We start from the raw sequence: 122,684 nt of genomic DNA, 5'->3' as shown, positions 1-122,684 counted from the left end.
GTGCTCAGGTGTGGAGGCAAAGCAGTAAGCTCATATCATCCTTTCCTCAGGGGCTAAAGCATAAAGAAAGACCGAAAGAAAGACTGAAAGAAAGAAAGACTAAAAGAAAGACTGAAAGACTAAAAGAAAGACTGAAAGACTAAAAGAAAGACTGAAAGAAAGAAAGAAAGAAAGAAAGAAAGAAAGAAAGAAAGAAAGAAAGAACCCTACGACCTTGGGACGGGGCGGTGGTAAACGCTCCCTTGTGGACCTCTACGAGTTGACAAGGGCCTTCATTTGGCGCTTCCCTTCGCCGCGGGGGGATGTGTTATGACAACCAAGGGAAAAAAAGCAGCGTGAGCAAGAAGTGGCATGAACGCATCTCCAGATTTTCTGACAGTTTCATAGCCTGGAGATACACGCAGCCATCAAGTCAAGCACCATCTGTCTGGCTCCACTTGTTGATGGCTGTGCCCAATGAGGTAAACAAATATTACTGGAGGAAAAAAGAAGAGAAGCTTGTAACAGCTCGTTCATAGATTTCACTGGACTATTTAACCCCCTTGCTTTAAAATTAGTCAACAGGATGATGGAGGACGAAGGTGATTGAAATGTGGTTTTGGCTTGGGAATCAGTTTTCCATCTGAGGAACGCTTGTGAAATATTGGCCCAAAAATCCCATCATTGAATACTTTCACAAAACTCTCCATGACAGTGCTGTGGCTGTAATATTACCTCACCCTTTGGAAACACTTAATCTGTTTAAATAGCTAGCCTGAGGAGTTGGACACATGTCAAATTACTTTTTTCTGCCAGTGGTGTAGCAACAATGACTCTTTTACACTTGAGAACAGAAAAAAACACACACACCAAAATAAGATTTAAAGGCTAAAAGCGTCGCTCAAATTATTTAACTATGTAAATTACCTTCTCAAAATGGCAGCCCGTGAGCGCGCGCGTTTCCGTCTTTGACGTGACGTCGCAGCCTTTCCGCTTTCCCTACTTCCGTACACAAACGCTGATGACGTGTGCTTTCCTCCGATGCTACCTAGAGCTAGCTAACTTTGCTCCCAGTAGTTGCACGCCGAGGGGCGATAACCCCGTAAAAATAAATATATAAATTAAAAATAAATTTAAAAAACAACAAAAAAACGAGTAGCTCGGGTTGTCGAAGATGGAGACGTTGTACCACCAGACAAACAAGTGAGTTACTTGGAAATGCTCTACCGTTTAGCTAACTAGCTAGTCAGTTGCTTAAATTCTACTTTTCTTCAGAAAAATCCAAGAGGTGCAGTCGCTCATGGGCAACCTAGAGAGAACAGATCGTCAGTCAGTTCACTGTGAGTACTAATTTACAGATGCTGGAGTAAGTCAGACACTTTTCGTGCAAAATCATACCTGGCTTTGTGGGTTTCATAGTGAAGGATATTTTATGTCGTATCCGATGTCGCTAATCTTATCTTTGAGTTGCTTATCGTGGTCATTATTGTGTGGCTTTTCCTAATATTTTCCCTTACGTGCAGAATATTAGGAACAGCTCTGTTTGATGTGTTCAGAGTAAGCGTCAACCACCAAGTGTATGTTTGTACACGTGTACTCCATCCTGTACTCCTTTAAAGGCTAATTAATGTCCATTCTGCACGCACTTCTTGTTATGGCTGCCCGTGCTTGGATGTTTTATATGCCTGGTGATCAGTTTGGAACAGGAAACTGCAGGGCTGGGTTCTTTTCAAGATAATGATGGGAAGTTTGCCCCCTCGCTCCCCATACGCGCGCGCGCGCTCACAGCACACGAGAACAGTAAATAAATAAATCTTATGAATACTTTGAGGTTATACACAACATCGCAAAGTCTAGTAAAAAAAACGTGATGATAACTATTGAATCAGTACAAAATGGCTAAAGTGACAATAGCAATAATAGAACAACTGTGTACAGTGTATAGTTTGCTTTTATTGAACATATAAACATAAAAACACATTACAAGTATAAAATATAAGTTGAAGTAAAAAAGAAAAACAAGAATAGGAAGAAAGAAAATAGTTTATATGTTCAAAAGGGGTATAGTACAGTGTATAGTTAGGGTAAGAAATCGATTTTGCATGTATTCATTTTACACTTGTATGGGAGTTTTTGTATATCCATGTTACTTAAAATTAGCGCTGACATTAATCAAATTCAAATTGACATCACAACATAGTTTGGGTCCCCATGTTCACATCTTTGTTTCATCATGACAAGTTGACATGATAAAGCTATAGATTTGTTTGCATTATTGTTGTAATTTGATTTATGACTTACTGAAATATGTTTACGTAACACTTGTTTGGTAGAATTTTGTTAAATTGTCTTAGTGAACGCATAGGCTGCAAGTCCAAGTGTTTAGTAACTAAATGACGTTGGTGGACTCTTGCTCACATGGTTAATTTGCCTTATTTTAGCATAAGGAAAATCTGTAAGACAAAAAAATATATTAAATCTGTTGTTTTTTATAATACAGTTTAATTGATGCCTTTCGTTTGTTAAAGAACACATGGGAAGACCTTGAAAGTTATCATATTAAATTGCAATATTGAATCTCAATTATGTTTCCAAATTGTTCAGCCCTAATAAAGATTTAAATATAAACAAATGTATGATCGTATGAGTGAGGTAGTTGCTATCCAGGCGGGGCAAATATTAGCAACACCTTCCACAGTGTTTTTTCATCACGTAATATAATGGTTGTCTTCTCTCTATGGTCAGTGTTAGAGAATGAACTTCTTGCTCGAATTGAGCAGATCTTCAACCACTTGGAGCGTCTGGAGATCCTGTCCAGCAAGGAACCACCTAACCGCCGCCAGAATGCCAAACTGTGAGTTGAGCGAGTCACACTTTGGATAGGAACTCATGAAGAATGATTGTCTTTGAAAAAGATGGTCCTCTTGCTCCAAAAGGCGCGTGGACCAGCTCAAGTATGATGTCCAGCACCTACGCACCGCCCTGCAGAACTTCCAGCACAGACGCTACACCCACGAGGCCCAGGAGCGGGAGCGGGAGGAGCTCATGAGCCGGACCTTCACCACCAATGTCAGTTCCGTGTCCATGTTGTTTTAAATTGGAAAAAAAATTATATATATATATATATATATATATATATATATATATATATATATATATATATATATATATATATATATATATATATATATATATATATATATATATATATATATATATATATATAACAAAAAGGGCAAAAAAAGTGGTACAGAGACCCCATATTCAATACAGGGATATATTCCAGACCTACCTGTAATAGCTAAAAATCAAAATCAATATATATATATTTTTTTATCCCTCCCACATGCGTTTGACACATTTACATTACAATACACATAAACGTTAAGACACACTTAAAAAAAAATCCTAAGCAGTTTCTTCAAATTGTTTAAAGTAATCCCTTGAGATACAAGTTGAATGTTCCGTTACTATGATCGGAACTCAAAACGCTTGAATCTCAAATTATCTTTGCCCAGTCAAGCGAATGGAAATGCCATATTTTTAATGAGGAAAAAATATCACCCTACATTTTACTTAATAAAAACAAAGTAATATCGATAAATAGAATGTAAGAAATCAAATATTTTGTGCATCATGACTTAATGTTAACCGTAAGTATGTGAATGAGCTTGAGCTCTTTCCCTGCTAGAGAGGTGACATACTTCATCCCATGAGTCCAGCTTCTGAAGCCAGGGATCGGACTGCCAAGGTCCCTGCCTTCGGCTGCCCCGCCCAGCTCACATTGCACCCTATGGCCCCTCTCGCAGGTGGTGACCCGCGTCCCGGCAAGGGGAAAACTTATTCCAGTATTGTCATAAGGATCTTTTGAGCCGTGCTTTGTCTGGTCCCTCACCGAGGATCTATTTGTCAAGGGTGACCCTGCCAGGGGCATAAATCCCAAAGACAATTTAGGTCCTAGAATAATTAGGACACACAAACCCCTCTACCACGATAAAGTGACAGCTCAGGGAGTGTCTAACCAAACCAAATTTAAACAAAAGTCTGCTACCTCAGTGCTAACACAAATGCAAAATGACATAGAAGGGCTAATGGAATTAGCATAGATGTTATGCTAATTATAAACCTTTCAACAATTGCTACATAGAACAGCAGCATACACAAGAGTATACAGTACTCACAGGCTTATATCCTTTCTCTGTTCTGTTGGAAGGACAGCAATTACTGGAGCTTTGTTGAAGCACTTCTCTGACTCTTCTTTTTGCTCTTAATCATGCTGCTTTTTTCCGGTAGATCTCAGGGCGGCACAACTCTAAATTGGGATTTGCTTTGATCCTGTAAAAAACAATTATAACCCATCGCCTATAAATCTGTAATGTGCGAACGATAAACTGCTGGGAACGCTCAAATAATAATCGTAATTTCCGCAGGACGCCGACACGTCCATCCCCATTGATGAGACGCTGCAGCTCAACACCAACCTGCACAACGCACACAGAGGTATGGACGACCTGCTGGGCAGCGGTAGCAGCATCCTCAACGGGCTCAAAGATCAAAGATCCTCACTCAAGGTAAGTGCATTCAATATCGGATTTTTTGGCATAAGATTTTTGGGCAAGACACTCCCTATGTGCGTCTTGCTTAACCCCTGGGCGTTATTTGTCCATTTTCTGTCTTTTTTTTGTTTTTCTGTTTTTCATCAAAGAAAAAGCATTTGAAAAAAAAAAAATACACTAGGGACCTGACATTTTACCAGGATTGTTTAAAAATGTAGAAGTTCAAATTGGCGCCATGCTGTAATTTATAATTATTACCAAACGGGGGAGAGATTCACACGAAGTTGTTGTAATAATGCCCGATTTTGGCTCATTGACTCCCATTATAAATCACAGTTTTTGATATGCTGTAAACCTGATGTGTTATAATGCATTTTTCGTGATTACTGATGCAATCGCTTCTTTGACGAGTCATAAACATGAAAATAGAGGAATTTGTGTGTTTAGAGTGTTAACACAAAAATCCACTAGGTGGCGGCAACGGCTAATAAATTAATACAAAATGAATAAATATGTCATATGAAATATTTAAATTAGTCTTTTATTTTATATATATATATATATATATATATATATATATATATATATACAGCATAGTTAGTCTTGCTATTAGCATAATACCGCTATTATTGTCCATAGGGGGCATTAAAAAAATAAAATAAAATAAAAACTATATATGTATAGATAGGTCTGATGCGGTTGAAAGTGAAAAAAATATTCATAAATGACTAAGTTATCTCACTTCAAAGGAAATGCCTGATTTTGGCAAAATTACAAGAGTTTTTTGCTATTCAGAAAAATGCCATTGTGAAAAACTGGGCATGCATAAAAAAAGTTATGACTTATGACCTTGTTTGAGCCTCTAACTATGTCATATGAAATATTCAAATTAGACCTTTATTTTACATATATATATACAGATAGTTAATTTTGCTGTTAGCATAATACTGCTATTATTGTCCATAGAGGGCATTGAAAAAACTTTTTTTTTTTTTTTAACTATATATGTATAGATAGGTCTGATGCCAGTGAACATTTTGAGCGGTTGAAAGTGAAAAAAATACTCATAAATGACTAAGTTATCACACTTCAAAGGAAATGCCAGATTTTGGCAAAAATTACAAGAATTTAATCAAACTATAATAACGCCCAGGGGTTAAAGGTGTATTGTGGAGTTTTGTCACTTTTTTTTTTTTTTAATTCACAACTGCCACCCCCGGCCTGAAGCGTAACTACAGCTACTACAGCTTGAATAAACTTCGTTTTTTCAGTTTTCTTGGAGTCTGAGCTGGAGTTTGGGCTGTGCTCGAAGCCAGCCACTTCTTGTTTTTTTAATGTCCATCCCAATTGTGTCATACGCTAGCTAACGCGACACTACATGTCCGCGGGGATGAGCATGATCATGACACACTCCACACTGAAGGGAAGATACAAAACAAATCTTTAACATTTTTTACTCCACAATGCACCCACACCATAGTGAATCAGGCACAGACATGCAAATGCATAGGCATAGGATGTAATGTCTGGTGACATCGTGTCAACCCATCAGGACAATAAAATAGACACTCAGACCTCTGAGATGCGTGTAATCTCCCTCTGCATGTTCACTAAAGCGTCTTCAAAAACCTAGGATTCGTATTTCATTTTTTAAAGTAGTTAATTTCTATTTGAACTTGAATTGATGTCTCTTGGACCTCCAAAAAAGATTAGAACAGATGTTTTTTTTTTCTTGTAAAAATGTTGCATCATCTGTTTTTACTGCCAGGGGACACATAAGAAGATGCTGGATGTGGCCAACATGCTCGGTCTGTCCAACACAGTGATGCGGCTCATTGAGAGGAGAGCCACACAGGACAAGTGGATCATGATCGGAGGGATGTTGCTCACGTGCGCCTTCATGTTCCTGGTGATACGATATCTAGGATGAACTCAGACTGACACACTTTTGAGGACCCCCCCCACCCACACACACACACACACACACACACGCACACCTCAGATAAATTTTATTATTGTGACATCGCGGTTATCATTGTTGCAACTTCATAACAGTATTCTACCGTTTTTATGGACCCACTCTGAAATACAAGCTGATCTGAATTGTCTATTTAAAAGTTATTGGGATTTTGTAGACTCATACATACCGGTAACAAACTACATGGCTGGCTAGCGGATTTAAATGTGATGTAGGCTCATTAAAAATTTGTAAAGAGTAAAAAAACAAAAAACAAAAAAAACAATTGTAATTGTACAAGTTCATTGTCATGATTTACAGTTGACTTTAGTCTCACTATGTGAGTGATTTAATTGTTAAATAAAACTTTGCTTCCTTGCTTGGCTCTAATTTAATTACATCTAAATTAGGGCTGGCTAATAAATTGAATTAATTCGATCCATCGTCATTTAAAAAATCTAATAGTTGAAAATTTTGTAAATCATGAAATAGATTTTTGTCTTCTGGATTATTAAAAGCTGTTGTTCTTGTGTTCTGTTACATCCAAATGTTTTTGTGAGTTGCAATTTTGCACAATTTCGCAGAATGCTGGATGGGTGGTTTACCACTGTTTTTCAGCCCCGGTCCTCGAGTGCCCCTATTCAGCCTGTTTTCCATCTTTCTCTCAGCCAACACACCTGAGGATCTTTAGAAGGCTTCATGCAGAGCTTGCTGATTAGCTAATCGTTTGAAACACCTGCGTTGGCTGTGGGAGACATGGAAAACAGGCTGGATAGGGGTACTCGAGGACCGCGGTTGAGAACCACTGGTGGTTTTTTTGGGGTATTTTAGATTAAAATCGTAATAGTCTTGAATGACTACAAACATTTTATTTTTTGGGCCATATCGCCCAGCCCTAATTTAAACTTAATAAAATACTTTGGTTGCCTTATGGAGTACAAACAGTATCACTATGAACTATGGGTTTGGACTCCAAGGAACAATGGCACCACCTACTGTCACAGTAGATAGTTGCCACTATCGTATTGGTAACTGTTCAATTGTTCCCCAAAAAACAGCCTAAAACAAGGAATGAGCTCAAGGTTTTATTGGCTGAAACAATTTAAAGAAAAATACAGAGTAACTACAGTTTGACCATTCTCCCCAGGTCCATCGAGTCAGGTGAGCAACTTTCTTGACCAATAACAACCGCTAGAATTTAAGGTTAATCTACAGCAGCTTTATTTACAAAAAGAAAAGAAAAAACACAGAGCAACAAAAAACACCCTTCCTTCTTGGAAAAGCGTATCTTAGAAAATAATTTAAAAACAACACACACAAAAACAATACAATTATTGCAGTATACTACAATCTTTGACTAAGATTTCAGTGCAAGAAAAGTCACCTGGCATTGCGAATTGGAGGGTAGGTGAATCATGCGTATAATAATCACGATGATCTAGGCCACCAATTATTCTTTGGGTGGGATTCTTCAGATTGCACACTGATATATGTACACGTTACTGCAAGTAAGTTAAAGTAGTCATATTAAAGCAGGGGTGGGTACTTCTTAAATGATGTATGGGCTGCATATGGTTGCTCACCCCTGTATTATTTTTCTCATTACATCATTTTTTTTTGTTTGTCACTGGCTATAGAGGAACATAAGTAAAAACACCCTGTGGTAAAGGGAAAAAAAGGTAATTGATCCTGTATACGTACCGCATGGAAAAAACAAACCAGTGTCTTGAAGAAAAAAAAAAGAGGAATTAGTGTTCTCTCTGGCTTCTCACCTGCTCAGGAGCCGTGGTTAGGTGGATGTTGGAGGTCCTGCCCTGAGAAGATGGGGTGGAGGAGCGGATGCAGCTGGAGAGCCGCCGCTGCTGCCGCGGCCTGCGAGGGCCTGGGTGTGAAGAGCGTAGGGTATAGGGCAGCGTGGGGAACATGGTGGAGAGCCAAGGGTGTGTGGTGGAGTGCCGAGGCCGGGATAATGTGTATAGGCTGCCCGGAAAGGAAGGCGGTGTGGTGGGCGGGTATCAACCCGGCATGTCCCAACGAGTGTCCCAAAGAGTGTCCGAGAGTGTGACCCAGGGGGGATAAGGAAATTGGGGTGAGGTGGTGCTGGGGTATGTGGTGCACTTGGGCTAGCTGGGCGTGGGCGTGGTGTGGGTGGTGCGCTGGGTGGATGCCCATGGCGGCGGCGGTAGCGGCGTGGTGCTGCAGGATGGCATGTTGCACGGTGGCGATGGATGTGCCTGATGCCACTGACACAGCAGGCTGCTGGATGTGGATCTGCTGCAGGGCTGGGGGTGGTGGTGCCGGTGCCAGGTTGGCGGTGGCGGCCACGGCGGCCGACGGGAAGCTCTTGACCTGCTTGGCCAGCAGCTGCTGCTGGATGTGCTGCTGAGCCGCCTGCTGCAGCTTGCTGTACTTCTCCATCTCCTCCGGCGTGAACGTGATGGGCTGACTCTCAAGCGGAGCCAGGCCTTCTTCCTCCGCTTCCAGGCCGTCATCTTCCAGGCCGGCAGGCGGGTACATGGGGTAGCCATGCATCGGGGGCTGCTGCTGTTGCATGTCAGGTATGATGGTCTCTATCATGGGGTTCTGCATGGCTTCCTGCCCCAGTTCCTCTTGGTACTGAGGTATCATCATGGAGGAGTCCTGCTCATAAAGCAGCCGGGGTTCTTGTAACACCTGACCGTCTGCGGTCGGCTGTTGCGTCTCCTCCTGTACTGTTGTGCTCTGTGGGGACTCCTCAACTTTTAGCACTGGTGGAGCTGGAGGTGGTGGCGGCGGAGGGAACTCCCTTATGGGCTCTACCAGGATAACTTCTCCGTCAGCCTCTGAACTCTTCCCAGCTCCAGATTTGTCACACTCATCCGTTCTGTTCAAGGGAATTACGGGTGCTTTCTTCCCTGCTTGTAGTTTACCAAAAAGTGGCAACATGCTTTTGGTCGATGGGGGTAGTTTGGGACCAAAGTATCCCTGGGGTGGGTCCTTGATCTTTAAACCAGATTTGGTTCCTGTGACTGGATCGTCTGAATTCTTTTTTGACTGTATCTTCTCCAGGAGTTGACGTGCTGTGAGGGAGTTTTTATACTCCCCTGCATCCCGGGAACCGCCTAGCCGTTGAGCCTGCGAGCTAGTGGCGGTGCGATTAAAGCTGCGTGACGCAGCCCGCGGGGACTGCGAGCGATAGATACTGGAACGGTTAAAGTCACTGCGCAGGGTCTCGCTGCCCCCTCGGCTGCGAGTGCTCCGGCGGTGCGGGGAGCCCTTGGCGGAGCTGGACGAGCGGCTACCCGAGCTGCGGCTCCGGCTGTAGCTACGCCTCCAGGACCTTGCACTGGTACTGCGGCTCCAGCTACTGGAGCTCCTGGAGGTGCTGCGGTGGTGCCGCCGGTGCCGCTTCCTGCGGCTGTAGCTGCGCGACCGCGAGCGGGAATCATCAGAGGAGGATGAGGAGTACTGGCGCCGCCGGGAACGCCGGTGCCCTCGGCTGCCCCGCCTCTCGTAGTCTGAGTCCGACGAGCGTTTGGAGTGCCGGCGCCGGTGCCCCTCTGTACTGTAGTCACTGTAGCTGTCCGAGTAGCTGCGGCTTCGGTGGCTGTAGGCGCTGCTGCCCGCTGAGGAGCGCTCTGAGCTGCTGGAATATGAGCGACTCTGCGAGTTATTGCCGCGGTGGTGCCGCCGACGGCTGCTGCCGCGTCTCGAAGAGCGACTGCAGGAGCGCCTTGACTCTTCACTGCGGTGACGGCGCTCTTCCTGTGGACTCGACCGGTGATGGCGAGAACGCTGAGTGGTGGAACCGCCTTCCTCTTCACTCTCGCTGCTGGGAGGTCTTCCGGGACCAGGGCTCTTCTGGGCTGAGGTGGAACAAGAGGCGCTCTGGGAGGGACCGGAGTCTGTTTTTAGTCGCTTGCTGCTGCCATGCTCCTCTGAGGTAATAGCTTTGTCTAAGCTTTTCCTCGTGCTGCCTTCCTCCACTCCTAACCTGCTAGAGGGATCCTTTATAGCACGTTTCCTCTTCCCAGGCTCTACAACTGCTCCAGCTGGAGCCTGCACTGATGAAGAATCAGGTTTATCTTCAGCCTTTACTTTGGCTTTCTCCTTTTTCTCACCCGTCGCCCCTTCTTGATTCGCTGTTTTGTTCTTGCTCTTCTTTCTTTTGTGCTTCTTCTTCTTCTTGGGCATCTCTTGAGTTAGGTCAGTCTGGCCCTCAGCATTTTCGCCGGCAACATCTTTATCTTTTGCTTTGCGCTTTGAATGCTTTGTTGACTTCTTGTGCTTCTTCTTTTTCTTCTTCTTCTTGGTGCTGCTGCCACCTGTCGCCATTTTTTGATCATCACCTTCGGCTTGGCCACGCTCCACCTTAGTGGCAGCTTCGTCGCTGTTGAGCTCCATTTTAGCAATTGGTTCTACTTTAGGGGTTATCTCTTTTTGCTTTTCTTTGTCAGGCTGCTCGCAAGGCTTTGGAGTCTTTGCAGCTCTTCCGGCGCGTGTGCCTTTGTTACGAGACAGCTTGAAATCAAAGTATAGAGGATTGCAGCTATAAGACAGGGAGGGCAGCGCTTTGGTGAACTCAAGGAGCTCGGAGGGCCATTGGAGGGTGGTGCTCTCATCTTTACTCAATACAGGGAAGAATGGACCCACAGGGATCTTGGGACCCAAGTTGGAGTCTAACGGCTCTGATGGTGGTGAGCTTTCTTCTTTCTGCGTGGGGGAAGCAGGAAGATTGGCAGTTGTCTCTGCTGCGCATGAAATTTTGTCCTCATCCTTCATTTTTGAGCCCGGAGTTGTCTGTTGAGCTTCAGGGGTTGAGGCAGGGATGGCATCATCATCAGCTTCAATGCTGCAATCTACAATGTTGGACTCTTGAGAAACATTCTCTACCTTCTCCTCTTGCACTTCATCCTCCTCTTCTTCTTCTTTACTCTGACTCTGATCAGATGCCTTCATGAAAAGCAGAAACTGGAAGTGGGGCTTCACTCGGCAATGCGCTGGGGGCATGTAGTGATAGTACTGAGGCTCCTGTCCTGTGTAGCCCTCCTCCTTCTTCATCATCATTTTCAGTTTATTGAGCGTGGAAGCCAGCGAACTTCCGTCGCTAGACTGCTGCGCCTCTTCCATCACGGTCGCAATGCTGGACTCTCCTCCATCACTTCCCCACGAGCCTCCTTTCGGGCTGTCAGCGTTGCAGGTGGACGCTTCATCCTGCGCAAACGCCACTGCCTTTTCTCCTTCCTCTCCTTCCTCTCCTTCGATTGCCTCCTCGCCAGGATCGGTAAACACCGCGGCTGCTGTTTCCAGCTTCACAGGTGCCTTCTTGGCAAAGGAGAAGGACACGCTCACTTTGGAGGACGCACTGGCAGTAGGTGAGGAGCAGTTCTTCTTCTTGCCCAGGGAGAAGCTAAATGTCGGCGCAGGCTTCAGAGAGGCTTGTTCGCTTTTGTCTGGAACACAGACCTCGAAGGCAGGTTCTGTCATGACAGCGCTCTCAGGGGGAAAGATGTCTCCATCTTCGGCCTTCTCACCATCTAAAGCCACTGTGGTTGTTTTGAACATGGGCCCACTTCCTGGAGTGCTGAAAAGAAAAACAAGACGGAACTGGCTTGTAAATTCAATTGAAATGCTAAGTTGTTTGGTACTTTGTTTAGCTAGATAGCTGAAACTGTAAACTTTACAAGAATATGTACTATACAGCCCCACTCACGGCATTCTGATAAATATTGCGTTTGTGGAATGTGAGTTAAGCATCAAAATCCACCTGTCTTTCACAGGGGGCGGCCATTTTGCCACTTACCAGTCCCTCCAGGATTTTGCGAGTATTTATGATTGTTGCTGAACTACAGTACTTCATTTTTGGAACGAACTTTGTTCAAGATTTTGAATTATGAACTGAACAAGTTCATTTAAAAAATGATGACGTTTTAACTAATTTGCATAGAAAATGAGCTTTCTCAACACTGCAGATGTTAAACTCAATGACAACTGTAGCATATTCCTGCTTTTATCAACTAAATCTACAGTCTACCAGTAGAGGGTGCTGAAAGAAAGAGTAAAACATTCTACCGGTCCTGCTGTTTCCTCTGCTCGGCCAACTCGTGCAGACGACGCAGCATCTTTTCCTTCTTTTTCCCACCTTTGCGGGAACGTGACGACACATTCCGAGCAAACTCCCGCTGCTTGAGTTCCTTTAGCCTCTGTGAGACCGTACACAGTCGGCGTTAGCATCAAGATGGCTCAGAAAAAATATGGTGATCATGGATTCAGACGGAGGGTAAAATTTGACCTGCTTGTGAGCGTGGTCATAGGAGTTGATGTGGTTGTCAAATTCCTGGTGTTTGGTGTACTGCTTGTCACACAGCTCACAGTAGAAATTAGCCCGCAGGTCTTCCAGGGCTTTTGCAATTGCTTTCTCCTTTTCAATCTGATCCTGTTGACAGTGAAAAGTACAGAAACAAAATGTTTAAAAGGAGCTTATGAGTAGTGATCTACGGATGACCAGGCCAGGCCTCACCTTGTATTTCTGCCGTAGTTCCTCCGTCTCTTCCTTCTCCACCTCGAGCACTCTTCTTTTCTCTGTGGCATCCTCTGCATAGTCCATCTAAAAAAAAGGACATCACTCAAGCCAATCCAACAAAAAACAGGCTACAAAACCGATTCAACTACCCTTACCTCCATCTCCATCCGTCCCATCCCCATGACATCATATTTAAGAATAATGGGCACGGGATCCGTGCGTCCTGAGGGAACAAGAGACAGATAAATTACAATGGTGAGTTGTGTCATGAATTAGCTGGGTGGAAGGCCAGCTCGGAGACAGCCTGCTTTTAAGAGCATAGGGTGCTTGGGTTAGAGAAATTAGCCTTTTAAAAAAGTGCAAAGAGACCAGAAAGCTACAGTAAACCAAACACCAGCCATTCTCACAGCTTACTGATGAGACAGCAAGTCTAGATACCTGTATAGCTATGGTTGCTGACTTGCTGTACTAGTTCGTGCAACAAATTTCAAATTTGTGGTAGTTTATTTTCATCACAGTTTAAGTGTCACCGTCAAGGGAGCAGCAACAGGCTGGCACACACAAGCAACAACATCCGTGAGGACAACAAAGCCTAACTGTGTGTATTCTGCAGCCTACTGCATCACCGTCCCTTCCTGATTGTTGTATGATTTCCCTGTCTAGAGTTTAAGTTGTGTCGCACTTGTAAAGTTTATCCATAAGCTGTGAAAAGAGCTAGATCGGAAGGAAAGTAACTGGAGAGAAAAATAAACAAAGACAACCAAAAGAAAACAAAAAAATGAAATCAAAACTACTTGGAAGATTGAGACGTAAACGGCTTAATCCACTCATAATCAGCCAAACAAAGCAGATAGAGATAAAGACATACTGTAGTCAAATAAAAAACAAAAACAAGACACAAGCAATGAACTACAGCAGTAGTGACATCACAGGCCAAGGTATCGCCATGGTGACAGTGCAAGGGATGGGGATACTTACCTGCTAACACATGGATATAGGGAGAGATGAGACAGGGATTCTAAGAATATATATATATATATATATATATATATATAAATCTCAAATCGACCAGTGTGTGTTGCTCCTCTTACCAGCCAGATACACCAACCAGTCTTACTGATTATCATTTCAGTTTGGTTTCAGGTTTTTTTCTTTTTAAATTATCCCTCACACATAGTTTTGGTTGCAGTGAATTACATTTATACTTATACCATTGGGCGTATGACAGCAATAATGCGGATATGTAAAAACGCTATTTAACAATTAATGCTTTTGGCATTGTTTTACGTTTACATTTCTAAAAATAAATAAATACATAAATAAGAAATGTTCTTTTCTTCCCACGGGAGGCTAAGAACGGATAGATTATTTCACATACTTCCTTTTTTGAAATTGAGTTATCACAGCCCAATGACATTCAATTCTGAAATCACAAATGCATGGGCATTGTAACACCATGGTCTGCCAGGACTTTCAGTCCCACTGCAGTGTCTGTCACCTCCATAGACCTTTTGACACTTTTCTACTGCACAGTACTGGCTTGGATTGTCTATTTGGGGGCAAAGTTCAAGTTCATGTTCTTTTGGAAATGAGACCACAGAGAAGAATGAGAAGGAGACAGAGGAGACTAGGGGCAGCAAGAAAATGGACTACCTCAGCAAAGGTGTGGAGTCCATTACTCCTGCATCTCCAGCTGATTCACATCAACAGGTTCAGCTAACATTAGCATGTACTTATTTTTGCCATATTGAGGAATATATCCAACTAGTGTTACAATGATGTTCTGACTAATATGCTCGACCAATGGGCAAACGGCAGTGATTTACTTCATGTTATTGGCACGCTTCGAAACAGAAAGAGTACCTGGTTGTACCTTCTTTTGTCAATGGAAAAGCGTTTGTAAACCCTTTTTACACTGCATCTTTAAGTAGACATTTCTCCAGCTGTTCTTTATAAATATCCCCAATACAGAATGAGGACAAAGCCGACCAGGCAATTTTCAGATTTCTAAGGATATATAGGTATAGAGAGTAAGAGACAGGTAGCCACCCAAATTATATCAATACCAGGCAGGGGTGTGAACCTAGTACTCATTTCTGCTGCCTTAATGTGTTTCCAGCAATTGCCGCTGCCCATCTTATTTGTCACTTCGCATCTAATTCCTAAGGGATTGAGTGTTGCGGTGTGAAAGAAGTTGCAGTTGCAGCAATGCTGCTTAATGGTATGAAACGTAATTGTGGATACACTGCGGATCTAATGTCGTAGTTCTGATTTGGTAATTTTGCAGGATCTGTGTGTCAAAGAGCCGAGTGGGTACCGTGCAGCGAAAAAGGTCCATTCAAACTGACTGCCTCACAGATGACGCCTTAATTCAGGGAGAAAAATGTGAGTTGGGTGATTGTCTGGTATGCAAGTTATATGTATATACTGGTAGGTGGTTGGCATGCACATCAGTCCACTGCAGTGGTTCGTCTGAATGAGTTGCAAGCCCAGCCCAGAATTACAAGATTCATTAATAATTGCATCCCAAACCTTATCACCAATTGTCAAACACAGTGACAATATGTTCACATTACCCATCCCAGTGGAAAAAGAAAGGGACCAGACAACAACGATGTGCATCTAAATCACAAGGTGTGAATCACAAGGTTAAAGAAAAGGAAAAAAAACTGAAAACAAAATGACAATGTTCTAAGAGTAATACATAATGCATGATAATATATACAAGCAGCAGAATGAGGACTAATACGGAGAGAATTGAAAGCCTATGTAGTAGCATTGGTGCTGTGATGACAGGAGAAACAAAAAATGGGGGTAAACAAAACAAAAACAATTCAATTGGGGGATAAAATAACATTTACCACTAAGTTTACCATCAGCACAACATGGGCAGGATCAAATCGCTGTAAAAAAGAAACACCAATTGGTTAAGCAGGAAGATTGAGACACAGAGAAGGGAGGACAGGGTTGGGTATGTATGTGTATGTGGAGTTGTGGGGCTTGGTTGGGGGCGGATCATTAACTGAACGGCTAATGTGTCCACACACCCCACCCGCCCACATCCCTTTACACACAGCTAGGTGCTTACAGGTTCCCTCTCACCACCACCTCCAAACCACAGGTCCCAGTGCCCTGGCTCTTTAGTATTTATCTCGCTACCTCAACCAGAATATGCCCCAAACACCATTATGCCAATAATGTTCCCGTTTATAGGTCTAATGCTGCTACACACTGTATGGATACAAGTATTGGGACAAACCACCAAAAGGCAGATGTTGAATCTATTGAAATGTTAATCATCTTGAGGCCCCTTTTGCTTAAAAAAAATGCTTGAATGGGTTTGGCATAGAAGAGGCCAACTCGCGTGGAGATGGCCAGCGAGGAGGCCCTCTGAGGTCCAAATTCAGTGACGAGTCAAAGTTGTTGGGAGATTCAACTCACTTTTTCAATGAGCATTTGTGCCAGAACTTGTGTCCACATAGTGCACGGCTAAGGAACCTAGAGCCCCTGGGCCACAGACGGCCCGAGAATATTTTATCTGGCCCGTCATGCATTTTTACAAACAAAACCCTAGAGGATCTGTTTTGAAAACAGCTGAAGCCACAATCATTGACTAAAAACTGAAATGGCCCCAAATGGGAAATAAATACGTATATAATCCCACAAACTAAACAATTTTGGAGGAGCTTTACTGGGTGAGGGACTGACATTAAACAGCTGAGAATGTCATCAGCTCAGACAAAAATAAAAGCAGCACACAAGCCAAGGGTGCTAATGTAATGAATCAAAAACAAAATCTAGTTTTGGAGTATTAAAATGTGCCCGCCCCCTTCCCCCTTTAAGCTATTTTGCTTTGGTGAAGTTAGCAAACCCTTCTAAATCTTGTTCCCCCCTCTCCCTTCAAGGGGGCATATTTAAACTACTCACCCCAAAATGGTGAAGACGTGACACACAAATGTACCTGGAGAATTTATCCCCCACTTTTAAGCAGTGCTCAACACATGTAGTGCATGCAGTACCTTTACTACTAAAAGTCACACTGTACTCCTGAGCTACATTTTATTCTGCCATTTTGTGCTAGATCAATAATGCGCAGAGAGCAACACTGCTGAAAGCCCAGGGGGAGTGTGACAATCGGAGCCAGGCAACGGTGCACCTCTGGGACAAACTTGCCGTGCAGGGGGGGGTAGCTAAGAAAGAGGGGAGGATGGGTGGGAGTGTGTAACCAAGGCAACAGAGATGTTGAAGGTATGGGAGGGTGGTGAGGTTTTCCCTGTAAGTGGACACTATGGCCCGGTCAGTTACATTCATTCATTCATTCTCTCTCTCTCTCTCTCTCTCACACACACACACACACACACAAATCTCATCAGTCCCACGTGTGACAAGAACACACATCCAAGTGGCACAAGTTGCTTTAAAGTTGAAACAGGCAAACAAGCAGAGGGGGGGTGAAGTTGGGTCTACTCGGCAAGCCATTCAAGGTCTGAGCCGTGGTCGCAGCCAATCAGATACCCGACAGCAGCCGCGGAAACGGGTAGAACGGGCTAGTGATAAATAATGATTCTAGAGAGTGTGATGGAATCACGGCTTCTTGCGTCTATCTACATTGATTCAAATGAATTGTCATTTTTGCTCAAATCAAAGCACTTCACATCGGGAGCGGATTCAAATAGTTTTAGTGATTATGAAGCAGAGAAGGAAGCTGACAGAGGCCATTAGCCTACAGTACTGTAAAAAAAAATGGCGGGGGGGAGGGTTACACTGAGGTGAACTGCCGAGTGGGAGAAAGAAAACACACACCCACACACACAGGCGCGCACGCACGCATACAGAAGGGATCCAACAAACCTTACCTAAAAGGGGCAAAAAGGGACAAAAGAAGAATAAGAACACAGTCAATACAGTGGAAAACTTAAAAAGGGGACAATGCTTTTCACTTGAAAAACGCCTTTGACAAAAGAGAATCAAAATGATTGCACTTCAACAACATAACTGCTGTGTTGCAAATCAATGCATCTAGCAGGTTTGGACAGCACTTTGCTGCACAGACATCTGCAAACAAAGCAGGAAAGCTTACGTAAGCGTACATCAGCGGCGCCCGGGGCCAGCTCTACAACTTGTTCTCTCTCCTCTACACAAAGCAAACATCCTTATCGCGTTCGATAGAATGCCTCGTTGCCATTCAAGGCCACATGGAGACACACTAACAAATTACAACTATGCAAAGCCTGCCAATGACTTATGGTTAAGGCCCAACCGATTAATCAGCCTGGCTGATTGGTTTTCTCTTTATGTTCTCATCACTTTACAATGATGTAAACAGATAACTATGATCTCATATTTTAGCGAATGTAGTTTTTGGATGTCACTATTTTATACACAATCTATAGTTGTGGTTTGTTTCTGTTAAAAAAAAAAGGTCCAACATAAACCAAACCTACATGTGGAAGCTAAAAAAAGAGACACATTCAACGAACTACTGGTAACCCAAAACACACATGACATGATTTAACTACATTACAACTTGAATTACTAAATACATTGCGCCATGCAATGCTTTCTGCCAGGGAACGTTCACACTGCAGGGCGTGATGCCCAATTCAGATTTTTTGTTAAATCCTATCTTTTTATGGACTGTTCACATTATAAAAACAAATGCGACAATGTGAACGCAACGCGCCCGCTCGCATGCGCAAAGAGCACACGTCGAGTGATGTGCACCCAAAACAAACGACGTCACATTGCAGAGTTTACGGAAATAAATATGGCCCGACTCGACGCAATGTTTTCCCTCCAGCCAAGCCTCCGAGGCAAGCGACCTTTATCAGTGCCATATGCAAATTTAGCTGAGCCAACGCGCGCTACTGATTGGTGGGCTGGTGGACTCCTTTCGCGGCCGTGTTAGGAGTTGGATTCATGTGTCTTGCCTGCATAAATTATGCAAATTAAACTGTGCGAACACCCGCTCCCGCTCGGTGGACTGTTTTCATGTTTGCTCAAGTTTGGCTGATGTCCTCGGCTTCCTCGAGTGTCAGTGTTTACAATCAGAGCAGAAACTCGCCGTACTCATTTTTTTCCATCTCATAACGCTGAGGTTGGAAAAGGTAGAAATATTTTGGGGAAATGAGGGGAGACTACTCGACATCTTCATTTCATTGAAGATGATATTGCGTCATTGACGTGTGTGATGAACCGTCTGCAGGGCTGAACTTCTACTATCGCCACACATGTCAACTTTATGCTTCATGTTTCAAGTGTGATTAAATTCAAGACAAATAAAAAGTTAACACTGTTACTCAAAACAGCTCTGAATACAGTATCAGTGTCAGTAGTCTCCCTTCCAAGCACTCTCTCCCGCGGGCAGAGCGCATATCAGACTTTTGATGACGTATGAATCGGATGCGTGCAGATGAGCGTTCACAGTGCAAACGCATCACATACATATCCGACACAACCTATGCTACCTTTAACGTAACCATCCCCTGTCAATCTTAAGGATCATTTGCGGTCAAAATTAATAGTGTGATTAATCTGCATTAATACATGATTAATGCGCTATTTTTTTGTGATTAATTAATTAGTTAACACTTTAACTTTGACAGCACTACTATAAACCCAAGGTTTAAGTTAAAAGAAAGGATGGAAAAAAAGTAATTCGTGTAGAAAGTGCCAGGGAGTGATTTGTGATAGAAACTAAACTAACTGATAGAAAATAAATATAAAAAACTGAGCCAAAGAGCAGCTAACACGCTAACACCATGACGATTTGGCCTACTTGGCCCACATTTTACCCACATGGTTCCTAAGCACTGTTTCTTTACCTCTGAGATGTGTGCTGAACTGGGTCAGACAAGACACCAAAAGCAATTTAATGGAACATTTACATTTTCAGGAGATTTTATGAGTCCAGGAGATGTCTAATCAGAGGACAGCTGATTGACCTCAAGCTATGGTAACTTAATTAACTGAAGGCTAACAATCTAAAGCCTTGAGAATACTTCACTGAATGTCTGTAAATCAAATGCATTTTCCAACCATAAGAATCCATCCCTCACCCTTATTAAGCTCCAAAAATATTTTCTTCCCACTTCAAGTTTGCAGCAAAATGCAGCTACTGGCACAAGATTTATGTACGATGTTGTAAAGTCGATGGTACAAATAAGGACCCTGAAAATGTGAACAGAGAGAACTGGTGAGTGGCACCAGTGTACAATGGCAGTAGGGCTGTGTGTGGATGAGTGAGCGCTTACCCTGCATAGTTTTGCCAAGGCCCTGGCCCAACTTCCAGCCATGTTTCTGAAGCAGCCGGTGACCAATGTTGTCCTAGCAGACAGGAGAGAGGAGAGAAACCAGAAATAATCCAATAATAAGAGGAGCCTTTCCTCCGTGGAGTCACGGTTCACACAACAACAAAACAAAGCACTCAGTTCACACGATCATCAGCACAGCCACCACCACCGACATCATTAACGTCATCCACGTCAACTACCAAGTGTTCATAAGTGTCTTCCATCACAAGTGTGGGGGCAAAAGGGTGGGAGACTGAGGGGGCGCTGGGTTTTCTACCCTGAAATGAGGCTATGTGTAGTCTGCATACTACAATAAATCTTAACGTGGGAGTGTATGAACAGCCATTTAAAGGCAATGACAATGATCACTAAAAGTTGGAAGGGGAAGGAGGGCGATATATGCATCACACACACAAGCGCACACACGCACACACAGATATATATATATATATGAACCACTACAGAGCAAGATCTTTAGTAAACAAAGAAAAGAGACACAGAACAAGTATGGAAATCTTGCATTAACAAAATGACGACCAGAAACTCCAAGCTTGCTGTGATTCTGTAACCATGACAGGAGAGGGGGTGGCGGGGAGCACCATGAAACACGTAGCTGTCACAAATAAAATACAAAACAACAAAAAGCAAGAGGAAGAGACAAGAGTGCTGCTAGCGGGGCCTTGGATTACCATTACAAGGCCCAGGGTGGACAGAATGTGCACGCGTGAAAGGAAATGTGCAGGCCAAAAAGAGGGAGACGACGTATGCAAGTAGCCCCACTGGAAAAAAACGAAAATTGCCGCTGTGCATGTTCTATATTTTCTTTTTAATGCCTCTTTTAAAAAATATCATCTTTAATAGACAAGGTAATTATTAGTGGGAGGCCTCTACTTGTACAAATGCCTTTTTCATAGTTCATTAAATACTTTTTAATTGACTGGCCTTACCTACAACACTAATGAAGACGAGCACTATCGTGATGTAGAACGCTAAAAATACTGCTAATTCTTTCTCTACATTGTTGAAATGGGACGTAGCTATGGAGGGTAGGGTATGTGGTAGCCTGGCTTTATAACTAATTTCATTATTATATTTTTTCTCTCATCGATTTCAAAGAGGCCATCTCAGTTTGGAGTAGCTATGTTTTGAATTGTTTGCTTTTGCCAAAATCCGCCAAATGAAGATGAATCACAAGGGGTGCATATGAACATGCACAACAGGAATTCCTTCAACACTCCAGTACGAAATATGCAAGTCTCCTGAGACTGTTATGTCACTAGTATGGGTCAGCAAGAAAAAAAAAAAAACACACTGAAAACATTAAGTGAAATGCAAGACTGTCCCAACACTACACACTAAAGTGCAATCTCAAGCACAAATAAACAGGACAATGAAATTTTCTTAATAAAAAGTGTTGTTCTATTGTGATTATAACTATTTCAGGCTTGTCTGACATTCACCAGAGTGCTGCATTCTATCAAAAAAAGAGCAAAACATACAAACCAAACATGAAGGATATTTATAATCACAAAGAGATTTATATCAACAATCATGGAAACGGAAGCTGAAAGGGGTTGGAACAAAATAAAAAAATACATGCAGCTTTTTGTTAAAACTAGTTTTAACAAAAAGCATATTCTTTATTAGTAAACACACTACCAAAGGTACATACAACTGAGGAGACGGGAGTGTAGGGATAGTGTTAAAACATGAAGTGTGTTAGTCGCAGGTGGATCAGACACAGAGAAGGTGGTGATGGCTCAGCAGGGCCCTTTTTTGGTCCCTTTTTTTATTTTTTTTATTTTTTACATTTTACTTTATGAATAGATTAGCTATACAGGGGGCAGTAGAGAGCAGGCTGAGCCATGGCTGAGGTTGAGGGAAGCTTTTTGGCGGGTGAGGGGGGTAAACTGGGTATGGATGGGTTAGTGCATGTGAAGGGGAGTGACGGTTACACGCATCACGCACAGCATCTCAGCTCACAAGGTCCTCAGAGTCAATAGGGATGGCTTCCAACCATTTCAGAGTCAACAATTCTGCAAGGATCTCTCTGGTGGATCGATCCTACCAAACCCAAAGAGGCCACTTCCCATTTCAAAAGTGTGATATTTTATCTAAGTCGAGAGCCACGTTTCCACCAAGTGGTACAGTTCCCTGGTACATCTCCATTGTCAGACGGTTTGAATCGAAAGGTACCAAAATATTCATGATTAGCAGTGAGCACTACGTATACCGCTTTTGGCAACTCTGTGTGGTGGGTGTTGTGGTACAATATGGTAGAGTTATACTGCAATCTGTTGATGTTGACGGCCACCCTACAACGAGGACTTTTTGAGATTTGAGTTTTTATTTGCTTGCTCATGCATAGCTCAGTTGGTCTCTCAATGTGTAAGGAGCGTAGTTCTCGGTATGCTCCTGAAACCTCGTATTTCATTGATTTTCAAGATGATGGAATCACTGCCGTTCGCTTTTATTATGAAAGGCTTTTTGTCTGATAAGGAGGATGGCACGAGCGCAGACCGATTTGCAAGTGACTTAAACCATTTTGATTAATGACTGCACCATAAATTTGCCATTTTTTTAGTCTAATACATTTGTGATTGAATATGATTTTTGGCTGGTGTTGTATTGATATAATGTAACAACAAGTATAATACCAACTTAAACAATACAGCGTTATTGATTTCCAGAAAAGTAGTGTTCTTGGAGATGCAAGCATTCCACTCAATAAAGACGTTATGTAAAGTTCCTCGGGATAACCTCTGATGTGAATTATCCTTAAGCACATAAAATTTAAATGTGCAATGCCAGAAATAGCACAAAAATAACAAATGCATAAATTTAAGGCATCTTATTATTTTATAGGTTGACGTTACTACAACATTACTTGTCGCGATACACTGCACTATTAGCACAAGATATATGAGGATTTACCATTCCAAACAGTACCAAGTCAAGCTTGAACTAACTTACACCACTTAGTGGAAACATACATAATACTAAAGGCCAAATCAATAATTTTTTTCTGTCTAACATGCCCAAAGATAGACAGTCAGAAGATGTGAGGATTGTGGAGCATCTCCTCCTGCTTAGTGTAATTCGCCGATTTCATTGTGTGTTGGGGGCATTGCAGAGTTTGCTGCGGGGAATGTTGTACGCATCCCTTTCCGCCTCTCTTGGTCCCATACTACAGGATTATGCCACAATAGTATCTTTATTGATTTAGAGCAGAGGCAATAGCTGAGACTCGGAGCAGGGTGTTAGTTAAATAAGAAGCTCCCCAAGCGAATGACCTGATTAAGAAAGATAATGCTCCACTTTCCTTCAATGTGTTTGCACAAACCTTTTTTTCTTTTTATTTATAATTAAAAACAGGAAGGGCTGGTTAGGGCAAGATTTGCAGAGATGAGGTGCCGGCGGCGGGCGTGTCGCAGCGACAGATATGAGTGTACCAAAAGAATGGACAAACAGACGGAAGGACGGACGGATGAAAGCAAAGACGGCGAGTCCAACAGCAGTGCAAGTGGAGTGAAGGCATTTCCATACGAACCTGGCTTTAAATACTGGGCTGTCAAAAAAACAGTCACACGTGACACAACGTAAGAAACCAGGCCAAACGCTTTTGCAATTCTGATAGCTTGTCTACTTCTTTAAAAAAAAAAAAAAAATCTAAAACTGCTTCTCTGTGCTACTTAAAAAAAAAATAAACAATACTGTATACAAACAGAAAAGGTAGGCATGTAAAAAAATATATAAAAAATACAAAATTCAACTGCTACAGAAGAAAAGAAAAGCAGAAAATGTTATCCAAACAAAAGACCTCTACAAACTGGGTGGCGGGTTTTGGAAAGTGTGCACTGCGCTGTTACCGGCACAGTGCCTTGCGAAGATATGGCTATGGGAAGAGACATGCAGGGGAGCCCAACTAGAGACCTCAGAGTACTAATGTCGTAAGCCTGTGCAGCAAATTGGGGATTGAGTGTATGTAATTGTGTGTGAGAAATATGATTGACATGGCTCAAATCATGTGTCAGGTTCTGGTTTGACTGCACATAAAAACTGGTCTATGTGTTACAACATTTAGCATGTACACTAATAGGGCACATTTCAAAACTTGTCAAACACACTTGTTGGTGCAGTGTACCGGTTGTGCAACAGTCCAGTCAGAAATTCGGACACTTGGGACTCAGTGAATCAGAGATGCTGCTACACGTTCTACACTAAGAATCGTTACAGGCAGTATACTTACCTCTCCATTCTGATGTTTGTCGCTGAGTAAAATGCCTTAAGAGTATATTAGGGACTTATTTAAAGTAAAAGAAGTTGATAGTAACACATGTGGTTGATTGATTGGGAAAATAATGTACTTTCATGATCTGTCTTCCACTAAAATCATTGAGAGAGGGTCTGTGCAAGTGATTGGGGTACAGATGTGCATTTTATGGCTCTGAGGGTGCCCACTGCATATCAGTATGGGTTGGGGTGGTGGGTGAGGTAAGACAAGGGTGGGTCGGGGGTGATAGACTAGGGGAGTAAAAAGGGGACAGTGGGGAGAAAAGTAGGGAGGATAATTGTTGGTGTCATACTGAATGCTACCATGCATGCAATGCAAAACCAATGTTAGAGAGAAAGGATCAAAGATCAAAAGGGAGAGGGGTAAAGACATGAGTAAAAGATCCCAGTCAAGTACCACAGACCTCTAAACTGCCTATAGATTACATACAACAAGAGGCTGAGGGGAGGGGCTCCGAGATGCTATGCTGAACCATTCACTGAAACAAAGGACAAGCTTGTGACACAATCAGTGATCAGGCTGTGCCAAATACAGTGGTACCTTGACAGGGTTCCCATGGAGTAAATTCAAGACTTTTCAATTCCATTTGAAATTCCATTTATAATTAACTTCACAATTGCCACTGTCCCATGTTGTCCAAATTTACTACAGTACACAAATGACATGCATCTGGTACTGAGCATCCCAACCAAAACCACATCAATGGTTTGTTGGTTCTGCAGTCGTGATTGTGGGATGTTACCACAAAAGTCATTCAGTAAATTATTTAATTATTTCTTAATGAATGTCAATTTAGAAATAAAATTGAATTTATTTAATGTTGAAAATTTTAAGATTCTTGAAAGATTGAGCAAAGACATTTTAATACCAATTAAGACCTTGTTTTTAGATTCATCGATTCAATGCCTTTTAAGAGTTTTTAAAGATCCATAGGAAGACCGCTTGAATTACCAGCGGCCCAACGTTCACGTTTTTATAACTACGAGGCACCATTTGGTCGATTCTTTGCTTTGTGCTCAGTGTGCAAGTCGGAATTACAAGTGATCTTCAGATACACTGCCGCTCATGTGGAGCAGAAATAAAGTAAGAGCAACATTTGCAGATACCCTCTTTACTGTTTGACCAGTAGAGTCACACAAATACAAAATCAAAAAATGAAATGAAAACTCACAACATGCTCCAATATTCCACAACTCGCGTCTAGGAGCTCACACAGACCAATCAGCCATGCTCCAGATGTCACGCATTATGCCCCACACTCTTATGGGCATACAGCTCAGACGCAGTTGTTGTGACTTTTGGCTTGTCAGAACATACAGTAATTCTGTTTTGTTTTTTTAATAACCAATGTATTTAATTTTTTTTAATGAATACACTTATAAATCAAGGTACCACTATACATAGCACTCTTCATTTGAGAATTTGACCACTTTTGAGGTAACAACTTTATATGGTTAGATGCTGTAGCTCAGCTCCCGGTGTCCCCCCACCTCCATCCATAAATAATAGCGCAGGAGCATAAGAGCCACTCAAGCCAGGTAAGCAGGCCACCTCTCGCCTTTTTGTATTTTTTCCACCACCCACACAGTAGTGGATGGCTCCCTCTGTGAATGAATAGGTGTTGAAGATAAACTGCCGTTTTACTGCAGCTTTACTTTTGATGCGCAATAGCGTACAATTGTATTAGATCTGGTGCTGGCTGTTGTTCCAGTCCGACTGGTTCAGGAGGTCTGGCTCAACTCCAAGGATGCAAAGAGGGCTTGGGCGGCTGGGCCTGCCTAACACGATGCTTCAGAGACCACTTTTAAAAGGGGACGGAAAAGAAGGAAGACAGTAAACAGGAAATACTCCCTGCGCTATTTTTCAGGTGCCTCTTTTGCAAAAAAATAAATAAAATAAAATGCAGTCCCATTTGCACAAGCACCATGCCAGCACAGAATGACAGAGGGTACTGTACACCGAATCACTGTGTAGTAGGGAGGGAGCGAGACAGAAATTAAGAAACAGGTAGAATAGAGATTTAGAGTGTAACAGTGGTGAGTGAGAGCAAGAAAGAGACAAAAACAGTCAAGAAAAGCGTTACAAGGACCCTAGAGACAGGAGTAAGAAAGCAGAGCGTGCAAATACAAACCGGGTCATTGCTGCTTAGCTAATAGGGGGCCAATTCGCTGCAGGAGAGAAATGTCGAACACCCCAAGTTGTGTACAATAAGATAACTGTCCTACAAACACAAACAAATTCTAAGCTGCATACATACAAACAAACACACACACACACACACACACAAACACAAACACAAGTATCCATTCACATCATCTAATGTGTGCTTTGTTGTTTTGGGGAGTGGAGTAAGCAATGCTCACTAACTTGGACTGGGTTGGGCATTAATAAATAAAGATATACAGTTGAAACCAGAAGACACACGGGCCTTTTTCAGACTGTCTGACATGAAATAAGACTTAAACCGTTCCTGGTCTAGGCCAATTAGGATTGCCAGAATTATTTCTATTGGCTAAATGTCATAATAATGAGAGAAGAACTTTTTTCGACAAGTCTTAATTACTTTTAAGTTCTCATACGACTTGGGTCAGATGTTTTGGATATCCTTTCATAGGTTTCCCACAATAGTAGGCAGGAATTATGACTAATTTCTCCTGACAGAACAAATGTAACTGAGCCAAGCTTGTTGGCCACCTTGCTCGTCCACATTTTCTGAGGCCTTCCCATGAATTATCAATAAAATACACTGACTTTGTTATCCTTAAGCCACATTGTAAGCAGTTTGGCAATATTGTCCATTTGGAGAGCCTAATTGCACCCAAGCTTTAACTTCCTGGTTGATGTCTTGAGATGTTGCATTAGTATTTGCACATGATGTTCTTTTAACATGGTGATTTTGTGAAGTGCACCGAGCCCTTTCATCCAGTTCAGTTTAGTTTAGTTTTGTCAAACCACACGACAGACATGTCTTCAAAAATGTAAGTATTTATCCCTTTGTGCATTTACAAACTGAAGTCTGGCTTTTTTATGTTTCTTTTGGAGTAATGGCATCTTCTGGAATCTGGATCTAGTGCTACGTGCTTTTCAGCCCATGTCGGTACAGTATTTGTGTCACATTCCTGCCAGTTGCAGCCAACATACAACAAGGTCTTTTGCATTTGTTCTTGAGTTAATGACATGCATATTCCGGACCAACGCATAATTATTTCTGGGACACAGAAGCAATCTCCTTCTTGAGTGATATGATGGCTGGACATTCCCAAGATATTTACAATTATGAGCTGATGAACATGCCACCTTAATGCATGTGAAAATTGCATTCAAGAATGAAACACACTTGTGCAAGTCCAATATTTTCTTCCTGATATCTTGGCTGATTTCTTACGACTTTCCCATGATGTTACACAAAGAAGCAGGGTGTTTCAGGTGTGCTCTCAATACAAGCGTGTCTCTATTTAACTCAAATATTGTCAATAAAGCTGTCAAGCTTTCAAAGACAATCTGGGTTTTCTCAAATTGTTTAAAAGGCACAGTAATCTTAATGTATGTAAAGTTCCTACTTAAAAAAAATTATGGAAAATATTCTCCTGTCATTAATCTTGTTATTTATTCATCAAATTGAATTAATTTTGGTGATCCTAACTGACCTCAAACAGGACAATTTGTCAGATTTCACACCAGACATCGAGAAAAAAACAAAAAGTATTTTTATATAGTGTATGTAAACTTCAGGCTTCAACTGTATATGAACAACTCACTTGCACTTTTGATTCAAATAGCAGCTCTATAGATAGCAACATAAAAATATTTCTCCGTAAACAAAACTTGATTAACAGTGCTTTATCCACTCCATTTTTTTATATTCTATAAACTCATCTCAAAGTCTAACAAAGGATAATGACAATGTCATTTTCAACTAAAACCAAACATCAACTTAAATGTCAAACAGGAAATGGATAGCAGAGGACACAGGGATGAGGTTTTGAGAGGTATTAATGAACACAAGATGAGCGTTCCTATTGGTTAAATTGAGTCAAGGGGACACTTAACGTTCAAACAAACCCTCCCAAAAAAATCCCTGCATCCACTCTCACAGCTAATCCAATGATGCGGGACAACAGGATGAGGCCTTACCGATTCAATGGGTTTGTCCAGGGATGCCTGCTCCAGCTCCACTTGGCCATCTTCATACTGGTCAAAGTGATTCCCGCCCTGAATGACACACATTTAAAAAGCCTATTTCACACACTTTTCTTTACTGTCATGAATTACAGAACCTCTGTTTAAATGTTATACTCTACTACTTGAAACCAAAATATAATTTAGACAACAGTAAAACCCATCACTGCCATGTCCATTGTCCACTCATCCTGCAAGAGGAATAGCCATGCAACTGCAGAACCACACGCTATGAATTTATGTTGTTTTTTTTAACTCCAAATAGGGAGTGTTTGTACGCTGAACAGATGGCTTCCTATCTTCGGCTGTGGTGGTAGGCGAAGATTGTGTCTCGTCACGTCGGTCAACCTTCACGTGAGCAATAAATGCAAAGAGTTCAAAAACAGTGATAAAATATTTGCTAAATTTAAGAAATAAAAACAGTTGTTTATATAAACAATATAACCAGGTGTTCATTCGATACACTGTATTTCTATTGTTAAGCCTGGTTAACACAGCAAGATTTCAAAATTCCCGCCCAACTTCCAAAATGTGAGAGACCCCACACGTGACAAGGAAAACAATCACGGGAGAAACAGTTTTGAACGTTCCGTGTGGTGTGCAGCCACATGGCACATTCAACACATTAGATGATTTAATTCATGAATGTTTCTTGGTTAGATGGGAAGTCTCGCAAAACCTCTCACGATGAAACGTAACTTCCGAGTAAACAAACATGGAGGACCAGTCGTGATACTGCCTGGTTTGTTTTTAGCAGGAAAATAAAAGGCATTTTTCTTTTAAAAAGAGTGTCTATAGTGCAAGCATGAACTTTCTATTGCACCATTACTGTTTTGATTTTGGATTCCCCACCGTCTTCCTCGCTTTCTGATTGGCTGCACGTCACCGTCAACCGGCTGCGTGATCGATTGTCCTCGGGGCACACGGTGTGAAGTCGGGCCAAAACAGTCAAACATGTTTCGACATCGATATCGGTCTGAGCTGGTATGATTAACTGTTAAGATTAAGATTCACTGATTGTCACACCCACCTAAGTGGGACAAAATTCACTCCCCGCATTTGACCCATCCCGTGAGCGAGCGGTGAGCTGCAGCAGCAGCAGCAGCAGCAGCAGCGGCATCACTCAGGAAACATTTGGTGATCTAACACCCCAATTCCAACCCTTAATGCTGAATGTCAAGCAGGGAGGCAAATGGGTCCCATTTTTAGAGTCTTTGGTATGACCCGGCCAGGGATTGAACACTCTACCACTAGGCCACTGAGCTGGTTAAGATTATCGTTTGGATGTCTGCGCCTCCTTACGATTTTTGGGAGGGGAGATTTTTGGCTAAAATCGGGCTAATTCCCCTGCCATGTGAACCAGGCTTAATAAAGCCCCTGGCTCAGGTCCCTGGAATAAACCTGCAAAAGAAAACTTGTTCCACAAAAATTTGAAAGTTGCTCCTCAAGTGAAGTCAATGATCTGCAAATCGGCGCCACAAAAAAAGAAAAAATCCGAGCCTTGTATTTATAAACTGGAAAAGCAGTGATTAATCCACATATTACAGACTTTTAACCAGAGGTAATGTGCGCTCAAGCCACAAATTTGTTGCAGAAGTCGCCTTGCCATGGATAGACATTCTTCCAGCAGGGAAAAATATATATTTTTCCTTTATCCGTAAAGAATAAATATTTATTTATATCATTTTATTTAAAGTTGATGCAAATCCAATTACCCCCCAACCCCATGTAGAAAAAAAAATCTGTCCGCACGGCCTCGTTTGTTAAAAAAAACAAAACACACACACACATCCACATGAACGCACACAAAAACGGAGAAGTGCCAAGCCTCTAGGGCTAGCCCAAGGGTTAAAGTAAAAACAATTCATTTGATTGAAAAAAAAAAAATGTTGAACTCTTTGACCGCCAAAAACGTGTAATAACGTTTATTAAAATCCAAATGCGTGCCGCCAAAAACGTTAAAAGACGTTAACAATGTTTTTTAATGGAAACGGGTGGAGGAAAGCCTTGGCCAGCTGTGCTGAAAGTATCAAACAGATCGAGTTAGTATAATGACTATTTATGGGCACTAGATGGCAGCGATGACTCTTTGGACAAGATCGGGTAGGGGTCAGTAGTAGAAGACGTGAGGTGGAGCTAGAGTGTTGAGGGGAGAATGGCTGAGAAAGCGAAAATGGCGACCGGTTGCAAGCAGCTCACGCTTGAGCATTTTTTTTCAAAGACGAAAAGCATCGACCAGTGCTAAAGAGCACATTGATGATGATGATGGAGACTCCGAGCTTGACGCCGAAGTTGAAGCGTTGACGTGGCGGCTTCGACCACGTCGTAAAGCCTCACCGGCTAGCAATGCTAACGCTGGAAAACGTGGTGCACAACCGAGCACTTCTGCACAGGCGGACGTTCAATCGGATGATGAAGAGTACCCTGAGTCCAATGCATATTCATCGGAGGAGTGGATAAGATGGATCAGAACATCTCTTACCACCCATTCACGCGGAAAACATTTAAATGGCACAAAAAATGTGTTGCCTATCTATTTCAAATATGCATGTTCAATGCATATATCCTGCACAAAACAAAAAATCCAGGGAAGTGCCAACACTTTTTGGAGTTTATCCGGCTAGGTGGTGAGAGGGTGGCTGTTATCAAAAAACACTTTTTCATTGTTGGTGGTAGTGTTTTATAGAAGTAAAGCAATATTTAGGTGTTTGTGGCATCATTCATGGGGGGAAAAGTGTCAAATTCACTAGAGTGCATGAAATAATATTGTTTCACAAAAAGTTTGATTTTTACGTATTTTGGTCGAAAACAGCATTTGGGTGAAACTGACCTATTTTCTATTGTTGATTACTGAAAAACTGAATGAGGTAGAAACAAACTTTTTTTCTGATGAAAGATGAGAGTTCAATCTTTCATTTGGTAGTATCTGTGTTTCCATAGTCCAAACACAAAATTTTCTTTGGACCTTGAAAGATCAGACAAAATGCTCTATATCAGCTGGCACACCCACATGCTCTCTTTTCTGAAAATGTTTGGCAGTCAAAGAGTTAAATTGACTGTGGTCAATTAACACAAATTTAAGACCTCACCCAAATAATTCAATACTTTTTCAATAATTTTTAAGGTGGTATTTCCAAATTATAAAAATTCAATGCTTGAAAGCAATGTCAGTTTAGTGATGGGACCATAAACAAACAGCAGTCCACATGGGGACTTATTTATGAGGTGCATTTTCAAAATGACGGAAATCCTTCGTCACGACGGAGAACTTTAACCCATGCTCTCGGCGGCAGTAATTAGCCAAATACTGCTCGACAACTTCCACCATACGTCACACTAACACAGACTGCACACAATACTTTTAATACTTTAAAAAATGTCAACTGTAACAGTCAATCAGAGTGACTACATCATAAACGGAGCATAGAGGAAAACAAAGAGAATAAATACAAAATTAAAAAAGCTACACTTGTGTTTTTTTTTTTTTTTAAACAACTTGAGGTACAGTACGTGTGTAGAGCGATGACGTAAAACTCAGTTTACGACGGTCACGCGCAAACACGGTTCCGGAGAAATCCGCAAATCTCCACTTTGGCCGGAGGTTTTGGAAACCGTCGTTTTTAAAGGGAAAAAAATCCCCAGAGTGGATGACAGGGCAAAACGCGGAAAAATATCTCCAGTTTGCAAAAACCTTTCCTATGTGTAAACACACAACAAGGCCTATGTTGTGTAGCCCTACTAACCCAACACAATACAGTATTTTTTTTCCCACATACTTCAGTTCAGACTTGAAATTGCTGAGAGGCCAGAGAATGTGATTTCACTAGCACAATATATGAGCCCACTATGAAGTGATTTGGTGCAATGCTGCTCACTAATTCAGATTAAAACAGGAGCCTGCATCAGCACCAGCAATGTTAGGGAGGGATTATGATGAACAGAACTGCCCATAGAAGAGTGAATCGATCCCCCCCCCACCCACCCACTGTCTCACTCTCCTTTGGGTGACTGATATCAGACCACTGCATGTGCTTGCGGTGCAGCACTAATATGCTGCAAATTTGTATTCTCTGGACTCTCTCCAATCCACATAACAGTATGAAATAGGGTTTGGCAAATTGGCATGATTAAACAATTTGATACATTTTGTTGATGATTCAGGTCCCATACTGCATTTTATCTTTCTTGTTAATGTGAAGTATGGTAATCCCAAATTTTCCACATTCTTCTTTTACGTACTCTGTCTTCCTCAGAGGATGCAGTGCCACCAATCTAGGAGTCCTGCTTTGTTGGCACTGCATCAATCTATTTCTTTACAGAGTGGTGCGTAAGAGTAAGACTGCATTAACATTGGCCAATGAGGAAAAAACGATCCCTGCGTAGTTTCAAGGCAGAAAGAGAGAGAGAGATTTTGTTTCAAGTTACTGGTGCATTTTTTGTAATTGAAACGATTAATTGTTGCAACGCTATTTTTGACATGAGAAAATTATTGCTTTGTCTGATTTGTCAATCAAATAAAAGTACTTGAATGTCTTTCTCCCTAAGGGAAATGATAAAGAGTATCAACCAGCTCTGCGTGTCCTCTAAACCTAAAATAACAGTGCAGTGTGTTTCTACGGCTCCAGATAAGCCGCCTGTGTAAAGCACAATACAGGACAATAGAGTGTGCAGTTTGCAGCAATATCCACAGATGCTTCCGGCGGCCAGTTGCTTAGAAGCGGGCGTTGCTCCGTGGTTAAACCTGTCTGAATACCAGGACCAGGACATTTCAGACTGCATTTCTCTCATAAACAACATGCACTCCTTTCCCATTAGTAACAAATAAGGTGGCTGTAATTGGGGAAGCAATGTCACCAAATTGCTATGCACATAAACAGGTCATGGGGTGGAATGCATGCGATGTTACAAGACAGTTGTACATTGTCTGCATCATTTTCCTGCGTTCAACACTTTTAACTCCGTTAAATTGTGTGCCGCCTCCAGCCTGAGACTGATATTGCTCAACACAGCACTGCAACTGTGTTGATTGAGCTTGGCAGCAGAGTATTTCAACTGCAGTTGCAGCGTTGCGCCCCTATAGAGGCGCTATATCAACAGCAATGCGCCGCAACTCTTGCACACGCCCATTTCCGGTTTCAAGCAAGCGAGACAGAGCGAGCACTGCAGCCGTCGCCAGTGTCTTAATAAACTATGGGTGCACAATAATATCCCTAGCCGATAATTATCGGCAATTATCGACCAATTTGACGTCATACAGATGAACCAGATAATAAAGAAATTTATTGGTGCCGATAATATTCGACTTGCATGTGTTGTTCCATCTATTGTGGTTGTGGCTCAAGTTGTACCCAACTCAACAAAATTCCTCACACTACTTCAACTCCTCACAAAATTCAATGAAGTACAGACGTGCTAGGGGTGTTGAAAAAAATTTGATTCTGCAATATATCGCGATATTACAGCATGCAATCCTCAAATTGATTCAATATGCGTCCGAATTGATGTTTAAACATCAATTTTAAATGGAAATATTCAACAAAACATCTTTAGGCATGGAAAAAATTTATATTATTGGAACATTAAGCCTTAATATTTTTATTTCAATGCTATTCAAACAAGAAACAGATTGCAAAAGATTGTTTGTTAAATGTGGCTCCGTTATAAGCCTGGAATTTCAGATATATACATTTTCATAAAAGTCTTAGTGTGTACATGTACAAGTTTACTGATTACTATTATTTTTTTTATTTTAAAAAAATCACAATAATGAACTTATAGATTTGTATTTATCTGTATCAAATCGAATTGTGACCTATGAATCGTGATACGGATCGGATCGCCAGTTACTAGGCAATTCACTCCCCTAAGACGTGCATTAGTTGCTTTTTTTGACTGTTTATTTACACTTCATTTTTTGGAACCCTGATCTCGTTATGTTTTATTACCGAACTGAATTATTGCCTTCTAAAGCGAGAGGCACACATTTGACTTGTTTATTTTATATTTTGCAATACTGTCAGGGATTTGACTCCACTTGTTGTTAAAGTTAGTCCCTTGGGGGGCCCTGAGGTGTTGCGCTTGCTCTGTCCTGGCAGGGGTCGACGGCTCCCCTCTTTGGTGGAGATTTTCATGCATGCCAGATCCACCACACCAGCATCTATCGAAACTCAAACACAATCTGCTTCTTCCTCTGGTCGTTGAATCGGTGGAGGCTGATGTCTGTGGATCTCACTCTGCTTCATCTGTCCTTCCTTCCTTTCCTCAGTCTCTCCTTTGGCCTCTTGAGGTCTCCCTAATTTGTTGGAATTTAGAGGTTTCTGGGGTTGGTGAAAGACTCTGGTTGGTAACCCGGTGGGTAGTAGGTAATGTCTGGTCGGTGCTGGATTTCACTTTCCTTTCTTTTCTTTGATCCTTCCTCGGGTCTCCTGACAACCTCACGACTCTAGCTGGATTCTGAAGTATTCGGTTTAGGTGAACGGTATGGGATTTTTAATAAGTTTTAGGTGAACTAATGAGTACACACTCACTCACGCACGCACGCACGCACGCACACACACACATATATATATATATATATATATATATATATATATATATATATATATATATAAAATTTATTTAAAAAAAATAAAAATAAAAAAAAGGTTTTGCAACAAGAAATTAAATATTTATCGCAAAGAAGCACAAAAAAAATCTGCAGTGGACTCTAGATGTGTTCAATGACCACGCATGGAGTAGGAAATCTCAGACATGTATAGAAAAAGATCAGAGGACTGAATGTCATTGTTTTTCGGTATTGTTCCAGATGTTTGAAGTTTCAGTACCTGTTTAGAAGGAACCTGTTTGAATAATTTTCACTTTTCTGTGGTAAAAGTTAAAAGATCCCGTGGCAGGCCAGGGAATGGGATACAATTCTTTACGGGAGTTAGTACTTTGGCACAACACTCTTGAGTAGTCACTAATACTGATACCAAATATGCTATCACTATTAACTAAAACTCCCCACCCAAAAATGGCTGTTTTTTTTTAAGAACTATACAGTATATATTAGGGGTGTTAGAAAAAAATCGATTCGGCAATATATCGCGATATTACAGCGGGCAATTCTCGAATCCATTCAATATGCGGCCAAATCGATTTTTAAACATACATTTTTTATGGGAATATTCAACAAAACGTCTTACTTAGGGTTGAGATTCACACATTAAGCATGGAAGAATGTTATATTAATGGAACATTAAGCCTTAATATTTTATTTCAGTGCTGTTCAAACATGAAAAAGACTGCAACCTCTTTGTTAAATGCAGTGGCTCAGTTATAAGCCTGAATTTTCAGATAAATAAATACATTTTCATACAAATCTTACAGTGTACATGTACAAGTTTACTGATGAGTATTTTCTAAATTTGAGTTAAAAAAAAAAAATCGCAATAATCAATTTATAGATTCGTATCGGGATTAATCTGTATCAAATCAAATCGTGACCTATGAATCGTGATACAAATCGAATCGCCAGGTACTAGGCAATTCACACCCCTAATTTATATATGTAACCTGGCAATAGCCAGATTGATATTGTGATTCACTCAAGGGAGTCCTTCACAATGTCAATCTGGAACTGCTTCACGGTGATTTGGTCGGGAAAGGCGGGACATTCTGTACAATACTTGGAGCTGATTGGACAATGCAGCATTGTGCACATTTGTTTTGGTCTATCACGTCCACGGTTGAAAATGTCGTCTTCATTCTCATCGAAGGAGGTAAAAAAGCACAACATCTTTACCAGCTAAAAATGCACGATGCGCCTCTCGCTGTTTAACATTCAACAAGGAAACGGTGAGTAATTCTGCAAAAACAGAATTAATTGCAGCGTCCATTCGTCCATGTTACGTTTGTTTGTTTGTTTGCCCCGGCGCTGGCTTCCTGGTTTTGTCACAGCTGCATTATCACTCCCCCAAACACAATGTAGCTCTGTGATTAGATGGGTGGAAATCAAAGGGCTCGGTACAAGATGTATTCTTGGGAATTTGTGAACTCACAAATACCGCGAGAATTCAGCTTGCAGAGCAAAGTTAATTTATGTCCCGATATATTATTTTTCCTTAAAATTACATGAAATTAATGGCAACTATCTATCAACTACCGTAACATAAGACTGGTATCGGCACTGATGCTGATACCTGGTATTGGTCGTAGCCCATCCCTAGTCAGGATGGTACGACCTCTGCCTCAATTTGAGCCACGAAAAACCCTGGACTGTAAAATACAGCCCTATACAACTAACACATATTTCATGAAATTATAAGACTAAGAAGATGATGTGGGAGAGGTTGGGGATGTCAATTGTCAACTAATAATAAGTACAAGTTTTTAGGGTTCAGCACTGACGGCACAAAATGCAGTGTTTTGTACTGGGTGTGGTCGCAAAGCACAGATAACTGAACCATGCACCAACTCCTAAAACCCAGATTGCCATAATGATTAATTAAGAGCAGTACAAGTAAATAAACATACAGCACAAATAGTGTAACGCATGTGTAATTGCTTCATTGCCATTTACAGCATGTACTGACAGTACGCTCAGACTGACTCAACTGCATCAGTAATTATAGATATTTAATTTGTGCTTTATTCACTATTTAAGACAATAGTCCGCCGGGTGAATTCAACTACTAAGAGCACACCGAACAGACTTTTGCAGTATACCAATCAAGAAAACGTCACTGTCACTGCATGGTAATGTTAACACGAATGCACAATAAACGCACTTGTTTGCGACGTGATGCTGGCTAGCCATGCTTCGTTAGCTTAAGTCGATAAATATCAGTCCTGTCAAGGTCATTAACGAGCAATTCGGTGTCAATTATCAAATGTATCGCTGCGTGGTTTGTAGGTGGTTATTGTTGCAGAGGCAAACGAGTATTACGGTTAAAAAAAACTACGCTAGATGTTAATTTAGACAACGCCATAACATCGAAAAGGGGAAGTGAAATTGAGCCGCAGTGCACTGCCGTTAGCCTAGTTAGCTGTGAATGCTAACGAGCAAAACGGATGTAAAATGAATCAGCTGTCAGTGTTCGTGGTAGTTTAACTGTCCCGAGACATCGCAAAGGACGCACAGAAACAAACAAAAAAGAAACACACGAGTGGCGTTTTACCTGGAAATCACGCTCTTCGGTGAAACGAGAAAATCTGTCGGCCATTTTCTAAACACAGCAGCTTCTCTTTGCTGGCCGTGTGTGTCCCCCGGCTGAGCGCACCGCTGTGATGCGCACTCGGTGGACTATTAGCTGCTAATTAGCCTCGAGCTCGCTAACATAAGACGAGCAAATTGATAGGGGCGTTATTGTTGAACACGTCACTGCTAAAACTATCCGGTTTGAAATATCACCCTTTTCCAAATCATATATTTCTTAAAGTGTACTGAAAGTAATAACTAATATTTGTTGGCACAGTACTGTGTTACCAGGAGGATACTAGTTTACACAAGACTATTGTGTCTCCACCTAGTGGTAATATTATACTTACGCTTTTTTGTGTGTTTTCGACCTAGTAGAGATTCAGTATTGAATAACAGAAATAAAATAAGAATTGTGTCTTTGATTTTAATAAGTTGGAGTAATGTAAACGAAACGAAAGACGTTTGAATATACTGCAATTTGTTTATGAAATAGTCAAGCGGAACTCTGCTATGTCAAGTTACAATTAAACCTGCCCACCCATACAGGCGATAACAACCAATTTTAACTTCAAATTAAAATACTCGGTTCTATTTGTAAAATGACAAATAAAGTCACGACACTAGAATCTAATGAAGATTAAAGTATTTTAAATGTTTTCACATTGCTTAACTTCAAAGTATTATGCATCTTTCATTGCTGATGCGGTAAAAGTCCGAGTTTAACATTTACTTTGAAAAAATAACTCAGCCAGGAAAAAACACGAATTAACTCAAACTTACTTTCCATCGCCAACAAACGACCAACGCCTACACGGTGCCCGGCAGTAAGTAAACAAATATCATCTAGATTTTATTTTTTAGAAATTTGTTTGTCTCCTAATATTGTCTCCTTTATCCGTATTCTTCGCAAGGTCAACATTTCACGCAAAATAAACCTATTGTCTGCCTATTTCCGGTCTGGCAAGGACGTTTTCTTCTTTTCCTCAAAGTTTATGTGGCAAAAAAAAAAGACATGTCAGCAGTAAAGTTGGAAACAAATAGTATTATTCGTCAAATTTCGTTCCAAAATGTCGGTATCTTTGTCTGCTTGTGCCTTGTCGGTACATTAGCTTAGTGAGAGAGAGAAAATAAACTTGAGGCCCGTCTTGTTGCGGTTTTTCACATTACTCAAACTCTCGCCCAAAAATCCGACGTTGTTTTTAAGTTTAAGCATTTAAATGGTCTAGGCAAGAATTTCCAATGTTCACTCAATATGTTCCATCAAAACACATAGCTGACACGTTAAACTGGAAATAAAGCGCAGAAAGACTACCGGTAGTTATATTAAGTGTAAAATTGGTGGAATAGCCAAAATCTTATTGTCAGTTGTCTAATTGCAGGGATAAATGTTTTAAATTGACTACAACGTCACTGAAAAGATGTGATTTTTGTGTGTGTTTTTTTACAAAGCATTTTTGCCGTGACCGGCAATTCTCCTGCTAGCGCTATTTTGCCGTGAACGGTGCTTCACCTTCACGGAGTTTTCATTTTGTTTTGCCACCCAAGATAGGCTGCTGTCGCCTGTCGGCATCTGCCTAATTAACTATTCCAAGCCTGCCTCGCAAATCAAAATGGCGGTCAATTCGGTGAAAGGAAACTTTCAATTGAAAAGCACTGGACTATTTACCGTTGTAACTAATTTTATCTTGATTTCAAAATGTGATGAAGTGCCGTTTGACTACTATGACAAGCTGTCTGATTTGTGTGCTATTCACAGGAAAAAGCAATACAAGTCGTCGTTTTTGCATTGCGAAAATAACAGAAATGCCCGGATGTTCGGAATTGTCAATAACCGTTTGGTTTGGTTTGGTTTATGGTTTTATTGAACATATAAACATGAAGAAAACACATTACAAGTATAAAATATAAGTTAAAGTAAAAAAGAAAAACAAGAATAGGAAGAGAGAAAAAGTTTATATGTTCAAAAGGGGTAGGAGGCAGTTAAAAACATATCTAGTCCTACCCCTTATCCGTTTCATGTTGATACAATAATAAGGTTAATGTCTTTCAACAAAAGAAAATGTATCAACCCAGTCATATATACAAGTGCACTTTAACATACGCACATTTGCTAGCAACATATGTACATGAAATTCATAGGCATATACCATAATACATTTATGAATCATATCCTCTTACTCACCGATACAATTTTCATTACACTCATATCGATACATCCAAAGAAATTACAGCATATATGTTAATTGGTTGCAATAAAAAAAAAATGTACAGAGCAGGATTTAAACCCATGCCCTCATACTTCCGTGGTGAGTGGTAACCACCTTTATCATTATTCCACGAGCTTTTACACATTTACCAGCGCAGAATTTGTACTTGTAGTTCTCACGTGATTCACGGCAAGTGGCGAGTTGCTGGTCATGGCAAAAAAAATACACTTTGTTTTTGTAATACCTAAACACCAAGTGACTGCATTTTGACTGCATTTGAATTGGAATGCAAGTGCAAGCACTAATCACCTGCTATAAAGTACAATTGATTTGATGGCAACATACGCCAAAGAACAATTATAATACAGTAAGTTAACTGACAAAAAGCAACATAAAGCTGCAAGCAGCAATGAACGGACCTGCATACCCATTTTTTCACTGTGAAAGAAAATTCTAAATGATCATTACATTTTGACGCCATGGTCTGCCCACATTGGTGTTTGAGTTATTTTTATTTTTAAATCACAATATTACATCAGCTACTTGCTTTCATATGGGCATCATTTGAGTGAATTCCCTCATAGTTCTCGAGTGCTTGGTGTGACTGGTTGCTTCAATCCAAAATGGTCCACTTCCTGTTCAATGTCCGACATGGATCCTTGAGAAATCTTCGTGGACTTGCCCACCCATTTTGGTGTCTTCTTCTTCTACTTCTTCTTCTTTCTAATTTTCTATGAGGTGCAGTGCATATTGGTCAAGTGCAACACACATTTTTATTAATTAACTGCATACAAACACTGTACATGCAATCAGCAAATTACATGAATTTGATAATAGGGTGGGCAATGACAGGATGGACAGTTTTGGCTCATGTTAGCATCTAATGATCACATAGTAGATGGACATATACTTACCAACATGATTATGTTAGCAAACTGTGTATTGTTTTTCGAAAGTTTTTTTTATGTCAATTGACATTTCAGTATGACATAGTGCACATGTTAAGGCAGACTTCATCTGAAAACAAAAACGTTAATATTTGTCCTGCAACTACCCCACTGCTTCAGTCTTCAGAGGGTTTCTCAAAGAGGCAGTTACCCCATAATGACAGTGTGAACAGAAATTTTAGGGACACATGCAAAATGATAAATTTACTGTAATTCTGAAAATAGAATATACATGATCAAAATGATCATTTTGTCAAATCAATGTTTTAAAAAAACATTATTCACAAACACTAGTGTTTAAAAGAGCAATATGGGAAATGCTAAAATTACTGTTACATTCAATACAAAAAAAATACATGCAGGAAACACAATTTAAGAGACTTATCTATGTACTGGTTTGTGTGGAAATGTTTGGCCACTCATAATAAGACCTATAGTTTCACTATTCTATATTTTCATGGTGAATAGTGATTCAGATAAGAACACCAAAGGCACTTTACAGTGATATTTGACCCCAAAATAACATTGTTGAAAGACTCCATACAGAACTTGTTTCTGCTGCTAACAAGCAGTGCACACGAGACAGTCAATATTGCAGGTTGTTGTATAATTATCATCAATTATTTTCGAATATAGTGGCAAGTGGCCATTTACAAGAGTTGCCAAGCATCCTGTGTGCCCCTTTTCACTATTATTACTAAAGGCTTTGGAATTTCATTAATCTGTGTGGGTGTGTGTACACTGTATGCGCCACAAGTTAGCTCAAGATAGCCACTGTTGCTATGCAGAATTAAAATTGAGTACACTCAAAGTAAGAGGATTCAGTTAACGTGTTTATTATTGTGAATGTAGTTTAAAGTCAAATGTTGTATTTCATAGAAGGCTCAGTGCAGGTGCTTTCATTGCTGCAGCCACCTCTAAAATGTGAGATGTTTACATTTTCTAGAAGAGTTTTGATCTTTTCTCTTTGAGAAATTGTATATTTCCCCATATTTAGATTAGTCTGACAAAGTGATTACTACCAGAAACCAAGGCCCAAGTGATTTAATCGGCCAATGTTAGCTCTTTTAAAATCTGCAAAAATTAGCAGTTTGTTTTCTTTTTTTACACTGTAACACATTACAACATAAGACAAAATTAATGACATTCTACAAAAGTAAAAACAATTGCCGATTTTTCTCCCTGATGAAATTGTAAAATGAAACAAATACTAGAGGACAAAGTATTATATAGAACAGTCAAATGTTCTAGCTTATTGTTGTCAACATTTAGCGACCAAAAAGCGAGTTATTTTGTTAATTATAGTTTTTTTTTTTTAATTAACCCCTCGGCGCAGGGCTGGACTGGCACAAATAATCGGCCCTGGCATTTTGACTTAGGCCCGCCAGACCAGCCCAATTCCTGACCACCCTTGGCTACTTACGTAGCTCTACCACTGATGTTTATTGGTTCAGTTTGCTCTCTATATTGTAAATGGATTAATGGGCTGCTCCCTCTAAAACGTGGGCCAGTCTCTCTGGGTATAATGTCGCAAACTAATAATTGAATAGCACCACATCGGCCCCAAAAGACACCGGCCGACCGGGCATCTGCCCTGTATGGCAGATGGTCAGTCCAGCCCTGCCTCGGCGGTTTTGTGACCCGTTTTGGGCCTTTTGATGGTTCTGACCAAGCCATTTCAAAATAAAATACTACCCACGAATTGGACAATTAATCCATGATCAGAATTGTATTTTGAGATGTTGTTATTATTATTGATTATTATTATAAGACTTAATTATTATGATAATTATAATAAAATGCCATTCAATATCGGAATCGATTTTGGCCTAAAAAAAAAAATCTTTATCTAAAATCAGGCTTTAAAAAGAGCTATTATCAACCGAAATCTGCCGGCTGTACCTTGCATCGCACCCAACGTCGTCTGGGATAGACTCCTGTTGACCCATGACCCAAATGAGGACAAACGCTATGGAAAATGGATGGAAAGAAAAATAGGGCGAAAAGTGTGCTTTTATTCTTAATTTTTTTTGGGTGGGGGGGTCAGGTGACGTTTTAACTTGTGAACTTCTTCTTCTTTTCCTTTCAAACAAAATCCATAATGTCTTCTTTAAGATCCATTATTGATCCAAGTGGAACCAATTTAGCTATTGTCGCTGCTGGACATCACGCTTTTCTTTTTTTTTCTTTTTCTTTTTTGCTTAACATCCGTTGAGTGTGGTCTGCCCAGAGCCAAATAGGTTGTGTCAATGCATTTCCCCTATGTCACCCGACTCCTCCCACCAAAGGCGCAGCGGACTGCAGCAGCAGTACAGTGAGTGTCGAGACTAGAGCACAAAGAACAGGCCCTTATTGCTATTTACGCTCATTTGGAGGGAAACGTTAGCTCAGCGACGCTATCGCTCAAATAGTTTTGCGGTTGTTTTTGCTCTGAGACTCTGCCTGTCTTCCTTTATTACGCTGCTTCGGGGTGTGCCTTCAGAAGGAAACGACATTTGGATCGCTTTGTTCTGCAGAGCCAGAAGGTAATGACCTCACTCCACCGACTGCTTGAAATATGTGTCTGCATGCTGATATTATATCCGTTGTGATTTTGAGTGAGAACTGGCTCCAGAGAAGCTTCCTCCATTATTACAGTGTGTGCACTAATGGTTAGTGTATTGTAACACGCCAAGACAAGAAATACTAGTTCATTGTTACTGTCTAAAGTATCACGCACTTCCCTAACTGGAACCAAGTGCTTGAGTTATTTGATGACACGACTGTGCTCAGCATGCCTGGCCGACTAGGTTTCCTGTGCCATCTCTACCCGCTAAAAAAACATTTAGTTTGTGTACACCTACTCTAAAGTATGTTAAATAAATGGTCATTTATTGTGTTTCTGTACGCTCTTCTGCAGTTGGACATTGTAACCCCCCCACCACCCCCGTTGCTTCCTGTCCTGGAAATGCCACTGCAGCTGAGTCAAGTCAGCACGCATTATAAATGTCATCAGTGGTGTTGGGTTTAGTTTTCAGGACAGGTGGTAGTAGCAAAGTAGACTGGGAAATAAACAAAACAACACATTCAAACACATTTTCATTGGATTTTGAGCTACTTTAAGAATACATAGAGCAGTGGTTCTCAACCGCTTACCCCAATCCAGCCTGTTTTCCATGTTTCTCTCAACCAACACATCTTATCAGCCAGCTTTGCATGAAGCCTGATAACGATCCTCAGCTGTGTTGGCTGAGGAAGACAAGGAAAACAGGCTGGATATGGGTACTCAAGGACCGGGGTTGAGAAACACTGAGAATGAAAGTGAAATTTTAACATGCAGTAGTGTCTGTTGTTAGACAATAGCAACATTGCTACTGTATATGGTTGAGGAAGTGAACTTAAAGCTCGATGTTTGTTGTTGCATTGCCAAGAGCAGAAAAGAGAGAGTACATTTCAAATGTGGTCTTTCTAATCAGGAAGTGACAAGCAAGATTTTCGTGACGCAGGTGTTTTTGAAAATTCAACCCATGATGCTAATTTATTTTGCTTTGGATGTTTTGAAGTAGGAGGAACAATTATTTGAATTCAAATGGGCACTGCAATGTAGAAAAAAACATTTGTTTTCAAATCGCAAAAAACAACAACTTAATCTTAATATTGGTCGTTCAGAAGAATTTTATGTATATTTTATTTATTTATATAGTTATGGTGTCTAGATATTGTTCAGTGATTTAAGAAGTGCAGTCCACATGTTTATACTGTATATTGTTACTTCATGAAACATCACATGACGTGATAAAGGCACAGATTTGTTTGGATTATTGTTGTAATCTGATTTATGATTAAATGATTTATGTTTACACCACTCTTGTTTGATACAATATTGTGAAGTTGTCCTAGTGAACATGTAAAAGACTGCAAGTCAAAGTGTTTAGAATCTTAACAACTCTTAATTAATAATAATAATAATAATGCATTATATTTATAGGCGCCTTTCTCGACACCCAAAGACAATTTTAAAAACGATTTAATTAAAAACTCTGTTAAAAAAAATTAAGTACAGTAGATACATAATATGTATTTCATATAAATTAATGGTTCATGGACCAAAACATTAATAAATCTAAAATAGTTTATTGTATAATACAGATTAATTTATTGCTTGTGTTTGTAAAATAAATAAGTAAATGGGGACATGGGGAAAAAAATTAATTGCAGATTAAAACACAATAGCAATATTGGGGGGGGAAATTACAATTAGATTATTTTTCAAAATTGTTCAGCCCTAGTTTGAAGCAGCCATTTTTGTATGATTTTGGTCATTTCCACAGTTTCGTCGACTAACTTAACTGATTGCTCCCAGTTTTAGTAGTTTAGTAGACAGATGGGTAATGCCAAATTGCAAAACATTCGAGTGTATGTCATTTTGTGTGGTGGAGAATGGGGGCAATAATGCATGAAACTCTGGTAAGATAAGTTTATAAATTCTGACCCGTAGCCAGTTTTGCTTAGCAGGCAGTTAGCAACATGAAATTGAGTAGGCTTATCTGTCATGAGTAGGCCCACAAAAAGTTTTAAGGAGCCTTGTCGGAAAACAGAAAGGACATGTACCATTTTCAGCCTTTCAAGGGGTCTTTTAAAGGCCAACTTTTTCTAGAGATTTTGTCCGATTGCCATATAGAAAACACACTGTGTTTCTTTTCCCCAAATCACGCAGCAGGCAACATGGCAGTGAGGCAGCGGATATTCAACTCCACCGCTCCGTTCTCCGGGTCGCCGCTGGCCGACCTGAAGGCCTCGTACCCCAAATGCACAGCTGCGGACAAAGGGACACAGCAGCACCGCAAACGACAGCAACAGCAAGGGGAAGAGGAGGAGGACGAAGAGCAGTGGAAGAGCAGCAAAGTGGACTACATTGCATGTTTGAGCCCGCTGTTGAACAAAGTGTTGACTCAGGGCACTGCTGAGCAAGTCGGAGAAACACCGCTGAAGAGCTCACCCTTCATTGCACAGGCTGAATGTAAATAGGAAGATTCCGTTATAGCCAAGAATGATAAAGTATCATCATCTAACCTGGCACTCTCCTCTAGGTGAAACCCAGGACTCCCAGGAATTTAGTCCATCCTGCTTTGAACGTTCCTATCTTCCCTCCTCTGGCTGTTTTATCGTCAGGTATCATTTACACACTGAAAGTCATACCATGGCAGAGGCGACATTGTTTAAATCCATAATTTCGCTTCAGTCTGCAGCCAGAGCACAACAACGTGGCGTGTCCTACCACAGCCTCCGTCCAAGCGCCGGCCCCATGCGGCCCAAGGAAGAAGCCTCGAAAAAGAGTGAAGCGCAAAGGCCGGAAAAAAGTCTTGTGGGAGAAGAAGAAGAAAGAGGAGGAGGAGCAACAAAGCAGATACCACACAGATACCGCAGTGCCCTCTGGAGTCCCTGAGCAGGAGAGCGGGAGTTCCCTGGAGTACATCCTAGTAAGAGTAATATTTGGCTAAACTTTTTAATCACTGAATTAATTAATCAATTAAGGCCTAAAGCGCCTGGCAAGCACATGCCTCTAAAACCTATGAGTGACTTTAGAATCACCCCCGAAAAAAGTTTTCCTGGAAATTCAACAATATTAAAAATAATTGATATCTCAGCTCCTGAAGCAGATAGAAACATAATTCCAAAAATATTTCAGCGCTTACACCTGTGGCGTTAACAAAAACCTAAGTTTGTATTTATTATTGTAAACCTTCAATATATATATTTTTTAATTCAGCAAACAACTGTGTAGCATCTGCGGGTATATTTACCTGGCTTCAACACTGGAGCGTAGTTGTAATAACCTCGGGGAATCAAGTGGTAATTATTTGTCATCCACTCCGTCACAAAGCCATTGAAATTTTCAACACCCTCATTGTCTACAAACATATTTCTTAATATGTCACTGTCAACTGGTTACACCGATTCAAAGTCCTCCCGCGCCGTTCTCAATCGCGTCATTTATTTCATAACTCCCGCGAATCCGCGTCAGCCATAAATGCTCGAATAAAATTCCAAGACATGCTACGAGGCCCATGTCACCCTCTTGTGTATATTCTGATGCATTTCATTGGCTAAGAGACCAAGAATTGGTCAAAACAAAACAAAATGATGTATCCGCTCTCCCGCTCTACTGCGGTAATGCACTCCCGGCCTTAATGGGTTAATCAATCCAGGGCTAGCAGGAGTCAACAGCCATGACCACTACGCCAGTGTTGGACCACTACCTTTCTTCAGGACAGGGCCCCGACTTGGCCAGTTCAAATCACAGCCACCGGAAAAAAAATTAAGGGTTGGCATCAGGGGGGTTAGATCAGAATGAGTGGTACTTTAACCTTTAACCTTAAAATAATGAAACAACCAGAAACAGCATATTATGATGACGCAAAAAAAAAAAAAAAGTAACAGTTGCACGTTTGCCTGGATAAATGGGCAATAATTGGATTTAGCCTCATGTCGCTAGCTTTGGCTAGTCTGATTGCCGTGAGCCTTAATAGATTCACACCAGCGGCAGGTGGACATCAGAATGCCGGTGAGGAACAAGGGCAGTGGTGTGAAGTGACACTTGGTCGTCAGGGGTGTGGATGCAAAAGTAAGTATATACAGTTATAGAAAAGGGATAACACATGAAATAATTATTCTTTGGAAGAAAAAAATACATTCATCTCATAACATGTGTTACTTCGGTATACCTCCTTTTGCACCTCCCTATATATATGTATGTCTGTGCTTGTGCCGCCGCTGCATGTGATGTAGTAAATACATTCTCAACGATTGGCTGTCTGTGACACGACGCCATGAACAGTTCACATCAGCAAACTACGGCAAAATGAGCAAAGGAACAAAACTTCCACTTCCACTTCCAACACTTCATCCACACCACCCGGCATACAACCATGCAAACGCCGCCAGAATCGCTCAGCTCGCATTGAGTGTGAGCGCAGCATTCATGTGGAGGGTACACTGCCATAGCCTTCAATGCAGTTGTGTAGTATAAATATGCTAAATATTAAATAATCAGTAAAACATGACATATTTTATTATGATTATCTGAAATCATCATGCTTTTCGCTCTTGTAGGATGATTTGCTGCGAGGAGAAAGGAGCCCCCTCAGTTCCTCGTGCTGCAGCAGCGTGGAGAGCTCCGATGAGGAGGATGTAGCGTCCCCCCTCTATCGCAGCAAACTCTACAACACAGGCTCCAGCTGCTCCCCGCTGACCTGGGCCAAGCCATTCCCGGCGGGCACCCTGCGTAGCCTCTGCTCCTACGGGCCAGACAGCGACTCGCTCAGTAGTGCCGGCGACTGCTCGCTGGCCCTCGTTGGCCTGCGAGGCAGCGTAAGCCAGGGAGATCCGTGCTATGCGGGGCCATTCTGTAAAGAGGTGGAGCGCAGCGCGTGGGAGGAGGAAGAAGACAAGTGGCCGTCCGTCGACAACGAGGGCATCATTTTTTATAACAAAGTGAGTTATTTTTTTTATATATATATATTTTTTGACACATTGTGCATTTGTTTATTTATTCATTTGAAACAATTCCCAGACGTCTTAACATGTCTGTGGCATATCGTCCATACAGTATATACAGTAATTACTCAAATATTCGCTTTGGCTTTGGCCGAGTAAAAAAAAATTATGAAAAGGTGAATTTTTAAGAAAATTCCAAACCGCTAATATGCGGTATTAAACATATTTACTTTTCTTTTTTTCTATGAAACCTATTGACTAAAGAGCTCACCTTTTGACATTTTTTTCCTGAAACGCAAGATGATATGTGATGCATCCTATGCATTTTCGAAATAATATAGTAATACTGTACAATAATTGGTTTCAAGGTAGCATGTTGAAGTGAGAGACATGTTTTCCCTGGGCACTGCTTGAGCCTTGTACCTTGAGTGCCTTCTCTATGCAATAGCAGAGCCCAAAATGTGTAAACAAAGCAAGTGCCCATGAAACAGTAAAAACATGTTTGTAATGCAGTGGCATTCACAGAGATTTTGGGGGGCATGTGCTCCGAGGGGGAAAAAATGGCACTTTAGTGCACAAGGAACATTATACCTTACTGACAATTCCGAGATGACATCACAAATCAAGATGGCCGTCAATTTGGTGAACGAAATCTATCTGCTCATTAAAAAGCGTTGGATTTTGGATTGTTGTAATTTGATTTGTGAGGATTATTTTCATTTCAAAATGTGATGAGATGTCGTTTGTATGATAGTCACAGGAAAAAGCATTACAATCTGCCGGTTTTTTTCACCGTATAAAGGAAGCATTTGCATTGTGTTGCATTGGCGACATATCAGAAATGTCCGGATCTTCGGAAATGTCAATAGAAGTTTTTAAATAAATTTAATAGCTAATAATAGCTTTTTTCCATTCTGATTTAGTACAAACTACTTAAAAAAAGATTTTTCAATACAATTAACCTTAAGGAGCAAATCAACAATATAAATGGGATATAAAATAAAAAAAAAAGTGCTAAACTCTAGTTAACGTGACTCTCTCTGGCCTTGACTCTGAGTCTGACTTTTCATCTTCATGCGTCTTTGATATCATCCAAGAGAGCAGAGAAATGCTTCCCCTGATACAATTACTAAATGAACGGACCAATTGAAACCAAACAGACCAATGGCATGAGAATGAATAAGACTGACTGTTGTCATTACAAGAAGGCAAAAGGGTATTTTTCACAAGCAATTGACAATTCCAAACATCCGGGCATTTCTGATATTTCCACAATGCAACTCAGTGCAAATGCTTCGATCACCAATGACGTATTGGATTGTTTTTGCCTGTGACTACTAGCATATTACAAACCAGACACAACAGTTCATCACATTTTGAAATCAAAATAATCCCCACAAATAAAATTAAAATGATCCAAAGTCCAAAGCTTTTTAATGCACAGATCACAGAGAGCTTCCTTCCTTTCACTGTCATTAGTCTTACTATATGTGGTGGTTATCACGTTATCTATTATTGAATTAGCATATGGCATTTTTAACTAGGTGGCTAATATCGACTAATTTATGCTCAGTTGTTTGTGCTGTATGAGGCATGTTACTTCACAACAGAATGATTATAGGTAGGGAATAGAGGGCAAACAAACAATACAATTTCACTGGACTCACAACACACCTGGCGCGGGTGGAGCAGCAGGGGAAGAAGAAGTGTGTGTGTGTCTGGGTAATTAGCATTCACGTGACAAAGGATGCGAGCAAGCGAGATAGGTCGGGTGCGCGCGCGAAGGGGCCGCGTGGTGTTGTTTTTTTCCACACACGATTAATCATGCAGCTTTTCTAGAAGATTGTGTCAACATTGACCTGTCCTCAGTAAAGTGTTTATTTAAAAAAAAGAAGAAGAAAAAGAACAACTAGCTTTCCAAAGGGCACTTTTTTTGAGAGAGGGCAGAGGGGCAAGAGTGTGAGCACCCCACTAGGGGTCTACCTGTGCACGCCAGTGTTGTGATCCATTGACACAACACTTGCGGAAGGGCTCGCTCACAGATACAGAAAATATTATAATATGTCCTATTTAATTACAAGTAGCACTAATTTGCCTTTCCTCTATCAGAACATCCAGCCTGTCGATTCGGAATATAAGGAAGGAAGGGAATTTGTCCTGTCGGAGTTTATTAAGGAAGGCTCCTATGGTGAAGTCCATGGCGCTCGAGATGTCAACACAGGCTTTGAGTTTGCTGTCAAAAAGGTAACATGGAAGAATCAGCAATTCAGAGGCCAGGTTTGGATTTTTGTTTAATGCTTATCTGCTTCCAGATCGCTCTGAAGAGGTTCAACAGCGAGGAGGCGAGCACGTGGAGTGCTCTCCGATCTCCTCGCATCCTGGAGCTCTTCGGAGTTGTCCGAGACGGGCCTTACATTTTCTTTCTCATGGACTACAAATCTGGCAAGCGCTTCTTCAACCCTGCCCACAATCATCCTGTGATTATATAGTAACAAATATTAAGACATCATGTCCATCCAGGCTCACTGGGCCAGCTGTTAATGCAGCGCGGGCGGCTGCCGGAGGACCTGAGCCTCTACTACCTGTTGCAAGTCGTGACAGCGCTTGAGTACCTCGCCAAGAAGAAAGTGGTGCATCTTGATGTTAAAGGTATCTGTGGCAATGTTTTTCAAGAAATTTAATTTAACAAACATCTGGGGCATGGGCCTAAAATGTTGGTGCAGGTCTTAGACAATTTAAGTAATACCGCACTGTGTAAAATCTTGTTTTATTTTGATTTTATATGTACGGTATATATATATATACATACAAAATCAGGTCCTGAGGCAGACTCTTCAAGGCTGAAGCCTTTATGTTGTGGTGAATCTATCTATCTATCTATCTATCTATCTATCTATCTATCTATCTATCTATCTATCTATCTATCTATCTATCTATCTATCTATCTATCTATCTATCTATCTATCTATCTATCTATCTATCTATCTATCTATCTATCTATCTATCTATCTATCCATCTATCCATCCACACATCCACCCACCCATCCATCCATCCATCCATCACCTAGGGCGGCACAGTGGCTGACTGGTTAGCACGTCCGCCTCCCAGTGCTGAGGACATTTGATCGAGTCCGGGCTTCGGCCTTCCTGCTTCGTGCTTGCCTGGGTTTTCTCCGGGTACTCCGGTTTCCTCCCACATTCCAAAGAGATACGTGGCAGGTTAATTGAACACTCCAAATTGTCCATAGGTGTGTTTGTGAGTGTGGATGGTTGTTCATTCGTCTCTATGTGCCCTGCGATTGGCTGGCAACCAGTTCAGGATGTCCCCCGTCTACTGCCCGAAGCCAGCTGGGATAGGCTCCAGCGCCCCCCGCGACCCTTGTGAGGACAAGCGGTTAAGAAAATGGATGGATAGATATTTATCTCTTATCTATATTAATCTAATCTAGCTATATTAATTTAATCTAGTCTAGTCTATATCGGGTTTGTATACCTATGATACCTACCGTATCTGAAACAAAAAAACTACATAATACATTTTCCTATGTATGGAAACTCGTGGCCCACCCTGAAGTTTGAGAACTGTAACAAGAGTACAATAGCTCTGACTTTAATTATTTGTCATCTGGACGTTTCGTCTCACATGGATTTACAGCACCTGTGACCTAGCATGAGGACGGGGGCAGCGGGTTTTTGGAATTTCCCATCATGACTCAGCCGCTGCATGTGTGGCGGTAAAAGAGTGAGAGAGAGAGAGACAGAGAGAGAGAGAGGGAAGGGGGAGGGAGAGATATGTAGAACAGGAAATCATTGAGAGAAAAGAGGGGGATGTCGGTGTGCAGAAAGAAGGTAAGAGAAAGGTGAATACTGTACACTGAAAGTAAATGCCACCAAAACTGCTCTTTCTTGTAGTTTTTCTACTGCATCACTCCCTTTTTTCATTTCCCTCTCTTGTCCTTCTGGCCGTGTGTAGCTGCTCTGTTTCCAATTAAACAGCCCTTCAAGTATGCATAAAGTCATGGAAGGCACCCAAGCTCCATAATTTCCTATTTCTTTTGTCCCTCAGCTGACAATGTGTTGTTGTCGGAGGACGGCAGAGACTCCTTCCTGTGTGACTTCGGCCATGCCGAGAGATTGGACACTGGCGGGCAAAGTCTCAGTGTGTCCCGAGGTAGGACAGTCCTGAGGCGGACAGCCAAAAATCATGACAATACGTGACGTCGCCTTTCTCACTGTTGGCCATCTTGTTGAAAGCAGACCTGAAGGGTACTGAGACGCACATGGCCCCTGAAATAGTGAAGGGCGAACCCCGCGGAGCCAGAGCAGATGTGTGGAGCAGCTGCTGCATGTTACTGCACATGCTCAACGGGTGTCAGCCTTGGACCAGATATTACACCTGTAGACTCTTCCTAAAGGTACTGTATGACACAGGTGGCAAAAATGGTCACAGTCTGTATTTAAGTAAAAACCCTGGTATGATTAGAAGTACTGATTCGACTCATTTCTGACACCACAGAACAACCCTGCCAATTTTGAATTATTAATAAAAATCATAGTGTAAAGTTCAGATAGGGAACTTTCACCAGTTCTTTTATCTTGAATGATCGCTACACTAATAACAACCAGGAGACTGCATATACTCAGTTGAACTATTTACTGGATGCCAGAAAGATGACGTGCACAGCTGTGGAGCCTTTTTTGCTAAATGCGGAAGAAGGGCTAATCTATTCAAAACGGTCTCTAATCTTATACTGTCTTTGCCGCCTACTCACACGGGGGACGGCTCAGCCTAGCCCATGTGAAAATGTGTGATCTGATGGTCTTAACTGGTTTCAACTGGATAAGTGCGCCAGAGTGCAGTTAGACAGGAGGATGCCAAGACAGGACAGGTGACAGCGACACAACGGTCTAGCTCAAGTCACCTATCTAATCATTAAGAGGCCTAATCTAACAGTAGTATATAAAATGAGGTTTAAACATTTTAAAATATTGGGCTGTTCACACCACTGTCAAATGCTGTTAAATCAAATGAAACCCACTCAAGTTTCAATCAAATATAGTGGAGTGCTGCTATTGGTGGGGGACAGGGACTGGGCCGGCACACGAATAGGGAAAATCTATGTATAATTGGCTCCCATTATAATTGGATGGAAGAAAATTAACAAACACCCAAAAGAAAAAAAAATACCCCAGAAGTTTTTTTTTCTTTTTTTCTTTTCTTTTTTTTTCTTTTCAGGAATACTATATAATAAATAATAATAAAATAATATAATACTATATAATAAACAGGAATACACTTGACTAAATGCTATAGATTTCTTTTGTGCTAAACAAATAAAAATCAACATTTCAGAAATACAGCTTGTGTGTAATTAGGTTATCTTTGTCTGATATGTTCTTTTTGTGATCATCATAGAAGAGAAACTATACCAAACAAAAGAATTTGAGAAGGAAGCAAATACCTTTTCATAGCACTGTATAACCGAGTCACTTGCAATTGTGCCGGATAACCACTGATGTGAACAAATGCCCTCAAGTTCTTATACAGTGTAGGCAGGGTGACAATGGCCGTTTCAGCCATGGCCAGAAAAAGAAAACTGAAATGTTGAAAAACAAGTTAAAGCTCTATCCACAATTGAGTACTGCATACAGTAGTTCTCAGTCTGTGAACGTGATTTCTGAAACCCTCTTCCAACAAAACAAGGCACAACCTGTTTGTCGTGAATCATTCTTGACGCCGACAAATTCAAAGAATTTTCTTAGATAAGTAAATGGATGGAGAATATCGTTCATTTCCGAATCTGTTGCGTCATTGTTGTTGATGCTTCCTGGTTCATCTCCATCTCGCTTTGTCCCTGTTTTTTTTTTTTTTGCCATATGAGTCGATGAGATTTCAATCAATTAGTCAAAAAATCGCAAGTGTAACGAGCAATAAAGAGCCTATTTTGATGAAGAAATTAGTAGTACAGTACTTACAGATATCTAGGTCATCAGGAAAACAAATACTCAAGTACAGATAGGTAGTACATTAATTACACGACAGTACATCCATGCCATACAAGCACTCACATGCCTGTTAATCTTCAATGACGCCATGTTGTTTACAGATTGCCAACGAGCCACCGCCGCTCCAAGAGATCCCGCCCGACTGCAGCCCCCTCACGGTGGAGTTGATCAAGGCGGGTCTGCAGAAGGATCCCAACAAGAGAGCGTCGGCCAGTGACATGAAGGAACGTGCGGCCAGAGCACTCAAACAAGGTATACTCGTACTCTGGAGTATTTATGGTATCCGCTACACGTTGTGAGAATATACTACATCCAAGCATTTCTTATGAGCGTTTGGATTCTTAACTCATTTGCTCCCAAAAACATATAAATATGTTCTATTTTACATGGTCCCAAAGACGTATTTATACATTTTTTATGTTTTTTATGCTAGAGCAAGGGTGCTCATGTTCGGTCCTCGAGAGCCCCGATCCAGCCTGTTTTCCATGTTTCTCTCCTGCAGCACAGCTGAATCTAATGATCAGCTAATCAGCAAGCTTTGCAGAAGCCTGATAACGATCCCGATCATGAATCGGGTGTGTTAGTGGAGAGAAACATGGAAAACAGGCTGAATAGGGGCTCTCGAGGACCGAACTTGAGCACCCCTGTGTTAGAGCATACAGAAGGCAATGGTAGTTATTACAAAAATGGGCAGCAAGTGGCAGCAGAGTATAAGAGATCAACCCGTGCCATGTTACAAAAAGCTTTTTTTCATGCAAGTGTTTTAAACAGACTTGTGAATAATGATGAAACTTAGCTATATTCTTATGCTAATTGCTGCAAAACGTAAACAGATAGAAATATACTTTTTTTCCCTGATGAAAGAAGAGACTCTAATCTTTCTTTAGGTAAGATGTTTTTATAGCAATAAAACACAATATTCTGTGGGCTTTGCAAAATCAGTCAAAATCCTGTAAAACAGCCGGGAGCGAAGGGGGTTGCTTCAGTGAAAACGGATGGGAGTGAATGAGTTAAAATGCGCACAAAAATTATACATCCAGGTTCTTCTATCAAAATTTTTTAGACAGACTTTACACACTGGCATGTTCTCCTTGATGGAGGTAAACAGGCATGGGACGATAAGCGGTTTGACAATTGACTGTGGTTTTAAAAAGTCATGCTTTCAATAGTTATTGATACTGTCTGTCCCTGGTAATGAGCTGCTATTTTCTTTTTTGAGAGCAACTTCAAAACAGCATGCAGCGTGATGGGCTGCTTGCAGAGTTGCATAACCAGCGGCCTCTTTGAAGTTAATTGCCTACAATTAACTTATTTTTCTCCTTCTCCCGCAACTGCACGTTCATTGAGGAGAAAGAAGGGGCAAATGGGGACGGAGGAAAGAGACACACGGGTGCTTCTGCAGCATTGTCCTTTTAAAAATAATAATAATAATAATAACTGGGGTCTGTTTTTAAAAATTATTACCAGTGATCGGACACTGTGACTTTCTAAGAAGAATTATTTTTATCTTAGCTTTAACTTTTTACAGTGTTTCCTCGCTATATCTCGTTATATCGTGGTTCACCTTTCACGGCCTCGTTTTGTGGATTTTCATTTGTGACCATAACTTTATGTATCGCAGGTTACCTGGCTATTTTGCGGGTTTTCTTGCTATTTTTCTTCCTTGTAAGTCGGAACAGTCAAAAAAATATATAGATTTTTGTTTGGGGGGTGGTGGTGATTGTTTCACACACAAAAAAAACGAAAAGTGGACCGAGTCGAATATATCGACCACCAAAATAACTCAACGCAAACTTTTTGGCCCAAAGCTTCGTCGGCATATTTCACATTTGCAGTCATTAGAAAGGTTCATTTTATTGTATATTAAAAAAAAAAAAGTCAGTTTGGAATGAATGAATTTGTCAATAGTCAAGTCCAAAATGATTAGAGGGTGACAGGCCTTAACTTGTCCTTACATTCCCCTTTGCACGCAGTTGGCGGACTCAGAAGCCCATGGAGCAGATCCTACACGGAACCACTCTATTTTGCCAACAAACCTCCGGTCTCCCAGCCAGTCCAGTGTGAAGACGATGAGGAGCAGGAAACGGACAGGAGTGCGATCGTCCAGCTGAACAACGGTGACGAGGACGGAGCCGACGAGTGTGAACGAGGAACCCATTTCGATTTAAAACAGTCGAAAAACAGGATCACTGATACTGTTCCCGAACTTGAGCTGCGGAAACTGGAGAGAGGTCAGCTTCCCGTCCACTGTCCCTGCTCGTTCGTCTATGTGCTGTACTTTTCAGCGTGTTCTCTGTCTTTTGGTGGGGGGAGCAGATTTCTATCTCAGCAGTCTTTCCCAGCTTCACTCTGCTGAGATGCAGGAGCAGCTCTTGTCTTGTCTCAGCAGTGACGCCTACTCCAACAGGGACCCATGGGACAAAAAGGTCATTCAAAACTCGTACGCATCTCAAAGAATGACAATGTGCTCAAAATGCTTATTTATTTCTGTAATTGAATTCAAAAAATGAAATTGTTAAGTACATCTGTGCAAAATGACTACATACATCATTAAAAATGTGTAGAATATTTGAGAACCACCAAGATTTCCCCCAGTGCTTTGTAGGCCTTGGTGGCCACCATGCTTTTCTTGCCAGGCTGAGCATTATAGAGTTGATTACAATCTTTAAAAAAAAAGTTATATGGCCAAAATATCTTTACAATAGCCTTTTTATTTGACCATTTATGACTTAACACCTAGCTGTTCACAATGGATGCTACTGCAAGCCTCTGGCCAATAGTTTACAGACAGAATTTGGGTTTGAATTTCCCGCCCTCTGTCTGCAGATGTGACATATCGAAGCCTTCTTAACTCATTCACTGCCAATGACGGCTATTGACGTCAAAAATAAATTTTAACTATTCCTATTAGTTTAAAAATGTTTCCTAGATTTCCTAGATTTTTATATTTTACATTTAGAACAGATATAAAATGTATGATTAATTGTGAGTTATTCTGACGCGATTAAAGAAAAGATTATTAATAATTAGGAGCGTCAGGCGATTACAATTTTTAATCGTAATTAATTGCACGACTTCACAATTTAACTCACGATTAATCACACAATTTTATATCTGTTCTAAATGTACAATAAAAAATTCTAGGTTTTCATACTCTTGTTAACAAAAATGGAAAAAAAAAATTGGTAAACTAATAGAAATAGTTCAAATTAATATTTGACGTCTATAACCGTCAATGGCAGTGAATTAGTTAAAATAAAACACAAAAAAAATTAACCATTTGCATCATGAGGAGATAATTTAGGCAAAAAAATTTGACTTTGGCAAATATTTTAAGAGGGTGACGATGGTGTGAATGGAAAACGCAGTTCTTTTTTGGGCCACAGGTGATTCTAAATTCAATTGTCCGCGTCCAGTAGCCTTAAGTGTTTTAAAGGTTATTCTTGCGTCGTTCAGGACTCGGGCCGCTGGTCACTGAGCCCCGCCGACGACTGCAGCTCTGGAGTCTGCTCCGACAGCGGCCAGCTAGACGGGCAGCAGAGCGTCAGTCTGGACCTGCTGGGCCACTCGGCGCCTCAGCCGTGCTGCTTCCAAGGTGGGACACCCAAGCACATATGCCTGTCTGTCTGTCTGTACATACTGTATTTCCCCTTTTCTCTCTCCCATTCTCTGCCATTCTAGCTCTGCCATACTCTCTCTCTCTCTTTTTCTCTATCTCTCTCGCACTTGCACTACTCTCACGTCCTTTCTCGCTGTCTCGCTCTTTTTCTGGCTGACTCTCTCATATTTTTTCATTGTCCGGGGCTCAGGGGTGGACGTCTGCATCAGAGACTTCAACGGGACAACCATCCAAATACGAGAGACGCGGCGGGTGAAGGTGGGCCACATCGCCACCGGCATCAGCGATCAGGTGAGACTTCCCTGCCCCTCATCATCGTTTTTGAATATAAAGCTATATATGAAACGTTTAGTTTAGTTTAGTTTACTCCCTTCTGATTTTTCAGTATGGTACAGAGATTTACAATTGTGCTCATAAGTTTGCATATCTTTGAGGTATGCTAATAGTTTTAGATACCCGTGGGGTATGTAAACTTATGAGCACAACTGTATGGTGAGAAAAATCCTTAATGCCCATAAAATCCAAAATGCTCTGACAATTGTTTCGATATATTCAGAGGTTGAAGTGGACATGACTAGAGATGTGCATGTAAATTTTCGATTCATAGCAATTTTATGTCATTATGCAATGTTTAGCTTTTGTTCATGTACAGTTGTTGCCCCTAGGGCGTATTTATATTTATATATATTTATATATTTATATATATTATATTTATATTTGTATATATTTATGAGCACAACTGTATGTCTGCCAACTAGTGGTGAATGGTGATAAATACAGTTATGCTCCAAAGTTGCACTTAATTAAAAAGAAAACTTTTATTGGAAAATATACTGATGAGCTTATCTACAAACCCAATTCCCCAAAAGTTGGGACACTACAAATTGTGAATGAAAACTGACTGCAATTTTGTGGAAGTGCCAAATATTCATATTTTATTCAGAATAGAACATGGAGAGCAGGTCAAAAGTTTAAACGGAGAAAATGTATCATGTTAAGGGAAAACTATGTTGATTTTAAATTCCATGGTGTCAACAAATCTCCCCAAAAGTTGGGACAAGGCCATTTTCACCACTGTGAGGCATCCCCTCTTCTTCTTACAACAGTCTGCCAAATGTGCTCTAGAAGTGAAAGAAGTGGACTGCAGGCTGGCCATTTCAATAGCTGGATCCTTTTCCTACGCAGCCATGATGCTGCATGTGGTCTGGCATTATCGTGTTGAGAAATGCAAGATCTTCTCTGAAAGTGATGATGCCTGGATGGGAGCATATGTTGTTCTCCAATCGGAATATACCTTTCTGCATTGACGATGCCTTTCCAGATGTGGAAGCTGCCCATGCCACACGCACTCATGCAAGCCTTTACCATCACAGATGCAGGCTTATAAACGGAATGCTGATAACAACTTGGCTTGTCCTCTTGAGTCGGTATGACAGAGCGCCCCAGTTTTCCACAAAGAACTTCCAATCGTGATTCATCTGACCACAAAACAGGTTTCCACTTTGCCACTCCATTTTGGCCCAGAGAAACGCCTGCGCTTCTTGGCCTGCTTTAGAAATGGCTTCTTCTTTGTACTGTGGCGTTTCATCTGGCAACGGCGGCTGGGCCGGTGGATTGTGTTCACCCACAATGTTTTCTGGAAGTATTGCTGAGCCCTTTCTGTGATTTCCCTTACAGTGCACATTCCTGTTTGCGGTGGAGTGCCGTTTAAGGGCATCCAGTAGGATTTTTCGGCCTTGACCCTTACACACAGACATTGTTCCAGATTCTCTGAATCTTTGGATGATATTATGCACTGTAGATGATGATGACTTCAACAATTTTTGGCTGGTAAACACCTTTCTGACATTTCTCCACTATCTTTCTGCGCAACATTGGAGGAATTGTTGATTCTCTACCCATCTTGGCTTCTGAGAGACACTGCCACTCCGAGAAGCTCTTTTTAGACTCCAATCAAGTTGCCAATGGACCTCATTAGTGCTAACTGGTCTTCCAGCTGTTTTTTTTTTTTATAAGTTCAATTGACTTAGCGTCTTATTGCTACCTGTTCCAACTTTTTTGAGATTTGTTGGCACCATGACATTTACAATCAACATATGTTCCCCTTAAAATGATACATTTATACATGATACTCAGTTTAAACTTTTGACCTGTCATCTATGTTCTATTTTGAACAAAATATTGAAATTTGGCACTTCCACATAATTGCATTCCGTTTTTATTCACAATTGGTATAGTGTCCCAACTTTTTTGGAATTGGGTTGGTACATTGCAATTTCCTGCAAGAAATAAAAATGCTGTTATTTTCTACTACTACTCACCATTACACAAATTCTAAATGCACATTTCCTTCCCTGTTACAGATCTCTGAGAGAGTTTTCACGTTGGAGACACAGCTGGGTTGCACGGTGGCTCATGATGAGGAGGTGCAGGAGTCGGGCCTGAAGCTTTGCTGCGTCCTGGCTCCTGACTTCAGCGCCACTTGGAAGTGGAGGATCAGAGACGGAGCACTAGAAACTAGATGAGTTAAACAAAAATGAAGTCCTTTTGACATGATTTGATGTCATTTTCTGCTCATTCCAAGTCCTTCACAGCAATCAAACTATATTGTAGGTCTGTGGATTTGTTTTTTTATGATTAACATGTACTTTTACCTTAACAAAAGAAGTTGAATTTCATTTATTTGGTACTTTGTCTACCCTGTAAAAGTGGAAAAGAGTAAAAAAAAATTGCAATAAATGCCACATTTATGACCATGTCAATGGTGTTAGTTTGTTTTTTTTGATAAGGGAAAACACCACAATAATTTTGTCTTTATTTAAAAAATAAATTAAAGTAATCTCATGTTCAAATAGGATGTCAATAATTAGAAGAATAGATGCATACATACAAATGAAGAATATACTTTTAATACTGTGACTCAGTACAATTCTGCAATTGGTCGTTTTATATTTGGACACTAAATCTGGGAAGTATTAAACATCTTAAAGTCTCTTTTTTTTTATTCCTTATTTGCCAAACTCCTGCTTATTATGAATTGACTTTACTGCCACCATACAATGCTTTAGGTTTTTGTTTGCCAGTCAAAGCAGAAAAAAAAGGCCTAATGACGACTCATATGTCGAAAAAGTCGGGTGACTCGTATCTTAAGATAGGTGTCACATATTTGTACCAGGAGCAAAGTTCAATTTGTGGATTTCGAAACTTGCCATAAAAAAAAGTCCAGGTTATTTATTACGACGCAATAAATCTGAGTTACTAAGTAGCCTTTTTTGTATGTGTGATTTTATGGATCAACACACCACAGTTCTCAGATTCACTGTTGTGTTCTAGTTTCATTTGCACTAAACTGTCAATGGGTGGTAATGAATGATGGATAATCTTAAGGAAGTTGAATAATGCGGCAAAGAAGAACAGTCACGAGTTAAATGTTTAATATCCATATTACAACATACAAATTCACTCCAAAATGATTTTTTTTTTCTTCCAGGGCTTAACGAACTAGAAATGTTGTAGAAAATGTGAATATTTCAGTATAAAAAAAACAAAGGAACAAGGCACTAACAAACAAGGTTTTTGTTTTTGCTGTGTCGAGAAAACTGAATTTTGAATGACTCCCGTAGAACTAATACAGTACTGTACTTTTGAACTTGGTGAAGTACACACAACCTTTCTGTGTATGTTTTTGTGATCACACACACTCGCGCGCTTTACTACAAATGCTGGTCCAGAGTGTGACTCAACGTTACATAAGCAGATTCCATTTTAGAAGACAACGGAACAGCTCAATTAACCATCTGAATTGTCCACATATTGCTATGAAAACAGGAGTCAAAACAATAACAGGACAGAAATGGCAGCCATTTTTTTTTTTAAATCATCCGACAAATAAGGATTGTTGTTTTTGTAAAGGAAGAAGTCAATAATAGAACAGGTTGATTGCACATTGACAAATAGGAGGAAGATGCATTCTTTCTGAATGAAATAAAGGAGGTAAAAAAAATCCTCCAAATGAAAGCAGAAAACAAAAATACAGTGATTTTTTTTTTTCTTTTTGTACCAAAGAGGTAAAAAATAAATTACTTAAAATGCATTCCCTCGCTCAGTGTGTGTGTGTGTGTGTGTGTGTGCCCCCCCCAAACAGCCTTTAGTAAATACGCCTCACATGACACGGGGTGGAGGGTGAGGGCAACAACAGCACCACGGTCCTTACAAAAAGTTCAAGTCCTCATGCAAGTTCTTTGTTCTCCTCGGCCTCCTTGTTGCCCACGGGCGCGCTCGTCACATCTTGCGAGCCACGAGGATGGTGGTGATGACCCCCGCCATGAACACGGCCACCATTTGCCACGTCGGAGTACCAAAATAGGAGCGAATGCCCTCCTGAAGAAAATAAATACATGAGCATGTTTGAATGTAAAGAACGCAGCGCTGGGACATGTGTGGTGATTTCTGACGTCCTTACCCAGCCTCCTTGTTCCCGGATCCAGTTGATAACGTTTTCGCGGAGGTAATCAATGGTCCAGTTGATGATTGTTCTGATGATGTCAGGAACGTGAGTCAGTAGTGCCTGCATGTAAAATACAATTTGGAAATGCAGTCTTATTTGGCAATAACAAGATGTAACAGAGGTCAGAAACCATTTTAAAAAATTATAGTGACATGAATTAAGCAAAAAATTACTTAAAGTAAAAATATATACAACTGGAAGATGTATACCTCTTAGCGAACTCTGAGAAAAAAAATCTTAAATTTTGCAATTTTTGTGTGTATTCAATTAATTTTTCACATTGCATTATTACATACATTTGTCCAGAGAATGAATGAATACATGTCCAATAAAATCCATATATGTCCATATTATGTGCACACCCCACGCCGCCACCACCTTTTTTTTTTTTTAATTATTACCTAGGTCATTTATGCTGAATCGTTTTATTGCCTGACTCATGAAAACCATGTATCCTTCAAATACTATTATTTTACAATTAGTCTGGATGTACACAGTCTGCTATATAAACTGCCATTTTAATGGCGTTGGTTTGAGCGTTTTTTCATGAAAGGAGACAACACTTCATTTTATAAGAACTAGAAAATGTAAATGAACTTGCTTGATGAAACTTTTACTCTATGTACTGTAGTATTTGTGTGTTGCATTTGTGCCTTTGTATCCCCTATTAAGTGACATTAACTCATTCACTGCCATTGTCGGCTATAGACGTCAAAAACTAATTTGAACATTTGTTTTCCATTTTTGTTAAGAGTATGAAAACCTAGATTTGTTTTTATTGTATTAGAACAGATATAAAATTTGTGATTAATCGTGAGTTAACTAGTGAAGTCATGCGATTAATTACGATAAAAAAATTGTAATCACCTGATGTACCTATTTTTTAACAATCTTTTCTAAAAATAAATAAATAAATAAACAAACCATTAAAAATTAAAAAAATTTTTTTTAAAGATTATTAAAAATTAGGGGCATCAGGCGATTAAAATTTGTAATTTTAATTAATCACATGACTTCACTAGTTAACTCACGATTAATCACAAATTTTATATCTGTTCAAAATGTACCCCCAAACAATTTCTAGGTTTTCATACTCTTGTTAACAAAAATTGAAAAAAAATGTAAAGCTAATAGAAATTGTTCAAATAAATTTTTGACGTCTATAACTGTCAATGGCAGTGAATTAGTTCAGAGCGAGAGTGTTCTCGTTTTGTATTTGAGTGTTTGGCTGTCATGTTTAATCAACGTCTGAAAGTGCATCATTACTGTGGCTCTCCTTGCCCACATATCAGGGCATTACTGCAGCATAATTGGTGCATGTGAAGCTCACATTTTGGCTGCCAACACAACGCAAAACGCTGTATCGGCAACTTGGCAAAAGAAATAGGCTGTGTATGGTTAGGGCAAGAAGCACATAACCGACATATTAAGAAACAGGGAATCTGTTTTCAATTGCCACACAAATGAATTATATGCCCCAGTTAAGCCTCTCTCAGTATTGATAACATTTTCCTTGTGTTTATTTGGCGCGACTCACTTTGATGACGAGTCGACAGGCCAAGTAAAAGAGGGTGACTACTCGGCCCCAGCTGAACTTTCCGTCGGAGAAGATCTCAACAGCCACCTTCACAAACACCTCTTTGGAAGGTCTCAACGAGGGGCAGTTGATCATCCTTAGGGAGGGAAATTGGAATCAGGAAAGGATTAGGAATACCGTTAACCATAGGTAAATACATTTAACAAAAATATAAAAAGGTAACACTTTTATTTTTGCTCCCATTTTTCATGAGCTGGACTCAATAGTCCAACACTTCTTCTTCTTCTTTTTTTTTTACATACACAACGGCCATTTATCACAAAATGCTTTTCACAAATCTGTCTAAATGTGTATTAGTGAATGCCACTCTGTTGTTGAAATAAACATCCCACAACGAGTTAAAAAAACACAACAAAAACAGCTGATTTTAAAAGAGCTATTACCAGACAAGTAAATGGGCTGGCCAATTAATTGGTCAGGCCCTTGTAGAGATGGTACAATAAAATAAAGTAGATATAATGTAGATAGATAGATCCACATATGTAATTCATATGTATAAAAGTAAATGTGATCAGCAAATGCCACAGCCGCTTACTGTTGGAGCTCCATGTTGCCATCCAGCTCATCTCCAATCTTCTGAAGGCACTGGGCCAGCCTCTTATGGTTTGTATCGCATATTTCTCCTCCGCCCAGCTGGGTCCGGGTCACCACTGCGCTGTTGTCACCGTGCCGGCGTACTCGCTCGTAAATGAAACTGGAGGAGGAGGGGGGGTGATCAGCAAAAATCATCAATCATCCTCAATTGATTAGTTATGTGACAATTGAGCTTACTCCTTCAACAAGACGGCTCCCAATTCAAGTATCTGCTCCTTGGAGTCGCCTGCAAGACACAGAAGAGGGTTGATGCCACTAAAAATAAGAGCTTGCTATGTTCATCATTCACTTATTGATGTGTTTCCTTACTTACATTTACAATATCGCAACTCATGAATTTCTCTCATACCGAAAATAGCCCAGAAACAAAAAGTCATTTTCCTGTATTGGTCGCCTACTCGCTGTTTTTGTGATACTGCAGACATCTTTGTGTCAAAGAAGTATGTTGAAGTGAGTTGAGGAGTTTCAACGACACAGAGCGGTTGCTGCCAACTCTTGTGGAATGTACAGCCAATTAAAAAACAGTTTTGAGAGTCGTCAATTATTCACGGATTTTCGCAATTCGTGGCGGTTCACTGTACAGTATTGATTTTTTTCGTCATTCCTGATATTCACATTCCCTTATACAAGAACTGTAAATAAATAAATAAATAAAGATAAACAAAGCTGTTCATCTTGCAAAGTAAGTAAACGTTAGGCTGAAGCATAAAACATTGTGTCCATATAACAAAACAGTTGTTGTTTTGTCACATGTTTTTTTAGGTCAAAGTCGCCACACAAAGTTGCTGCGGTTTATTTCCTCTTGACTTATCTCGAGACTAACTTGAAGCGCGAGCTAACGTGAGGCTAGCGTCTCACCTCTCGTGGCAAAAAGGTTGCGTTTTGCCAACGACAAACTAAGCCACAGTCGTAGAATGAGAACAAATGACGACAGGACAGTGTCGTGTACGCATTCCGAAGTGTCGGTGACGCTGTCACGGGTACTTTTAATGAGCATAACAAAGGTGCAGCTGGCTAACATACCCTGTCCACCTCCTGCCGGGTGTGCTGCCATCTTGATTTGTGCTAAAACACACCGCTGGAACTTCCGCATTAAAACACGTGACAGCTTGTTTGTCCTAGGCAAGGCGGGGAATGATGTCATCTTTGTTTATGTCTTCGAAAAATCTTAGATGCCGTATTTATTTCACCAATAATTATTATTTAAAGTATTTTGTGGAGGTTTTCCATGTAATCAGTAGCATTCACGCGCTGGTTTGTGTCGTTTTGGGATTTTAAAAGCCTCGACTTTCGGGTGACGTCATTTCCCACCCGGTAACAAAAATACGAAACTAAAAACATCCATTAGTGCTGCGTTTTGGAACGATATTGAAAACTAATGTGAAAATCATAACACAAGAATGTGTTTGGGTGTAAGAACATGAAAATTGTGGACTATTGTTAGCCTATTACAGTTTTGTTTGGAAAATGTCATATTCATAAATTCAAGACCGTTCGAATTATTTTGGATTGAGATCAAAAGTCTCTTAAAATGACAATCAATAACAGTAATTAATGCAGAATTTCTGAATTAAGAAAAAAAGCAATGGATAAATTCAGTGCAATTAATTATATTTTCTTCCTCTTGTTTTAATTGTTATATAATTTACTTTTATTTCCTTGTTGCATATATTTTTTTGTAAAACGTAAATCGGATTGCCTGACCTCTCTGTATTATACATCCCTGTTCAATAGATGTTCATAAAAAAAGGAAGAAACTAACTACAACTTTTTTGGTGTGTTTAATACCAGCAAGTGTCCTTTTTTATTATTATTATTATTAAACCATGTATAAATTATGGTCTATAAATGCTTTGTGGCAAAGAAAAATTATAACAGAAATGTGATTTTATTTTTGTATACAATGTTTAAATAAACACGTTGGTTGAATTAAAAAAATAATAATCTAACAATCATTAAAAAAAAAAAGGTTTTCCATTTATTGGCATAAATTAATCCTCTTCCGTACATCTCAAACTTGCGGGCCCACAGGAGGATATTTTACAGTCCCCGATTTGACATCAAAGTTTAAGGATAGTACGGCCCCCACCTTTTTTGCTATGTTGTTGCCATAGCTGTTTTTGTGTTTGCGTGTTTTCAAATCACTTGTGGGCTACAATAGCTCAGCTTTCGGCAAAACATAATTTGGCAAAACATAATTGTGAAGTGACACCAAGTGCAAGGAAATATATCCTGTCACCCAAACTCAGTCATGCCTTTTTTCAATCCTGCTAGGAAGAGAAATGTTGGCAAAGAAACAGCCAATTTCAATAAAACCAATCAATTGTTATTGTTGTTGTTGAGCACATGGGTACCCACCATGTCTTGAATGTACAGAGAAAAGTTGCGCTCAAGAAATTAGATATCATAATTCAATTACACATGTTGCGTACTATGCAAAGTACATGTGAGATGAGAGAACGGACAGGAGCACCAATTTTGTTCATGTTCTGAGGAAATGTTAATGTTCTGAATCTGAACTGTTTTTAAATAAACATTAAGAAGAATGGATTAGTATTGTACTATTGTAGTATTGTAGTATTGTATTGTTTTAGTATTGTGCTTAGTTTTACTAATTGAACCCTTTTTTTGTGTAATAGTTGATACGGCCCAGACACACTCAAGACTCTCCAGCGACCAACACATGGACAAAAGCGGTATTGTTATAAGTCTGAAGGAAGACCACATATCCAATGAGAACAAGCGCATTGCGTCGTTTTTGAGCAATGTTGATCATAGACTGTCTTTTTATCCGGGTAGCTTCCCTTTTTCTTTTTTGTCTCCTCATACAAAACTTTTCAGTTGTTTTGCAGCTTCTGACAGGAAAGCAATAATCGTACGTTGACATTCAAATTGGCTTCTGTCTTTGTAACGAATGGGGAAAGGGGGAAGTGACGTATGCCATAAAGCATTCAGCGCATTTGTAGTTTTTTTTTGTGTGGCAGTGTTCCTACCGTCCTCCTCAAAGTCGCTTATGCCAGTAAAAATAATGGACTCCCTCAGGCTATGGCAAAGGTACCATTCAACTAGTTTAAGTCAATGTTTCATTAGAAGAGTTATAAAAATATTTTGTTAAAGTTGAAAAGTTCCTTAGTGCTACTTTTAGTAAATGTCTAAGTTAAAGTCAGTAAAGGCTTAATTCAAAATGCTCAACTTTAGATATATGTACCACTTTTGGTAGAGGACATATGTCCATTAGAGACGTATTCTATGTAATACCACATCAAAAAGTCAGGAAACGCATAGCTTAAAAAAACAACTTATTTTTGGTCACTTTGCATAGCTTAAAAAAACAACTTATTTTTGGTCACTTTATCAGTAGACTCATATCCATAAATGAATTACAACAATAATATGACATACAAATACAAACATAAATGTGTTTGGAGGCAATGTTTTCATGTGGAGAAAAACAGTTGACACGTTTCTGATATCTAAATTAAAGTCAGTGTATTTTAGAGTTCTATTTCATCCCTCCTGATCACTAGTAGACAGATTAATAAACGCTTACACTAATCAAAGACACTGTTGCCATTTTGGTGATGTAATTTTCGGATGACGAGAATGTGAAAATACAAAAATTAGCATGACGAATATCAAGAATATAATGTAGTACAGTATTAATAATGGTTGTCATATGTGGATAATGTACAACAAATATAACCAATTTGATAAAAAAATATCTGAATTCATGACTACCACTAATTTCAGGGGAAAACGAACAATAATTACCTCTCAGAAGCCACGCGTTTCAAAATATGTATAATATGGTCATCTTGTGAAATTATAATATCTCAATTTATATTTATTATACAAAAAACTAAGCAGACCTTCTCTTCTTCATATGCAACATTTCTCTAACTGTGTTTCCTTTATTGTCCTTCCTTCTCCTAAAGCTTTGTGCTGATTACTTTTCCAAGGTGATTGGCCGGGAGATGTCACATTAGCTCATTCTACAGCCCTCTGTACAAAAGGCTACCAAATCCCCAAACACAAGCACAGTGCTGACTGTGCTGTGCTATTAGTGTCTGATTTATTCAACCTTTGGAATTTCATTCGTAGTGGTACTTAACAAAAAAAAAAAGGTGAAATAACTGAAAACATGTTTATATTGTAGTTTCTTCAAACTAGCCACTCTTTGCTCTGATTACTTATTTACACACTTTTGGTATTCTCTTGATGGGCTTCAAGAGTAGACACCTGGAAGGATTTCTCAACAGTCTGGAAGGAGTTCCCAGAGGCGAGAATGCCAAGAGTGTACAAAGCAGTAATCAGATCAAAGGGTGGCTATTTTGAAGAAACTAGTTCAGCTTTTTTTGTTAAGTACCGGTACATGCCTCACATGTGGTTGTTCAGTTACGATGCCTTCAGTGAGAATCTAGAATATAAATAGTCATGCAAACGCATTAAATCAGAAGGTGTGTCCAAACTTTTGTCCTGTACTGTATATGCTTGTGCTTCATTGCTTCATTGTGGATCTTTGTCATTCTTGGTGGCTGGCGGCAACTGCTGTGAACAAACTTTTTTTTTTTTTTGCATTGATGCTACTTTTTAAATATATTTTAAAATCTCCCGTGCTCCCTGAACTGGATTTACATACCCTCAGGGGTATGCATACCCCCATTTGAGAACCACCGCACTAGATCGGATAATGAATGAATGAATGTTAGTGTGATGTGAGACATTATGAAATTTCACATAATTTGTACAAAAATTGGTATTCATTTACTAAAAATTTTTTTTATCTGTGATGTGACTTATAGTGTTAGGCACAATTAAATGCTCTTCCATGACAACCATTCATTGCACTTGTGGGGAACAATTTTTTGGATTCTGTTGAGTTAGAATTTTATGCTGATTCTGGATTCTGGACTAAAGTCTTAGAAAAACTTTCCGCTATTTTGGACTGTAGAATACCTTTATCTCCAAACTTGTGTTTGCTAGGTGACCTAACAACAACTGACTTACCACATAAACAATTTCAATCTACACTTGTAGCCCTTACTATCGCTAAAAAAACAATTCTTGTTAACTGGAAAAATAAACAAACTCTGAATATCGACCAATGGTCTAACCTCCTCATAAATCACATTTTAATGGAAAAAATATCTGCCTCAAATAAATACCAAATATCAAAATTTATAGAAACATGGTCTACGTATATAGAATTTTTTAACCTAATTCTGGTTACTTAATTCTGCCTGTTAGCGAGAGCCACCACATCGTGATAACTTACATTGATGTTTCTGCATTTGGCAATTTATTATTATATTATATTATTAGTATGGGATTTTTTTAAATAGGTTTTAGGTGAACTGATGAATACACACACGCTCGCACGCACGCACACACACGCACATACACATACTCACCCACATACAAAAAAAAAAAATAATAATATATATATATATATATATATATATAAATTAATAAAAAATAAAAAAGGAGAACAATGATGACATGTCAAATCGAATGAACAATACTGAGCTCTCCATAGAGAGAAAAAAAAAAAGAATTTTATGCTGATTAAAACTAAAATTTGCTTGCTTATTCCAAAGTTGCAGTCATTTTTTTTTCTAGCACGACAAGTTTTTTTTTCTTCACAGCTCAGCTTCCAGATAAGCAAAATCCCCCGAATTAGCTGTAGTTACAGACTATGGTAAGAAGAGCTGATTATATGACTGGATTCATATACAGATATGTTGCAACTTATTTGTGCAGTCACCATTGGGAGGTGTGTGCAGTACCCAATAGGTCAGTACTATCAATATCTTCAAACAGAACGCTAGCATAGTAGCAATTAAGAGTATTAGCGATGGCTTTTCTCTTAACCTTGTAACCAGGGGCATACCGTTACAAGTTCTATGTCGTTTTTTTAAGTTTTCAAAGCTTGTAAGTTGTAACTATTCCATCTTTGTATTTTATTTACTTATATAAACATTTATTTTACCCCCCACCCTCAAGAAAACTGGGATAGCTCAAAACTTGACATGCTAAACACTGAGACCATAAAATGAGTTAAAACAGCTATCAGACTGAACTAAAAAATAAATAAATTGTGATCTCCAGTGTTGTCATTATTTCATGTAAACAATCTCTTACTTTTGTGATATTTTTGTTTTGTTTGTGAGATTATTTCAATGTCAAATAGGCCTATGTCATACATAATTGGTGGAAACGGCACATGAAATGGCCCACCTGGGCTGCGAGGAATTGTCTCACCTGCATGACATCACAGTTAGCACTGTGCTATTTATCTGTCCTCTAGCTAAAAGGAGTTGATAGGTGGAATCATGATGACATCGTACTGTGTAATTTTTAAACTTGGTTGTGCTAGAATGGATGTCCAACTCAAATGGCACCATCACCTGCGTGACCTCACAATTAGCACTGTGCTAACTACCTGTCCTCTGGCTCAGAGGAGTTGATAGATGGAGTCATGATGACATCACAATGTGTAATTTTAAACAGTAAGCGTGCACCAACGGCTGACTGGATGTCCGACATAAGTTACACCGATGATGTAGCAGATCGTCCCAGCAGTAAGGATGCAAATCTTAAGCAGCATCGGTTCTTGGCTCTCGGCAACAGCGAGAATCTGCCTTCTGTCAACAGCCTCAGTCGGAAGCCCTCACCACTCCCTCAATGGTGCACCACCAACACAAACCGAGCACACTCCCCTCCATGGGAAATCCAACAAGCACGTCCTGCTGTATCAGGTCACCGGTAGCTGCTCTACGCACGCTCAATACACTAAATGCTGGCGCCACCTGCACACCATAAGCTCTGTGCTGAGCTACATGCACCACAGGAGGACGCATCTGCCCTTTTATTCAAATCTGTCCTCTCCGAAACCACTCGGCAAAACCGAGAATCAAGTTCCCACGGTTCTCGGATGTTTGGTGCACGCCGCTAATTCAGTTGTGGCAGCAAGCGGACGCACCACGTGCTGGTTCTTGGAACGTGTGAAGAAAAAATGTATTTACTGTTTCAAGATGGCGGTGATGCTGTATGTCATACTGTGCATTAGGAACTTGGTAGTGGATTGTGTTGACATCCTAGCCGCCTTCCTTTACTTGTTTCTCCTGTTTAAATTGTGAAATGAAGGTGAAATACACTTAGCAAAATGCATCACAAAAACTCACTTGACCTTATGCAACGAATACAAATTCAAATGCGTTCATTTATTACAGCACATATGGAGCAAAAAGCCCTTGAAACTCTTCAGAAATAGCAATCCACACATTCTACATGAAAAAATCCTTCCCAAAGTTTAAATAAATACATTTCATGAGTCTTTGACTGTGTAATGTAATGCTACACATGGCTGATTTTTTATACCAACAAGCCAGAAATGGTATAATACATTAGGGGAAACAACATTAAGTCTAAATAAACTGTATTGGAAAACAGATGGTCAAAAGAATAACTAGTATAATACATAAATATTTAATAAATAATTGGGTAAAAATATGTCAAATTGAACCAAGCTGTTTTTTTTTTTTAATGTTCCAAAAATGTTCTTTAAAATTCCAAAGAGTAAATTCCTTCTGTTAAAATTGGTGTAATATACAGTGGCGCCTTGCGACATGTGTGACTCTACTTAGTTTTTTTGAGATATGAGCCGTCATTTGGACTTTTTTGTTTGTTGCTTTGGCTTGTGAGCGCAGACTTGAGAAATAAGCGCGGTATGGTTGTAGTGAACTCACTTGACACTAAGCAGTACTTCAGCAAATATGGAACAAAAGAAGGCTTCAAGCTGTTTATTGCTACAACCAGTTGACGTTACGAAACATAAAACAAAGATTGTGTATTTAAAACCCCTGGGCGTTATTATAGTTTGATTAAATTCTTGTAATTTTTGCCAAAATCTGGCATTTCCTTTGAAGTGTCATTTATGAATGTTTTTTTCACTTTCAACCGCTCAAAATGTTCACTGGCATCAGACCTATCTATACATATATTGCTTAAATTTTTTTTTTTTTTGAATGCCCTCTATGGACAATAATAGCAGTATTATGCTAACAGCAAAATTAAAACTGTGATTTATAATGGGAGTCAATGAGCCAAAATCGGGCATTATTACAACAATTTCGTATGAATCTCTCCCTCCTGTTTGGTAATAATTATAAATTACAGCATGGCGCCAATTTGAACTTCTACATTTTTAAACAATCCTGGTAAAATGTCAGGTCCCTAGTGTATTTTTTCAAATATTTATATATTTCAAAATTTCTTTGATGAAAAACAGAAAAACATAAAAAAGCCAGAAAATGGACAAATAACGCCCACGGGTTAAAACAACCTCATAGCTTAGCCTTCCTTTCCACTGGCTTAATGCTAATGCTTAAATAGCATCTATGTTGAGGTGATTCTTTAGGCAACTAATTGAACACAAGTGGTGCGATGACTAATATTAATATATTAATATTAATGCCATACTGATAAGTTGAGTGTCTCAATGAACAGTATGAACTGGCTTGTCAAATTTTTTGCCGTACAATATTATCCAGTGTTATTTGTCCTCATTAAATTATACATTACAGTATTTTCTGTTTTTTTGGGGGAAGGCTGAAACGGATTAATGGCATTTCCATTTGTTTCAGTGGGAAGAGATGATTTGAGATACGCAAGCTTTGGCTTACAAACATGTTGATAGGACAAACTAAACTTGTATCTCAAGGCACTACTATATTTTTTAATAATGGCATAAACTATGCATTTTAACCAAGTGAGATTTTTGTTTTAGTTTAATAAAACTTAAACACAGGCTTTGTAACTGTTTAGTTTAGCTAATTACCATTAATCCCTGCTAATTTCAAAATTAGCAGTTTTTTACAAAATTAGTAATTTTAAAATCACTACATACAATCATAAAGTCATCACACACATGCTGCATGTATACAAATACTTTGTTCCTTTTCCAGCACAAGGGAGGAGTTAAATTCAAATGTCCATTCATTCGGTCTTGTTTGAAGTGAGCATAAATAACAATCACAGTTTTACATTTACAGATAATTAGATAGTAAACAATCCCAATCTATGCTGACGTGATTGCGGCACACCTTTTTGCATACCAATCAAATGATTGACACGGTTCCGCTGAGGTAGGCTGTGTCCCAGTGTTCACTGTTACGCATTCCTTTGAGGAAGAAGTGGAAGGATCCTCAGGAGGCAACCACCTGCGATTGCATCCAGTCCAGACTGGCATTGAGACTGGAAGACACAACAAAATCATCTGAATGCTATGAATTCTCACCTATCAGCTTTTTGTCATGATACTTTCACGTTCTGAAACTGACCCCTCTCCAGTCAGGCCGCAGCAGGCCTGCACGTGCCAGTTGTGCGATGTGATGGCGTCCAGCGTCAGGTGGCGCGAGATCTCGGCCACCGTCATGGAGCCTTTTACGTCCTGTTTGTTAGCCAGTACCAGAACAGCGGCCCTCTGCAAGTCCTGCGGGAAAAACAAGTCAATTGCTTTCACGTATACAAGTGAAGCACCCATACAAATCACTGGAACACTCTCCTACACAAGTAAAACACTTCTACATTAGTAAAATGATCTTATACACATAAATTAATCTTTTTCACCCATATAATCTACTGAAACTCATACACACAACTGAAACGCTCGTATACACACGACACTTTTACGTAAACTACTGAAATGCTTTCATACACACTATTGAAACGCTCTTAGTAGTGAAATGCTCTTATAGACACCAGTCAATAACATATTTCAGTTATGAGTGCATTTCAGTAAGATGTAAAAATGATTTCATAGTGTATGTAAAAGTTTTTCACTTGCTTGTCCATAAAAACATTTCACTCCTGTGGGTTACTTTTCTAGTCTGTACATTAGTGAAACATTCTCATATAGAAACAACTGAAATCTTTTCGCACATCCTATTGAAATGCATCCATATAATATATTGATGCGTTTCACTTGTGTTATAAGAGTGTTCACTTAAGTTTGTAAAAGAGTTGTGATGGCGCCATTACAAAATGAAAAAGAATGTCTGGAAAATGCCTATGCACCTCATGTGCGAGCATTCGGTGTAGCTCGTCTTTGGTGAGCATGAGTCGTCCTGCGTCCGTGCTGTCCACAACTATAATGACAATCTGAAAAGTGCACCATCGGCAAAAACATACAATAAGTTCATAGCCCATTTGCACACATAATACAATGACTGTAATGATCACAGCTCCTGGTTATCAGGTGCAACAATATGATAAGGCCCACAAGGCAGAAAACTGCTTATGTAACATTCCAAGAGAGGACACGCTATCAACACACCTCAGCATTGCAGTAGTAGGAGTACCAGGTGCTACGGAGGCTCGTCTGGCCTCCGATGTCCCACACCAAAAAGTGTGTGTTCCTCACAGTGATCTGCTCCACATTGCTGCCTATCGTTGGTGATGTGTGAACGGCTTCCTTTGTCAGACTAGAAGTCAATAAATACAGCATTGGTGACATGTCAAGAAAATGAGATGTTAAGTAAATAAGGGGATGTTTCTTACAACTGGTAGAGAATGGTCGTCTTGCCTGCGTTGTCCAGACCAACAATGATGACTTTGTGCTCTGGAAGATAAGTTTTGTGACATCGTTTCAGTTTAAAGAGCGCTAAAATGTGAGAAGTACCCGCTGTGAGCATTACAGTTCTTCTCATGTTAGAAATGAAACAATAAGAACAATATCACATTAATGACACAATATTACATAAATCAATGGTTAGTAAGAGCAACATACAGGGGTCTTATACCCATATACTCAATATGACGACAAATGTAAATATTATATGTGGCTTAATTGATTCACAGATGCATTAAAATGTCATTGGTAAATGTAAGTTAATGACTAGTATGAGAAGTCATCTTTATTGTGTCCTCTTCATATAATGACTCCATTGGTTGTCACTTTTTCAAAATAGCACAGGACAATGGTCAGTGTACAGGAGTAGCACAGTAATACTAATTGACACTGAGGGCTAAATGGTTACAGAATACTGTATATAATTCATTTTAAAATGTTACTCTATTTTTGAATGGGTAAATTGAGGAATAAACTAATTATTCTTACCTCTGTTACCAAACACAGTCATCATCTTGGTGAGAAGGAATCCCATGTCCAACAAAGTGTGTATGAATAAATAAATAAACGAATAAATCCCCACGAATGAGTCTCCTGGTAGAAGTTGAGCTGAACTGAACTGTCAACTGAAGTCTCTTGTGAAAACCGGAGTCTTTATTTCACAATAGGAAAACGGAACTGAAACGCCCCTGAGTCTTGAATTTCCCACGCTGGCTCGTGACACATGAACTCACCTTCTAAAATGGTGACAAAAAATGACGCGCGTGTGTACTCGCTGAAAACATACAGATCAGTGGTGTGTACTGCAGCTTAGTCGTATTAATAGCTTTTCGTGAAGTAATTAATTCTGATTCAGGCCCGGCTTCGACCCGTATTGTGTTTGTACGTGTAAGTATCAATAATATCAATAGCTGACCAAAGTTTTTCGTAAACTAGAGGTTTAGTGTCTCCGACGATATGACAAAGACGGCAAATTCTTAGTTTTAAGTCTCCAGTTCCCCTGTGTTGGGGGTGAATAATACAACTAAAATTATATATATACATTATTTAGTACAATTTTAAATGCGGAAGGGAGCGCCTCCATTGATAGCCTGATGCATTCAAACAGTGATACAATTTTTTTTTTTTTACTGCATTAGTGTAGAAAATATGTGTTTGTGTGTTACACACTTAGAAATTACGAGAGTGTATAATTCCTGGTTCGCACCAATAGTCTATACTCAACAAATTGTATTTAATCACTTTTAACGAGTGACTATAAACTTGCTTCTGTGTTGACCGTATTGTACCTGAAGGCAACACTGTTCTCTCGAATGGAGGGCTTGATGACGCACATAGTGACGCACATCGTATGTCCAAATAAGGGCATGGGGCATTCCTTTCCGTGTTGTTTCCGCTACTTCAAGTGAAACAAGGTGTGTCAGCAATAATAGAGTGATTAAATAAAAGTGATTCTATGGGCTAAAGTCGAATGAGTACTGATTAATTAATGTGAAATGTGACCTGAAACACCTAAAGATTGAAATGGACTATTCTGCGTTTTTATGACCCCTGGTTAGAAACTTTATAGCTATCCTTAAGGATCCTTTAGGAAGTAAAGTAATTAAAAGTGTATTAATTAGCATGAATACTCAGTGGCTTACTGAATGGGCTGTCTGCGCTGACCTCTTCAGCTGTGTTACTGGAGTCTGGGAACTATACGTACTTTAAAAGAGAAGAAAAAGAAAACGACACAGTGGAATTTTCTGCTTACATTTTTAATTAAAATACGAATTTATCCACAGATTAAAAATGAAAGGCAGAAAAAGCAAAAAAAAATGTAGCTACAATCAGGCACCAATGATACATGTTATGTCATATATTATCTCTCTTTTTTTAAACAATTGCGATAACGCAACAATAACATTCAATATTCATTTATCCAACTGAAGAAGCGAAGGGGGAGCAGTTAATGCTTAAAGCCTCTCACAACCTCACAAGTGAAGTTTAAAAAAGATCAGAGGGGGAAAACACACAAATTGAGTCGGTGTGATTTTAAGTAAGTATATCTGAGCATAAATAACACAAAAATCCAGATGTGTTGGACCTAGAGAAAGAGACAACATATGTGGCCTGCAAAGAAGGAGTGTAAGAGTTAAGACGGCGGCGGCGGCGCTGTTGGCGGACATGGCTTGGCGAGACCTTCCGGCACTTGGGATTATTGTGGGAGTTTTTTGGCAGGATGATGGGCTCGGGGGGGTGCAATAGCAGCACAATGAAAACTACAATGGAGGAGAGAACTGTGTCCATAAAAAATATCTAACATATAGCCACTTGTCCACCTGCTTTTAAGGTCCGGGTGATAAGAAGTGGACATTCAAAAAGGGAAGTTGTGGAGGAACCCTGACACTGCACACTGGGGGTATATTGGGGTGGGGTGGTGATATAGACCCTGTTTAAGACTTTGGAGGACAGACGTGATGACGTCCTCACATTCTACTGAATCTCGACAGAGGTGACAATCATAACAAGTAGTGTCCTCGTGCTGTCTCGTGACATTCATGCAGTAATTAACGTGTAAAAACAAAGTACAGAAATCCCCCACTATTTGCAAATTCATCTAATGGAGTTTTTGGGGTGTGTTTGTGGGGGTGTGAGGGGTTGACTAGCCAGTTATTTGATGAAAAACTCACTTATTTGCAGTGCCTTGGCAAATTTTGGTGCTCTTTCTGATATGCCTGAAAATGTCACTAGATGGTGCCAAAACTCAGCTGAATTTGTGTCAGGAGGTACAGTATGTTGAAGTAACATCTCAACTGCTATAAGATCTGAAGGTGACTCAATCTTCAGATTGCTCTTATTTTGGCTCATATTGTGGAAATTTACTCTATTCTAGTGGTATACAGGGCCACCCAAAATGTCTGAAATGTCCGAACGACTTTGCTTTTCCACCTTTAAGCAGTGTGTGATGTAGCTGGTTTTCTAAATAACTACAATTTGAAAACAATATACAGTAGATAGGGGATATGGAAGGGGACAACCCGTGAATAGCAAACATCTTCAGTAAGTGTTTAAAAAAAAAAGCAAAAAAAAGTTTTTTAAACATACATACATATATATATATATATATATATATATATATATATATATATATATGCAGGAGTCGACTGCATGATATAACAATAACAATATTTAATTTGCTGAAAAAGAAAGCAGCCCTGGCATTCTTAGATTTTTCTGCATGCTCCCCTTGGAGGAAAAAGTTTGAATTGGCCACTATTTTAAACTATTATTTATAGGCCAGTCATTTACAAGTGGTAAGAGGACTCCCTCTCGTGCCACATAATTTAAATTAAAGCGTTAAAATTTTAAATGATGTATTATGTTACAGTGGCTTAAACACTTCTTTTTTTTTAATCCAGTACGGCATATTTGTTCAGTTGTATTTAACTTTTAAGTACAATACATGTTCATTTAATGTTTTAGAACTGTTTGTTCTCAAGCATTTGTCAAGATACTTTTATAGCCTTTACGTGTAATACATTTGAATTGAATCATTATTTTAAGTACAGTTTTATCTAAGCATAGTTAATGTTCAAACTGCAGAATTTTACAGTATTAAATGTACCTTTTAGGGATAAACCTCTGTTTTGTTCTTAGATGAACCCTTAAACCTACTGCATTATTGTATTTTAATGTTGGTCACTATGGAAATCGCAGTTTTTTTAATTTTTTTTGTAAACATTTTAAAGAACTGGCTGATATAGACAATTCTAAACAATTTGGGTGGTGGTGGTGGGGCAGGGCGTTGCAAATAGATGGGGATTACTGTAGTTGTCAGATGTAAACATTTGTCGTCTCCTCTTCTGTCCTCTCAGCGGATGTAGACGTCCTTGCCCCAGTCATCCTGGTTCTTGTTGCGGCCCTTGTTGGCCCCCGTGTCCAGCGGCTCCTGGCAGTAGCGCTCCCTCAGCTTAGCCCGCCCGTGCTGCTGCTGCCCCCCCTGACTGGGCGCCGGCGGCTGGTTCAGGTTCTCCTGGTCCGGCTCGGCTCCCTCGTCCTCCCAGGACGCCTGGCGCCCGTGGTGCTGCGCCAGGTGGAGGCGGCTGCCCCCTCCTCCTCCGCCTCCCCCGCGGTAAGGCTCAGGCTCCTCGTAGGGGTCGGTCTCAATGTCCATGCAGGAGTCTCCGGCCTCGGTGTACGCCGAGTCCCGGCTGCCCTGCGTCTCTGAGTCGAAGGTGTCTTGCCGGGATAGGCCGCGACCGCTGTTGCCTCGGAGTTGGCCGCGGGAGGAGCGCAGGTACGACTGTTGCTGTTGCTGAGGTTTTCCACCCAGGTCACCATGGTATTCGCTCCCACCGCTCTCCATGCCTTCTCGTTTTGGGGGCTCCAGGCTGGACCCCTGCGGCGAGTAAGAGGCGAGCCACGTGCACAGTGAACATGCAGAGACAAACAGTGTGAGTAGTCAGTCAAGGGAAAGCAGGGGGAGCACAAGCAACAAACATTACTGTTTACATCTGAACCACAGAAATTGAAAGCGCCAAAAGTGGTACAATCCGATTTGACAAACTCAAGGCAATAGAAAAATATTTGCTTGCCACTATTATCCATCAATTCTAATTTGAAATTATTTCCTGCGAGGAAAATAGCACCACAAAAGGGATTGTGATTCAATTTTGGCAGTTCCACTCTACTTGCACAACTCTATACAATCCTATATTAAGCTAAGTAAATTGTACTATTTAACATATTAGCAGGTTAAAGTGCTGGTGTAAACACGCTCAAAACATCCATAAAAATATGCACAAAAGAGGTCAAAGCCAACCAAAACACACAAGCAGTTAATCCACACACAACTGTGTCACCCTCTGGCTCAACGAGATCATAGCACCAAGCAACAGGTGGGAAATAGGTGTTTTTTTTGTTTTACAAATGTAAAAACTGTAATATTTCTACCTTTTGCTGGGAACTTTATCTGTGTATATCAGTTTGTAAATGTTTTCTCTCTCTCTCTCTCTCTCTCTCTCTCTCTAAGCCATTTGTGGTTCTCAAGCAGGGCTAGGCAAACATTTGGTACTGAAGGACCATAATTGATTTAAAAAAATGTTTTTTTTTCATTTGTACATGAGGTGCTATATATATATATATATATATATATATATATATATATATATATATATATATATATATATATATATATATATATATATATATAAATAAATGAAATGATAAATTCAAATTCAGTAGCATTGTCTATCTCCATGATATTGTATTTTATTATTTACAATGAACAATTACTTAATAAAATTAATAAATATTTTTAATTGAGACGTTCATCAAGAGCACTGTAATACTTGTATTAATTTGTCAGTTACTTCCCTAAAATTGTTCATTTGAAATGCATTAATTTTTCTACATTCCAATCGAATTTTTTTAATTCATTATACCATACCTGAAAAAAAAATATTAGTGAAGTATTTGTAATTTCAATACATTATAAATATTACATATTTTAAAATGAGTATCAATTATTTAATCTTCAAGATTTTTTTTAACAAAATTACAAATGTATTATTATTATTATTATTATTATATTTTTTTTTACAATTTGATCAGATAATTATCTATACTTCTTATCGCACCTTTAATTAAATTAATTACAAATATTACAATTTAAAAAATGTGAATGGGAATTTTGACTTTAGAACATTTTGATCCACTTTTGAACTTTGACCTGGCCCATCTGTCTGTTTAAAAAAACCCGAATGTGGTCCTTGAACACAAAAGTTTTTGCTAATACAGATGAAGGGATTTCTCATAGCCAGTAGATAAATCAACCAGACATGCATTAGATGCATAATCAAACTGTATGTTTGGATTAGTGTTTTCTTAGTTAAAAGGCGTATTAGCGGCAGCCTGGTCCAAACTGGGCGCCTTTTCCGACTGAGGAGGAGGCAGGCATGACTTGCTGTTTTCAGGGGCGGCGCCATGGCAACAACGGGGGAGGACGGCAAACTAGAAAGCGTCTGGCAGAGGAAGGAGGCCACCGAGGTGACGAAAAGAGGGCAGGCAAATTGGCTCTATGCTCTTAATTGCAAAGAAAAAGAGGAGAAACGCGCGCCTTCTAAGTTTCTCCGGATTTCCATTTTAGGTTTGATGGTCTTAATTTAGCAGGTCACGTGTACGTGTTTCTTTTTTTTTTTTTTTTCTTGACGAGTTCCTCCTCCCACTTTCAGGCGGCCGCAGAGTCTGAGTGCTGGACTGACTTCAGAGGGCGTGCTCGTCCTCTTTGCCGTCGGCGGCGGCGTGGCCGTCCATGTCGGGCCACAGATCCATATTCCTGCGCAGCGAGGTGAGCACCTGTACCTGCAGGTTGGAGACGGGCTCGGGCGAGGCGGCCAGCGCGGCCGTGGCCATGGTACGGTTGAGCAGCGGGTTGGGTGGGTTGCTGCTGGGCGGGTGCGTGGCCTTCCAGTAGGCTTCAAGGTAGTCGGCCAGGTGTTCGCAGGCATCCTCCAGCTGGTTCTCGTCCAGGATGATGTCAAACAGTTCCTTCATGTATAGAGCAGATGACAACATTGCATTAGGGGCAAACACCTCAACTCATTTCAACATATCACTTTGCTGTGACTCTGGAAAATAATTGAAAATCAATTGAGTATGTCAATTCAATTTGTTTTTTATAGTTATCCTTTTTTCCAATGTAATTCTAAATTTGAAGATCACAATGATCTTGTGACATTAAAGTATCGGTAAATCAAATGGTCAAGATATGCGTCACAGCTGCCGATACACAACACCCGGCACAGATATGATTTAGGACTCGATACACTTTCGCACTTTAGAAGCCTGGCTAAACGACGTGCCAATGTGGCGGCCATGTTAGTGGGGGCAATTTTACCATCAAAGGCAATGCATTTACATTGAAAATAAATCATAACTTGGTAATTTGTCAACTGATTTTCAGGAGGTTAACTTTTCTCGTCAATGTCAAATCACGTGCAATTAATACGGAACATTTGAAAGACAAGCTACAGTTGAGAGTTGAAGGATACGTTGATTATAATTTCACTCTTGGAGACTGAATTTTGCTGAATTGACAAATTCAGAAGGGCTTGCTCAAACACACACTTACTCAGAAATAGCTCACAAAAGAGTTACTTGGTTGTTTAATTTCACACTTGATGCGTGTTCAGTTACTCCAAAGACCAAACTATTTGTACACAAGCAATTAAAAGGTAAATTTTCTATAAGATGTCTCCTTTTAATACTTTTGTGTTGAACTAACAGAATGCAGTTTTGTGGAAATAGTTGACAAAAAGAAGGCTGAGAGCAATGAGTCTTATATATATTTATAAATATTTTTTTTTCACAAAAAGTGTTGAAAATGAAGACTTACAGGGGGGCACTGTGCCAATTTGTCTGCTGCCACCATCTGCACGTTGAGATGTTTGGCTTGGGACTTCCCCCTGGATTTGATGAGCCGCTGCAGAACCTAGAAGCCATTTGCAATGAAAAATAAAATGTCTTTTTAATGCACTTGACTCAGAAATTCAAAATACAAGCATGAGAAAATGCTTCAACAACCAATGAACACCACACACACACACAAATCGATTAAACAAAAAAACTTTCAACTTTAAAAACTTCCCCCACTGACCTTAGGTGATGCTATCTTGATGTAGACGATGATGGGAGCCAGCGAGGTCTTGGCCAGTTGAGACGGGTGGTTGATGGTGTCGGCGTCCAGGGCCACCAGCTGCAGCGTACGGGCCAACTCGAAGATGCGCTCGATCTCGCTCTGAACCTCAGCTGTACGGAGTGCGGCAAACACATGAGAGCAAGCGCTGTATCAACCACAAGTACTACACGACTCATACTTTGTGCTAAATGTAAGGTTAGTTCAAGATCATGCAAGAAAAAACCCAGTGTGAACTGGCTCAGATCAGACGTTCAGTTCCATTTATGCACAGCTAAATGGAACGGTGCACAGCATTCTCATTCTGTCGCCTCTCAAACATCAAGGAAGTCCTCATGTTGTTTTTCTCTTCTTAAAAAAAATGTATCAAAACATAAGAGAAGGAGGCACTTGAAGAATGAGATGCCATAATAATTATGGGCGCACATTCTCATTAACATGACACAGAAGCCAAAGAAAAAAAAAGTTGCGCATTAGTGTTATTAAGGCTAATGATCTTAAAGCAATTACATGGATATAAAAAGTCTACACACCCTTGATCAAATCCAGGTTTTTCTGATCGCAAAGATAAATTCATTTAAAATCTTTTTCCATCAATGAGCTTGTAACACTATAACGTAAAACTCCTTTAAAAAAAAAAAAAAGTAAAATAAAATAAAAATAAACAACAGAGATAATGTGGAAGAGTGCACACTTATAAGCGAGATGTGGCTGTGTTAACCAATCACATTCAAATTCATGTTAAATGGCTATCAGCACACTTGCCACGTAACATGCCAATGATTAACTCCAAATAAAGTTCAGATGATTTAGTAGTCTTTTCCTAACATCCTGCGTTTGGCTGTAGGGGTTCTTTTGGTGATGAGCAGTCTTGTGTTTACGTTTACTATATTGTGTGGAATTATGGCCACAACATTTTCTTACATACATTTGTTTGAATTTGTTTAATTTTTTTTTTTTTAGTCAGAAAAAGCCTAAGAGACACTTTTTTAAATTAAGCTATGCAGGTTTTAGGTCGCATTAATGGTAGAAAAAGTTTTGAAAAAGTTCAGTTTTTACTATACCAAAATCTGGCATTTGAACATGGGTGAGCAGACTTTTTATGTCCTCAGTAAATCAGTTGAATCTCTGAATTGACCCTGGATTAATATTTCTCCTTTTGCAACAACAGCCTTTCACCAAGCAGTGCACTTTGATTGGTTGTCATTGATGATTACTTTCATGTAAGAGTCAAAATTTCCATTAAGGACACACATTTGTTACATTATTGAAGAATCAAATGTCTTTGATACTGACAAAACGTGTGCCAGTTTGATTCAAATGTCTAACATGGTCAACTGGGCTCAATTACAAACTATGATAGTATGCTAGCCTATGCTAAGGCTGAGGCATTTCAACAACTGCTATCTCCTGCATTAATTAACTCATTCACTTGCCATTGACGACTATAGACGTCCAAAATTCATGTGAACTATTTCTATTAGCTTAACATTTTTTTTCATTTTTTTTATGAAAACCTAGATTTTTTTTATTGTACATTTATAACAAATATAAAATTATCATGCGATTAATTATGATTAAACGGCACTTATTTTTATCCATCCATCCATCTTCTTAACCGCTTTTCCTCACAAGGGTCGCAGGGGGCGCTGGAGCCTATCCCAGCTGGCTTCGGGCAGTAGGCGGGGTACACCCTGAACTGGTTGCCAGCCAATCGCAGGGCACACAGACACGAACAACCATACTCACAATCACACCTATGGACAATTTGGAGTGTTCAATTAACCTGCCATGCATGTCTTTGGAATGTGGGAGGAAACCGGAGTACCCAGAGAAAACGCACGCAAGCACGAGGAGACTCCACCCAGGAAGGCCGAATCCCAGACTCGATCTCACGTCCTCTGCACTGGGAGGCAGACGTGCTAACCAGTCAGCCACCATGCCGCCCACTTATTATTATTATTTTTTTAAATTAGGCCTGTCAGGCGATTACAATTTTTAATTGTAATTAATCACATGACTTCACTAGTTAACTAAGGATTAATCACAAATTTTATATCTGTTCTAAATTTACAACAATAACAAAATGCCTAGGTTTCCAAATTCTTGTTAGCAAAAGTGAAATATATATATATATATTTTTTAAGTTTAAATGAATTTTTGACATCTATAGCCGTCAATGGCAGTGAATGAGTTAACTCATTCTACCGTGCTGACTTATGTCCATCAAATACAAATTACCGCTGCTCTTGGGTGTGCCTTTCAAGCAATTGAGCTCACAAATTTTTTTTTTCGACTGACACTTTACACATTCAAACTACAGTACTCAAGAAGAAGGCTAAAATCATCATTCAAGCCATCTGCCAGGGCTTCATTACTTGTGGCGCTATCGGAGTATGCTTCAGCTTTTGCCACCCGGAAGAACGTGTGATGTCACGGTGAATTGTCTTGTCTTCAATGTTTACAAAAACATACTGTATGTCAGGTTTGTTGAAGTATTGAAATTGTCTGTCATTTTCAAAACACAGTAACTTTGGCAAATAATCTTAATTGTCTTATTCTGGTAGCATACATGTAGACTAGGTTCTTTGTAGTCTCGAAATTGTTCGTAAGTGTTTCAGTCCTGATCGATCCAAACTGTACTGTGCTAAACTGAATGGTACCGTCGTACTCGGTGGAAATGTGGCTAATGTTGCTATCAAGCGTGGCGCCCTCGCGGCGATAAGAGCCATTGGGGCCGGAAGTGGAGGCAAGGTTTCCATTAACCTCTGTGCACACACGCACACACATACTCATTGGTTGCAAAGTGAAGTGAGAAGCTTGCCACCCGCTATTCCTGGACTTCCCGCAGTATCTCCACGAGGACCATCTAAAGCGCCTCCACCCTCACACAAGGTGGAGAGCGGCATGAGAGTATCAGCTTGCCTCTCCGGTTTGGCTCCCGCTCGAAGAGAGCAGCTCGCGGCCCTTCTGCCCTCCCACGGATATGCTTTTTGGTTTCATAACACTTTTTTTGTGGTGGGGGGGGGGGTAGTCTTTATTGGAAGCTACAAGCTGTCACACAGAGAAGTATGAGGAGCAGCAGACAAGGCAAGCATACGGGCAAATAAAGTGTGGAGGATGGGTGAGAGTCAGGAGGAAAAGGGGGAGAAGGTGGGCAGAGAGGGGGGTGCATACATACCCAGTACATCTGATTCAAGAGAGGGTGGAGGAGGAGGAAGAAGATGATGAGGAAGGTGGGCCAAAGAAGGAGCAATGGGTGAAGAAGGGCAGAGAGACAGGATGAAGAGAGGTCAGAAGTTGGGAAGAAAATTAATGATGAACAATTTTGTCATCTTCTGATTCCTAGTTCTGAGTACTTGAATTATACTTAACCATAAGTATCCTTAACCCTTCTGTTATGTTCATTTCTCAATAATGTTCCTGGGTGAATTTGACCCAGTCAGGGCCTGATGGGGCCAACACCACCCTGAATTTGAGTTTTGAATCTCTAGAAACACTGAATAGACTTTAGGTTGGGGAGTGTGATTGTCTTGTAGTTGGAATACACGTGCCAAAGGGGGACCACCACTTAAGTCTGCCGATGCAGAGGCAGTCCCCCATGCCCATGCAATGTTTCAGAGGTGTGTCAACCAAGATCTCCGGGCAAATCTCATCAATGCCTGAAGCTTTTGAACCTTTTTAACCACTTCTTCAACTTCAAACTCAAACATAACATCAGAGTTGCCAGACTCTGCCTTTTCATGTGAAAGCGTGTTAGTGGAATTGAGGACTATCCCTATAGGACTATAATGTTATGTCAAGATCAGCAGTGCCACATCTCCACCAGACGCAGTGTTGATGGTGCATTCCTGAGCCATTGGATGGGGGATCAGAATTTCTTTAAAGCAATTCGGAAGTTGTTCTCCATGTCCTTGCCAAACTACTCCCACCTACATACTTCACTGACACCCTGAAACATTATTGTTTTTAATGAGAAACAAACATAGTAGGGGGTAAAGGCATTTAGGACCGCTGAGGGTATGCTTATACCTAGTTATGTTGTTTGGAGCTATATTTTATCTGATAAAACAACATACAATAACACAGACGACTGTTTAACAAAGTGGTATGATGGCAACAAATACTTTATTACAAATGTGTGCGTGTGTGTTTGTGTATATGTGTGGGCTTACCCAGGCTGGAACGGGTGCTGGAGCGCTCGATGATAGTGTGTTTGCTGGGGTTGTTGAGGACTGAGCGCTTGGCCAGCGAGATGTCCGCCGTCACCCGTGTGATGGATATCCTGCGACAGGGAGGCAGTCGGTTGGTTTTGAAACAACAACAATGGAGCCTAGGACAGACGCACTTACCTTCCCTCGAACTTGTGTTTCAGGAAATCGAAGAGAGCCTTCTGCATCATGTCTGTCACCTGCAAAGTGGACGGCAGTATTGACAGGACATGACATGAGAGGTACTTACAACACATTTCTTACAAAAAGTATTGGAACACATTACTTCTATACAAATGCATACAAAAGTGTTGGGACACATAATGCCTTATACCAGGGTTTTTTAAGGCCAAATAAATAGTCAAAAATCTGTCTGGAGCCGCAAAACCTTTGAACATTGTGACGAAAGAAACACATTATAGCGTATATAATATTGTAACGCTATAGTGTTAGTCTAATGTACTGAGGTCCTAAGAGCTAATTAGAGCTGCACCATAACAGAAAATATGCAGCATCCAATACTTTGAGATTCATTTTCTTCTACCTTTTGTCTTCTGTTTTTGCATATATTTTTGTTGTTTTTGTAATTTAACAGACTTCGTTTTTCATCAAAAAATTTTTTTTAGACTTCTCCGCCTTTCTGTAAAATTTCTGACATTTTTGGCAATTTTATGCACATATTATGGTAATTTTATGTGTCTCTTCTTCCCTTCTTGGTCATTTTATAGCTATTTTTCAACCAAGTTTTTTTTTTAAAGCATTTTTTGCTGTCAATTTTCTGCCCTTTTTATGGTAATTTTTTAGATTTCTTTTTATGGTGACTTTTTGAATGTTTTCTTTTCTGCCTTTTTCAAAATAAAGTTTATGACTTAGTAATTTTGTGTAAATTATATGGCATTTTTATGTTTTTTTTCTTCCTTTTTGGACATTTTATGGTCACCTTTTGGACATTTTTGTATATATATATATATATATATATATATATATACATAAAACTTCTTCATGTCTCTTTTTCTGACAACTTGTAAATTTGGACTCTGACATTGAAAAAAATTATAATTATTTTTTTAATCTAAATTGCTAATTTATTAAAATAATACTTGATCTAAAAAAATAAAAATAAATGTACATGTAATTTAAAAATAATTATACATTTCTACTATATATACATTTTATTAGAGATCCACAGGGACCCACAGGAGAGGGACATAAGAGCCACATGTGGCTTCAGAGTTGCAGATTGCAGACCCTTGCACATTAGTGTAACATCCATGTGTCCCAATACTTTGTTTCATATTTGTATCCCAATACTCTCGTACACCCATTCAAATGTGTAAAAAAGTGTTGGGACGCATGATTTTTTAATACTCATACAAATAGTTTTTCAAAAGTATTGGGACAAATTTGTGTACAAAGTATTGTACACCAGTCTCAATATATTTGCCCACATTTATACTGATTCAAACGAGTACAAGTATTGGGACACATGCGCTAATGCTAATGTGGACTGCTAAAGACTAATGCTAACGTGGACTCATAACTTTTGGGGCATATGTTAGGCCCATACAAATGTGGATAGAAGTGTTATATACTAGATACAACGTGGACAAAAGTATTAGGAAATATGGTTGCTACATTTGTGCACATATGAGGACAAAACTATTTGGATTTTGGACACATTCCACCAAGTGAAAAGTGGAGTTAGTCCCAATTATTTTTCAGCTGTGGCGGCTTCCACGCTTGTGTGAAGATTTTCTTTTTATACAATTAGCGTCAATCAAAACTTAGCATTGTTTTAGTCGTGGCGGAATTTCTCATATTGGATCTTATGTATCTAATAAAGTGTCCCTTGAGCATGCTCACCTCGTAGCCTTTGAGCGACGGTCCAACCAGGATGATGGGTCTCATAGAAGGAACTACGTCATAGGGAGGCACATGCTCCATCTGTGGAAAGGGACATCTTTTCATAAAAGAGCCCGTGGCCACATCCTTCCCATATGAAAGCAGTCAAATCAATACACAGTACACTTCTATCATGATTTAATGACTACTGTGAGTCACTTCCACACACATTACAGGAACTTCTATTCCTCTGTCTGCTGTCTCACTTAATTAAAGTCTGCATAATTATGCCCAGTGTGCCAGGGGAGCTGGCTTTTTACACTCACTAGCCACCGCTTAAGGTACATCTGCTAAATTTAAGGAGCTCCAATATAAATATAAAAATAATTTTACATTAATTTTCAGACATTTTTAGTATTCAAACTGTATAATATATAACCATAACAATTATATCTTGTGCATTTATTGTCATAGTATTTCACAGCAATCCAGTGTAAATGATTGAAGTGTGAATATTTAGTTTTCTGCTTATGCCCTCCAAAGAGTTGTGCTCCTGGTAAAATGAGAAAACGAATACACCCTGAACTGGTCACAGGGCACATATACATACAAATCCATTCACACCCTCAGACCATTTAGAGCAGAGGTCCCCAACCCTGGTCCTCAGGGACCGGTATCCAGCCTGTTTTCCATGCCTCCCACAGCCAACACAGGTGATTCATATCATCAGCTAATCACCAATCTCCGGAGAAGGTTGATAACGATCTCCACCTGTGTTGGCTGCGGGAGACATGGAAAACAGGCTGGATACCGGTCCCTGAGGATCAGGGTTGAGGACCACTGATTTAGAGCAAGGGTGTGTCAGTAAGTGGGGGCTTTAGGACCCAGATGCAGGAAGGCAGGGCAAGGAGGCAGAGGTGTAGTCCAAAAAGACGTTTTAATATCTAATCAAAAAAAAAACTAACTTCAAAATACAAAATAAACTGAACTAACAAAACATGAAGCTAAACATGACAAAACAACTAAGGCGAGACTAACAACATGACATGGATCCTGATCAGGCGAAGAGGTCAGCGTGACGTGGCGAAAGACTTACGACAGTTGCAACAGCAAAAATGAACCGACACAGACAGGGGGGAGACAACCGACTAAATACACCAACACTAATGACATGACAAGACACACCTGGCTGAGGGCACTGATTGGATGACACATGAGGGTAATGGGGAAAGGTGGACACAATCAGGGTTGACACAGACACCACACGAGGAAGGGCAAGTGACCAGAAACGAGAGGAGTCAGACTTTTCACAATAAAACAGGAAATGACAAGACAAGGGGAAAACACAAGGAAAACATGACAGGGAGTAAACAAGACTGAAAATAAACATGACAGGGTGGCCACGTTCGGTCCTCGAGAGCCCCTATCCAGCCTGTTTTCATATCTTTCTCCACTAACACACCTGATTCATGATCAGGATTGTTATCAGGCTTCTGCTAAGCTTGCTGCGCTGAAGGACGGAGACATAGAAAACAGGCTGGATAGGGGCTCTCGATGACCAAACTTGGCCACGTGCAGAAAACTCACACAAGCATGGAGAGAACATGCAAACACAAGCCACACAGGAAGGTCGGAGTCCAGATTGGAACTCCTAACTGTGAGGCGGATATGCTAAACGCCCATCACTGCGCCACCTGTAGTAAACACATTGTTAGACTAAAACCTCACTCCCTCAACGTTTATTATTATGTTGCTATGTGAGGTGTTTTTTTTCCAGGACTCACACCGTGCATAGTTTGGGAATTGTTTTTAAAAAAAGAATATATAAGCATGTTTGTACTGTAAGAAGAAATGGTTCCATTGAGCCTTCAACATGTTTGTATACCCAATGCCCACGCAAAGATGAACCACGCTTTAAGCTTATTCTTACATTGTGACTCATGCTAAAGTATGATTCATCCATATAAGCGCTTTCCCTCTTCAAAAATCCCTTTTCTTTTGCGCACCCCCAGCCCCAACAACGCACCACCACCCAGACTGGTGTAACGGCAGGAAATCCATATTCCCATCACGCCTCCTCTTTGTATTGAAAGGCATTTACCGGTACATTATATTACATAAATCTCTTTCGGCCTCATTTGCATCCACACGGGCTATAAATACATATTTTAAAAGGCTCCTAATGGCTCTCGTCAGCACGGGGCCCAGCGCTGGAGTGGTGTACATAACCACGGTGTATTAATAGGGTTAGCACAGTGCACAGTGGACTGCATGGTGTCATGTACGGTGTACAGTAACGCTGTCCGCTCCATCGGCGCACTCACATGCATTTCGACTTCAATGATCGGCTTTGGCATTGAAGAAAGAGCTTCCAGAATATTTGCTCTGTTATCGCTCGAGTTTGCTAAATGATGACTACAGTATGTGTGTATAGTTTTATACATCTGAGATATGCTAATAATATAGATCAGGGTTATCCCTTCCGTCAGTCCGTATGCTGTACAGAATAGTAATGAAGATTTTAGATGAGGTCTAACGGGGGCATTTTTGAAGCTTGCACTTGTGCACTCACTTTTGTGATGAAGTCAAATTCTTTAAACTGAAAAGATTGCATTAATATTCAAAATTTAACACTTTCAATTCTAGAGAATTCGGAATGCATACATTTTGGGGTTAACATATAAGTAATGATCATAATTTTAAATGAGCTCTTGCCCTCGTATAGGATCTCATTTGAATTTACCTAATACCTTTGCCACTTAAAAATGTTACTGCAGAGATATTTCTGTCTTGTTATAAACGTTCAAACAGATCTGCCTGTGGAGACTGCGTCTCCCACTTTTGTCACAAATGGAGATGAAGGTGTGTCGGGACGCATCAATGGACGTGCCATTGATGCAAGGAGTCGCGTGGTGGTTGGCATTTGTCTGTGTTGGGATTGGGAATCACTCCTTATCCACTGATACAGTGATTTTCTCGTTTTGTTCTGCTCGGGAATGTATGTCTTGAGAAGTCGTCAACAACTGACCTAACTAACTAATTTAAAATATGTTCCATTCTTGGGGTATTGTTTTATTTTTCACATGCACTTGTGTGACCCTTATAATCACTGTAACATGCATGAAAATGTCCTTTAGTCGACCTAAAGGCATTTCACATTATAGGTTAGCATTAAAGCAAGAGGAGTTTCATTAATTTGTAGTTTGTTTGTTTTTTGACATTTCAGTGTTTTAAGGTATGTTTTAGTAGCAGCTGTTTCATAATTACAGTAGCATCTATGCTAATGTTCATTAGCCAATGTATGGGGTCAGATTTTCATTACTATACAGTTTGTTAAACATTTCAGTGTTTCAAAATACAATCTTTAATCCTCTTTTGTGTCACAGAACTGTAGTGAGAAAGTAAGAACAACTACTAGTAATTAGTATTACTACTCAGGCATACTTTTTTGTTTTTTTAAAGGTGTTTTAAGAAGTTTAAATGTGTTTCGAGTGTGTTGATTTTTATTTTTTTAACACGGTCACTCTGTAACTGTGTTTTACCTGTGGGTGGGTCTGGAATGTATTCAGCATGATAAACGGGGGTTCACTGTTGAGTGATTAGGGAGTACGGACCGATTAATACGCTAAAATGCACCGCTACCCCCCACCTTTTTTTTTTTAATCTCTGGAATGGGACAGAATATGTTAGTCCGGTTAGGAAAGGAAAAACGCACTCACCGACTTCTGTTTCTGTTTAGCTGGCCCGCCTACGGAAGCATTCCACAGAACATGCCAGAAGACACACAAAAACACACACAAGAGCACGGTTAGTCATTGGCAGGTTAGAATCGAGGGGAGGGAGTGTACCACCACCGGGGGTACAGTTTATAGCACCTTCCTATTAGAGTTTCAGGCAGCTGTGTGGTGTTAGTGGAGGCATCTTGGAAGCGTTATAGGCGGAGGGGACATGGGGGGCAAATGCAGGCAGGTGGGAGGAGAAAGGGGGGGAGGGGTGTTGGCCAAGGCGAGAAGCATCCCGGACCGTCCCCACCCAAACTCCAATCCCATCACTTCCTACTGTTACCTTCTTAAAGAAAGGCAGCCGGTGCGCGTTGGCCTGAGGCGAGGTCACGCTGCCGGACATGCCCTTGGGGGAGCGAGGGTCCCCCTGCGATTCAGGGAGCTCCTCGGCATCCAGGTCCAGGGGGTCAACGTCATCGGTCACCGTGGGCATGTCCACGTGTGCTGATTGGTGTGGGGTCGGGGGGATTGGGGGTTCGCCAAGGAAAAGAAGCCAAAGAGCAGAGACAGCGACAGAAATAAGGAAAGAGGGGGAAGATAGAAGACGAGATGTGAGATGCATCAGAACGGAAAAATGTGGAGATGACATTGACAGGAGTGTGAAGAAGAAAATGTCAGATTGTCACGAGGAATGCTGCATGAATGCTGAGAGATGCTTGAAGATTGTAATGAATCGAAGACAACAAGCATTCCGGACATTGCACAGACTGAAAGCTAAAATAATTTCCGGTAATTTGTTCATGTGGTGTTGTTGAATAATATATACATAAACAATTCTCTGTTCATGAGTTTCAAAAAGGCCCGAGTGCTGAATAGAATCTTGGTTGATGGAATTTGGTTGGCCAGGATGAGGATGCATTTTGATGGTTAGTTTCATGCAGTAAAATTAAACGTTTTTTTTTGTGATTGTGCCGTTATAATTTGCAATAACATTGATGGACTAATGCTCACCTGACCGAATTGCAGAAGAAACAAATTGATAACAATACCTCACCATTTATAAAGCATACAGAACACGTTAGCGGCTGGAGGTTGTATCCAATTTCATTTTAGTGTTTGTAGTAATGTTATTACGTAAGGTTGGAGGCAAAAATACGCATAAAGGATCACCCGTTCACAAGTGCGGTTGGGATTTGAATGGCTAGCACGTTGAAAAGAAAAGCCTTATCTTTGCTGATAATCATCTCCGCAGATGTTGAGATGTTTGGGCCACCAAAAGTAATAGCTCACTCCTTCCTGATTGAGCCTCGCATTTTGCTCTTTCATCAGGTTCCCAATCTGCTGTGCCGCTATTACATACAACAACCCCCCAAAGAAGATTGTGAGTTACCGGTAATACTCAAAGATGTCTTCAATGCACATAGAGTAAATGCAAAAGAATGAGTATTCTAACAATAGTTAATATCATGAGCGTGAATGCCTGTCTCAGAATTCGCGCTATTAAACGACGTGATCTTTGATGTGGCAACAAAACAGCAGAGGAGAGCCTTAATTAAGGCAACAAAAGCTGAGCGACGTGAACAGAAAACGGCGACAGAAGACGGAAGATATCGAGGAATAGACGGGGGTCTTTGTGTCAGAACCACATGATTTAACACGCGGTGGGAAGATCTGTTTCCAGACAGAACCGCCCGAGAACACGTGACCCGGTGGTCCGCTTATTGATGCTCAGTTTGGCCGTTATGGAAATGTACACACATTTTCTTGACCTCACCTGTGCCGGGTGGGGTGGGCCTGCGCGTTCCCGTGGCAACATCCAGGCTAGAGCTTCCTCCGGATTTACTAAGAGTGAACAAAAGGACATACAATAGCTTTAACGACCATTTTTTGGTGTTTTGCAGACACAGTCAGACAGGCAAGTCCGAATTTAAAGCTGTGTTGCCTTCAGTGTAACATTTTGCTGTAATATGTTGGGCAGAAAGTCCGACTCGACAGCCAATGTATGAACTGGGGTTTCAAGTTGGCATGGCCACTTTAGAGCACCTTGTCACAGAGTGTAAAAGCACCAGCCCAGTGGATTAAATTCCCACCACCAGAGGTTTTAGGCAGATTTACGATAGCTTCTTAGGAAATGTTGCTAGTAATTCAAATTAGTATCACCTTTAACCATAGCTATACTGATATCCTGGTATCCTGTTTCGTTGCAGCTCATCAACTCATTAGTATGGGTAGTTTTTACCCCCTTGTTGGAGCAAAAACATTGACCCAATGTGTCAGGTCAAATCCTCAACCCAATGTGCTAGCTAATAACCCAGTGTGTGGGAGCAGGAAAACGGTATCATTTATTTATCTATCAATGACTCTCTATTACAGAATTGCAAGTGGGTCTGGAACATAAATTCACCATGTATTTTTTGGTATATTTTTGCTAATGCTGACCTGGAGCTGAGTCGGTTCTGCCTCATTCTCTGCTCCTGTAGAAGCCGGGTGTTCTCCAGCTTGACCGGGCTCGGGATGAAGCCCACCTCACAGCCCTCCTTGACCAGACGCCCGATCCACCAATCGTTGTTGTATTTCTGCATGCGTAAAAACAGCCAGCCAGGCATTACTAGACGATCCCCCTCCACAGGATGGTGCAAACAAACCTCTTTGATGTGAAGGAAGTCTTTGGCTTCGAAAGATATGGCCATGCCTTGCACAGGAACGTCGTCGCTGGGGCCCGGGTTGTAGCCCACGTTTGTCCGCACGGCAAACGCAACCGGTTTGGTCTGGACGAAAATAAGAAGCGTTCAACAATTGCACAGACGTACACAGAATGGCCAAGGTGGCAAAAGTACTCACACTCTATATGTAAGTAGATTCTGAAATAGGACCTGAATAATATGGAGTATTTTTAAGATTGATGCCAATTCCGACATTTGGCAAAATAAAATTCTGATAACCAATTAATCAGTTGATTAAATTTAAATACATAATGAATAACCTTTTTTGGTCCCCTAACGCTTACAAAAAACAATAAAGCAATGAATTACATGCAGAATGTTTGACTGTTTAAAGGATCTTTGTGCAGTTTGTCACTTTTTTGCTCACGACTGCCACCTCTGGCCCAAAGCGTAACTGCAGAATCTGTGTCAGACTTGTTTAGGGTGCACGTGCGAGTACGTCCACAGTTGGCAAACGAAGACATGACTTCAAATGAGGTCAGAAAAACTCCGCCCCTCCACTCCCCAAACAAACTGTGGAGTGTGAGGGTCCGCACACTCTACTATAAAGGGAAGATAAAAAATGATGGGTGCAGTCAGAGTAAAACAGTCAGGGTTATTTGTACTCATCTGGGCATTGGTGGGGCATACATGATCTAGAAAAAGCTTTAATATTACCTTTTTAAATGGCACAATGCACCTTTAACTTTGGAATTTAATATTTTTTGCCTTTTTTTTGGGGGGGGGGGGTTTAAATGTCAAATCATTAAAAGAGCTAATATCGGCTAATTAATTGGTCAGGCCCTATTCTTAACTAGAAAAGTAAAAAGCACAAATGAATTTTTACATACAGTACACTAGTCGGTTTTGATAACCCGGCGAAATAGCAAAAAAAAATCTTCAAATGATATAGTTTTCCCTTAACTCAATTGTAATCTGTGTTACAACGTGTCATCCTCAGCGAATGCTGAAAAAGGTAACACATCAATTTTCGACAAATGTAAAGAGTAGAAGCCGAGTAAAGATTAAAAGTCAAGCGGACTACTGACCTTTGCTTTCTCGAGCGTGGCGAGGGCCTGCCTATCCGCCTCCTTCCTCAGGGCCTCGGGATCCTCCTCCAGGGACACATCAGAGTCCGACGGCCGGCTCGTGTAGGAGTCGGCCGAGCCCTGGCGCACAAGCATAAGAGTGTGAGGGACGTTCCGTGTGCTCTTTTGCACTTTGGCCATCTTTTCCAGTCTCCTGCCTATTTGTACGTCCATGTCGAGAACACTACGTGGCCTACATCGTCGCTCATATTAACAACTGAAAGCTGGCCCACTGTAATTTGAGGTGCTTTGTCCGCACAACAAAAGGTAGAGTCAACCATGCAGATAAGCCATCAGGTACACACCATTACTACACACACATATACACATAATGGCCCAAGGACTAGCCATTTCATTACGTAGACCTGCACACTCTGCTGAAAGCCAATACAAGAGCTGTATCAAGAAAATAATAAATAAATAATAAATAATTCTCAGTTATGTAGGGGAAACTAAATATTAAAAACCCATCTCAATAAGTGCAATCCAAATTATTTGTTTTTAAAAAAAATCATACATACTCAGTATATGTCAACATAATAATTGTTTAGGTGTGCCTAATGAAGTGACCAGTGAGTGCATATTTTTCATGCAGGGTAACTTGACTCCCCGCCACTGACCATATGCAGACACCCATCCCACTCCGAACGTGTCGACCCACTTCTGCTGCAGCGTGAACTTCTACTATGCTGTGTTTAAGAGTCTAATTTATATAACGCAACTCATTGTTTTTCTTTTTTTTCTTTTTCTTTTTAGGCCCCCAGTGCTTTGTAGGTGGTGCTGACAAGAGCGCCGACAGCTGAGTGCGCCAAGCAGAACAAGTGAGTCATGAGGTGTGGGCCTCCAAAATAGAGGTGAGAGCGCACAAAAGATGACATAAGCCATATGTAACCACAATGAACAAATTCCCTGCCGGCAAGTCATCCACACGTGTCATATTTGAAATGCCATCTTCAATGCTATGACCACAATGATGTTCGATTAGGTCCGTGTTTTCAGGTCGATACTGTGCTACTTTGAATTTCGACTTTAATTTGTGCTGTGTCGTGACCATACATTAATCTTAATCTGCATCTACACCTATCAGACTACCTCCGCAAAAAGTGAAATCCACAATATCGAAATAGCCCTCGGGATGTTTTTATAGCCTTTACGGCACTTATTTTTTAAGGTCTTTAAACAAACAAAAAATAATACAAACACGGAGAGAGCAAGAAGAGCACTGGATATTAAAAAAACAATGACATGTACCGATCCCGGAATCCCCTTTCTTCAAAAACTAACATACTTAACTTATCTCACAATATACATCAATAATCATGTCCAAACATACATGATAAAAACCAGCCAATGCTTTCTGTAGACGTAAAACGCAGGATGATAGAGGATTGCAATGTTCAATAATCTCTCTCTAATCTCTTCAGCAAAAATGAGGCTTCTCTTGAAACACTTCCTGTCTTCTCTACTCCTTTCAAATTCACACAGCACACAATCATGTGCTGCCACCTATTGGTTAAGAGTGGATTTAAATACCAAAATAAGTAACAACATTTTGTTATGACTGGAAAATTTAATCCGCTAAATAACAGGACACCTACCCTGAACCCACAATGGAGCGGGGTTTACAAAATTTGTATACAATTGAAATGAATTTAAATTCCTTTGTTCTGCCTCAACTAACAAAAATAAATAAATAAAATAATAAAAACAACACAAAAATTAATAAAGAGAAATATTATTGTATTGTAAAAAAAATAAACATATAAACATAATAAAAATTAATGAATAATGAATAAACTGGTTTTGTAAGGTGTAATGAAACAAAAAATCACAGACGCTGTACAATGCAGTTTATTTCTTTACAAAATCTTCTACTGTTTTGTAATGTTTTATACTTATTTACAATAATGTGCTACTTTTCTTTATTAAAAACCTCACCCCCAAAATTGAGTACGTTGAGGAGGTGGGCTGGGGGCTTGCAATGAATTAATGGCACTTTGATTCATTTCAATGGGGAAGATGGATCTGATTTATGGCAATTGTGGTCACAGTCTCAGAACAACTTCAACTCATAATATGGCACCAACTGTATTTGGGACTAGGCACTGGAAAGAAACAAGCACCTGACATGCTTTTTGCATGTGCACATACTATTAAGTGTGGAATGGATTTCTGTATGTCTGTGTAAGGCCTGAGTGTAAAAGCATTATTATTATAATGAGGAATGGGATCCGAGTCCAAACAAGTTATTGTATTGGCAGCTTTGAGGATTTGGTTACTGGATGATTTGGGGATGCTATAGGAGGCAAAAACAACAATGTGTGTGTGAGGAGTGCTTTCGCATGTGTGTGTGTTTGATGTCCCGCGCTGCCTTTCATGACTATCCTCGTCTCTCTTTGTGCAATTCCCAACCAAACGAGAAACACCAGAGTGTTGATTGTGGCTCAGCCACCTGTCGCATTGTACTGCTCGGCAGACTCGCATGTAGACACTCCCTGTTGCCGGGGCGACGGCACCCTCGCTAACTCCCGGTGTTCCTCCACACATACATGCTTAGCCACACACTGCCCCCACTTCCTGTTGCATCTCGGCGCATGTAATGAGGATGGCACCAGCCGCCCCCGCTGACCAGCTCTGACTCATCCTCTGGGAGCATCCCGACCATACGGGAAGTTCAACGCAGATTCTAATGGCTGACCTCGGACCAAAATAAAAGGCCCTGGGATGACGTCTGAAATAACTGACAAATGTTTGAGTCATGCAGCTTGTTGAGTCGTGTAACAAAAAAAAAAAAAAAGAGGCTGCTGTCCCTCCATCCATATTCTAAAGCAATAACTTCAAGATCACTTCATGAAACACTGCCAGCTATTTTAGAACATTTTGACTTTTTCAAGACACCCAGGATATTCTGGTAAATTATTATATATATATATATACACACACCAAATCTACCAAAAGAAAGACTCACTTATTCTTATTCTTCCTTTTCCTGTTCTTTTATTTTCAACAGTAGAACAAAGGTACGTTGAACAAATTGCATCAGTTTCTCCCAGCTGACTCAGAAACTGGCCTGATCTCATATCAATGATGCATTGCTGCCATCTACTGGTGATTGTTTGTCACTTAAGTTGTTTCTAAGTTTGACATTTCCAATGGAGCAGCATTAGACCCTAAGCCACCCATTGAAAAATGTAATTGACAAGTAAAGTACTAAGGATAGTAGGATAGTGATCGGCCCAGTATATGAATAGTAAAAATATGCATATACTGTAAATGATGCCCACTGAAATGCAGTTGAGAAAAGAAAAACATCAAATAATTTTTTACCCCCACAGCCCCCCACCCCACTTAAAAAAAAAGCTGATAAACATTAACTCTCCTATCCATCGCTTCCCAAAAAGTTAAAACAATTTTTTTTTAAATATTGGGGAACTAAAAAAAAAAAAGAAATCACATGCACAGCTATGGACAATTTTGAGTTTTCAATTAACCTAATTTGCATGTTTTTGAGACGTGGGAGGTATCCGGGGTGCCTAGAGAAATGAGAAACTCTATTGGATACAAAACAACAAAAGCCTCCAGGAACTCAAATCAACCAATCAGACGTTAAATCTTCTTCTCTCTCCCCCTTTCGTCTTCTCACCCTCATGTCACTGGGGCTGTGTCTCTAATTTAGCCGCTTGCTTCACGTCGCATACAGCTCCCTGTTCAAAATAGCTGTGGGTCACGTGACAGCTGAACTGCCTTGCCATTGGCCACCGCCAGGCTTGAGACCCCCACGGTGTCATAGTAACCACCTCAGCTGCATCCGTGTGGAGGAGGAGATGAGAAACTTGAGGATGGTGGTGGATGAATTTGAATGTGTTTGAAATAAACGATCACACTAAATCTGCTTTAATGGCCTTGAACATTAACATAGTGGGAATAATCCAGAGAATGGTGAAAAGGGGAGGTGCTCTGTCAGACGAGTTGCGTGCATTGTGATGCATTCGCACCTTCTTAGCAGTGATATTGAATAACTGAGTGGGGGAGGGAGACAGCCAGGCTCAGCAGAGAGGGCACGGTGGCAAATGGACTAGGGCTTTGGCTAATGAGGGTACCCATGGGCGCTTTCTCCGGAACCTGAAGAGATTGATTGGATTGAAAGACTAAAGGGGACAAGATGAGGCAGTGCCAAGGAACCTCCCAAATTCTCCTCTATAGATCTCTACATCGCTAAATATTTGTTTCCTTCTTGTACAAAATACGTTACAGAGTTTAAGGTACCAGGCAGTCTGCAAACTGGGTTATAAAGCCAAGTGATTGTCTTATTTCTGGTCTGGACAAGCCCAAAAGAAGGAATCCAAGTCTAGAGCAGGTCTATAGTCTTTTAGTCCATGTTTCAAGTCTTAAGTAATTTGGTCCGTTTTAAGCAAGTCCGAAGGCATGCGATCCAGACCTAAATTTATTTAATCCAAGTCTCAAAGCTTTTGGCCCAAATCCAAGTTATCATAATTTATCCCAAATCTAAATCATGAGGTCCAATTTGAAGGCTCCTGGCATTGCAGTCAGTCCAGTTAAAGTTGTATGTCATTTAGTCCAAGTCTTACGGTTTTTGATCTTGCAGTCTTATATTACGTCCAAAGTTAGTTTGGATCCGGGCTTCGCCCTTCCTGGGTGGAGTTTGCATGTTCTCCCCGTGCTTGCGTGGGTTTTCTCCGGGTACTCCGGTTTCCTCCCACATTCCAAAAAACATGCATGGCAGGTTGATTGGACACTCCAAATTGTCCATAGGTGTGATTGTGAGTATGATTGTTTGTCTCTGTGTGCCCTGCAATTGACTGGCAACCAGTTCAGGGTGTACCCCGCCTACTGCCCGAAGCCAGCTGGGATAGGCTCCAGCAACCCCCGCGACCCTTGTGAGGACAAGCGGTAAAAAAGAAAATGGATGGATGGAAGTTAGTTTGGAGGCATTAGGTCCAAGACTAAAGTAATTTAATCCCAATCTGGAGGCTTTTGGTGTGAATCTAAAGCAGGGGTCACCAACTCCGGTCCTCGAGTGCACCAATCCAGCATGTTTTGGATGTTTCAATCCTCCAACACACCTGATTCCTATAATCAGCTCATCAGCAAGCTCTAAAGAAGCATGATAACGATCCTGATCGTTTGAATTAGGTGCGTTCAAGGAGGGAAACATCCAACACATGCTGGATAGGTACCTTCTAGGACCAGAGTTGGTGATCCCTGGTCTAAAGCAAGTCCTTAAACAGGGGTGGGAAAATTTGGTCCTCGAGGGCCGAAGTCATACAGGTTTTGCAGGTTTCCCTCTTCCAACACAAGCTGATTCCAATCAACAGAATCGTTATCAGGCTTATACAAAGCATTGCTGATGAGCTGATCATATATCAGCTGCGTTGGAGAAGGGAAACATCCAAAACCTGCAGGACTCCGGCCCTTGAAGACCAGGTTTCCCCACCCCTGTCCTAAGACACCAAGTCAAGTTAAAAACATTTGGTCAAAATGTAGCATCATTTAGTCCAGTCAATGTAATTTGGCTTAAAGGCAAACCTTCAGTCATTTCCATAGTCCGGGTAATACAGCTTTTGCTTTTTACAGCTTACAGTCATACACTAAGTTGAGTGGCCCAAGTCTAATGCAACTATGAAGTCATTTAGTCTTGGTCTTCGAGCTCCAGCTTTAAGTTTGAAGTCATTTATCATTATCAATATTAACAATCATGCAATCAAAGTCTGAAACAGTCATTTAGTCCGAGTCTGATGATGTTTGGTATAAATCTCAAGCAACTCAATTACGAATTGATGTTAGTCATCTTTAATTCTGTTTTCTGTACAGTACAGTCCAAAAATGAATGCCAGCAGAGAGGTACATGATGCATGGTTTTAACACAAGACAGTCGTCCATAGAGATGATGATGATAGCAACTGAACGCAAACACCCACGTAGGGTAATTTTCTGCCATGATATTCAAGAGCAAAGAATTCTAAAGTAAAAACAACCTGAATGACCTCTTTGTTTTGTGCTTAGAAGTGGTCTGAATGGCAAGACTGGAGTGCCTGGATGCCACACGAGGGAAAAAAAGCAACCGACAAAAACGAATCACGTCTAAAACACAAGAAGAGCGGCTGAGAGCAGCCATCTTTATTTGCTCTGTCACAACGGTGCCATGGCAACCAAGTCTGAAGGGTTTGGAGGTCACTGGAGATGTGAGTCATGTGTTCAAGTTTGTTTCCTTTTTTTCCATGAGAATGCTATAAATATGAAAATATAATTTCATTTGCCACTTCTTTGCAAACATCTACTATTTACCATGTAATGTTTAAAAAGTTGTATCCAAAAGGCAAATAAGGTTACAAACTATTACAAACTGCTCTTGAATGATGCAGTATACTGTAGTTGCACACCACACAATAGAATAATAATAGAATTATTTCTAAATTAATACCTCTCTGACAGTGTCAATAAAAACTGGGCATTATTTCTTCTGCACAATTTTGGATGCAGCTACAGTATCTCAGAAAAAAATTACAGATATAAAGAATTCATAAAGCAAATGCAATGTATAAAGCCATTATTAAAGCACAATAGAAAGTGATTTAAGTTGTTAGTTGTAAAAGTGTAATTTCATTCGTGTTTTAAAGCAAATACAACATCAACTGAATCTGTAACATCCAATTGTCATTGAAGAAACGAACAAATTCATCTTGCAAAGTAGGAAGATTACGTAATTGTGAAAGTGTATGACTAATTACTTTGACATGACATTTATCAAGTATATATTTTTGTAATTCAAGATTTGTAGGAAAATAATATTAGATTGCATACTGATCTTAAATTAATTGTGTTATTAAAATAAATAAAATATAGACCATTCAGTCTATGAATATAAATTCAATGTAAAATGCATTGAATGAATAATTTAATCGGTTTAGTTTATGATGCTTTTATCACAAATGACTGAAGTTTCCCCCCAAAAAATCACCATCAACATCCAGATTGGTTGGATCGATACATAAACAAAGTGGAAAGTCTCCCCATGAAATGGCCACAGTGCCGAGCCGGAAGGCTGACTGGCCAGTGCGCATAGCACTAGACACAACCATTGCGACTGGAAGTCTAAATTAAAAACACAGAGCCGTCCCAGCAGCTGTGGTACACCCAAAATGGAATTACAAAGCAAGCCGCTGACCCAGAGTTACGGTGCCATTAGGACGTAGGGGGGCAAATTAATATTTCCAACCCGAGTTGCTACATATCAGAGCAAAAAAGGCACCCGCCAAGGCCTGGGCGCACACACGCTGTTAGTCCAACAAATTGCTTCCGAAAATTCTACAACATTCTTCTTACCACGGCGGGCCGCTGAATCCGCTCAGTCCTCTCCATGCCTCCTTTGCCACACTCTCCTCACCACGGCCGACCCAGGGGGGTGGGGGGGCAGTGCCGGAGTCCACAGACCTTGTGTGTGTGTGTGTGTGTGTGAAGTGGCAACTAGTGTGTGTGTGTTAGCTTGACAAGTGTACATGAGCAGAGAAATCCAGAAAAAAAGTGCAGTGTGTGTGAGAAAAACCAGGAGACGTTCTCTTAACCTCCAGCCCCTTTGCGCCCACCCCACCGCACTCGCCCGTATACCTCCACAACCCAAAGGAACGTGACCCTTGTGTAAAGGAAGGGAACTGGAGCCAGTGGGACGGGGGTCGGGTTGCAGGACTTGTGCTACATTTGCAAACTGGGGAAATATATTTAGCCGCGGGCCCGGCAGGAACAGGGACGTAAGTGCGCTGAGGCCAAGGAGGAGGCTTGGTATGCAGCCGTCAGCCATCCAATGCCCCAGCTGACGTTGGATGGGATGGGGCAGCGCCCAGGGAAACCCCCCTCCCCCCTGCAGCTCACTCACTCACTCACTCACTCACTCTGCTGCTGATGATCTCTTATGGACACACAGAATTCTGTCCAGGACCACTTTGAAACAACTGGCTGCAGACAAATTCCACAAATAAGAGACTAAAGACCATTGGTTCAAATCTGGAGACATTTGGTTTGAATCTGAAACAATTCTAAAAAGTAGTTGATCTAATAGATTTTTTTGTGGTCACAATCCATAGTCACCTGTTACAACTCAAAAGTCATATGGCTCAAGTCTTGAGTCTTTAGTTGCAAGTTGTAAATCCAAGCCATTTACCGCAGTCCAAAGTGTGCCCCAAGTCATTTAAAGCAGGTCTTAACTAGGGGTGCACCGATCACAATTTTTTGGACCAATCACCGATCCTCCATCTTTAAAAAGTCCGACTTGACGATCCTGATTTCTGATGATCCTGATTTGTTCCATAACCAACAGCATACACCTTCTATGTTCCAATCTTGTTTTGCTGTAAAACATTGAACAGCACCCGTGAAACAATACAAAAAGAAAAGCCTATTAGTCATCTCACAGCAGAAGAGGACAGTGGCGGATTTTTTCAGACATCTGCGGAGGGAGATGCGTTCGGTTGACAAGACTGATTCTATTTTAACGGATCGGCCGATCACCAATCACCCAAATCAACGTTCATCTCGGGTCAAAAGTAATTTTGTCTAAACTTCTGACAAAGACGTGATAAAACTCCTAAATCTTACTGTCCCAATCTAAATCCAACTCTTAATCCCTAGATCAAGTCTTCAGACATTAGACCTAAATCCAGGTCTCGGATAGGTCTTAACTTAAGAAATCAAAATCCCAGAACAAATTAAAAGTCCTTTGTTTAAAGCAAGTGGTCATTGTTCAATTTCAAATCCTAAATCATCTGGACTAAAACATCAGGTCTAAAGCAGGTCAAAAGCCATTTTGTCCAGGTTTAAACCTAGCTCTGGTTCTAAGCAGTTTTTAACAAGTCTAGAGCAAATCTTTTATTTTTTGGCCCAAATCTAATGCCCGTCTTAAGTTATTAGGCCCAAGTCAAAAGCCTAATGCAAGTACCAAGTCATTTAGCAGATGTAAATCAAATCATCTAATCAAATATAAAGTTATTTCAATTTCGAGTCTTAAGTCAAGTTGTCCAAGTCCAAAACTTTTTGGGTGCTGTCTAAAGCAGGTCTTTAGTCCAGCTCCAAAACCCCCTGAAGTTTCAAGTCATTTATACCAGGTCCAATTCCAATATCATCTGGTCTTATTCTAATGGAGGTCGAAAGAAAAAAATGAAATGAAATGAAATCTACAGCTCGGATTTCAAATCTAGCAGAAACGGAAGCCCAGGAATAAAGCGGGATCTATTTTTTTATATAATTCAAGGGGCATTACAGATAGATTACTTGTCCTTTCACTAGTTAAATGAATGGCCATTGTGTCCACTAGAGGGCAACCAGTGACCCAATCAGCAGCCACCCATAGCTGATGACAACACAGTCAGCAGGCGAGGGTGAAAGCAGGGAGATCTACCAGTTGGTCTTACTTTGCAACAACTGGGGCTCTGCTGGGATTCACGTGTCACCACTGACAACAGCACCGTACAACTCTATGGACCAATGGATCTCAAACTCGTTTCCTTCTATGCTGTTGGTGGTACATGTCAGCTCGTGATGATAAATATGGAATTTCATCAATAAGTGGGTTGAAATGTTGAAAACAGAATTCCTGGGTGTAGGCATAGCTAGCTAGCTAACTACATGCAGTAGCGGTAGAAATTATGGACTGCACCGTAGTGAAGAAGGGGCGACTCATGCCGGTTGCTCAAATGTGTCACAGGGGCACGTTTTTTTCTATGGAAAAAAAATCTGGGAAACTGAAATGGTATAAAACAGTTTAACATTACACTGTATCATCACAATTGAGTATGACAGACTTCTCAGTCTTTGCGTGTTTTTAGCAATTATCTTAAAACATGTATTTAGAAACAAATCTTTGAATTCACTGTACATGTCTTGTAGTAAAATGATTCTTAGTCATAAATTAATGTGAATGGTTTTATACTATCATCGGTGTATCCGTAGTACAAAATCACATGCCCTCACATCCACAGTATGTCATTGCCCAGGAAAGCGCAGCACACATCAGCAGCATTCGTGGCAGACAGTCATCTTCATCGTATTTTTGTTGAACTTGACGCGCGAACGAGGCTACGCAAACACGTAGGCCGCGGTGGCGCCCACGCTCAAAAACAGAGCGCCATCGAAGCACCGTCTCCCTCGCATCTCCATCCCACTGTGGCTTCGCACACGGGGAGATTCAGTGGCCTGGTTGCCATAGAAACCAAGCCCCGGTGTACCAGCCAGCGCCGCCGACGGTTGATTTTGTGTGTGTGCGTGCGTGTTTGAATGAGTATGCTCTTGCGTAGGTGTGTGTGAGACTGTACAGTAAAGCCTATACGGGGCCTGGCTTTGAGCAAAGAGAAATGGAAAATGGAGTGAATGTACACAACCTATAGGGTGCCTACAAGCTTGGTGGTGGTGTTTTCCATATGAAAAGACAGGGAGTCAGGTGCATGCCAAAGCAACAGGTCCCGCTATAAACCAGAATGAAAGATTTGAACAACTCTCACATGTCATTCGATTCAAGTCTCAAGTCCTTAGTTTGGTTTGGCGCCAAAAGCTCACATGAGGTCACTCGATTTGAGCCTATGTCAATATCCAAGTTAATTAGTCCAAATCAGTCCAGGTCTAAAATGTCTAATCAAAGTCTAAACCCAACCTGAATTCCAAGGCCTTTGGTCAATGTATTATCAAATTCGAACTAAATGACTCCAAGTTATGTTGTCAGAAAGTCACCAAATCAAAGTCTAACACCAAAGTTTACAACATTTAATTCTAGTTCCAAACAAGTCTGAATTAGTCCAAAATAATTTCATCTAAAATCATTTGCTAAATTAGTCCAAGTGAAAAGCGGGATTTAAATAATCTGACCCGGTTTAAAAGCAACCTACGCTCCAATTGAGTTCAATTAATATAAAACATGTATAGAGCTATTCATTTGCAGCCTAAAATCATGTGGTCTAAGTCTAAAGCAAATCTGTAGCCGTTGCGTCAAGTCTGATGAATCAAGAAACATAATCTAAAGTGTGGCCAAGTCCAAATTCAAAATAATGCAGTCCGATTATGGCAGGTCAAAAGTAATTCTAAAGCCAACATAAGTTAATTTGTCTAAATCAAGTAATAAAGAATCAGTACTAAGTTATTCTGTTCTAGTTAAAAAGAACTCCAGAGTCCTTCGGTCAATGTCGTTAGTTCTTTGGTCTAAAGAAGATTCATTTGGTCTAAGTCTAAAGGAAGTCTGTGGTCATTTGACCAAAGTTTAAGGAACGTAGGCCCCAGTTTAAAGCAAATGCAAGTTTTTGTCTTGATGTCTTAAGCTGATGTAAGTTTATATTGGTGCCAGGTCAATTATTCCAAGTCAAAAGCAGGTTTTATATCATATGGTCCATGTTTAAATCCACCTCAGGCTCAAAATACTTTAGCCCAAGTCAAAATCAAGATGATTTAGTCCAGGGGTGGCCAAGTTCGGTCCTCGAGAGCCACTATCCAGCCTGTTTTCCATGTCTTCCTCCTTCAGCGCAGCTGATTCTAATGATCAGCTCATCAGCAAGCTTTGCAGAAGCCTGACGACGATCCTGATCATGAATCAGGTGTGTTAGCGGAGAGAAACATGGAAAACAGGCTGGATAGTGGCTCTCGAGGACCGAACTTGGCCACCCCTGATTTAGTCATTCAGACAAAACCTCAAAGTGAGTTCACCTAAGTAGTCTAAAGTCATACATTGTATTTTTTCTGATCCTTGATCCCAAGTCTGAAGCAGTGAATCTTAAGTCACTGTGCCAAGTCAATTAAGTCTCAAGCCAGTCTAAAGTAATTTGGGGCCAAGTGAAGCCCCCCAAGATCTCATCCAAGTCAAAAGCCAAACTTAGTTCCAGCTCATTTGTTCCAAATCTATCGCAAGTTTCAAGTCTTTTAGTCCAAAACAAGTCATTAGGATTTAGTCGGTGGTCATTCTATCAAAATCTAATTCAACTCAACACTCATCTGGTCGTGGTCCAAGTAATTAAGTCTAAGTTTGAATGGGCTCTTTGCACATCTTAATACCATTCCTTTATTTCCTGTCTTTCATGAGTGGACAAATTGATTAATCCAGGACAGGTGTGTCTGGCCATTGTCGTCGTGGCTACTGAGGTCAGGCACACCCGGATTCATCAGATTGTTCAATCATGAAAGACGGAGTGGTATTGAGTTCAGGAAGTAGTGGATTTGTGCAAAGAACCCATTAAAAGTCAAGACATTTGGTCCAAGTGGTCTAGTTTTAGTTCAGTCACGATGCTCTAAGTACTTTGTCCCTAGTCTTGAGTGAGTTGAGGAAGCAATCACAGATTAAGATCAGTGTTATACCATAGACAAAGTTGCAGTTTTTGCTGTTGTTACATTTGGTGCAACCCCTTTTACTTGACCCTGTGATGTGATACTCAACAGGATAAGGGTCCAAGTAGCCAAGCGAGATGAATGTTACCTGTCGGACGAAGCTGTTGGACGTGGTGTCGGACGAGGTGCTTCCATCGGAGCGTTTGAAGCGGCTCTTCCTCTTGGCGTACTTGCCCTGCGGAAAGTGAGAAGGGTGGGTGTGAGTTTGAAAGAAAAATAAAAGTTTGCCTCCACACAGTCATTTATCTTAACAGATTGTTTTAAAAGCCCCGGCCTCTGTACGCGATGGAATCATGGATAAGGCGACATTAGCCTGAGAGGGAACACACACACACACATAATTCACGAGCAGCCGCGGCGACTCCTCATTTTTCATGTTCTGTTGCAACCCTCTAATCAGATTGGCGGACCCCTGCCAAATGGGTTCTATCCGGGTTGGGCAGAGGCCGCTCATTACATTAGAAGCCCACCGTGCCCACATTGCCATGGTTACGCAATGCCGACTAATCACGTTTGTGTTGAGATGGCCTGTTCTTTTTCTTCCTGTGTGAAGAGAAGAGCTGTTGCATCAGAACAAAAACGCACACACTGGAAATCCACCCGTTTTTATCTTCCTCGGGGGCTGCCATTTTACGCTTATGTTTGTGAGGTAAGCCCTGGGCAACTGTGATGTCATTTTCAGTCAACAGCAAGTGGCAAAATGGCCGCCTCCTGAGATGGAGCAACATGGGAGGATTTTGCTGCTTAATTCATATTCCACAAACGCAATATTAATCAAAATGCAGTGCTTTAGACTAGTGGGGGCGCATACAACATATTATTGTAAAAAACATTTTTGGGTTGACTTCCCCTTTAAATAATGATTCAATTAAATTGTATTGCATTATTTGCATATAAACAAATATTCTCAAAGGTGAATGCAATGTAATGTGAAATACAACTCAACTGTACTAAATCAAACTTATTATTTGTTTCTTGCTTTGTAGCGTCAACAAATGCATGTGGGTGCACCACGGAGGCAATGTAGCGATGGGGCGGCTCCTTCTCAATGGGGAGGGGGGAAAAAAAAGGGCAGGCAAATGCCAGCACCAGGAAGCGCAGGGGGCATCTTGTTGGTAAATGTCCCACCAGATTAAAAGAAGTGTATAATTAAAGAGGAAGCGAGTAGGGGTGTTTATTCAAGTGGAAGCCTGGTGGGGCAAACTTCATTTCCTGGCTCCGGGTGATACCTTCAGATCAATGCGATTAGTTGTATCACAATTAACTGTAATTCCTACAATTTCGGTTGTCTCGATTGGTATCACAAAGCAAACTTTGTAGATGCATCGTTGTCCGGCGACCTGAATCAAGCTAAGGGGAGTGGTTGCTCCTTTAAAATCCAAATGTTGACCAGTGAGCTTCAAAAGATCAATTGCAATAACACTTCTTTTTTTTTTTGACACATCAGACATAAGATGTCGACGTAGCTTCAAACACTCTCTAGACATCTTTTCCTGTTAAAAAGATTGGAAATGGCATTAATATGATACAGCCTCCTTAAGAAAACAACGAAAAAAATTATGTTGTTGTGTATTATAACAAGGAAAAAGAGCATTCCATAATACAGTATTGTATTTCATAAAACGTAGAGTAATGACAGATTTAAATACAATTATAAATAAAGCTCACATTTTTAAGACATTGTACATTGTCCTCTCAGATCCTCAGTACAGCACTAATAGTCATTCTTCACAGAGGATAAAGAATATACGACAGTGGGTGGGTTACCATCCACCTATTTTTATTAGAATTTTCAAGAATTGCGAAAAAGAAATGGAATGGAAACGCCAGAAATTCGCAAAAAGGCCCAAAATTCGCAAAAAAGTTTTTACGCTTGAAGGGGGTGGTTTTTGAAGCATTTTTGGCGATGGAAACAGGTTTTGCCAACAAGACAAAACTACATCCGTTCCGTCCGTCAAAACCAACATTCCCACCTGGAACTCCCCATTGTCCCAAAGTTCCGTCACTACAAAGTCATCTCGCGGCGCATATTCACAAAAGAAGAGCGGATGGAAACAGGTATAAGTCGTATGTCCGTTGTGCGCATTTTCACAAAATTTGCATAAAATTTTCGAAACATTTGGATGGAAACCTGACTATGGAGTAGTGTTATAGTGTCTATCTACATGTATTACTGCACCATTTGTGTTCAATTCTTTTTGTGTTTAGAGTGACAGTAAACTTCAACTAGGAGTGTCAATAAACATTTTTGAAAAACTCTTAAGTGGAGTCACTTGTAACTCAAGACACCACTCTGCATATTTTGCATCTTTATGTGTCAAAAAACAAGTGCACTATTAGGTTTTAGTGACCTCAGACTGACTGACATTACTGAGGTCAAAAAGTGGAGCTACAGCACATACATTTTTTTAGTGGCATCAGACGCAAGTTGAGACTCAAGTTTAAACTTCCTGGTACATGGAGAACTTTGAGGGGGCAGAGAGGATGAGGAGGATGGCGGGAGTGGGAGTGAAGGCATGGTTGGTTGTGATGGTTTCTCTTTCTGCATGTGGAGAGACAATGAGCGTGCTCAGCGTGGGTTTGTTTGTTCCGCTTTTCACCAACAACAACAATATACAGTGCTGTGTTGTGTTATGTTCCGTTCCCATACTCAGTTCCCCCAAAAAAGAAAGGCGCAGCCTATTAGTGGCTGCTGTGAAGTGACACCATATGGAGAAGTCAGGAATATCAATACTCACAAATAAATCATGGAAGCAAAAAACAAATAAAGACACACTCACCTGCCACAATATTATTTATGCCTGCGCAAATCGAAAGCAAGGGTCTTCAAGTCTGGTCCTGGAGATCTCCTATTCAACCGGTTTTTCATTTATCCCTCCTCCAGCCCAGCTGGATCAAATGATCAGCTCATTATCAAGCTCAGCAGAAGCCCGATAACGACCCTGATTATTTGATTCAGCTGTGTTGGAGGAGGGAGACATGGGGAAAAAGGCTGCATCGGGGCATTCAAGGACCGGACTTGGGGACCCCTCATCTAAAGTAAATTCATTTGAGGAATAATACAATGAGGTCAAATGAGGCTTTTTTTATGTTACCAATTACAACATGCAACAAAGATAAAGCATTTCAAACAACATCCCCCAAGAAAAAAGAAATTGGCTGAAGGTAAACAAATACTAAAGGACAAAAACAAATGTAAAACAGTCACGTGTTTTGCTTATAATTCATGTATTTATTGTTTGTGGTAAGGGAACAAAACCAAACTAATTTTAATCATCATATATATTTTTAATCAATCTGCCTATTAATCAGTTATCGCAATTTTATTCTGCCAAATATTGGAATCTGCAACAGCCTAAAAAAAAAAAATGTATCGGTCGGACCCCATTAAAATGATTAAAATTAATTTTATGATAATGTTCCATGCTTTTATTAATTTTAAACTAAATAAAATTAAATAGAAAAACACAGTTTTTATTTTCCATTTTATTAACTGGTATTAATATTTATGCATCTGGCATAGCTGCTAAACTCATTTCAGTCAAATCATTTTTGCTCTGTAAAAATATGAAAACATTTATTATATCGTATCATTGTTCCTATTAATTGTTTCTCCTAGTTGACCTTATAACAAAATATGTTGATTCAAACATTAGAAACGACATGGACAATAATAAATTACAACTTAAACTTAAATTACAACTTCAAACGTGAGCATTATCATCTTTGTAGAGGCACAATTATTGATTGGACGGCTCAGTAGTCTGTGTAGGTCTACCTAATGAAGTGGCAAGATTGTAATGATTTTCTTTACGATAAAATGTGTTCTTATGTGTCTCCTACTTTCTCTAATGACACAACGTTGTGTGTGTAGTTAAAGGCGTGGCTTTGCGTCGCATCCAATGGACTTCCTTGTATCGTTTATCACACCGCTGTGTACACAAAAGCTGATTATTAACCATCAATTACCATCTGCTCACATGCAAAAACACATAATAATCTATTATAATATATGGGAGGAAAATTAAAGTTTATTCACATAGAAAGTCTTCTTGTTCGCGAATCAGCTCATTGAAAGCTAATGTGCAAGTGGCAAACAACCTGTTAATCGGTTTTTGAAAACACGCGCAACATTGAATACGCTGCCAGAAAACGGGTGCAGTCTAATTGTTTGTCATGTCTTTTTTTTCTCTCTCTCTCTCTCTCTCTGTCTCTCCTTAATCCTCTCTTGTTCTTACCTGTGATTGAGGATGGGGGTCGAACATGTCCATTTGGATCTCCTGGGTCGAGGTGGAAGGCGTCCTGGACATACTACTTTTCTGTACCATTGATTTAACTTTTGGCCCTTATCAAAGAATGTCTTTTAGGCGGGGAGATGTTTTACGTCAGTGTCCACGGACTCATCTTTGTCGTGTCAGTAGGGCTCGCCTCGCCGATGCTGAGTGGAATGGCAACAGCTGCCTTTGCTGCGAGCCAGCGGACGAGAGCGGAGGAAGGAAGCACCGTGCTGCCAAGTTCGCGAAAGACTACCTATAAACATCCGGTTGTCGCCTTCAAAATAATATAGTGTGGACTTTTTGGGGTTTTTGGTGCTCGGGCGAGTCAAACCCATGGTTTCGTTTTTTGTTGTTGTTGTTGTTGTTGTTTTTTAAGAATATGGTTGGTCCTCCGCCCCACAATGCTTTTTCATAACATTTTAAAGGAATAAAGGAGGATAGAATGGAAACAAATGCTGTTTGTATAATTTTAAGAGAATGCTTTTATTTCAAAGGCCTGAAGTTCTAGCTTCCCGTATGTGTGTTTGTATACATTGATGTTGTTTCTCTCTCCAGCTGTTGATGGGGGAGATCACACCCACCCACAAAATGTAGTAATATTATATTAGTGTATACATGTAGCTAATATATATATATATATATATATATATATATATATATATATATATATATATATATATATATATATATATATATATGCATATATGTATTAGATATAAAAAGGTGCTCCTGAATATTACATTTTTCAACTATTGATTACTTTAGGTGACAGTCCTATATGCATGGACAATATGGTATACCTGCACCATTTTATCCTTAGGTCTTTATTTATTTATTTATTTGTTTGTTTGTTTATTCATTATTTTGTAAACACTCTGAGTTGCATATGTATGATTAGGTGCTATATAAATAAAGTTGACTTGACTTGGTTATCCATATTACAATATAGTGGTGCCCTTATATTAAGAGTTTGATTCATTCTCAAAACTCAAAACATTTTTGCAACAGTAATGACATAATCAAATAGAATTAAAACTAATTAAATATTTTTTGTCTCACTGAATCTGTTGAATGGCCATTGTAAGGTCATTTGGTGAGCCCATTTTGGCTACCAACACACACAGATGGATACACTGTACTGTTCAATACTGTTTATTGTGATGTTTCAACTCATCACTCAAGTCATCAGGCCAACACTAATAGCCATTTTCCTTGAAATTTATGACTATTTATTAGTGGCCTACTGGTATATTGTCTGGCTGCCTTGCAGTTGCTGCACCAAATATGGCTGTTTTAAAGTACAAGGTGTAGCTGTTTTTATTTTTTGTTTAGTTTAACAGTAAACTTTAGCTGGGTGTTGCAATAATCAGCTTGAAGCTTCTTTTTTGAACAATTCTTCACTCATCTCCCCCGCTGACAAAATGTGGTTTGGTATTTTCTGTTATTGAAGATTTGCGATATTCTACCCACAGCGTTTGCAGAACTTGCCCAAGCTATCCTTCACATACGTATTCTATAGATCTAATATTGTGCTTGAACATGCTACATGAATGTGACATCCTGAAGAGGGACTTTTAGGAGATCTTTTAGGGACCCCTGAGCGAGACTCAGCACATTTGTTGCCAAATCTCTCGTTGTCATTGTTTTGTTTTTTGTTTTTTAAATTAGCTTTACCATTCATCATATATATATATATATATATGGATAAATAATTATTTAAATTAAAATGGTGTCATTATTATCATATTTAGTTTGTAGTTCTACAGTACTTAACAGAACTTCCTTCTCCTTCAAACTTATCACATTTCTTACAATTTATGCTCATGTTGGATTATTGCAATTTGGAGGATGGGAAAACAAGCCTGTCTCCTATTTTAGCACTGTGCGTGATGCCATGGTAACTGCAAAGGCTAATAGATTATATCACTTCACAGGCGTCTAATTTTCATACATAGGATAGATAACCTGATGGTCTACATAAGGCATGAGCATTTTGGTCAAAAGAATTCAGGCCCCCTGAAAGGCCTGTAGAAGAAATGGAAGCAGGACGTAAACGTGCATGAACATGTGGCAGTTTTAAATTCAAGTCATGCTAATGCTTATTAACTACTTCACTGCCATTGACGACTATAGACGTCAAAAATTCGTTTTAACTATTTATTGTTTTTAAAAAATATATATCCACTTTTAGAACAGATATAGAATTTGTGATTAATCATGAGTTAACTAGTGAAGTCATCTGATTAATTACAATTTTTAAAAAAAATAATCGCCTGATGCCCCTAATAAAAAAGAAGAAGAAAAGATTATTAAAAATTAGGGGTGTTAGACGATTACAAATTTTAATTGTAATTAATCACATGATTTCACTAGTTAACGCACAATTAATCACACATTTTATATCTGTTCTAAATGTACAATTAAAACAATTCTAGGTTTTCATACTCTTGTTAACAAAAGTGGGGGAAAAAAGTGAAACTAATAGAAATAGTTCAAATTAATTTTTGACGTCTATAGCCATCAATGGCATAAATGAGTTAAAAAGAAGGAATGAGAGGTTCCCTTTTGCAAATTTTGTTTTAAACACTACTACCCAGACTTACTGGATGCCGTTGCCTTAAACGGACTGCAGAAGTAACGGAAACTGGAGTAACTGTAGGGTAGCAGTTTTACCTTCATGTACTGATGATGATAAGAACCCTTTAAAAAAATTGTTGGTAGTAGTTGAAGAATTAACTTAAATTAACAGGCTGTAATTGGAATTTTGAAAAGTGAATAGAGCAAAGTAGCGCTGTCATTTAGTAAATTATGTTGTTAATATTATCCACAGCTATGCAGAAGACAGATGGGATGCCACTGCCTAAATGGGCTGTGGAAGAAATGAAAACAGGAAGTAAAAGTACATTGGGCTTGCTTTAAAAGTATAGACACAGCAAAGAAGCAGTAAACTTTTGTTGTGTATATTATTTACAGTTACACAGGTTGATGGAAAGACACCAGAAAAAGTAACAGGAAGGGAACAAACGTGTACATGTAGCAGTTAAACATGAATTTAGCATCTTATCTTTGCAGTGAGATTGTGCTGTAGATATTGTCGGTTACCTGAGGTGAAGGAGTGCATGCATGCACCCACACTCCTGGCGCGTGCACTGTTGCCGTGGCAACGGCCTGCTACTGCTGGCGAGCTACGACTGTATAGCAAACATATGCGGTAGAATGAGGAGCATCATATTATATACGTACTCTATTTAACTGCAGTATTTATGGGGGCCTTGCGCACATAGCAAAAATCCATGAGTAATTGACAACCCCCCTCAAAAAGGGTTTGAATTGCCTAAGATTGTGCCACGATGGTGGTAAAAGACCCCCCCCCCCCGAAGTGAAACTCCTCAACTCACTTCAATGTGGGTCCTCGACATAAAAATTCCACAACCTGTTGGTAAAACACTACTTTTGTTTAAATAAAACTATCTTCAACGTAGTTCCTTAACATCAAGCTGAAGCATGGTGGCAGCAAAATAATACTTTTATTGCTTTGGTCGGAGCACAAAAACAGTGAGCAGGTGAGTTTTTCATCACATAATGTTACCACATATAAAGTCAAATTTGCAAAAAGGTGAATGCAAATCAGCAAATAGGTGGGAGTTCACACTGGTTTTACACTGGGTTAATTAAGAGATTATGTACAGTATGGTGCTAAATATAACATATTATAACATATACTATGTAACTACAGTTATTGTTGTGATGCAAGAAAATGGCATTGATTCAGATTAAGGATATTTGAGGTTCTCTAAGAAATCTCTTGGGGTGTACGCATTCAATATGCTGAGTACTGTTTTCTGTTCTTAAAAAACCTATGCTTTGATTTCTATGCAATGTGTGATCAGAGTCTTGTCTTGTCTTTGGTAGATATTGGGTTTAAACAGATTTCAATTCATTTTCAATTGAGGCAATCACACTAGTGGTGGGAGAGGTTTTGAATTGAATATTTGAACAGGGGTGTGTAGACTTTTTTTAATCCACTGTAGCTTCGCTTCCTCTGTTTTGTAAATAGTTTTATTAAAGACTGTGTTGATTATGAAAGCGTATTGTAGTCACTTTCTTTTTTTAACACTTTCTGTTTTTTTACTGAGTAACCCCCATGCTTCAGGAATATTTTTCTCTGTTATTTCAGAATAATTCGTTCCTGTTTTTCAGTGAACGTAATATGCTTCCTTAGACCTGTACCGGTATATTGTTTTAATTAGAACACTATAACTTGATTATTTTTACAAAATTGCTCCAAGGTCTTTACCCCAAACATTGCCCTCGTGTGGTACAAGAGTAAGCTGCACCCTTACGACCCACAATGCATCGTTACGACTGTGGTCGTTACCATTATGATGCGAAGGGGAGTCCATGAAGATATATTTTAAGTAAAGTGAGTGTATCCATCAGAAAAACTAAATATTTATTGTGTTGTGTCAGAGTAAAAGTAAGTATGACTAAAACAGGCAGTACTGGTGCAAAATGTAATCCGCCTTCCAAGAAAGCTTTTCATGGATTGAGATGGACTTTCCTCCATAATGGTACATTCCGGCCAGTTGCCGAAATCTGCCTTTTTCTATCGAAGTAGCAGCCATGAGGTAGGACAGCCGTCGAAAGAAGACAAATGCCATAATTAAATTGTCTAAAAAGACATTTTACACAACGTGCTTCTCAATTAAAACATAATATGTTACATTTAAATTACACGGGTTGTAATCCGCCCTCCAAATACCGCCACGGCGTGTTTTATTGGGGCTTCGCGTCACACGATGTAGCCGAGCGAGCGGCCATGTTGCCAGCCGGCTAACGGTTAGCAACATCCACAATTACCCGGAGCTCGAAGTCCACGTCAGAAGTGCAAAAATGTTTTTAATGCTAGATGTGTGTATACGATTTTTAATTGCGTGGTGTGTTGGTGTCATGCAGTATGCTCAGGCTCCAGAAGAGGCTCGCCGCCAGCGTGCTACGCTGTGGCAAGAAGAAGGTCTGGCTTGACCCAAACGAGACCAACGAGATCGCCAATGCTAACTCTCGTAAGTGGACCAAAAATATCCTAACAAAAACACTATCATGGTCTATATGGAAGTGGAATCTTTTATTCAAGTTATGTTTGGCGACCATTTTGTTGTTACGTATCTTCGAGTTTTAAATGGCTTGTTTGCTTTTCTTTTTATTGAAAGGGGGAAAAATAATTCGGAATCGAAAATCTTATTTTGGGGGCGGTTGAGGCCGTATCGCCCTTGTGCCACTTCCAAGGTTTAACGCCATTTCACACACAAACCAGTATGTGTATACATACTCTTTTTTTTTTTTTTCCCCATCTTTTCTACATCGAAATTGTTCACTAAAGCCACACGGAACTGATGTTTTGCTATCTTACATGCAATCATTCTTGATACTGGGTGCAAGAGTCAATACATTGACTAGGCTTTCCCCCAGCGTTTTATTAGCTCTACGGCCCACCAGGTTTTCCTTGCCCCCACTCCTCGCAACTCCTCCTCACTCGTCTTCTTTTTGTTGTCCCTTCAAGGCCAGCAGGTGCGCAAGCTCGTGAAGGATGGTCTCATTATCCGCAAGCCCGTCACGGTCCACTCCAGGGCCCGCTGCCGCAAGAACACGCTGGCACGCCGCAAGGGCAGGCACATGGGCATCGGTAGGTGCCGTGCACTCCTGTCCGCTGCAGCCGGAAATTTGCACCAGGCCTTTCCCCTCACGTTTTGTCTTCCCGTCCACAGGTAAGAGAAAGGGTACTGCCAACGCCCGCATGCCCGAGAAGCTGATGTGGATGCGCCGCATGAGGATCCTGCGTCGCCTGCTGCGCCGCTACAGGGAGTCCAAGAAGATCGACAGGCACATGTAATAAGAACAGTCATCTTGACGATATAATTTTAAATAGGATGTACAGTCGACCGGTTTATTGCAGGGGATATGTTCTAGATCCACCCACAATAAGTGAAAATCTGCAATAGAAGATTTAGAAAATATATACATTTTTCCCCTTTCACACAATTTAAGCACATTTAAACTTTTGTACACCCAAATATTTGCATGCATAAAATGTGACTCGCTGTGCCCCTGATGGGACAAGCTGAAAGTCGCAAAGACAAAAAATGTATAGAAAGAACTTTACGGTAGTGCTTTGGGCTCTAAAATACCCCCTAGATGGCAGTAATGTCTTAAGTTGAGTACCTTCTCAATACAGCAGCTGTGTAGCCACGAGAGCAATCAAAGAATAATACATTTCTGATGTTGGGTGTATGTTTAATATAATACCATGGCAACAGTTGACTGATATCCAACATAAGCTATATAATTGCTGGCCTTGGGCAGAGTCCTTGCATCTTCAAATTTATCACTTCTCAGGAAACCAACAAAATGTCTATTAAGCCAGTAAACATTGTAGTGTCCTAGAGAGCAATTCATTTTCAACACTCGTTATATTTGCTTTTTATTTTTGTTTGACGCCACTGGAAAACCACAAATTTCGTTCCTCCAAAAATCTGCATTTTATTAGGGCTGTTGAAAGTGAATGCAATATAACAGAAGAACACTAATTTCAATTTAACAATGAATTCTGGGTGCCCCCCCCCCCTAGGTACCACAGCCTGTACTTGAGGGCCAAGGGTAACGTGTTCAAGAACAAGCGCATCCTCATGGAGCACATTCACAAGCTGAAGGCTGACAAAGCTCGCAAGAAGCTCCTGGCGTACGTCTGCAGCATCACTTTGACGTCATTATCACCAGCGGACCTGAAATTAAAGCGTTGTTTCCCTGCCCTTTTGCAGCGATCAAGCCGAGGCCCGCCGTACAAAGACCAAGGAGGCCCGCAAGCGCCGAGAGGAACGCCTCCAGGCCAAGAAGGAGGAAATCATCAAGAACTTCTCCAAGGAGGACGAGGGCAAAAAGTGATCGGGGCTCGCCATCTCCCGCCTATATGTGTGTGTGGATCGCTGAAAATAAAAAGTGTACATAAAAGACACGTCACGTCACGCCTTGTCTGCTTGACTCCAATGCAAACCTTCACCAAAAAAAAAGGGACAAGTGAGGGATATTTATTAATGAAAGAGGAACAGGCTTTGTGTGGTACAGTAAGTAATATGCGCGTACATGTTTCAATAAGTAGTTAACAAGTAATGTGTCTCACTAGAACAAATCCAGTTGAAAATGCTGTCAAGTAAAAATCTTTCCTACTGTCATTTGTGGCATTTCTCACTATTTTAGATCTTTAAGCTAAGGCACGTTTTTTGTATTCAAAGAAGTCTCACGACACATTACCAAATTAAAATGTCACAGGACTAATTATACACTGTTATGTTCCTGAATCACAAAAAATCATGACGTAGTGGCCAAACCATATATTTTATTTATTTTTTAAAGCTTTGTGACCCTCCCCACGTTCTTACCCTTTGCTATCATCAAACCAGTCCCGGTAATCTTCAATCATGATGTAATTTTAACAACAGGAGTGGAAGTGACGGCATCTGCATTTCCCATATGCATTCCTCATCTTCTCTGGTGGTAGTTTTTTGTTTTTTTACTTTCACATTTACAACAAAATCCCATGATACAGACCACCCCAACAATCGCGGATTCTGGTTCGCTGTCCCCTTTTGTTTTTGTCCAGCTATCTTTATTTGGTACTGCCTCTTAGATGCAACTCCACTGTTGACCACTAGATAGCAGCACACTATTTTGTCCAACATTGTGAACTAAATTTGTCAGACTGTCAAACAAAAACGGAATTTGTTTACTGTAAAGACATTGGTAGACTGTTACACTGGTTTTAAAATATATGATTTATTTTCCGCTGCAGCATACTTAGTAGTCTCAATTTTTTTGTATAATTTTAAGTGTTTAAATACCTTCAAATAAGTGCTTTAAATGCTATAATAATATACCTATTTAATATTTAAATAGGGTGTTCTATATCACAGATTCCACTCATCACGGGGTGGTTTGGAACATAACCCCCGCAATGAAGGGTTACATTATATGTGGAACATCATCTTATTATGTTTATATTTCAATACATTAATTATATGCAATTAAATTATTTAATGAAATATACAAATAAAAATGAATACAGACATTTTAATGTATACAATTTTCGTGCGGGCGGGTGGATGACTGAATTGACACAACAAATATTACAGAACCCATGATAATGTATATAATAATAATGCTCCAAAAATATGAGACAGTGCAAGTAAATTTTTCATTGACTTGCTCCTATAGTGTGCCCCCGTATTTTCTACTTGGGCCACTGTGCTGTTAGTTAAAAAAAAAGTTAGTCTGCCATATCTTGCCCACCCACCCATTGTATAGATAAATGGGTGACAAGTATTTGTCATTTTTAAAAGGAATCAGTTAGACTTGAAAGCAGAGGAAGTTCCCCCATGTTCGAAATGTCATGTGAAACCTTGTTTTGCCGCTTGCACCGTGTCTCGCCTGACTTCCTGTTTCTTGATGCCACAGAGAACAACTTCCTCTTTCTTCTCTCTCACACACGCACACACACATGATGATGGAGGAAGGAGGGAGAAGTGGGTAATGGTTTGCCGCCTTTCTTTCTGTTTGTCTGTCCATTCCAAAAAGTTCTTCTCCATGATGTCACACACACGCAAAAGCAAGCACGCTTCCTGTCAAGAAGAGCCAATGGGAGGCTCTGTGTCACTTGCGCAGACACAAGACACTTCTGTCAACTGTGCGACTATTTTCTTGTAACTATAACTTTCTCATAATGTTACAACCAGCTCTCTCGTATCTCTCTGATAGAACTTTAATGGTTCATTTCAATATATGCTCTTCAAAGTCTAAGAAATAAGATGGTGTGCCGCAGGGGTAAATTTTAGGCCCTGTTTAAATTCATGTTCCCTTTTGGCAGTGTCATCAGGTGACATAGAGTGAGTTCCCATAGTTACGCTGATACGCAGCTGTACATCTCAGAGTCTCATCAAATTGAGTGGCAGCACATTTTCCCCATATGAACCTGGACAAAACTGAAGTTTTAGTCATCGAGCTAGAGACCAAGAGAATGAAACTTAAAATTATGGCGTAGCTCAGTGGGTTCGATCGATGTTGTGGGTTCGATCCCAGGCAAGTGACCATGTTGACATATCCTTGAGCAAGATACTGAACCCCCAGTTGCTACTGATACTGCATCATTTTTTTTCTTCAAATATATCACTTGGAGAAATATAGCCATTATCTCGGGCCAACATGGTGATGCTAATTATGCT

The 122,684-nt window shown here is 40.2% G+C and overlaps 7 protein-coding genes and 1 long non-coding RNA gene across 28 annotated transcripts; 4 read left to right on the top strand and 4 right to left on the bottom strand.

Moving 5' to 3' along the window:
- Positions 1-1,033: 1,033 nt before the first annotated feature.
- Positions 1,034-6,870, top strand: gosr2 (golgi SNAP receptor complex member 2). The gene is made up of 6 exons (XM_077559571.1): positions 1,034-1,182; positions 1,255-1,319; positions 2,725-2,833; positions 2,916-3,048; positions 4,410-4,550; positions 6,304-6,870. The coding sequence occupies exons 1-6, from the start codon at positions 1,154-1,156 to the stop codon at positions 6,463-6,465; spliced, it is 639 nt and encodes a 212-aa protein (XP_077415697.1). The 5' UTR covers positions 1,034-1,153; the 3' UTR covers positions 6,466-6,870.
- Positions 6,871-7,564: 694 nt separating this feature from the next.
- On the bottom strand, positions 7,565-38,079 carry gpatch8 (G patch domain containing 8). 12 transcript variants are annotated; one of them, XM_077558928.1, is made up of 11 exons: positions 37,918-38,001; positions 28,715-28,792; positions 26,712-26,748; positions 23,837-26,546; positions 20,248-20,320; positions 15,856-17,850; positions 13,150-13,217; positions 12,992-13,078; positions 12,764-12,907; positions 12,544-12,674; positions 7,565-12,055 (listed from the first exon to the last, which is right to left on the bottom strand). In XM_077558928.1, exons 7-11 carry the CDS (start codon positions 13,174-13,176, stop codon positions 8,269-8,271), a joined length of 4,176 nt encoding a protein of 1,391 aa, XP_077415054.1. In that variant the 5' UTR covers positions 13,177-13,217; positions 15,856-17,850; positions 20,248-20,320; positions 23,837-26,546; positions 26,712-26,748; positions 28,715-28,792; positions 37,918-38,001; the 3' UTR covers positions 7,565-8,268. The 12 variants fall into 12 exon arrangements, with proteins under 12 accessions (XP_077415054.1, XP_077415052.1, XP_077415055.1 ...); XM_077558926.1 differs by having other exon boundaries at positions 15,856-15,897; XM_077558929.1 differs by having other exon boundaries at positions 23,837-23,854.
- A 654-nt stretch (positions 38,080-38,733) lies between these two features.
- Positions 38,734-60,957, top strand: map3k14a (mitogen-activated protein kinase kinase kinase 14a). 2 transcript variants are annotated; one of them, XM_077557322.1, is made up of 17 exons: positions 38,741-38,764; positions 43,577-43,619; positions 45,791-46,093; positions 46,164-46,245; positions 46,316-46,553; positions 48,187-48,567; positions 50,680-50,814; positions 50,883-51,012; positions 51,091-51,219; positions 52,637-52,741; positions 52,828-52,985; positions 54,678-54,828; positions 56,550-56,807; positions 56,893-57,002; positions 58,033-58,171; positions 58,386-58,486; positions 60,559-60,957. In XM_077557322.1, exons 3-17 carry the CDS (start codon positions 45,799-45,801, stop codon positions 60,718-60,720), a joined length of 2,574 nt encoding a protein of 857 aa, XP_077413448.1. In that variant the 5' UTR covers positions 38,741-38,764; positions 43,577-43,619; positions 45,791-45,798; the 3' UTR covers positions 60,721-60,957. The 2 variants fall into 2 exon arrangements, with proteins under 2 accessions (XP_077413447.1, XP_077413448.1); XM_077557321.1 differs by lacking the exon at positions 43,577-43,619 and having other exon boundaries at positions 38,734-38,764.
- Positions 60,958-61,612: 655 nt separating this feature from the next.
- Positions 61,613-66,014, bottom strand: LOC144043562 (apoptosis regulator BAX-like). Of its 2 annotated transcripts, none has more exons than XM_077557324.1 (6): positions 65,917-66,014; positions 65,071-65,119; positions 64,835-64,993; positions 64,240-64,375; positions 62,658-62,762; positions 61,613-62,575 (listed from the first exon to the last, which is right to left on the bottom strand). In XM_077557324.1, the coding sequence occupies exons 1-6, from the start codon at positions 65,984-65,986 to the stop codon at positions 62,477-62,479; spliced, it is 618 nt and encodes a 205-aa protein (XP_077413450.1). In that variant the 5' UTR covers positions 65,987-66,014; the 3' UTR covers positions 61,613-62,476. The 2 variants fall into 2 exon arrangements, with proteins under 2 accessions (XP_077413450.1, XP_077413449.1); XM_077557323.1 differs by lacking the exon at positions 65,917-66,014 and adding an exon at positions 65,752-65,910.
- A 6,081-nt stretch (positions 66,015-72,095) lies between these two features.
- On the bottom strand, positions 72,096-76,153 carry arl5c (ADP-ribosylation factor-like 5C). The gene is made up of 6 exons (XM_077556118.1): positions 76,013-76,153; positions 75,454-75,514; positions 75,230-75,377; positions 74,971-75,054; positions 74,235-74,386; positions 72,096-74,148 (listed from the first exon to the last, which is right to left on the bottom strand). Exons 1-6 carry the CDS (start codon positions 76,056-76,058, stop codon positions 74,100-74,102), a joined length of 540 nt encoding a protein of 179 aa, XP_077412244.1. The 5' UTR covers positions 76,059-76,153; the 3' UTR covers positions 72,096-74,099.
- A 1,111-nt stretch (positions 76,154-77,264) lies between these two features.
- On the bottom strand, positions 77,265-113,634 carry cacnb1 (calcium channel, voltage-dependent, beta 1 subunit). 2 transcript variants are annotated; one of them, XM_077556117.1, is made up of 14 exons: positions 113,377-113,634; positions 109,227-109,313; positions 96,728-96,847; positions 95,622-95,744; positions 95,416-95,552; positions 94,751-94,818; positions 93,320-93,480; positions 89,276-89,356; positions 87,554-87,612; positions 87,377-87,486; positions 83,163-83,314; positions 82,902-82,997; positions 81,869-82,054; positions 77,265-79,904 (listed from the first exon to the last, which is right to left on the bottom strand). In XM_077556117.1, exons 1-14 carry the CDS (start codon positions 113,464-113,466, stop codon positions 79,377-79,379), a joined length of 1,998 nt encoding a protein of 665 aa, XP_077412243.1. In that variant the 5' UTR covers positions 113,467-113,634; the 3' UTR covers positions 77,265-79,376. The 2 variants fall into 2 exon arrangements, with proteins under 2 accessions (XP_077412243.1, XP_077412242.1); XM_077556116.1 differs by lacking the exon at positions 93,320-93,480 and adding an exon at positions 92,974-93,002 and having other exon boundaries at positions 113,377-113,633.
- On the top strand, positions 81,033-113,992 carry LOC144042974 (uncharacterized). Of its 7 annotated transcripts, none has more exons than XR_013291032.1 (10): positions 81,033-81,653; positions 81,739-81,854; positions 83,188-83,364; positions 87,381-87,506; positions 87,577-87,654; positions 97,523-97,620; positions 102,599-102,705; positions 102,794-102,969; positions 109,190-109,331; positions 113,560-113,992. It is a non-coding gene; the product is annotated as an uncharacterized LOC144042974 (long non-coding RNA). The 7 variants fall into 7 exon arrangements; XR_013291033.1 differs by having other exon boundaries at positions 102,791-102,969; XR_013291028.1 differs by having other exon boundaries at positions 102,599-102,710; positions 102,791-102,969.
- A 3,984-nt stretch (positions 113,993-117,976) lies between these two features.
- Positions 117,977-120,429, top strand: rpl19 (ribosomal protein L19). Its single transcript, XM_077559028.1, has 6 exons — positions 117,977-118,043; positions 118,372-118,478; positions 118,976-119,098; positions 119,181-119,301; positions 120,041-120,151; positions 120,231-120,429. Exons 1-6 carry the CDS (start codon positions 118,039-118,041, stop codon positions 120,352-120,354), a joined length of 591 nt encoding a protein of 196 aa, XP_077415154.1. The 5' UTR covers positions 117,977-118,038; the 3' UTR covers positions 120,355-120,429.
- The last annotated feature ends 2,255 nt before the right edge of the window (positions 120,430-122,684 follow it).

This window comes from Vanacampus margaritifer, chromosome 2 (genome assembly GCF_051991255.1).
Source record: "Vanacampus margaritifer isolate UIUO_Vmar chromosome 2, RoL_Vmar_1.0, whole genome shotgun sequence".
In the NCBI taxonomy this organism is placed as follows: Eukaryota; Metazoa; Chordata; class Actinopteri; order Syngnathiformes; family Syngnathidae; genus Vanacampus; species Vanacampus margaritifer.
The sequence above is the reverse complement of the archived record's forward strand: the minus strand, read 5'-3'. Positions and strand labels throughout refer to the sequence as shown.

Excerpts from the sequence above, each read along its gene's own strand:
- gosr2 (XM_077559571.1), top strand. The coding sequence starts at position 1,154 with ATGGAGACGTTGTACCACCAGACAAACAA. Across the intron at positions 3,049-4,409 it reads GCCGGACCTTCACCACCAAT|GACGCCGACACGTCCATCCC; the intron begins GTCAGTTCCGTG and ends TAATTTCCGCAG. Across the intron at positions 4,551-6,303 it reads ATCAAAGATCCTCACTCAAG|GGGACACATAAGAAGATGCT; the intron begins GTAAGTGCATTC and ends TTTTACTGCCAG.
- gpatch8 (XM_077558919.1), bottom strand. The coding sequence starts at position 37,962 with ATGGCCGACAGATTTTCTCGTTTCACCGAAGAGCGTGATTTCCAG. Across the intron at positions 20,321-28,714 it reads TGGACAAACCCATTGAATCG|GACAACATTGGTCACCGGCT; the intron begins GTAAGGCCTCAT and ends CCTGTCTGCTAG. Across the intron at positions 12,675-12,763 it reads ATGACCACGCTCACAAGCAG|AGGCTAAAGGAACTCAAGCA; the intron begins GTCAAATTTTAC and ends ACGGTCTCACAG.
- map3k14a (XM_077557321.1), top strand. The coding sequence starts at position 45,799 with ATGGCAGTGAGGCAGCGGATATTCAACTCCACCGCTCCGTTCTCCGGG. Across the intron at positions 52,742-52,827 it reads AAGTCTCAGTGTGTCCCGAG|ACCTGAAGGGTACTGAGACG; the intron begins GTAGGACAGTCC and ends TGTTGAAAGCAG. Across the intron at positions 58,487-60,558 it reads CCACCGGCATCAGCGATCAG|ATCTCTGAGAGAGTTTTCAC; the intron begins GTGAGACTTCCC and ends TCCCTGTTACAG.
- LOC144043562 (XM_077557323.1), bottom strand. The coding sequence starts at position 65,890 with ATGCTCATTAAAAGTACCCGTGACAGCGTCACCGACACTTCGGAATGC. Across the intron at positions 65,120-65,751 it reads CAACCTTTTTGCCACGAGAG|GCGACTCCAAGGAGCAGATA; the intron begins GTGAGACGCTAG and ends TGTGTCTTGCAG. Across the intron at positions 62,763-64,239 it reads CCTGTCGACTCGTCATCAAA|GCACTACTGACTCACGTTCC; the intron begins GTGAGTCGCGCC and ends TTTTACATGCAG.
- arl5c (XM_077556118.1), bottom strand. The coding sequence starts at position 76,058 with ATGGGATTCCTTCTCACCAAGATGATGACTGTGTTTGGTAACAGAG. Across the intron at positions 75,515-76,012 it reads GACTGTGTTTGGTAACAGAG|AGCACAAAGTCATCATTGTT; the intron begins GTAAGAATAATT and ends CTTATCTTCCAG. Across the intron at positions 75,055-75,229 it reads CCTACTACTGCAATGCTGAG|ATTGTCATTATAGTTGTGGA; the intron begins GTGTGTTGATAG and ends TGCACTTTTCAG.
- cacnb1 (XM_077556117.1), bottom strand. The coding sequence starts at position 113,466 with ATGGTACAGAAAAGTAGTATGTCCAGGACGCCTTCCACCTCGACCCAG. Across the intron at positions 109,314-113,376 it reads ACCCCCATCCTCAATCACAG|GGCAAGTACGCCAAGAGGAA; the intron begins GTAAGAACAAGA and ends CACTTTCCGCAG. Across the intron at positions 95,553-95,621 it reads ACTTCCTTCACATCAAAGAG|AAATACAACAACGATTGGTG; the intron begins GTTTGTTTGCAC and ends TTACGCATGCAG.
- rpl19 (XM_077559028.1), top strand. Across the intron at positions 119,302-120,040 it reads AAGAAGATCGACAGGCACAT|GTACCACAGCCTGTACTTGA; the intron begins GTAATAAGAACA and ends CCCCCCCCCTAG. Across the intron at positions 120,152-120,230 it reads GCTCGCAAGAAGCTCCTGGC|CGATCAAGCCGAGGCCCGCC; the intron begins GTACGTCTGCAG and ends GCCCTTTTGCAG.